We start from the raw sequence: 142,758 nt of genomic DNA on the forward strand, positions 1-142,758 counted from the left end.
GCTGCTTTACCTTTCCCACCTTGCTGGAGAGGTGGCAAACTGTCTTTTCTCGTCTGCACATCCTCACCAGGGACTTGTCTCGAGGTCTTGAGGAGAGCCCTGGGTGGGTGTTTGGGCACACACTCCATCACAAACCTGGAAAGAAGGAGAAGACACCCATATGACCCATGGCACCACCAGCACTTACCACTTGCTGCGGCCACTTGCCCGCAGGCAGAGTTTGGCATTGCCATGAAGGCCATTGACTTCCCAAGTCTACCACATCCCATCCCCAAGGACGGGCCTGGGAAATGGAGTCGCCCAGCAAAGAAGTCCAGGCCACTACGGGAAGAAATGTCACCCAAATTCCTCTGTCTTTCCCCTCAGAGCTGCCTTATGGGAGTGACTGCGGCCTTGGGACATCATCAAGAGTCGCCGCCTGGTGTCCCCAGGACACCCGCAGCGGCACAAGGAAGAGATGCTACCTTGGGCGTTGGCATCAAAGAGCGGCTACAGCCGCCAACGTACTCACTTGGGAAAGAGGATGACACGGCCGTAGAAGCTCAGTGAGGCCACGGGTACCACTGGGGACACAATCATGTCCAGCAGATGGGGGACCTGCAATGGAGGAACACAAAGATTCAGGACATCCTCAACGTAGTTGAAGCACTGCACACTGGAGGATGCCAAAGACAGCAGGACATCCTCAATGTGGTTGAGGGTCTCAGTGTTAGAGGAGGCCAAAGATGGCAGGACATCCCTCAACGTGGTTAAAGCACCCCACATTGGAAGAGGCCAAAAATGGTGGGACATCCCCCACATGGCTGAGGCACTCAAGTGTCGGAGGAGCTTGAGGCAGCAAGTGTTGGCAGGACCGTAACTCTCACCTGGACCGAGTGGCTGAACGTGTCCTGAGGGACCCCACACAAGCAGTGCCAGAACACTGCCGTGGGACCGCACGCACCACAGAGAAACCAAAATGCTTACCTTGAAGACAACCTTCTCCAAGTTCTCCTTCCCAGACAGCCTCTCCAGGAAGCTGCGGTAGAATTTCACGCGCACTTTCGTGCCTTCGATGAGGAGCACCCCCACCTCCCTCAGGATGAGGGCCACATTCTCCCCCTTCCCCAGGCAGTGCGAGAGGAGGGTCGTGGTGCCTTGGATGCAGTCCACCACTTTCTGCCGGGACACGGCGGCTGCCACGGCCACCTTGGAGTACTTGAGGGGCTCCAGCTCCTTGTTGCCTGGAAGAACCACAGGAGAAGGATGGAGACGCTCACCCGGTGGCCCGTGTCCTACAGCTTGTGTGTCACAATCATTGCATTGCCCCAAAAAAACTCAAACCCACTCAATTATTGGACTTTGGAGTTGCTTCAGAGAAGATGACCGTGCAGTCAGCCATCTTACCGGGCAGGTAGTCCTTGTTGTCCATCAGGTTGTGGACAACAGCAAGGTTCCTGGCCAGGTGGAACACCGGCTTCTGGATAGTCACGGTTTCATCTCCGACCTGGACGCGTTCGAGGACAGTACCGAAGGAGCCAAGGGTGGGAATTCGGACGCCCTGCAAGTGGACGAGAAGGGTGGGAGGGTGAGGACTGGCTAGAGGGAAGATCTGGAGGTGACCTCCCCCGTCCAGGGATGGTGCTTGAGGCTGGATCCTGCCCTCTCCCACCGTTTGGAGGCACGAGCTGGGCGGTGGGGAGAACTTTGGGGAGGAGATGTTGAGTCCTTCCCCTCCTCAGGAGAAAAAAACAGCACTGGAGTTTGGGCAGAACCAGGATGAGGCCATCCCGGGGGGGTCTCCAGCGACCTGGATCAGCCCTACCAGACGTGACACCAACATTGCACAGGTCCCGTTTGGCCGTCAGTGGGGACTTTTGGGGTGAGATTCCTGTTTTCTGAGGAGTTGAAGGGTGAGAGCAGGCCACGCCCCAGGGGGATCCCACCACCCCTCATGGTGCATGAGGAGGACGCGGGTGTTGCACCACCTTGTGGAGCAGGAGTTGGTCTTGAATGTAGCCAGCCACTGCATCCCAGACGGCCGTTCGCTCTGAAAAAACAAAGAAGAACCAGGTCAGGCCCCATCTCCACCAGCTCTCAGGTCCACCCCAAACATCTCCCCCTTGAGCCGCGACACGGTGGCAGACGCCAAGTGTCATGGCTGGCTCCAAAATGGTGACAAGCCCTTGAGTCTTGGCTGCCGGAGAGGTGGCTGCGGTTGGCCGTACCTTCAGCGGTGACGCTGGACATAGCGAAGGTGTGCTCCATCCCATCCCAGAAGTCCATCTTGGTCCGCCTCACGCTGGCAGGTCGGTTCTTGGTGGCGACAGCCATGTTAGAGGTCATCTTATGGACGTTCCTCCAAAGTGTGGGACCCACCACCCGGTGGGCCCTTTTATACCCCCTGAGTGGGTGTGCCACGCACCTCTTGTGACATCAGGGTGACATGTTCATTGCTGATTGACTGACCGTGGTGACACGGCAACCGCCAACCTCTGGTGGGGTGGCCATTAGCAGGGAGAGCTTCAAGCAGCTCAGGATGCTCCAAGCCCCGTCCAACCTGACCTCGGACCTTCCAGTCATGAACACACAGACTGGTTTGGCTTGGAGGGGACATTTGAAGGTCCATCTTGTCCAACCTCCCCTGTCTTCGGCAGGGGCATATTCCAGTAGAGCAGGTTACTCAACGCCCCATCCAACCGGACCTTGGATACATCCACTCAGACCCACAGAACGGTTTGCATTGGTTGAGTTGGATTTTTGGGTGGTTTGGGTTCCAACAGACCAGGTTGGTCCCAGCCCTGTCCAATCTGACCTTGAACCCCTCCAATCAGACTCATAGAAGGTTTGGGTTGGTTGAGTTGGATTTTTGGGCTGGAAGGTTTGGGAACCAGTAGAGAAGGTTGGTCCCAGTCTCATCCAGCCTTACGTTGGACACTTCCAGTCATAGACCCACAGAACGGTTTGTGTTGAAGGGGACCTTTGAAGGTCCATCCAGTCCAACCTCCCCATCATCGGCTGGGACACCTTCCAGTAGACCAGGTTGGTCCCAGCCCCATCCAACCTGACCTTGAACATCTCCAACCGGACCCAAAGAACAGTTTGGATTGGATTTCTGGGTGGTTTGGGATCCAGTAGACGGGGTTGGTTGCAGCCCCATCCAACCTGACCTCAGACACTTCCAGTCATGGACCCAAAGACTGGTTTGGGTGGGAGGGGACCTTGGAAGGTCCATCCTGTCAAACCCCCCAATCACTGCAGTGGCCGAGAATAAAAGTAGTGCCACGAGTGGGGCGGGTGCTCCTGCGTTATTGTATCTCATCCTATTGTATTATTTTATCTCTTTGGTTTATTTTGTTTTTTCCTCTTGAGCTGTTGAGCAGAGATGGTTCTCATGCTCTCTTCCCATCTCGGGGGGGTCGTTGGGCTGCGGCGTGGGGCTGCAGAGCCCGGGAGGAGAGGACAACCCCGAAGAAAAGGTCCCCTTGCCGCCCTCCACCAGCAGCGGTGGGATGGGTGCAGGGACCCTCCTGCCATCGGCTTATCCCGTCCCCTGCGGGAGCCTTTTTCTGCAGCAAACCGACCCAAAATGACAACGGCACGTTGGTGCTTCTTGCTAAATGGGGAGGGGGGAGAAAAACAAATCTATCAGTTTGCTCTGTAAGAATGGAAGCGGAGCATCCCCAAACAGGGCTAAAATCAGGCGGCTTTTACAGGATGGGGTTTTGCAAAGCTGCTGGTGCCAGTGCCCCATGGTGACGGTCAGAGGGGGAAGAAACTGGTTGAGCCCTTAAAAAGAGGAAAAGAAAAAGGCTCGGAGGAAGGGAAAGGTGCAGTGCCGGGGTTTCCTTGCTGCTGTTCCTCCGGGATGCCCGTGCGCGTCCCCTCCACGCTGCCCTCCGGGCAGGACCGTGCTCGCTGCTCCGGCTCTGCCTCCCTGGAGGGGAAAGGTCCCGGCGCAGGAGAGTCCCCATCTCTCCCCCCTTCCCAAAAGAAACTTTAATTACCGGAGAGGTACATTATTACGCCCGTGACCCACAGTGGCTGTGGGGCTGGGGGGCTGTGGTACCAGCCCTATTGCTGCCCTACCCTTAAAATGGAATTATACACTTCTAATATAGGACAATTTGGTTTTCTTTTTTCCATTTTGTTTTCCTCCCTGTAAAAGGAGGGAGCGGGGCGGAGCTTCACTCCCTCCTGGCAGGGACCGGGAGAAATGAGAAAATCAGGATCTAATTTCTCATTTTTCAAAAAGTCTCCATCTGACTTTCAGAAGCTTGAGACACTGGCGTTTTTATAATTTCAGTATGTTATACAGCAGAAGGCCAACACTTTTGTTAGATTCATGAAAAAGTTAAGAGCCCCTGGGAGATAGCCTCCCAGCCTGCAGTTCCTAGACACATCCAGGCTTACTACAACTGTAATTGAGAGCTGGAAATCTTTTTGCTGGTTTATCCACTGCACTTTGGCTTGTGCTCAGTAGCACTCCAGTGTCATATGCAAATCTATAGCCTGGGATGAGCCAGTGACTTGGAATCCACCATGACGCAAGCTACAGCAAAGACGCACAGATATGCACAGTGAACATTGTACCCCTGAGTGGCTGCCAAACCTAGTATGCTAAGGGAATTAAGGCAGAATCTTACTATTGACAACTAAGCATTGCTTCAATCTTGCAAATGATGCTTTTTTTTCTCTGTTTTAACCTTCTTGCTTTAACTGACATATCTTGATATCTGTAGAAACCCGATTTCTTTCCCAGAAAGAAAGAAAATAGGACTCTGGACAATTAGAACATCTTCCTACTAATAGTAGAGGATGAACAGGACAACCTGCTTACACTATATCCTTCAAGCCACTTCCCACTGCTTAGGTTCATCTTGTATACTAATTGAGACCAGGCTCGCTCTTAATTTATTTTTTAAAAAGCCATCTCCTTATACAAAACATGTATTAAGCAAGAGTCTGCAATTTACCTTGGGCTGGTCACATCATGGGTATTATGGAACAACTTCTGTATCTTGTTGCTAGAAACAACTCCCACTTTCACCAGGTAGGAATAGGCTTCCACGTGAAAAGCCCAGAAGTGCTTCCCTTTGGCAATCCCAGTGTCGCCAATGATGTAATCCAGGGTTGTGTAGCATCCGACCTGCATGCGCTCAGACCCCAGCAGTAGAGGAAATCCAGCCCTACTTTCCACAGAGGTTCTTCCTGGGTTCAGCAGGAGATGTTCACTGTTGTACCCGCATTTGTCATCAAAAAGAAAACTGAGAACTGAAAAACAGCATCCCAAAAAATTTTCTCTTACTTAAGTATTTCTGTGCTTATAAACTATATTTTAAGTCATGCTGGCACTAGAATTCCTCGCTTTTAAAGGCTACCAGGAACATTACGCAAGCTAACACAGTCTCAGTATGCTGCCTACTTAACCTGTTTGTTAACAGTGCTTTTAAACATGTATACAACCGGTAACAGTGTAGTAGAAGTCTGGGAGCTACTGGAAACCACCTACAGCTCTTAACACCACCAGCAGCTCGTGGACATAAGAAAACCCAATACCTGGGGCTGGAGGCGTACGCAAGATAACTTCTCGGCTCCAAGGGCTGGAGATGGATCCTTTATATCCTCGAACTCTGAAGGCACAGCTGCTGTCGTCATCGAGATCAGATATTACTTTGCTCTTGCTGCAAACTTCGATCTCCTGCCACGTTGTACTCTCCTCTTCTCTATTAAGCTTATGATACTCAAGAACATAGATATCAGCTGAGTCTGTCTTCCCAGGGCATTCCCAACTGATCAGAGCTTTGTTGTACATTTTGCTCTGCTCTTCATTGATTTCTGGTATTTCTAGACCTGGAATGACAGAGATTCAGGAGAAAAAAACCTCAAATGTAGATACATGTTGTTTTAGAATTAAACACAGAAGCCCTTTGTTGAGTGGCTACAGCACTGGGGGGACAGTGGGGGGGGGAATCTGACTCAGTCAAAGAGTGCAGATGAGGATGGGTCTGTTCATGCACTTAAATCCTTTCTGGTTTTACTTTGAAAGTTGTATTATTTATTTTTGCTGGCAACTAAAAAACCATATAAAAACCTATTCTTTTCTGTCATGCAATCACGACAAAAAGCTGCTAGGAAGACCTAGTATTACTTAACTACAATATTTTGGAAGCCAATGTAAACTGGTTCTGAATGCCATGGCATCTTAGCTTCTTTATCAAAGCTGAAGCTAGCATTGCTGCCAGGTAACGCCTTGTGAATCACAGAGGCAGAAGGGACAATGCAAGTCACAAGATTGAGTTCTGCAACTGCAGCCCTGCACAAGTTTTGCCTCTTTCCAGAGAAGCCCTTAAAGCTATAACTCAAGAAAGACGTGATGCTCTCATAATTTACCATTGGAATGGAAGGACAAGTCACCAAGGATCTCTTCTTGCTTGGCTATGTCCATCACAAAGTCCTCGAAAGTAGTTTCAGCTGCTGGCTTGAAGCTCTTGAGAGATTCAGTAGCTTTTTGGATTCTGAAAGCACAGAAGCAGAGGGATGGCAGAAGAGGGAAAAAGGAATTCACATGGGTGCATTCCTTAAAGCAAAACCGCTAGGTTTTGCTTTAAAAAAAGTTCTCTTTTCAGGTACTTACTCATGTGTCCCAGAAACTTGTCTCTCTAGACAGAATTAAAATGCAAAATTTAAAGGCCTTTTGTACATCAGTGTAAAGATAACTAACAGGGAATCTTTTGGTTGGCAGAGCATTTTAACAATTTGGGGCATTACATTCAAAGAACAAAATAGGTGTGAAGCGCTAATGGAGCACAACTATTCAGATCAAAGAGTTTAAAGCCAGAAGAGACCTGTTAGATTAACTTGCAAATACCCGATGCAATCTCTGAGCAAAGGACTGTATCAGTGAGCTGAATGGGTTACCCTTCCACTGCAGTCCTACTGAAGAAGGCTAGGCGTTGGCGCAGGACAGAGCCCCTCCTCTGGGCTGTTTTTTAACGCACACTGTAATATAGGAATTTCTACTGAATGGTACCGGGACCGCCTCTGAGGCTCTGCAACACAAAGTACTTGCATTCAGTACTTTCCTAGCAGGTGTCCAAAGAATATGACTGACCAGACATCCCTGGAACAGTACCTGTACCTCGAACGGAAGATAATTAATAAGATACCTGACATGAAGTTGTTTTGCTGTTTGAACAAAACAAGATGGATCGGTTTCTTTAAGCAGTTCTTGAGCAAGTCCTACAAGGCCATTATTTTCCAGGAGCCCTTGAGATTCTTCTGCTTGTGTTTGCAATTTTTCCTGCCTTAAATTCTTAGAAGCTTCAATTGCCCTAAGAGCTGAGGATTTCTTCTCTTCCAGGACATGAGATAATTTCTCAAAACTCTGAGATGCTTCTTCTTTAGCTCTTTCACTGTTGCACTAGGAGGGAACAAAAGACATTTTAGACGGATCCCACAGCACTGTGGCTGTGTACAGAAACGTACTTAGGGTTGTTCAAGAGATCAGAGCAAACTAGTCATCTGTTTGACTGACAAGACTAACGAGCTTTGTTATGCTCTTCAACACTGAAAATGCAATCAGCACTGCACCCAAGCTAGTAAGCGTCTCCTACGTTAACACAGAGAGGAAAGAGCAGGAAATTATTCCTCCGATTATGTATTGAGTTACGCACAGCGTTTGTCTAAATAGTTCATGGAAAATCACTGTAAAAGCAAGTCAGCGTCTGAAGTCTTCATGCCCAAGACCTAGGTGCTCTTCCACCTTCCCCAGTCACCCTGAACTGGGAGTCCAGCCCAGTTTCTCCCCTATGCCCTGTAGTGCCACCTCTGATGAGTGCCCTGGATTAAAGGAACTATGAAGCACAAAGGCCATCTGCAGCAAGATACAGGCAGGGCCAGGAGCTCCTGCCAATTTTTGCCATTGCGTTTTTCAGCTCCTATGTGAGCTCCCAGCTCTGACTCTTCTGCAGGGAGATTTTGCCCTTAATTCTGACTTCACTGCAACATCCTCAAGGTAAACAGACAGCATAAATTGTGCAGCACCACTCATATGCAAGAGCTGTAAGTCTAACCCACCTCTCTTTGGGTAAGGTATCAAATAAGCTTTATGTCAATTAAATTCACAGCAGCACCCAAAACTTAACTTCCCTCTGTAGGTTGCCCAAATTTCCCACACTGTCAGGATTAGGTCTTACCGTCTGTGACTCAGAACCAACACAAACTGTTCAGAAATGGTTTTGCTGGCTAACAAAAAAAAACCCCAAAGGATCTGGAACACTTCACTGTTCCATTTGGAGTCCCTGCTGTGTCCTTGCAAGGTCCATCCCCAGACAACCCACAAGCCACTCTCACCTCTGTTTCTTTCAGCAGCAGATCCAGCTGCATGATGCGAGCTTTCACCTGGCTCTCCTTACTGATGAGGTACTCGATATCTTTTGAAAGCTTCTCCTGTTAAAATAAAACAGCAAACTGGCAGGCAGAACAAGGGCATCCCACCCAAACTGACAACAAGCACAGGTGGGCCACCCAGCCAGCACTCAGTTTCTGTAGTTACGAGGACAAGAGCCTGCCATCAGTTATGAGCAGCAACCCTGCGGAGAACTGCTCAGTGACCCGCCATGACTGGCCCGGGACATCAGGCCACTGCCATGTGCAGGACTGGTGGCACAGCCTCTGAGGAGAAGAGGTGACAGCCTCAGCTGGCTCATCCTTCCCCAGCCACAGCAGTCACCTTCTCTCTTAGGCTAGGAACACGAGTCTTCAAGACGTTACCAGAACTAATAGAAAAGCCTCATAGGTTATTAACTCATCTGTAGTAAGGTTTGCTAGAAAAATGAGTGGTTGGAAACTTGAACTTAGGAGTGTCTCTGCACTTCCTTAGTTGCAAGAGTTAACAGCTGTACAAGAAAAGCCTTGCAAACAGGCGAGGAGGCCAAAGAGTAGAAGGCAGGCTGGGATGGGCTTTTTTTTTTTTTTTCTCTCCTGTGAGCAAGAGAGGAAGCAAAGGAAGAAGAGGAGGCAGCAGCAATCATTCTTTAATAACAAAGCAGTGTTTGCAAGTCTGCCCTGTTGTATGGTGCTTAGGGAATCAACAGCTCTGCAACTTCAAAAACATACAGCGTCCCAGCAGATAACTGCCGATGCAGATTCTTCAGGAGTGCTTCTGAAGTATAAGCTAACCCAAGCCACAAGGACACTTGCCTTAAAAAAGCCAGATTGTAAACCATTAACTTCTTAAACCTTCTGCATTGGTCAGTACTGATGCACAGTTGGCTAACATAAGGTGGAAGCGCTTTTAAGGGGTTCTGTTTGAAGCCTCATAGAAAATATAGTTTAGTTTCTTAGCCGCACACTATGTCACACTAATATATACATTAACAGATGTTGCACAGCAGCATGCCTCATGACTCGTTCAGTGTCCTCCAAACACACGTCCTGGCATCCTGCCAGGGGAAGTTTGCCCTTAAACCCGAGGCTCAGTGCTCTTCCCCCTTCTTAAGGCCAGGTCCAACAATATTTACTTTTACCTTAAAGGTTTTGTAGGCAGTGCTTATGGTTGTTACTCTGTGGTTTGCATGACATCCACCCAGTTTACATAGACGACAAACAGGCCTTCTGCAGGTTTCACAGTACGTTTACCCTCTCCATTTCATGTTCTGGACACATCAAAATCTGGAAGAAAAAAAAAGAGAGCAGAGAGAATGCAGGTGTCCTTCCAAAAACGGAGGTGCTCAACAAACCACCAAAACACTCAATTATCCCACAGCAGCGTCTGACTTATCAGTGGGTATTTTTTATATTCTGTTTATCTTCCACCTTTTACATTTGTCCATGCCAGTGAAAGCCAGCAGATGAAAACAAACAGTTTCACCAGGTTTACAGTGAGTGAACCTGTAGCAATGTCTGTGTACACATCACATAGCCTCCATACTGCAATCAACCATTTTGCTAATCCCTGAAGCTGTCTGCACACCTCAAGCTCCCCGCACTCCAGTTCGGAGATGTAAATGCAATACAGAACATGTCCACCCTGTCAAATTTAACCCTGTTCACACCGGCATCTCTTGAAACAGCTATGAACTGTTTCTTAAAGCAAGAGTTGACATAATACTGTAATGACTGAGGTCTAAGCTAGACTCTGACCAGCCACATAGCCATTGCTCTTGGAGCAACAAATGAAACGCAGCCACCACCACCAGTCACAGCCATCTTAAAGACAAAAGGCCCCAGTGTTTCAATTTTTCTGTCTGACTCCAATTACAAGTTGCTCATGCTGAGCGCTAATTCCAGCAACAGCTTAAACAGCACTGTAAAAAACCTGGTGTTCACTAAAACTCATCTTTCAAAAACTGAGCGTGTTGAAATAACTGCTCAAAGAGGGAAAAAGTGCCGCTCAACTCCAAGATCGTGCAACAGATAAAGCCATCTAAAAGGCACATAAAGTAGCATAAACACGGACACTCAAAGCTAAGGTTGCAGACCATCTCCAAAACCAACTCTCAAGCTCCAAATGTTATCTTAGGCTATGGTGAAAAGCCCAAAGACAAAGGAAATGTTCAGGAAAATTAGCTGTGCAGGCAGACATCTCCAAAAACTGCAGTCATGCTGTTAGTCTGTGGAAGCAGTTTTTCCACAGCAGTGCACAGTCACACCTAACGGAAACTGCACACTTTTATTCATCTCCTCGTGTAAGTAAGAATTACAGCCTGCAAGCTAGAGACCGAAGAGGTCAGCAGATTACCTTGTCTAGTTCTCTCAGAATTCAAGAACAATCAGCCCAGTATCTGCTTCTCCCATCCCCACCACACACGTTACAAAGTGCTCTCCAGTCTGGTTGTGAATGAAAGCGGGTTTATGAAAGGTGGGTTAACCTTGACCAGCAGCCAGACAACAACCAAGCTGCTCACTCGCTCCCCCTCCTCAAGATGATACGAGGGGAAAGATGATCATGGGTCAAAACAAAGACAGGGAAATCACTTACAAATTATCAGTTCATTGCCAAGTCAAGTAGACTTGGATAGTCAGAAACTATGACTAAATATTTTAGACCATTCCCCCACCTCACTTTTTTTTTTTTTCCCCTAGGCTCAAATTACTCCTTCATTTGCATTTGCATTTCTTCTTCTCACTCCCGCCTGGAGAGGCACACGAGGGATGGGAAACGGAGGATTACAGTCAGTGCATAACACTCCATCTCTGCTACTCCTTCCTCATTATAAGTTTCCTCTCTTCATCACAGGTCCTCTCCACAGGAGACCAAGGTGTTTGTGGCCAAGGGGACCTGTTCTCATTTCTTTCTGTCTTACTTTTGTCCTCTACACTCACAGAATGGGTGAGGTTGGAAGGCACCTCTGGAGACCGTGTAGTCCAAGCCCCAGCTGAGGCAGGGTCAGCTACAGCAGGTTGCTCAGGACCTTCTCTCGGTGGGTTTTGAATAACTCCGTTATTAGAGACTCCACCACCTCTCTGAGACACCTGTTCCAGTGTTTGTTCACCCTCAAAATTCAAAGCTCACTGGGAACTCCTGAGGCTTTGGAAGATCTCCATTGGTGGAGAGTTAACAACCTCTTTGGGCGGTTGCAGTGTTCCAGTGGTTCCAGAGTTTGACAACCTTCCGAGTCTACTCACTGGGAACTCCTGAGGTACAGTTGGCTCCCTTGCCTTCATTCCCTCCCATCAGGCATTGAGACACCTTAATAAGGTCTCCCTGAGCCATTTTTTCTCCAGACTGAACAGCCCCAGATCTCTCAGCCTGAAGAGGACTTCAGGTGTGTAGGGGCCATCGTGTCCACAGGCAGGTCCATGAAACTCTCCACGACAGCGGACACAGGAGATGTGATGGGACACCGTACCACAGACCTATGGCACATCCTCCGCTTGAACGGCAGGTAACCGTGGCTGAAGAAGACACCAGAGGGGAAGGAAACACTGGAAACTCTTGGGGAGAGTGAAAGAGGGAACGGGGAAGGAGGGCTAAGACAACAGTGACAGGAAAGGAGAAGAGACAAATTGTCCCTTCCCAGGGGCGGGCTCACAGGGGGCGGGCTCACAGGACACAGCCAAGGGGGGTGAAGATGTCTATAAGAGCGTCCCACCCTGTGCCTGAGCTCTGCTTCCAGCAACAATGGCCCAAGGAGCTGCTCAGACATGCAAGTTTATGCACGTACCTTCAGACAGCGCTGAGTAAGAAAGCAAGGCCTGGAGTTACTAGGAACCAATTAAGGAAGCTAATTATGGCCTTCAAGCATGAACTGAAGTCCTCCAACTTCTCCAATAACCAAAGCACCCACTGAACCTTGCTCCCAGACAGAACCGCTGTCCTGAGGATAACAGTTATTGCCCACCATGTCAGGGATGAGGTGGACTCTCCTTCCCAGGCCCAAGGGGGTTAAACCCACACCTTAGACTGAAATAACGACTTTTCAGAGCAGCACTGGCACAGTTGGAAGCCCATCATCACCTGAAGGGCTCTGAGCTTTGCACCAGGACAGTGCCCCTGGACGCCACGGCCGCGGCACGAGGAAGCAGTGACTCGGGGCACTTACAGTCACCGTGAGGTTCTCCCAGGTGATGCCAGACACATTGATCTTGTTGCTCTCCCAGAACTGCAGGGTTTCGTTGCTGGGATGGGTCGGTGCCTCACACTTACAGCTGGGAGGAGAGGAGCCAAGACAGAGGTGAGGGGAAGGCGATGGAGGTGCAGCCCTGAGCTCCTGCCAAGGGGCAGTGGCACTTTAGGAGGAAGAAACCCACTAGGAGATGGTGAGGAAGTCCAGCTTGCTGTGCGTGTGCACAGGGTAGGCCTCTCGCAGGTGACTCAGCTTCTCCAGAGCCTCATAGATGAAGATGATGCAGATGAGGGAGGCGAAGGCTTCTTCGGTGAAGCGGGTGATGTAGCACACCAAAGAGCTAGCGTCAGTGGCCACCAGCACCGTGCAGAAGAAGGCGGTCCACAGCCCAATGCACGCCGTAGAGAGAGGTAGAAGAGTGCGTAGTCCCTGGGAAAGCAAAAGAAAATGCAGGGTGGAAAGGGCAGCAAGAGGCTCCGAGCCATGCCTTCCTTTGGGGAAAGTCGGCAGCAATTCAGGAGCGTGTCAAGGCTGCGGATGGTAAATGCAGTTTCCACGTCCTACGACAGACAGCCTCGGGGCTGCGGCGCAGGGTGTGGGCCCGCAGGAGGAGAGGCCAATTATTTATCATTCTTTAACAATTACCTTGTGTTAATGCCTCGGAGGCTAATTGAGGTCAGGTCCCTGTTGTGGAAGGTGGTGTTCTCCCACATCACCCGGATGCCCTAACAGCGAAACCGGCTGGGTTTGCACCCAGTTACCTGCTGCCAGCAAGTTGGGGCTTCATAATAAATTTAATTGCAATAAGAGAGGTTAATCTCCCATCACAGTTGCCACAACAAAAAGACTGTCATGGAAAATATCCATTTTGCCTGAAAAGCTCCTGCTTTTTCAAAAATCATCAAAACATTTGACCAGAGAACTGTTTGGATATGTGGGTAAAATATATTTCCACTTCCAGCAAAAAACATGCAAAAAAGTGCCCGAGTTTGTACTGAGAGGAAAGCAAATCTTCCCTCATTCCCAAACCAGAGTCATTTGTCTCATCTTCCCTGTGCAGCCCATCTCGGGCATCCATATCCTTGTGGTTTCTCCTCCTCCAGCTCTTTCACTTTAACTCTAAAAACCCTGAACCACCCATCCATCCTTCAGAGACCGAGGGCTCCTGCACCGTCACATACTAAAGCAGCAGCGCGTGATGTCTGTGACACAGAAGACAACTTAAATCTACCAACTACCACTAAGAAAAACATCTTTTCTCCATCCCTGCCTTCTTCTGAAGGCGCTCGCAGCACCTGGCCGCAGCAGCCAGCCTTACTTGCAGAATTTGTAGAGGATCTTCTCGAACACGAGGACGGGGCCGGTGCTGCCGAGGATGGCGAGAGGTTGGCCAGCAAAGAGGAAATACACCACGCCGGTCATGGATGCGCCCAGCAGCGACTCCATGGCCCTCTGTCCAGGGAAGAAAGGCAGCAGCGAGTAATTAAATCATTAGAGGGAAAACCACAAGTGCAAATTCACTGCAGCAAGGACTTGTGCATGAGTGTTGTCCTCCCTCGTGCCACCCAACAGAGAGAGGTGCTCACTATGTGGCCGTTGGTCGCCTCCCCCAGCAGTCCCCCAAAGGTGATTGATGACGGGGGACATGCAGGCACAGTAGAGGAAGAGGAAGGACGCCAGACACTGCAGGCTCAGACCATCCCGAAAGTCACTCCAGAACCAGGGGGCTTTTCGCTTCACATCCCAGATCAAACCTCCAAAGAGCCTGGAGGAAGGAAAAAAAATTAAACCATTTTCGTGGAAGACCACGTTAAGTTTTCTTGGCTGAGGAAGGACAATCGCAAGCACAGAGTAACTTCCATTGCTAAAAAGAAGTCTCCTTCTCCCATTTTAGCCCCAGGAGAAACTGAGGCATACAAAAAAAACACAGAATCACAGAATAGTCAGGGTTGGAAGGGACCTCTGGAGATCATCTAGTCCAACCCCCCTGCCAGAGCAGGGTCACCTACAACAGGTTGCACAGGACAGCGTCCAGGCGGGTTTTGAACATCTCCAGAGTGGGAGACTCCACAACCTCTCTGGGCAGCCTGTTCCAGTGCTCCACTACCCTCAAACTGAAGAAGTTCCTCCTCATGTTAAGATGGAACTTCCTATGTTCAAGCTTGTGCCCATTACCCCTCGTCCTATCAATGGGCACCACTGAAAAAAGACTCCTCCCATCCCTCTGGCATCCTCCCTTTAAGTATTTGAAAGCATTAATAAGATCCCCCCTCAGTCTTCTTTTCTCTACACTAAAGAGACCCAAGTTCCTCAGCCTTTCCTCATATGAAAGATGTTCTAATCCCCTAATCATCTTCGTAGCCCTTTGCTGGGCCCTCTCCAGCAGATCCCTGTCTTTCTTGAACTGGGGAGCCCAGAACTGGACGCAGTACTCCAGATGCGGCCTCACCAGGGCAGAGTAGAGGGGGAGGATGACCTCCCTCCACCTGCTGGCCACACTCTTTTTGATGCCCCCCAGGATGCCATTGGCCCTCTTGGCCACCAGGGCACATTGCTGGCTCATGGTCATCCTGTTGTCCACCAGGACTCCCAGGTCCCTTTCCACAGAGCTGCTCTCCAGGAGAGAGTCAGCCCCCAACCTGTACTGATGCGTGGGGTTATTCCTCCCCAGATACAGTACCCTACATTCACCCTTGTTGAATTTCATTAGGTTCCTCCCTGCCCAACTCTCCAGCCTGTCCAGGTCACGCTGTAAAGCAGCACAGCCTTCTGGCCTGTCAGCCACTCCTCCCAGTTTAGTGTCATCAGCAAACTTGCCGATGGTACACTCTATCCCTTCATCCAGATCATCGATGAATATATTGAACAGGACTGGACCCAGTACTGACCCCTGAGGGACACCACTTGTTACTGACCTCCAACTAGACTGCACCACTAACCACAACCCTCTGAGCTCTATCTGTCAGCTTCTCAATCCACCCCACTGTCCATCCTCCAACAAAAAGAAAAAGAGACCAAACCTGAGAGCCCGTCCCCTCTTATTGCAACAGTCCCTCACTTTGAGAAGCAGCACAGCTCTACCTGGAGGTACTTACACATCTGCTTCCACCCCAAAGCAAGAAAACCTGTGTGCAACCACGCTGCGGCTGAGCCCAGCTGCCCAAATCTCCCACCCACCCAGCCCAAGGGACCAAGCTGGTAACCTGGAGCCCCTTCACTGACCCACTTCACCCCAAAACTCTGCTAGAAGGGAGGTGCGCACTCAGATTTTAGGGGCAAACAGAAAAACACCCCACCAAACTATTTCACTTCACACCTTCCTGTCCGCTCCAGTTCAGGACCGCTGTGTTTCTCCGGCTTGCTGTGAGGAGCACTGTCATCGAGAGCTTCTGGCACCTTCCTTTTTTCCTGGTAAAATGGAAATAAGATAAAGATATGTCTTTTAAGCCACTGGCTTGTTTTGCTTTTTGGGCTGGGTATGTGACCTGTAAATTTGGGCCCCTGAGCAGCACCCCCAGCCGTGCTGCCCTCCTGCCCGTCCCCATCGTGCCTCCTTCTGCCGCAGCACCCACCTGCGAAGGGACGTTTTTCGGGGGCTCAATTCGGATGGAGGGATCCCACTCTCCTGGCGGCAAAACCATGACCTGATCCAGAAACTCATCGATGCCAGCCACCAGGTCAGCCCGGTTCTTGGCTTTATAGGCAACATCGTGGAAGACCTGCTGTAGGAGACAACCAGGTGAGAGGATGACCCATCTCGGATGTCCTAACCAGTGCAATAAGCTCTTGGCGAAATGCAAGGTCATTTTCCGCAAATCGCCTGTTGGAAATGGCAGGAAATATTCCCCCCAAAGGAAAAATCTGTGCATCACAGTATTTGTAACCATCTCCACCAGGCTCCCGTTCCCCATGGCACCCCACAGCCTTCTGCTTCAAGAGGAGAAGTTTCACTGGCCCTGGCAATGCCACCACTGGGGGCAGCATGCTGGGGACCCTGGGGAGAAGGATGAGGCGCAGGCTGCAGCCCAGGTGGGATTTTAGCCTCCTGCAGGCAGCTAAGAGGGACAACAAACCCTCTTCCTCACTACTACAGAGACAGGGAGAGGTGAAGAAAGCCCCAAAAATGACCCGGAGATATCTCTGATCTCGTCACGCCTCATCCGTCATGATAGTAGCCATGGACCTGCAGTTCAGCCTTTGCAGCAAAAGGAAGAATTCTCTTTTGCTAAAAGCCATCATCAAAGTGCTTATTCATCACTCCACTCAGATAATTATTTCCCATCCTAGATAATGACATTTTTTGCCCGATCTGGCGTTTCTCCTTCTCCATGGCTCTGTGCAAGCCTGGCCAGACCCGGGGGAGAGGGGCTAGCCCAATATTTAGGGCTGAACTGGTGCCAATTGATGGCCGCTTTGCATGTGAGCGTGACAGGCCGAATGCAGGTGTGGTAACGGGATTTATCTTCTGCCCCCAGACACCCCATCCCAGCGGGTGTAGTTCATCCTCGGCACCGAGGAGGATGAGCAGCACATTCCCCACCACTTGTTCACCGAGCTGGATGAGATCTTCCTGAAGGAGGGTGAAGATGCCGAGTGGAAGGAAACGGCAAGGTAAATCCCTGCTGCCAGCTGCGGTGGCGGCCGCGGGCTCTGCCTTCCGCTCTCTGGGACGCAAAGCTTTTGCAGCTGCAGGTGCCGATGCGCGGAGCCTTCTCCTCTTGCCGCCCCGTAGCTGCACCAAAGGGGTTGCAGAGCTGAGGCTGTTTTCTTGCAACGGGGCTGATCGTGCCCGATGTCCGCAGGTGGCTGAAGTTTGAGGAGGATGTGGAAGACGGCAGCGAGCGCTGGAGCAAGCCCTACGTGGCCATCGATTGGCACCAGTTCAGCCCTAAATATTGGGCTGGCCCCTCTCCCCCGGGTCTGGCCAGGCTTGCACAGAGCCATGGAGAAGGAGAACCATCTGTTCCACCTCTGCATAAGGATGGGCCACTTTCCTTCCCCACGTTTCCATTTTTAAAGGCAGGATCCCTCTAAGGAAGACCAGCCTTAATCCATTATGCCTTCAACTGCCTCCCAAATAATGCCACTTTCCCTCAGAAGAACAGCAAACCACACAAATCAGCCACACGGACCTGCTTGCAGAGGACCCCAGCACCCACGCAGCCCCGAGGAGGCTCATGAATGCTGCGGCGGGACTTACAGTGGTAGCCCTGCTCCATCGGGGCACAGTCCTCCCGTTCCTTCTTCCGATGCTTCTGGCGGTGGGGTCGGTGGTGCCGGTGGCATCCGCATGCCCACGGACAGGGTGTGGTGGCCTGCAAAAAAAGCAGCGTTCTCATCACTCTCGATATTGCGGAGACGGTTGACGCCGCTGCCATGATTAAACCAGCACAGCCATCCCAGGAGGAAACACCAACTTCTCTTCATTTTAGTTTCACTGCATTTCTGAATGACAGAGACCCGTCCCTTTTACCAAGCCTGTTTTACTCTAACTTTGCAACAACAGAGCAACAACAAGCGATGGCTCCGGGTCACCTAAAAGTGCCCTGAAAGTATCAACCCTCGTCTCAAATTCCAGCTTCGGCTGGACAACACTCAGACCTGCTCATTAAGCAGCCACAGAAGGTAATTATTTTTAAAATCTTTGTCGGCACAAGGCGACAAGAGGAGATCCAATTAGTCCCGTGATAATGAAGTCTGGAACAAAAAAAAAGAAAATCACAGCCCTGTGTCTGCAGCCATCAAATTATTCTCCTGACCTCTCCAAGCCAAGAGCAGCCTCTGAGAAAACAAGCTGGGAACTGCCCAGCTCCGTGGCCAACACTCACACCACAGATGCCGCGGGGGCTTTTTCCCCTCTGTCTAAAAGCCACAACATTAAAAAAAATGTGAAAATAACTGTGCTTGTTTATTTAGAAGCACGCCACGTTTCGCTGCAGGTGATGCGTACACTGAGCACAGGACGCGGCAGGGACTTTGCGCAATGGGAAAACACGTGGGGCTGGTGCCACCTCTCCCAACTCACCTTCCAGCTCCTCCTTCTCATACTGAATATTGGCAACGGTGCTCGTTCTTCCCTGGTCCATCACCGCCTCCTCGTCGTGTCTCTGTTTAGCGAGAAGAAGAAGGTACAAGTTGGGGCCAGGTGAGGAGAGCTCCCTTACGTCCTCCCAGTCATCACCCATCCCCGCGGCCACGCGAGCCAATGAGCATCACACCTCTGCATGTCTCCTCCTTCAGGCACAGCCCTAAAAACACGGACTTGGAGGAGGTTTTTTTTCCCCTACCCAAATAAAACCACCTGTAATGTCACCTGCATTGTATACACCGTGAGTCTGGAAGGATTTACTAAAAGGGGAGACAGTTGAGTGTTTCAAACCAAAACCAAGCCTCCTGCTTCATTCTTGTGGTTCCTTTCGAAAAATTAAAATAGGGATTTCCAAACTGGGGGTGGGCTGGGGTGGGGAGACCCAACCCCACACTTTTGAGCACAGCCAGTTTCATTCTCCAAACGTGATACCTGCAGGACTCACTAGATGGCACTTGGCCACAGGACATGGCCACCACCAACCTCCAAAGGCCCTCAGAACCTACAAGGGTGAAGCTTCGTCTTCAGCCCAACCAGGCTCAGGCTTCTCTTGCTGCAAGCCCGCTTTCCACACAAAACTGCATTTTTCTCCTCAAAAAAAAAAAGCCAAGGGCTGACAGCTAATGCCCTCCTTGGCTGAAATACCACTGCCAGCGCTGCACAAAGAGCATCTGTGCCTTAAAAGCTGAAGGAGAACTACAGGAGTTCTCTTCTCCCCTTGCCCCCGGGGCTGGGGAAGCATCACTGGGATCACCGCGCTCAAAGAAATAAAAAACCAACCACGTCTCACACTCGAGTCGCAACTGCAGCTTTGAAAGGGCCTCCAGGAAACCCTTCTCTTTAGGGAAGAGCAAAATACTGGAAATCTGCTTTTTATCCCCCAAATTCCTGCTTCGACCGAATGGCATCACCTGCCGCCGCGCAGCAGCGACGCTCGGGGAAGCTCACACCTCCCACTCGCCAGCCAATTTAACGAGCAAAAGGAACAAACGTTCCCATCTGGGAATGAGCTTTTTCTGACCCCCAAGTACTTTGTCCTTTGCCGCCGCTGCCAGGTGCCTGGAAAACATCAAAGCATCGAAACTGGGCTGGGAAAGGGGATGGCGAGCTCACTTTTGAGTTTCGGAGCAGAGAGTGTTGTTCCATCTCAAGAAAACTTCTCCAAATTATTATTTTGCTGCAGCGTTTTTTTTGTCCCAGCAGGAGAGAGAGGGATTTTTGACTGTCCTGCCTCAGTTTACCTGTCTCAGTGCAACTCCTCCAGTTAGAAAGAAAAATCTTTCCCTGGGGAAGCGTTGGTGTAATTGAGGATGAGGAAAAGTACAAAGCAGAGGTTCACGCCCGGCTTTGAGTCCTCCCGGTGCCGGGGGAGGCCAAAAGCATCGCACGAGCACGCAAACTTCCCACCTCGGCCCCCTCGTCCCGTCACATGCAAGCTGGACTGGCCACCAGCAGCAGGAGGGAGGATTAATGTAATTAATCTTGCGCAAAGTGTAATTAATAACACTGATCCCAGTGTTATAAGGGGATGAGGGGCCAAACTGGGGGAGCTGCTCTGGTGGCGGAGCAGGAGACCCCCCTCCTTGCCCCTCTCCATCTCCATCCTACCCAGACGAAGCCACCGGTCCTGTGGCTCCCTCCTTTGCTATCGTGGGGGTCAGCACCGTCCCCTGCGGGGACCCCTCTGGCTCCTGAGCCAGGATTTGGGCTGTGACGGGGACTGGACCCGGGAGAGGACACATCTCCAGAGCCCCAAAGTGGGGCTGTGAGGGGGGGACACACGCAGGTCACAGCTGAGCATCACCAGGACGTGACCGTCATCCCTTGCTGGCGGAGACGCAAATTCCTCTCAGTCTTTGCCGTGAGCTGTAATTTCAGGGCAGATTAATTAACTCCCCACCTCTCGTTTGCCCCCGAGAGCAGCTCCTGCAGCCGGGTCCCATGGGTACACCGGGGGGGCGGACAGGCCCTCCCCCAGGCTAAGGAAATGTAGAAAGATGGGGGGACCACCCAGCCACCTCCTGCCTGCACCCCAACACCAGGCGCATCCGCACAAGCGCCCGGTGGGACAATAGCTGAGGTGACCGGGTGGCATGGGGCTCTGTGGGGACAGTGGCCTTTGTCCCCCTGCTCTGAAAGGCCACAGCATCACCAGGGGGTCACATCGAGATGTGGAGGAGGGGACAAGGAGGAGGGGTCTGGTGGGGAGACCCCCAACAGGCATCGCCCAGGTGCCTCCCTCCCACACCCACCTTGGGTACCCCTCACCTCCCCCTTTGAGCCCCCACCCCTCTGCCTCGCAGATGCCTTACACCCCCCTTCAGCGGCCTGCTGCCCCCCCTCCTTGCACACCCCCAGCACCCCATTTTAGACACCTACCACCCTCCTTACCCCCTCCAACCTTGCAGATGCCCTTCACTCCCCTTTCCATGGCCCTCACAGCCCCCTCCCTCCCCCCCGTGCAGATGCTTTGCCTCCCCCATTTGCCCCCACCCCCTGCTCCCCCTGTGTTTCCTCCCTGCCATGGGAAATGCCGCAGTGAGCAGCCATGGAGCATCCTCCAGCCACACCGGCGGCACGGCCCGCCCGGGGGTACCGGGCATCCCCCTCCCTGCCCCGGTGCCGCTGCCTCCCACCTGACAGCTGAGGACCCCATCGGCCCATTGCTGCCGGCGGGCATGGCGGGGCTGGGGGGAGATAATTGCTTGATAACGATACTCTTAAGACATCCAAACAAAACACCAACAAAAATCACTACGATCACAAAAATGAATAGGTTTCGCAATAGGCTTTGCAGCCGTCAGCTCAGGGCAAACTCAAAGCCATGCAAGATTTTGTTCAACCATCCGACTTCTATTGCCTCTCGTAGATTTCTGCCATCCAAGTAGAAGGCAAATTAATTTTTCTTATTTTCTCTTTTGACTGATTCCCTGTCCAATCAACACACCAAGGAGTAGATCGCATGTAATGCCATTCTCCGTGTTCTGCCGTCTTCCAAAATGAAGGGAACTGCATTCGAGAAAGTGCTCGAAAGCCCAGCAGCTATCACCTCTGTTTTGGACCCGCGCTTCAAGGAGATGCAGTTTCTCAGCCCCAGCCTGAGAAGCGAGCTGCACCAGCCAGTGAGAACCACGCTGTTGTGGGTTTGCAACCACCAATCCCCATCTGCCACCCAGTCTGGGGTGCCAAACTCGGATTCCAAAGCCACAGGCGCAGATGCCGGCAGCCAGCTGCCTGCTCACAAGGACCCATGCACCAGCGCCCCATCTCAGAGCATCTATGACATCCTTTTGGGGTAGGACCCGAGGAGAGCATACCCGAGATCCACCAGCAACTGGAAAACTACATCCTCTGTAGTAGAGCCCCTCTGCAAGCGCAGCACCAGCTGCTGCGCTGGTGGAAGAAGAACGAGCATCGCTTCCCGGCCATGGGGCGGCTGAGCCGGCAGTACCTCGCCATCCCCACCACCGCCTTCCTGCCAGACCAGGCCTTCGCTGCCGGGGAAAGCACCCTGGAGCATCGGTGCACTGTCCTGGCGCCGGAGAATCTGGTCCAAATTCTGTTCTTGCATCCGCATTCTGATTTTTTAGAATGCACAATTTTTGGGATGGCGACTGAGAAATTAGCTCTTGTGGTTCCCATTGAAACACCCATTAATTCATACAACCAAAACCCAGCCAAATGAAAAGGCGATGTTAAACCTCAGCCCCGAGGGAAAAGAAATGTGCCCGACCAGGTGCTAAAAGGCGCTCTGGCAAACCACCCCCCTCTCCAAACTGCAGTTTGCTCTAGGAAACTGACAAGTTTTCTTCCTCTGCAGCCTTAGCGAGGCTGTAGATTTTTCTACCCTGCAGGGAAAGAAACAATCCTCAAAAGCAGATGTTATTCTGCCTGCAAGGAAAGCTTTAAAATATTTTTCTTTTTTTAAAGGCAGAATGCCTAAATGGAACATCCGAGCTGGTTTCTCCATGAAAATAACACTTTGCACTTGCACAGCAAAGCAACGCTCATTAACCAATCTCAGAAAGCTTCGCAGGCATTAAGAAACACTCCAAGTAACACACCTGCGTGCACCCTGTAAGCACACGTGCAAAGAGGAATCCCTGTTTACGCACCCCGGCTATATCAAACCGCACTATTTCCCTCACAAGCCATGATGGAAACGGGCCACGCTCCCATTCCTCGGCTCCAGAGCTCCGGCGATGCCGGGATCATGCCGACCCTCAGCCGCTGCGGGCATCAGCTCTGCTAACACCCCGCTGATGGGTCAGCGACAGGAATCTGGGAGCAGGAAGGGGATTGTACCACCCAGGCTCCCCAAAATCCCACGCACTTAAGAGGAATGCGAATCTCAGGCTCCCCTAAGCCACCACATTTCTCACCGTGACCACTGCACTAACACCTAGAGCACTTTTTAAGCAGCACGCACCAGGTTTAACCTCCACGCCTGAGAAAGTCCCTGTCCTAAGGGCTGCCGGTCCCCTCGGCCCAATGCAGGAGGCAGCAGCAAACCCCTCCAGACAGGGCAAGAGGTGCTTGTAAGAGTGACATCCAGCTAATAACCAAAAAGCACTTAAACCAACCCCAAACTTTGGAGACATTTAGTCTCGGGCCGGCAGCAGCATGTTGCTCAGTAAAGCACGCTTCCACGACTCCCCTCAATTAACCGTCACCTCCAGAGCCCGATCTCTGAAGGTGAGAAGTTCCTTTAGGTTGACTCTTGACGTCCCTTTCCCTCCCACAGGCAAAGAGACCCCAAGTATTTCCACTTGAGAGTGCAGTTCCCCTTCCACGGGCACCCAGCTCGCTCTGCAGTTTTGGATTATCACTCAGCAGGGAGTGCGGGAGTCACGGCAGCAGTTGCATCGATAAGCAATCTGTGCAACAGTTCCTAAAACAGGGGCTGCCCACAATCAGAAGTTGACTCTTTGGCACAAACTCCCTCCACACCAGTCATCACACGGGGGGAAAAAAAACAACCAAGCTATTGTAGGGCTCAGTATTACCCATTTCTCCGCAGCTGGGCAGAAATACACACTTTTGCGGCTTTTCCCACACTGGAAAATTCAAAGCATTAGTACTAATAAAAAGACTTCTTTTTCTATTGCCTCTGTTGGAGGGCTCCGGAACGTGGTCTGCAACGAGCGAATATCCACACAAAAACAAGCCCCAAAAGTCCCACAAAGCTGCTCTACCTCTTACGGTTTATTGCTGGGGTCCCCACCAACACCTAAACCCACGTCCCACCCCCCACACGGTACATCCTTTGCCATTTTGAACTTTCCGCAAAACATTTTACCATTTTCCACCCCTCTTTCTTGGGAAAAGAAAGAGGGAACGAGACAACTCCAAACCGCTCTCTTTTATTTGATTTGCAGTGATCTGACAACCCCAGCCCTTCCCGCTGCCTTAGGCTTTGGGAAACAATTCAAGGGTCCTCAGCCACCAGTAAGGAACGAGCTGTTATTCATGGGCCAATCAGTAGAAACAGCAGCCCCGATCATTAGGAGAAAGTCTCATTTTTCAGTCATGGATTTTCACGGGTTTTGTTTTCAGGCCACCCAAACAGGGCGCGCTTTTAGAGCCATCAGCAATTAAATTCTCTGTCCCCTCCAGAAAAGCCTTTTCCTAAAGGCGCTCTCCTTCCAAGGGCAGACCCACAAAAAGAAGCCCACACTGCTTAATCCATTTCACAGAGACGTTCAAATGCAAACAACAATTAAACAGGACGTCTTTTCCCCGCTTCAGGGAAAGCCAGTAATATAGACCTTGGCAACAGATTTAGCAAATCTATCATTGTAATGCCTTTGCATTTCCCATTTCCACCTGGAGAGTAGGCTGAAAGGACTCTCATAAAAAAAAACCCAAACCAACCACAAAACATATTCCTGTCTAGGGGGTAATTTTATGAAACGATTTGAACACCTTAACGATTTGAACATCTTTTTACAGGTACAAGGCAACAAGAAACATTCTCCAGGTGAAAAAAAAGAAAACAACACCTATTCACCTCTTTACCCCAAAGATCTTTTCACCACATGGATTCCACCACCAATACACAGCTGCTAAATATCCCCGGCTGCTGCCGATCCGTAAGAAACCCTTCAAAATACAAGAGAACGCCGAGCCCGGCATGCTGACGGTGCTGCCAGGGCTGTGAGTCAGAGCTGGACAGAGTTGCAGCCCCTGAGGTTGAAATCAGACCCACGTTTAGGCACAACCCGGGGTTTTAAGCCTCGCTACAAACCAGACCCCCGCTTTTCAAGAAAAACAGGGAGATTCACCTCAAAATAAACCACGTTCTCAACGCCAAAGGGGTGCTGGTCCATGGCCGCCGCCGCCCTTAGGGCCAGTTCCATGGGGCTTCACTTGACCTGGAGCAGAACTCGAGGGCGTGAGGACAACAAGCCCCCTACACAAAATCTAAAAAAAAGGAAAAGTTCAATAAGATTTGCTCTTACTCACCCAACAAAGCCTAACCACTACAACTGGCCCTTTCACAACCAGGCCTGATCGCAGAAGAAAACTGGAATATCCCAATTCCCGGTTCAAACACAAGGCGTGGAGCTGCCCAGACCCCACGTGTGGGCTGGGCAGACGGGGGGGCTCTTCTTCTCAAAACCCGCAGGAAGAGAAAGGGCAGGAGTGTTTTCCCAGCCCTGGAAGAGGCTGTGGGGAGAAGGTGGGAGGGAGGAAAAGGCTGTCCAGGAGTGGAGTCAGGGGAAGGAGAGGGCTCCATCCATAGGGGAAACGCCATTCCTGGCCACACAGGAGGCTGCGGGACCACCCTGGGGATGGATTTGGGGGCTCTCCCTGAGGGAAACACTGCTCCCAGCCATGCAGGAGGCTGTAGGGCAACGACAGAGATGGATTTGGGGGCTCTCCCTGAGGGAAACACCATTCCCGCCAACGCAGGAGGCTGTGGGGACACCCCGGGAATAGGTTTGGAGACACTCCCTGAAGGAAACCCCATTCCCGGACACACAGGAGGCTGTGGGGCCGCCCGGGGGACAGATTTGGGGGCTCTCCCTGAGGAGCCTGTGGGGAGGAGGGAGGCGGGGGCCGCCCCAGGGACGGGGCCACTCCTGGAAGGGGAGGGGGGGATCTCCAGCCGCCCACGCGGGGCTGCCCGAAGCCTGAGGAGATGAAAAGAAGAGGAGAAAAGCCAAGAGTTCCCTCACCGCCATCGCCTCTCACAGCCCCGGCCCTCCCCGCCGCGCCTCATGGCGGCTGTGTGCGGTGTCACCTGAGCGGGGGGCGGCGGCTGGGGCAGGAAAAGGCGAGAGGGGAAGGGAAGGGCGGCGCCATTTTGAATGGGAGGAGAGGGGAAAGGGGGGGCGAGAGATGGGGGGGGGGGGGAGCGAGGGTGTGAGGGGAGTAGGTGTTGTGTGAGGGGGGAGCGAGGGGGGAATGGGTTTTCGGGAGAGGGAGGTTTGCAGGGCTGTGAGGTGCCTGTGAGAGAGGAGGCCCCGGAGGGAGGTGAGTGGAAAGGGCTGTGTGTGGAAAGAAAAGCTTTAAGGACAGGCCGGGCTGGGGAAAGGTGGTGGGCCCTGAGGGAGGGCTTGGGGACCGGGGCTAGAAGCGTGGGTTTGGGGGCAAAACTCTGGGACAGAAACTGCAGGACAGGGCCAATCTGAGTATACAGTTTAGCGAAGCTTCTAGGAAAAGGTGACCAAACGCGCCTCTTGTCCTTTTGTGGGCTGGTTTTGTCTAAGTTATTCATGCGAGTGGACTTTTGCCACATGGGATGGGAACTTTCGCTTCCCGGGATAGCTGATGCCCCTGGATAACCACTGCCCGCGAAGCACTGCGAAACCCCGTGATCAAAAATGAGAACAAAGGCCGGGTTTTGCCTCTCGGAAGGATCTCTAAGCCCCATCTCCAAGCTATTTTCAGTACCTTTCTGGTTGTTTTCTTCCCCCCCATCCCCGTGATGTTCGTCGGGGGGGCTGGCGGAGCTCTGCAGGCGGATGTCCGGCTCATTTTGGGGAGGGCTGGGATGGTTTCGGCCTCGCATTGCCCGACGCGGAGAGAAGCTGTGGTGCGGGGCTCGTTCTCCTCGGCGCGGCCCCGCCCCCTCGCTCGCGTTTGCCGCGGCGACGCAGGGGGGCGTGGCCCGGGTTTTCGCCTCGGCACATGCGCGGGTGGGCGGACGTGAGGGGGAGCACTTCCGGTGTACGGCGTCGGGCGGGAGCTGCGACGGTCGGTACCGGGGGAGACGGGGGGACCGGAGCCGAGGAGGGCGGGAGCGGGCGGGCGGGGCGGGGGGGCGGCGGCGCGGAGGTGTGCAGGGCCAGTTCGGGGGTTTGTGGGGTGGCGAGACCGGGCTGGGGGGCTCGGGGGGCGGTCTGGGCCTGTTTGGGGGGGGCGGAGCCGAGTGGGGGGTCCCCGGGGGAAACAGGGCCGATTCAGGCCACCCCCCCCGTCCCCCGCTGCCGCCCCCTCACCCCCCGCTCGCTCCCCGCAGGTGGTGGCAGCCCCGGCCGCAGCGCAGGGTGCCCGGGGCCGGCCTGGCCGGGCGCTTGGCTCCGCTCTGGGCTCCGCTCTCAGCCCCCCCCCGCCCCCGGCAGGTCAGCCCGGCCGTGCCCCCTTCGCCCGTCTCCAGCCCACGGCCGAGCCCCCCCAGGTACCCCCGAGATGCGTCGGGGGTTGTCAGCGCTGGGCCCCCTGAAGTGGGGGTGGGTGGTGGGCACGGGCATTGCTGGGAGCCCGTGGGCAGCCCTGGGACCCCCTTAAAGCCCACGGAGAGCCCCGCGGCCCCCTTGTCTCCCCCAGAGCCGACGGGGAGCCGTAGCTGTGGAGTCAGCTTAAGGAGTCTGCCCTAAGGACTGCTGCTTTTTGGAGCGTTGGGGGAGGGGGAGGGTTGTCGGTGTGGGGAGTGGAGGTGTGTGGGAGGAGTCCCGTGTCTTGAGGGAGGTTTGGGGATGTTGAGCAGATTTGGGGGAGTGGGGGAGGTGTCCCCTCACTTGGAACTCCCTGGTTCTTCTAAACTGTGGGAGGCAGCGGGCGTAGGGGGAAGGCAGTAGAGTGGGTTGCTGTGTTTCAGTCCTTGGTTGAGAGTCAGCGACTCTGCTCCCTTGCTGCTCAGCAGACTATTAACTCCGTGGGGCTGTTTCTCCAGGCAGGCTACGACTACAGAAACGGACCGACTTCCTCAGAAGAGTTGTTAGCGGTGACGTCTCCTGTGAATGTACTGCCTGACGTTGGATAGACCTGGCACCACGCAGCAGCTCAGAGCCCCACAGCGTATGCTGCCATGCTCATTTGGCTCCATCAAATCCTCCGACCTGAGAATACCAAAGGTACGGAGTTGAAACGGGCCCTTCCTCACCCGCTGAGTCAGATGAACCTTTTTGTGCCCAAGTTGGCTGGGGACTGCTCCTGCCTCGCCGCCTTCAGGCGGAGCATGGCTGTGAGCAGGGGAGCTCAACACACAGTGCTTGCTGATTGCACCTGCTCCCTCGGGGGAGCACCCGCAGCGGTGGGATGGGAGGAGGGAGGACAGCACGAGGGCTAGAGACAAACATTTTATTTCTTTAACATTTCACATAGGGGGTACCCCAGAGGGGTTCCCGGCCCCACAGCCCACAGCCGCTCAGTATTCGGGGCACTGTTGGTCTCCTGGGCCTGGCGCTGTCACCACTTGCAGGGCTGGCAGAAGCAGACACGGCTAGTGGCATCTCCACCAGCCCTTCAGGTAGCCCCACAGCCAGGCGCAGCCCTGCCGTGGGCATCTTCCTGCCCTGCACAGCCCTGGGTCTGCCTGGCCACACTCCCTGCCCATGGTCTTGCAGGACTCCTCCCTCTTTGCCTTCAAGGCCTGTAAAGCGCAGGTGATCTCCCGCACCACCTTGTCCATGTCCATGGCTGGGGGCCTTCCGGGGGACAGGTGCTCGTCCGTGGGCCTCTGTGTCCTGTCCATCCCCTGCCGGGGAACCCACTCTTTCTCGGTCCCTGCTGGCAGCTCCTGTGGAGGCTCCTGGCTGAGGACCAGCCCCAGTTTCCCCACTGCCCCACCAGCAGCCATGGGAGAGCGGGGTTGTCCTGAGTGTGTGAGCACCACTGGCTCTGTTGCTGCACTGGGTCAGGGCTCCAGGAAGTGGTAGAGGGAGCTCCGGGAAGAGGAGCTGCTCCTCAACAGGCTGCTGCAGTCCTCCGAGTTGGCCAGCGAGCACAGGCTGCAGGGGCTCTTGCGGTGGCCCTCGGGGGGCCCAGGAGCCCGGGGGGTGCCTGGACCAGAAGGAGCTGTCCCCACTGATAGGACCTATAGGCGGGAGAGGAGGGCAGGGGGACCTGTGGGCTTGGGGGGGGGGGGACAGGGGGTAGAGAGAGGCATCTCTGCTCGGATGGTATATGGTTGGCAGGGAGCCCAGTGGGTCCTGTGGGGCCCGGTGCTCCCTCCTCGCTGCCTCCTCGGTTGCCCTGCAGAGGAGGAGAGAGAAGAGAGCCCGCTGCACCCCGTCTCCTCCGCTGGAGCCCGCGGGCAGCACCCCCTCCTCAGCAGGCGGGCAGGGCTGCCCAGTGCAGGCAGGGCAGGGCACAGGCTGAGGGTCTGGGGCAGGATCTGGGGGTCTCCCCCACACTCCCTGCTTCTCCTGCATCGACTTGAGCTCCCATCCTTCATCTGCTAGTCAAGAAGCTGCTGAGGGAGGGGACGGAGTGAGCGGCCGGCAGCCCCTGGCACAGCCCCGGCTCAGGGCTGCCGTGGGGTGTGGGCTGTTTGCATGGTGCTCGGTGCCAGGGCCACTCACCGCTCTGCTCCTCTGGGCGGGCTCTCGTGTCCGTCGTCCCTTGCTTTGGCTTCTTCCAGTCCCTCTGCAGGACCCCGGGAGCTGGGTGAGACGGGAGCAGCTCCCAGCCCCACGCCGCAGCCCCCCACACAACCCCACGCTGCGGCACAGTGCGGTGCAGCAGTCGCCTACCTGGAGCTGCTTGGTCCGTAGCACAGAAGAGACCGCGCTGAGCCCCATCGAAAGCATCACGAGCGGAGCCAGGTGAGCTGTGGGGGGGACATTGGAGTCCCTCCTGGCACCAGCTGCGGTGCAGCCGTGCAACCCTGGGGTGCCCCCCATGGGAAATGTTAAAGAAATAAAATGTTGGTCTCTATCCCTGGTGCTGTGGTTCCTCCTCCCATCCCGCGGCTGGGGCTGTGCCCCCCTCAGTGCCCGACCCAGTGGGACAGGCTGGCACTGCTGGCACCCACCAACCTGGCGGGGTGGGGGTGTCGGGGGAGCTGGGTGGGCTGGAGAAAGGGAGGAAGCACCTCTTGAAACCAGCTTGGCCCTCCCCAGCCACAAAACCCTCCCCAGAGGCACCAGAGGGGACCCCCAGATCCTTGAAGGGCTGCCCCAGACTCCCTCTGGCCTGCAAGAGTGCCGCCCAGGACCACATAAGGGCAGCCCAGGACCCCTAACGGACACCCTAGTGGCGTCCCAAATCTGGGTTCTTTACCTGCTGGGCAAGCCAGTAACACACTGTGTGGGAGCAGCCAGCCAAGCCGGTTTCAGAGCACAAGAGGTGAGAGGCAGGGAGCTGCCGTCCCACTCAGCTCCATCTCCGCCGTGCCTTGGCTGTGCAGAGAGAACTTGGGGGGAGCTGCAAAACAGCTCAGCCCGGGCTTATCTCAAGATGGCACAGAACAACCAAAACCAAATGGCCCTTAACAAACAAAATGCCCCGAGTCCCATCCCACCACTCTTCCCGTGACGTTGAGCACCGGACATCACAAATTGGCAACAGAGACTTCGCTATCGCCCCACCAGAGGGAAATATCCCAGACAGTGTAATCCACTCAGGCATAATCCTGCACCCTCACCGAGTCAGGAAATATAAACCGCAGGGTCTGGGGAGACAAATGGGGAATCCTCCAAGGATACAGCTGGCCCCTAGGAGATCCGCCCCCCCCCCATCCAGGACGCTGCACAGGGTAACTTCCCAGGGATGGAGCGACCTCACCTGAGAGAGAGAGGGTAAGTGACTAAGAAACATCCGTACGGTATATGCCATGCGATTGAGTTTGTGACTGGTGCACTCTTCTACGGTATTAATATCTAGCGCCCTTGTGGTTTGTGTTGCTACTTGTCGGGGGCATTTGTAGCTCGCAATAGTGGATCCTGCTAATTTCTTTTAAATTGCAATAGTGTAATCGCCATCGCACACACAGAACTTGCAATAGTGACGTATTGGACCCGTGAGCGAAGTCCAAAGAAATTGTTAATTTGAACCTCTCAGTGAAGCCCTTTTTCCTGTTTCGTCACACTCCCCGAGCCACTGGGTAAAGCGACACCTGGCAAAAAAACCACCACCACCACCCCAAAAAAAACCCCACAGCACATCCCCCACTCCCCACCCACCCCTTCTCCCCCCATCACAGCCATGGGGCAAACTCCCACCACCACCCCCCCAATCTCAGCTCGGCCCTGACCCCCCCGAGACACTGGAACGAAAGCAGCGGAGAGCGAGCGAACGAAAGCAGCGGAGAGCGAGCTCAGGCTCGTGTGAGCTGGAGAGATTTCTCTTTGTTTTTTGATGTTGTCGTTGGGTGGGTTTTGGTTGGTTTTTTTCACAGAACACTTTGCAGTGTGGTGTCGCAGCCCCCAGGGCCGGCGCTGGCACCGCCACCTCACCCCCGGCTCTCGTCCCTCTTGCCCGATAGCTTTCACCACTTTCCTTGCTTGGTTTGGTTGGTTTTTTTTTTTCCTTTTTACCTTTCTTTTTTTATATTTGGGGTTTTTGTTTCCTTTTCCTTTTTTTTTCTCTTCCCTCCCCTTTTTTCATTTTCCCTTTTTTTCTTTTTCCCCCTTTTTTCTTCCCCCCCTTTTATCTCCTTTTTCTCTTTGTTCTTCTTTCCCCTCTTTTTTTTCTCCCCCCATTTTTTAATTTTTTTTTTTTTCTTTTTCTCTTTTCAAACATTTCTCAAGCTTTCTCCGAAGGAACAGCCCCTGGCTCTCAGCCAGCGGAAGGAGACTATGGAAGAGCTCTGGCACCCGTGGGATTGCTTTCCTTCTCCCGCCTCACACTCAGTAAGAGTGTGTTTTCCAACTCTTTTTTTTTTTTTTTATTAGGAAAATAAACAAAAATAATGCTCCAGCTATCAGTTTTACAAGGCATAGAAAATCTCTAAAAGGGAAACAGAAGCGCAATGTGCTGAGGTATGAAAACCTGAGGTAGTTTTTGTGTGTGGATGTGTGTGTGTCATTTGGGGTTGGGGGTTGTGTGTGTTTTATTTTTGAAATTAAAAAAAAACTAATAATTTTGCTAGTGTTTTGGGTTTTTTTTCCCCCAGCCCTGGGCTGACAACCTCTTGGAAATCTGTTTTCCCCCCCTGCCCTTCTTTTCCCACCTTCTCTCCTTGCAACCGGGATCTTTCCCCAAAGCGTTTACGGCCGAGCACGGCCTTTCTTTAACCTCTAGAAAAGCCGACTTGTGCTAAAAAACAAACATCCCCCTCCCGCCCCCACCCCCTCTGAAATTAAATAAATAAATAAATAAATAAATAAAATCCTTACAAAACTTAAAAATCGCCGTTAGTTTTGTTATCGTTACATTAATTCTAAAAACTGATGAGGTGCTGCGCTGTGTGCCGCGGCCCAACCGCCCCCCCTCAACGCTGGGTGAGCTCCTCTGGCCATGCCTGGGATGAAAAACCGGTGGCTTTTAGGAAATAAAAAATAAAAAATTAAAAAAAAAAAGAATAATAAACCCTCTCTTTCTCTCTCTCTCTGCCTGTGTTAGTCCAACTAAAGGGAGAGCGTCGGGAGGTGAGGGAGGAGGAAGGGGGAGGCTGTGGGATGGAGAGAGCCCTCCCCGTACCCCTCGGCTGTGCATCCTCACAGCGCTGTGGGGAATGGGGGTGGGGGGGTCTTTGGTTTGCACAGGGTGGCCATGGTGGGGGCTCAGCCCCATCCTTACAGTGCTGGGGAGCACGGGGCTACCAGGCGCAGAGTCCCTCCCCCAGTGAGGTGCTTTGGTGCGCTGAGGTGTTAGATGGGGTGGCACAGCCCCTGCCCGCCCCGGGAGGGGGGACACCACCTCTCCGGTGGCACTGGATGGGTGGGAGGGAGAGAGGGAGCAGAGCTCTGGGAGCCATGGAGAAAGGTGTGGGGGTGTCCCTCATCGTGGCAGCCCCCAGCAGCCCTACCCCGCCACCCGGCCACCCCAAGGGACACCCAAGCCCCATCTTGGTCCTCTCCCCGTTGGGTGATGCCCTTCCACCCACCCCGGAGGTGCTCTCCTCTCCTGCAGGGGGGACACCCAGCGCTCGCCTGGCTAGAGAAGCACCGGGGGGGTGCTTAGGGGGCATCTGAGCTTCCCAGTTACAAGGGCGTAATTAGTGCACCATTAATAACCATTAATAACCACTTTGGCTCTGCTAACCAGCTGCGGCGAGGCCCCCACCCCGCTTTAGCACAGGCTTCCTGATGCCAACGCCTCCCCGAGCCACTGGGTAAAGCGACACCTGGCAAAAAAACACCACCACCCCAAAAAAAAAACCCCACACCACATCCTCCACTCCTCACCCACCCCTTCTCCCCCCATCACAGCCATGGGGCAAACTCCCACCACCACCCCCAATCTCAGCTCGGCCGTGACCCCCCCCCGAGACACTGGAACGAGAGCAGCGGAGAGCAGCTCAGGCTCGTGTGAGCTGGAGAGATTTCTCTTTGTTTTTTGATGTTGTCGTTGGGTGGGATTTGGTTGGTTGTTTTTCACAGAACACTTTGCGGTAGAGGACAAAAACGTGGTGTCGCAGCCCCCGGGGCCGGCGCTGGCACCGCCACCTCCCCCCACCTCCCCCCACCTCCCCCCACCTCCCCCCTCCCCCGGCTCCTGTCCCTCCTCCTGCCCGGGGGATGTTCCCACTTTCCTTCCTTGGTTTGTTCGTTTGTTTTTTTCCTTTCTACCTTTCTTTTTTAATATGTGGGTTTTTTTTTTCTTTTGCCCTTTCTCTTCTTTCTCCCTTTTGTTTTTCGCTTCCCCCTCCTTTTTTCTCTTTTTCCCCTTTTTTTTCCGATTTTTTTTTGCCTTTTCCCCCATTTTTCTGTTTCCCCTTTCCCCCCATTTTTATTTTTCTCTTTTTTCACTTCTTCCCCCTTTTTTCTCTTTTTCCCCTTTTTTCTTTTTCCCTTTTTGTTTTTTGCTTTTTCCCCCTTTTTTCTGTTTCCCGTCCCCCCCGTTTTACTTTTTCTCTTTTTTCACTTTTTTCCTCTTTTTCCCCTTTGTTCTTTTTCCCCTTTTTTTTTTGCCTTTTCCCCCTTTCTTCTCTGTTTCCCCCTTTTCCCCCGTTTTCACTTTTCTCTTTTTTTACTTTTCTCCCCTTTTTTCTTTTCCCACTCTTTTTTTTTTCCTACCCCCCCCTCCCTTTTTTTTCCTCTTTTTAAACAAGCTCTCTCCTGAAGGAGCGGCCCCTGGCTCTCCGCTAGCAGAAGGAGCCTACGGAAGAGCTCTGGCACTGACACGGGCGGGAACACCCACTCACACATCGCAGCACAGCAGTTAGTTTGGCAACACCCCCACCCCCTGTCACAAGTGAGACCCGCACAGACAAAAGGCTCCTGAGTGAGGGCACTGGGGCAGCCCCACCTTAGAAGCAGCAGAGGAGCAGAGCCGTCCGGAGCCATCAAGAGCACAGGAAGGGCTATTCAGGGCCTCATTGTCTGCGCCGAGTGACCGTCTGCTGAGAACCGCTCTGGCGGCTCAGAGCTCAGCCCCAGCAGCAGTCTGGAGCCAACGGGGAAAAGTACACTGGGAGGAAGACTGGCAGCCTTCCTCCACAACGCCCCGGAGAGAATGACCAGAGTGCTGCCTATCCCCATCGCTTTTCCAACTCGGTTCTTTTTTTATTAGAAAATTAATTAAAAAAGGATCTCCAACTCTCAGGTTTCCAAGGCACACAAAATCTCTAAAAGGGAGACACAAGCGTGAGGTGCTGAGGTACCCAAACCTGCCCACGTTAGTCCAACTAAAGGGAGAGCGTCGGGAGGCGAGGGAGGAGGAAGGGGGAGGCTGTGGGATGGAGAGAGCCCTCCCCGTACCCCTCGGCTGTGCATCCTCGCAGTGCCGTGGGGAATGGGGGGCTGTGTGTTTGGGGGGGTCTTTGGTTTGCTCCCCTGACCTGCTGGGGGTGGAGGAGGAGGATTTGGGAGGGGGGGATGTCCGGCGGCGGGGTTACATTCATCGGGCGGTGCTGGGCGGCACGGCGGGAGCCTCCCTTGCTGTGCTGCGAGGCCGGGGCTCCCGGAGCGTGTTTCTGCTCCTGATGCTTCACCTGATGGAGCATTTCCCTCATCTTGCGCTGTGCAGTCTTGGGGAGGAGAGGGGAAAAGCAAGAGGTGGGGGTCAGGGCACCGCTTCTCCCCCCACCACCCACCCCCGAGCCCCCACCGAGCATCTCGACACTCCCAACAAGCTGTAATTAATTTCAGGTTTGTTATGGGTTAGTCCCACAAATTGATGCAAGGAGACGGAGCCAATTAAGACTGAAGTATTTATTAGCAAGCGGCAGCAAGCAAAACAGCGCTGGGCGGCCCGGGAGTGTCACTCCGCCGACGGCTCGCACCCGTTTCCCAAAAGTCCCTGGTTTTATACTCTTCTTTTTCCGGTAGAGGGGTACTCTGTGCTGTGGGATCCGTCTAAAATGTCTTTTGTTCCCTCCTAGTGCAACAGTGAAAGAGCTAAAGAAGAAGCATCTCAGAGTTTTGAGAAATTATCTCATGTCCTGGAAGAGAAGAAATCCGCAGCTCTTAGGGCAATTGAAGCTTCTAAGAATTTAAGGCTGGAAAAATTGCAAACACAAGCAGAAGAATCTCAAGGGCTCCTGGAAAATAGTGGCCTTGTAGGACTTGCTCAAGAACTGCTTAAAGAAACCGATCCATCTTGTTTTGTTCAAACAGCAAAACAACTTCATGTCAGGTATCTTATTAATTATCTTCCGTTCGAGGTACAGGTACAGTTCCAGGAATGTCTGGTCAGTCATATTCTTTGGACACCTGCTAGGAAAGTACTGAATGCAAGTACTTTGTGTTGCAGAGCCTCAGAGGCGGTCCCGGTACCATTCAGTAGAAATTCCTATATTACAGTATGCGTTAAAAAACAGCCCAGAGGAGGGGCTCTGTCCTGCGCCAACGCCTAGCCTTCTTCAGTAGGACTGCAGTGGAAGGGTAACCCATTCAGCTCACTGATACAGTCCTTTGCTCAGAGATTGCATCGGGTGTTTGCAAGTTAATCTAACAGGTCTCTTCTGGCTTTAAACTCTTTGATCTGAATAGTTGTGCTCCATTAGCGCTTCACACCTATTTTGTTCTTTGAATGTAATGCCCCAAATTGTTAAAATGCTCTGCCAACCAAAAGATTCCCTGTTAGTTATCTTTACACTGATGTACAAAAGGCCTTTAAATTTTGCATTTTAATTCTGTCTAGAGAGACAAGTTTCTGGGACACGTGAGTAAGTACCTGAAAAGAGAACTTTTTTTAAAGCAAAACCTAGCGGTTTTGCTCTAAGGAATGCACCCATGTGAATTCCTTTTTCCCTCTTCTGCCATCCCTCTGCTTCTGTGCTTTCAGAATCCAAAAAGCTACTGAATCTCTGAAGAGCTTCAAGCCAGCAGCTGAAACTACTTTCGAGGACTTTGTGATGGACATAGCCAAGCAAGAAGAGATCCTTGGTGACTTGTCCTTCCATTCCAATGGCAAATTATGAGAGCATCACGTCTTTCATGAGTTACAGCTTTAAGGGCTTCTCTGGAAAGAGGCAAAACTTGTGCAGGGCTGCAGTTGCAGAACTCAATCTTGTGACTTGCATTGTCCCTTCTGCCTCTGTGATTCACAAGGCGTTACCTGGCAGCAATGCTAGCTTCAGCTTTGATAAAGAAGCTAAGATGCCATGGCATTCAGAACCAGTTTACATTGGCTTCCAAAATATTGTAGTTAAGTAATACTAGGTCTTCCTAGCAGCTTTTTGTCGTGATTGCATGACAGAAAAGAATAGGTTTTTATATGGTTTTTTAGTTGCCAGCAAAAATAAATAATACAACTTTCAAAGTAAAACCAGAAAGGATTTAAGTGCATGAACAGACCCATCCTCATCTGCACTCTTTGACTGAGTCAGATTTCCCCCCCCCACTGTCCCCCCAGTGCTGTAGCCACTCAACAAAGGGCTTCTGTGTTTAATTCTAAAACAACATGTATCTACATTTGAGGTTTTTTTCTCCTGAATCTCTGTCATTCCAGGTCTAGAAATACCAGAAATCAATGAAGAGCAGAGCAAAATGTACAACAAAGCTCTGATCAGTTGGGAATGCCCTGGGAAGACAGACTCAGCTGATATCTATGTTCTTGAGTATCATAAGCTTAATAGAGAAGAGGAGAGTACAACGTGGCAGGAGATCGAAGTTTGCAGCAAGAGCAAAGTAATATCTGATCTCGATGACGACAGCAGCTATGCCTTCAGAGTTCGAGGATATAAAGGATCCATCTCTAGCCCTTGGAGCCGAGAAGTTATCTTGCGTACGCCTCCAGCCCCAGGTATTGGGTTTTCTTATGTCCACGAGCTGCTGGTGGTGTTAAGAGCTGTAGGTGGTTTCCAGTAGCTCCCAGACTTCTACTACACTGTTACCGGTTGTATAAATGTTTAAAAGCACTGTTAACAAACAGGTTAAGTAGGTAGCATACTGAGACTGTGTTAGCTTGCGTAATGTTCCTGGTAGCCTTTAAAAGCGAGGAATTCTAGTGCCAGCATGACTTAAAATATAGTTTATAAGCACAGAAATACTTAACTAAGAGAAAATTTTTTGGGATGCTGTTTTTCAGTTCTCAGTTTTCTTTTTGATGACAAATGCGGGTACAACAGTGAACATCTCCTGCTGAACCCAGGAAGAACCTCTGTGGAAAGTAGGGCTGGATTTCCTCTACTGCTGGGGTCTGAGCGCATGCAGGTCGGATGCTACACAACCCTGGATTACATCATTGGCGACACTGGGATTGCCAAAGGGAAGCACTTCTGGGCTTTTCACGTGGAAGCCTATTCCTACCTGGTGAAAGTGTGAGTTGTTTCTAGCAACAAGATACAGAAGTTGTTCCATAATACCCATGATGTGACCAGCCCAAGGTAAATTGCAGACTCTTGCTTAATACATGTTTTGTATAAGGAGATGGCTTTTTAAAAAATAAATTAAGAGCGAGCCTGGTCTCAATTAGTATACAAGATGAACCTAAGCAGTGGGAAGTGGCTTGAAGGATATAGTGTAAGCAGGTTGTCCTGTTCATCCTCTACAATTAGTAGGAATGTATGTTCTAATTGTCCAGAGTCCTATTTTCTTTCTTTCTGGGAAAGAAATCGGGTTTCTACAGATATCAAGATATGTCAGTTAAAGCAAGAAGGTTAAAAAAGAGAAAAAAAAAGCATCATTTGCAAGATTGAAGCAATGCTTAGTTGTCAATAGTAAGATTCTGCCTTAATTCCCTTAGCATACTAGGTTTGGCAGCCACTCAGAGGTACAGTGTTCACTGTGCATATCTGTGTGTCTTTGCTGTAGCTTGCGTCATGGTGGATTCCAAGTCACTGGCTCATCCCAGGCTATAGATTTGCATATGACACTGGAGTGCTACTGAGCACAAGCCAAAGTGCAGTGGATAAAGCAGCAAAAAGATTTCCAGCTCTCAATTACAGTTGTAGTAAGCCTGGATGTGTCTAGGAACTGCAGGCTGGGAGGCTATCTCCCAGGGGCTCTTAACTTTTTCATGAATCTAACAAAAGTGTTGGCCTTCTGCTGTATAACATACTGAAATTATAAAAACGCCAGTGTCTCAAGCTTCTGAAAGTCAGATGGAGACTTTTTGAAAAATGAGAAATTAGATCCTGATTTTCTCATTTCTCCCGGTCCCTGCCAGGAGGGAGTGAAGCTCCGCCCCGCTCCCTCCTTTTACAGGGAGGAAAACAAAATGGAAAAAAGAAAACCAAATTGTCCTATATTAGAAGTGTATAATTCCATTTTAAGGGTAGGGCAGCAATAGGGCTGGTACCACAGCCCCCCAGCCCCACAGCCACTGTGGGTCACCGGCGTAATAATGTACCTCTCCGGTAATTAAAGTTTCTTTTGGGAAGGGGGGAGAGATGGGGACTCTCCTGCGCCGGGACCTTTCCCCTCCAGGGAGGCAGAGCCGGAGCAGCGGGCACGGTCCTGCCCGGAGGGCAGCGTGGAGGGGACGCGCACGGGCATCCCGGAGGAACAGCAGCAAGGAAACCCCGGCACTGCACCTTTCCCTTCCTCCGAGCCTTTGTCTTTTCCTCTTTTTAAGGGCTCAACCAGTTTCTTCCCCCTCTGACCGTCACCATGGGGCACTGGCACCAGCAGCTTTGCAAAACCCCATCCTGTAAAAGCCGCCTGATTTTGGCCCTGTTTGGGGATGTGCTGCTTCCATCCTTACAGAGCAAACTGATAGATTTGTTTTTCTCCCCCCTCCCCATTTAGCAAGAAGCACCAACGTGCTGTTGTCGTTTTGGGTCGGTTTGCTGCAGAAAAAGGCTCCCGCAGGGGACGGGATAAGCCGATGGCAGGAGGGTCCCTGCACCCATCCCACCGCTGCTGGTGGAGGGCGGCAAGGGGACCTTTTCTTCGGGGTTGTCCTCTCCTCCCGGGCTCTGCAGCCCCACGCCGCAGCCCAACGACCCCCCCGAGATGGGAAGAGAGCACGAGAACCATCTCTGCTCAACAGCTCAAGAGGAAAAAACAAAATAAACGAAAGAGATAAAATAATACAATAGGATGAGATACAATAACGCAGGAGCACCCGCCCCACTCGTGGCACTACTTTTATTCTCGGCCACTGCAGTGATTGGGGGGTTTGACAGGATGGACCTTCCAAGGTCCCCTCCCACCCAAACCAGTCTTTGGGTCCATGACTGGAAGTGTCTGAGGTCAGGTTGGATGGGGCTGCAACCAACCCCGTCTACCGGATCCCAAACCACCCAGAAATCCAATCCAAACTGTTCTTTGGGTCCGGTTGGAGGTGTTCAAGGTCAGGTTGGATGGGGCTGGGACCAACCTGGTCTACTGGAAGGTGTCCCAGCCGATGATGGGGAGGTTGGACTGGATGGACCTTCAAAGGTCCCCTTTAACACAAACCGTTCTGTGGGTCTATGACTGGAAGTGTCCAACGTAAGGCTGGATGAGACTGGGACCAACCTTCTCTACTGGTTCCCAAACCTTCCAGCCCAAAAATCCAACTCAACCAACCCAAACTTTCTATGAGTCTGATTGGAGGGGTTCAAGGTCAGATTGGACAGGGCTGGGACCAACCTGGTCTGTTGGAACCCAAACCACCCAAAAATCCAACTCAACCAATGCAAACCATTCTGTGGGTCTGAGTGGATGTATCCAAGGTCCGGTTGGATGGGGCGTTGAGTAACCTGCTCTACTGGAATATGCCCCTGCCGAAGACAGGGGAGGTTGGACGAGATGGACCTTCAAATGTCTCCTCCAAGCCAAACCAATCTGTGTGTCCGTGACTGGAAGGTCCGAGGTCAGGTTGGACGGGGCTTGGAGCATCCTGAGCTGCTTGAAGCTCTCCCTGCTAATGGCCACCCCACCAGAGGTTGGTGGTTGCCGTGTCACCACGGTCAGTCAATCAGCGATGAACATGTCACCCTGATGTCACAAGAGGTGCGTGGCACACCCACTCAGGGGGTATAAAAGGGCCCACCGGGTGGTGGGTCCCACACTTTGGAGGAACGTCCATAAGATGACCTCTAACATGGCTGTCGCCACCAAGAACCGACCCGCCAGCGTGAGGCGGACCAAGATGGACTTCTGGGATGGGATGGAGCACACCTTCGCTATGTCCAGCGTCACCGCTGAAGGTACGGCCAACCGCAGCCACCTCTCCGGCAGCCAAGACTCAAGGGCTTGTCACCATTTCGGAGCCAGCCCTGACACTTGGCGTCTGCCACCGCGTCGCGGCTCAAGGGGGAGATGTTTGGGGTGGACCTGAGAGCTGGTGGAGATGGGGCCTGACCTGGTTCTTCTTTGTTTTTTCAGAGCGAACGGCCGTCTGGGATGCAGTGGCTGGCTACATTCAAGACCAACTCCTGCTCCACAAGGTGGTGCAACACCCGCGTCCTCCTCATGCACCATGAGGGGTGGTGGGATCCCCCTGGGGCGTGGCCTGCTCTCACCCTTCAACTCCTCAGAAAACAGGAATCTCACCCCAAAAGTCCCCACTGACGGCCAAACGGGGCCTGTGCAATGTTGGTGTCACTTCTGGTAGGGCTGATCCAGGTCGCTGGAGACCCCCCCGGGATGGCCTCATCCTGGTTCTGCCCAAACTCCAGTGCTGGTTTTTTCTCCTGAGGAGGGGAAGGACTCAACATCTCCTCCCCAAAGTTCTCCCCACCGCCCAGCTCGTGCCTCCAAACGGTGGGAGAGGGCAGGATCCAGCCTCAAGCACCATCCCTGGATGGGGGAGGTCACCTCCAGATCTTCCCTCTAGCCAGTCCTCACCCTCCCACCCTTCTCGTCCACTTGCAGGGCGTCCGAATTCCCACCCTTGGCTCCTTCGGTACTGTCCTCGAACGCGTCCAGGTCGGAGATGAAACCCTGACTATCCAGAAGCCGGTGTTCCACCTGGCCAGGAACCTTGCTGTTGTCCACAACCTGATGGACAACAAGGACTACCTGCCCGGTAAGATGGCTGACTGCACGGTCATCTTCTCTGAAGCAACTCCAAAGTCCAATAATTGAGTGGGTTTGAGTTTTTTTGGGGCAATGCAATGATTGTGACGCACAAGCTGTAGGACACGGGCCACCGGGTGAGCGTCTCCATCCTTCTCCTGTGGTTCTTCCAGGCAACAAGGAGCTGGAGCCCCTCAAGTACTCCAAGGTGGCCGTGGCAGCCGCCGTGTCCCGGCAGAAAGTGGTGGACTGCATCCAAGGCACCACGACCCTCCTCTCGCACTGCCTGGGGAAGGGGGAGAATGTGGCCCTCATCCTGAGGGAGGTGGGGGTGCTCCTCATCGAAGGCACGAAAGTGCGCGTGAAATTCTACCGCAGCTTCCTGGAGAGGCTGTCTGGGAAGGAGAACTTGGAGAAGGTTGTCTTCAAGGTAAGCATTTTGGTTTCTCTGGGGTGCGTGCGGTCCCACGGCAGTGTTCTGGCACTGCTTGTGTGGGGTCCCTCAGGACACGTTCAGCCACTCGGTCCAGGTGAGAGTTACGGTCCTGCCAACACTTGCTGCCTCAAGCTCCTCCGACACTTGAGTGCCTCAGCCACGTGGGGGATGTCCCACCGTTTTTGGCCTCTTCCAATGTGGGGTGCTTTAACCACGTTGAGGGATGTCCTGCCATCTTTGGCCTCCTCTAACACTGAGACCCTCAACCACATTGAGGATGTCCTGCTGTCTTTGGCATCCTCCAGTGTGCAGTGCTTCAACCACCTTGAGGATGTCCTGAATCTTTGTGTTCCTCCATTGCAGGTCCCCCATCTGCTGGACATGATTGTGTCCCCAGTGGTACCCGTGGCCTCACTGAGCTTCTCCGGCCGTGTCATCCTCTTTCCCAAGTGAGTACGTTGGCGGCTGTAGCCGCTCTTTGATGCCAACGCCCAAGGTAGCATCTCTTCCTTGTGCCGCTGCGGGTGTCCTGGGGACACCAGGCGGCGACTCTTGATGATGTCCCCAGGCCGCAGTCACTCCCATAAGGCAGCTCTGAGGGGAAAGACAGAGGAATTTGGGTGACATTTCTTCCCGTGGTGGCCTGGACTTCTTTGCTGGGCGACTCCATTTCCCAGGCCCGTCCTTGGGGATGGGATGTGGTAGACTTGGGAAGTCAATGGCCTTCATGGCAATGCCAAACTCTGCCTGCGGGCAAGTGGCCGCAGCAAGTGGCAAGTGCTGGTGGTGCCATGGGTCATATGGGTGTCTTCTCCTTCTTTCCAGGTTTGTGATGGAGTGTGTGCCCAAACACCCACCCAGGGCTCTCCTCAAGACCTCGAGACAAGTCCCTGGTGAGGATGTGCAGACGAGAAAAGACAGTTTGCCACCTCTCCAGCAAGGTGGGAAAGGTAAAGCAGCTCCCAGCTCTTCTCCATGGGACGGGCAGCCAACTTCTGCCATGTTGTGGGGAAATGGCCGACGCTGAGCGCCAAAAGGCTCCGACTTGTCCCAAAGCTTCAGGCCAACTCCTGAGGGCCTTTTGTCCTAACGATTTGTTGGTGTCACCAAAAGAGAGCCCCGGGGTGGGATGTGCCCAAGGGTACAGTGGGAGGATGGTGGGCCAAGGCCTTCTCCTCCCCCTCTTCCCCTCAGAAATGACACCTGTCCCCTCCCTGGCACCACCTGGCTCCTCCTTCCTGACCATCATGATGATGATGAAGTCGGAAAACCACATTGGAAATGGTGCTGGTGTTGGGGAGGACACGATGGGGCTGCTAGAGGAGCAGAATGTCCAACCCTCAGACATTTTGGGAAGAGGCCTGAGCACCCCCTGCGTGTCCCTGGGTGGTCTGGCAGCGTCACAGCGACGCTCTTCTGAGGAGGTGTCTTCTTTCTGGTTCCAGTGGGGTTTCCCGTTTTTCCCTTTCCTGCTGCTCCGAGCCTGACTCAAAGCAAAACACCGCAGTTCGGGGAAATCTCGGAGCTGCAGAAGAAGAAGAGGACAAGGTCTCTGGCCAGGTGAGGCTGAAGGCTCAGGGTGGGCAGCCCCACGGGGCCATTTTACCCAGAGAGGTGGGAGACGCTCCATCCCTGGAGACATTCCAGGCCAGGTTGGATGGGGCTTTGAGCAACCTGATCTGGTTGAAGACCTCCCTGCTCATGGCAGGGGTGTTGGACTAGATGGACCTTCAAAGGTCCCTTCCCACCCAAACCATTCCATCAGCCTGACTGGAGGTGTTCAAGGTCAGGTTGGATGGGGCTGGAACCAACCTGGTCTACTGGAAGGTGGCCCTGCCGATGACAGCGGGGGGCGTTGGACTAGATGAACCTCTAAATGTCCCTTCCAACCCAAACCATTCCATGATTTTCTGACCCAGCAAGAGCCCGTTCCCCAGCCCTGAACGCTCCTTGGTCATCACCACCCAAGCGTGGTGAAGGCAGCACCTGGAGGGGGGGGATGTGGCTGCCAGGAACACCCCCATTTCACAGGGCTGGATCTTCTCCAGCTCTTCAGGAGAGCCCATGCGTGGTCTAGGGACAATGGGACAGCTGTGTGTCAGATGAGGGTCCTGGCACAGGGGGTTTCCTCAGCCGACCTGCTGGTGGCTACGTGAGGAGGCACGTGGCTCATGGGGAGGGGCAGAAAGCAGCCCCAAACCCATTGCGTCCTCAGGTAGACCTCTCCCTTTGTGTCCTTCCAGGCGGCGGTTGGTGGTCCCAAGGGTCTCCTCCGACACAAACCAGCCCATGACCAGCCAACCCAAGGGCAAAGCAATGCCCAAAAGACGACATGGACGCAGAGCCAAGAGATGGCAGCCAACCCTCAGTCCTATAGAGGAGGAAGAGGAGGAGAAGGAGGAAGAGAAGGAGCAAGAGAAGGAGGAGAAAGAGTAAGAGAAGAAGAACGAGGAGGAGAAGGAGGAGAAAGAGGAAGAGAAGGAGGAAGAGAAAGAGAAGGAATAGTGGAGAAAATCCTCACCGAATGCACAGTGCTGAAGGCGGTGAAGGCCGAGTCCTCCCATCCCTGCGAAGCCTCGGCCTTCATAACGTCTGTAATAGCCGTATTATCGGCAACAAGTTCTGAGGTCAGCCTGCTCAAGGAGCCCGCCTACGGGGCCCTCCAACGGCCACCAGCGAGCCGAGGCAGCAAAACCAGCAAAGCTGTCCCTCCATGGACACCCCTGGTTAGGTCCAGCCGGTGGGCGAGGGGACCACCTCCAGGCCATTGTCTGGCGCTGAAGATCATTTTGGTGCTCTCTTGGCCGTAGAGGCCACGGTTGGTCACCATGAAGCTGAATAAAACCACAGAGATGTTGCAAAAGAACATTGACCACCTCCCTCAACAAGCTTCCCCACCTCTTGGAGCACAGGGCAGAGGGTGGCTGCAACAAGGAGCTAGTGGTGGTGGTGATGCTGGCAGTTGGCAAAAACACCTTCCCTGATGACCCCAACAGCTTTGCCAGCTCCACCTCCTTTAACAAAATCCATGACTTCTTGGAGCCTGGGGTGGAGGGTGGCTGCTCCAAGGACCGCCTGGTGTAAGCAATGCTCGGGGATAATGAGCCCTTCTGGGGAGTGCCAGACACCCCCTTGCAGAACCCCAAGGGCAAGCAGGGTGGGGTGGCGGCAGGCCTCCCCACCTGGCTGCCACTGAGTCCCTTGGAGACTTCCAAGGGGAGCTCTGCGGAGAGTTCAGAGAAGACTTTAAAGGACAGTCCTGTGAAGAGTCCCTGGAAGGATCCCCTGAAGGGTCCTCCAGAGAGTTCCCTACTGAGAACCCTCTGTCACCCGCTGCCAAGAACCCTGGCCAGACCCCCGGCTGTCCCCCAGCATCGGCCACCCCGCATGGCCCAACTGTTGGAGGAGCTGCTGAGGAGGCAGTCCCATGAGGTTTTGACCTGCTCGCTGCTGCCACCAGCCGTTGTCTCCTGCCAGGCTGTGCCTAGATCGGGAGAGGCGGGTGGCAAGCAGGCCAAGCGCCCCGCGCCACACGGCACCCCCAGGACGCAAGAGACCTCCCCGTGGGACAACATCCCACCCAAGAAGAGGAAGATGGTGGTGTGCCAGGTGGAAAAACACTCCAAACCCCTGTGGGAGGGAATGCCGGAGCGGGACGGTGCCGCAGTGGGCAGCAGCAGGCAGCACGTGGGCAGCAACAAGTGGAGGGCAGATGGCAACACCATGGCCACCAAGCGACCCAGAACCCTGGGGGATGCTGGGGGGCAAAGTGCCCCACGCTCCCCCAGCCTCTCTTCATGGGCTGATAGAGAAGGCGTGGAGCACGCATCCCCACCGCATGCGACCCGCACCCACCCACTCCAGCCCCAGACCTCTCCCACATCTCTCTCTCTTTCTTAATTCATTAAAGGTTTGATGTTTGGTTCACAGTGCGTCTGCCTGCGGTCATTCCTGCAGTGGGAGGCGCGGGGGTTAACGCAGCCCGTGCCGCATGTGTACATCTGACCCTCCACCTCTTCACCCCTGTATATGAGGAATCCCCCAAGGTTGTGGATGGAGACTGTCCTGGTTTGAGGTAAAACAGAACCAATTTTGTTCAGTAACTTCGCTTCTTAGCGGGGCCTCTTCTAACTACTAAATTAACTGCATATTGCGCAGACAGTGTTCACTCTCTCAGAGAGATCAGACCAATTGTTTATAGCTGATGCCCAGGCACGGGATGCAGAGAGGCTCTTGCTTATACTTATTGCCACAACAGACAAGGCCAACCAACTTTGTTATTTGCCCCGTCGGAGGGTCGGAAGCGGAAAAGCATAGTGGGGTCCCACCTGGAGGGAGGAGTGGACAGGACAGGTGACCCAAAACTGACCAACAGGGTATTCCATCCTGTGGGAAACCTTGGCTGGTCCGAGGGATCAGAATGCGAGTTTAACGTTGACCTTGAGCAGATATCCGTGTACCCTTGAAGAGACTGGGGAGTCCTGAGAAGAGCTAAGTAAAAAGATAAGGGTTGGCAAACATCCTGGCTTTGACCAGAGCATGAACAGCGTGTGATGTGAGAGCGTACAAGACACTTCAAGGGGGTATTTATTTAATCTACATTTAGTAATATAAAAGTTTGGTGTATCACTGCATCTAATCCTGTAGACACTCAAGACAGCCAGCAGAGAGCACGGAGCACCTCTGGGAAAGTGAGTCCTCTCACCGGTCTTTGGCACTGTCTTATGATTCAATAAATAGCCCCAAACAGTGCCTATATCTCTCCATTTCCAACAGAGAGCCTACATGAGAAATTTAAACTATATTCCTAACCTTAGGGTGGCTAAACTTAGACTACACAAATCTTGATCATGAAGAAAAACTCTATGAAAGATGTTGTCCTGGTTTGAGGCTCCTGCTTACACTTATTGCCAAAACAGCCAAGGCCAACCAACTTTGTCATTTGCCACGTTGGAGGGTCGGAAGCGGAAAAGCATAGTGGGGTCCCACCTGGAGTGAGGAGCGGACAGGACAGGTGACCCAAAACTGACCAACAGGGTATTCCATCCCATCTGCCTCATGCTCAGTAGAAAAGCTGAGGGATCAAAGGGTCACGCGTTCTTCCTTCAATGGCTGATGTCTGAGGAGGACTCTGTTCGTCTGCCTGTGATCCCGATCCTGAATCCACATCTGGAATCCAGTTCCCATCCGTCACTGAGTCCAGCCTGGGACTGCCCCAGTGCCAGCCGGTGACGTGATTGTCATCTCGGGAGCTTGATACGGTTTTGTATATATTTTTCATTATTTCTTTTTATTTTATTATTAATATTTCATTAAAGTAGTTTAGTTTCTTCTAAACTCGTAAGTCTCTTTTTCCTCCTCTGCCTCTCTCTTTGTAGAGGGGTAGAGGGGAGCATCTGTCGGTCCCGTCTGGGGTCCCTCGGGTCCCCAGTGGTGGATTTGGCCTAAACCACGACACAATGCTAAGATTACCTTTTTTTGGCTTGTAGACGTTCTTTTGCTATCAATTTTCTGAATCACAATTCTCTTTACTAAGTACAAAATATAGATTTTGAGAAAGAATATCCAGTTCACAAAAATAATTTGCACTTAATTAGAAGAAAATCAGAAAAGATATTCTTTTCCTTAGGAATTTATATCTACCCATAATATTTGCAGCAAAACCATTCCAGTACAGGGATAGCATTTTCTGAGAGCCAGGAAATGCAACGGAGTGAAAATAAAAATGATGCAAAATGGTAAGTCTATTTGTGTTGTTCAAGCTGACCAATTTGCAGCTCTATATACAATCAGGATTCTGTGCATTATATTAAAAATATCAAAGAAATAAGATGAAGCGTGGGCATTTTCTGTTATTCCACTTGCTGTTATTCTTCCGCATCTCTTGCTTGCCTAGGAGCAGCATGTGTATCCTAGCAAACCCATTTTAATAACACTCCTGCAGATCAGATTTGTTGTATTTCATGCCAGAGAATGTAAGATACAACACTTTACCTTGATAGAGCCTTTGTCAGTGTCCAGAATAGGATATTATTAGCCCTGGGTAGTGTAAGCCAAATCAAACTTGAATTCGTTTAACAAGATTTCTAAGTATTAAAACAAATCAATGCACTTTTCATATTTGCAATGTTATTGTGCAGCACACGAACTTTGAATTCATCCATATTGCAGTAAAAAGGAAAAGGCCTGCGTCCATTTTCTCTTTCTGATTGTTGGACGTTGCTCTTCTACAGGATGCCCTTGTCCGCAGTGCCTCTTAGGCACAGTCTCTGACTCACACCAGACCCAATGTCATGCCTATGTGGTGGGCACGGCAGCACCAGCTGCCTGGCGCCGACACGGGGGAAGTGGAAACTGCACTGGAAGCAGTATGGGCACTCACAGAAAGAGCACACGACCCCTTGCCATGGGGTTAGTTAGGCTCAACATGCCCAGATATGACAGGCTACCCTTTCCTGGGGGAATTTCAGGAACTCAAGGTGTTTGCTTCTGACTAGAGGTCTCTCTGGAGTTCTCTGGTGACACCTGTCCACAGCTCTGGAGATAAGGCCCAGGAACAACTCTGGTTTAGTCCACTTCTTCATCCATCTATGACACGCCATGCCGACTCGCTGAAATGAGCAGTGCTGGTACAGGCAGGGCCGCAGCGGAACCCCTTTTTGGCAGCAAACTGGGCCTTTCTGGAGCTTTTCTGGGGCAGGAAAGGCTGGGCCAGTGCAGGGACACTCGCAGGGTGTTATCAGGATGGCTGTGACAAGCCAAGGGACGACACTCCAAGGTATGAGGGATGGGGTGCGAGCGAGGGCCCTCAGCCTCTTGCTCCAAGATGTGCTGGGTATAGTGCAGCACTCTCGTAGTCTTATGAAGAGGAGCCAGGGGCTCCTGAGGCAATAGGAGCCAATGGGGAAACACAGGTAAACACCTCAAAGGAAGGCCACCTGGAGAACAGCACAAAGGAACTGCAGCCACTCCAGCCACTAAGTCACCTTCAACGGGGACCCAGCTTAAGTGCCTCTATGCAAACGCACATGGCGTGGGGAGTAAACAAGAGGAGTTAGAGACGTGTGCACACCTCTAGGTCTATGATCTCATTGGCATCACAGAGACGTGGTGGGATGGCGCCTATGTCTAGAGTGTTGGAATAGAGGGATACAGGCCCTTTAGGAAGGACAGGCAGGGGAAACAAGCAGGGGGTGTTGCCCTCTATGCCAATGACCACCTGGAGTGAGTGCATGGAGCTCCACCTAGGGATAGATGAGGAGCTGACAGAGAATTTATGAGTCAGGATTAAAGGGAACCAATCTTTGTCGGTGACATGGATAGTGGGATTGAGAGCGCCTTCAGCAAGTTTCTCATTGACACCAAGCTGCCTGGAGTGGTTGACACGCTGGAAGGAAGGGATGCCATCCAGAGGGACCTGGACAGGCTGGAGAGGTGGGCCCATGCCAACCTCATGCAGTTCAACAAGGCCAAGTGCAGGGTCCTGCACCTGGGTCGGGGCAATTTCAAGCACAAATGCAGGCTGGGCAGAGAATGGATGGAGAGCAGCCCTGAGGAGAAGGACTTGTGGTTCTGACTGACGAGAAGCTCAACATGAGCCGGCAACGTGTGCTCACAGCCCAGAAGGACAACCATATCCTGGGCTGCATCAAAAGAAGCGTGGCCAGCAGGGCGAGGGAGGGGATTCTGCCCCTCTACTCCATTCTTCTGAGACCCCACCTGGACTATTGTGTCCAGCTCTGGATGCCTCCACATAAGAAGGACATGGACCTGTTGGAGCGGGTCCAGAGGAGGGCCACGAAGATGATCAGAGCACCTTTGCTGGGAAGACAGGCTGAGAGAGTTGGGGGTGTTCAGCCTGGAGAAGAGAAGGCTCGGGGGAGACCTTATAGCAGCTTTCCAGCATCTGAAGGGGGCCTACAAGAAGGCTGGAAAGGGACTTTTTACAAGGGCATGTAGTGATAGGATGAGGGGTAATGGCTTCAAACTGGAAGAGGGGAGATTTAGATTAGACATGAGGAAGTAATTTTTCACTCTGAGGTTGCTGAGCACTGGCCCAGGTTGCCCAGAGAAGTTGTGGATGCCTCATCCCTGGAGGTGTTCAAGGCCAGGGTGCATGGAGCTTTGAGCAACCTGGTCTAGTGGGAGGTGTCCCTGCCCATGGCAGGGGACTTGGAACAGGATTATCTTTAAGGTCCTTTCCAACCTAAACTATTATATTATTCTATGGTTCGATGACTTGCTCTCACTTTGGCTTCCCCCAATTTCTGACATCTGTCTTGGTTCCCTGCCCTGGAGTCTTACCCCGTTCCAGGTTCCGGCTGTCTACTAGGACTCCTGGTAGACAAGAGCTCTTCTTAGAATGGACTGAGGGAAAAATCCCACCTTATAATTTTTTTTTTCCATAAATACTCTGATTTTCAGATATTATACTGCCTTGTACACTAGTACTGTACTTCAATAGCCTGCATCCAGTGTTCAAGCCTGAAAAATTTATTCGAAATGATGAACTAGAAGTACACCTGCACACACAGCATTGTAATCTGATGTTATCTGTCTGAGGGGGGTCTCATCCATCTCACATGTTGTGCTCTGTCAACAGATATTGCTACTCGTGGCCCTACCAACCTCCTCCCACCACCACACACACTACTTTTCATTTCTCTTACATCATCACCTGCCTACTCACCACTTTTACTACTAGAAAGATTTGATCTAGCAAATACCCAAGTAAAGCAACACTTTTACTCTGTGGACCTTGGCAACCTCAATTGCTGTTTGCGAGTTCATCTTTCATGTCACTGACACTTAGGAAGATCCCTAAAATGACAGCTAAAAAAAATCATACGCAACCCTATTCAAATGCCAATACAATTCCTTTCTTTGCCTTCAACTTGCTGGCATAGCAGATTAAAAATTCTTGGTTTTAATTAACAGGGGAGGTGATTCAGTAGTCCAGGTATAACAGTATTATGGTGACAAATAGACACTTGGGTTTGTATCCTGGGTACGAACAACATCCCAGCTGACATCTGTAAGTGCCAAGTTGCCGGTTATTTCTTAACGGGTTTCTGCGTAATTTTTTAGAGGAAAACAAAGTCACATTTGAAAATATTTGAAGGTCAGTTTCACCCAGTTCCAGACATTAACAGCTGGCTCTAGGAGCAGCATCTCAAAACCACGCCGCTTTTGGTCTCTAGTCAGTACGACTGGGCCATCCCCTGAGACATGATGGGGTCTGGAGCCAAAGGCCACCACCCAGGTATTAACACCTAAATCCCCAGTGCTGAAATGGATGCAATGACAGAGAGCCCTACACCCACCCCCGGATTTTCACCAGGTGCAATATAAATGTTTCTTTGAAGAACAAACCTGTTTTGAAGGACTTTGTGTTAAATAACGGATTTTGCAGAAATTCAGGTAGTTGCTATAAGCAGAAATTTCAAACATGGACTATTTATTCAGAATCAATATAATGTTGGTTCAATAAGAAAGTAATGAGTTATCCTCATGTGCGGGTTTTAACTTGTGTGTTCTTTGGGTATGTCGTGGTTTAGGCCAAATCCACCACTGGGGACCCGAGGGACCCCAGACGGGACCGACAGATGCTCCCCTCTACCCCTCTACAAAGAGAGAGGCAGAGGAGGAAAAAGAGACTTACGAGTTTAGAAGAAACTAAACTACTTTAATGAAATATTAATAAGAAAATAAAAAGAAATAATGAAAAATATATACAAAACCATATCAAGCTCCCGAGATGACAATCACGTCACCGGCTGGCACTGGGGCAGTCCCAGGCTGGACTCAGTGACGGACGGGAACTGGATTCCGGATCCGGAGTCAGGATTGGGATCACAGGCAGACAAACAGAGTCCTCCTCAGACGTCAGCCATTGAAGGAAGAGCCCCTGACCCTTTGATCCCTCAGCTTTTCTACTGAGCATGAGGCAGATGGGATGGAATACCCTGTTGGTCAGTTTTGGGTCACCTGTCCTGTCCGCTCCTCACTCCAGGTGGGACCCCACTATGCTTTTCCGCTTCCGACCCTCCAACGTGGCAAATGACAAAGTTGGTTGGCCTTGGCTGTTATGGCAATAAGTGTAAGCAGGAGCCTCTCTGCATGCCATGCCTGGGCATCAGCTATAAACATTGGTCTTATCACTCTGAGAGAGTGAACATTGTCTGCACAATATGCAGTTAATTTCAGTTGTTAGAAGAGGCCCAGCTAAGAAGCGAAGTTACTGAACAAAATTGGTTCTGTTTTACCTCAAACCAGGACATGGACTCTCTCCAGTAGTTCCCCGTCTCTCTTGAAGTGGGGAGCCCAGAACTAGACACATTATTCCAGTTGTGGCCTCACCAGTGCAGAGTAGAGGGGAAGAATGACCTCCCTCCACCTACTGGCCCCAGTCAGATTCAACACTTGGCTCCAAATAGGCTGGAAAACTGTCCTTACCCCAATGCACCTCAGAAATCAATCTGCATCAACAGGGAACTGTCACTCTCTTTGCAAACTCATCACCGGGGGGAGCTGGAAAAATATTTATAAAATCTATAGCTACTTAGAGTCCAGACGATAAAAAGCACAACACAGGTCCCATGAGAGAAACTGCAATGGGAAGAGGTCTTGGTTTGATTAGGTTGCTGGATAACAGCTTCAAGTTAAGGGATTTCTTGAGCTACCGCAACCATTTGCTGATTGTCCTCCTCTTCCTTCCCCTTTGCTCTTCTCCTCACAAATCAATGGCAAAGGACACAAAGGGACAGACTTCCTTCATTGCATCCAAATGCCCCAGTGCTTCACATGAACACATTTTAAGGAAAAGAGCAACAGAAGTGACTGACAACGTGGAAGAAGACTGGGCAATAATCCATTAAAAAAAAACCCAGACAATAAAACGACACCAGAAAATGCAATTGAAATGCCTCCTCTCTTCTTTGGCACTTGGGAAACTTCATCTGGACACTTCTGTCCCCCTCCTGGTTTCCACAGCCCAAGAAAAGACTTGCTGTGGGCCCAGCCCAAAACCTTTGGGATGGTGAGGGGCACACAAGAGGCAGGCAGAGGGAGCTGCCTCTGGTCTGCATCAAGAAGAGGAGGCTCGGGGTGGACCCAGCTGGTGACTACAGCTGAACAAGTGGCACTAGGCCTAGAAGAAATCCCAGCTAGACAAAATGAAAAGATTGTCACCATGAGGCTCCTCAGACACAGCACAAGGGCCCAGAGGGGTTGTGAAGCCTGTCCTTGAGGGTACCCAAACATGACTGAACTAAGTTCCAAGCACGGGATCCAGCTGGGGCTGCTCTGAGCAGAAGCTTGGACTGAAGACCTCCAAGCGTCTCTACCAACCTCTATGCTTCTGTGGTTCTTCGAAGGTGAGCTGTCCTGCCTTCCCCAGATGGGCAGCGACAGCCACAACCTTGTGGAAGGCGGCCTGTCGCACTACCACCCAGGCCCTTACTTCAGATGAAGAGCCACTATCAAGCATGGGGGGCTTTGCCACTTGCAGGGCACTGGGTCGGTGGGAGGGCACTGAGGACCCCCAGCCCTCCTGGAACACTGTTGCCCTCTCGGGCAAGCAACATGACGGGCAGGAGTGAGCCCCAGGAAAGAGGCTTTCGGCCCCCTCGACCCTCCTCCTCTTCCCACATTTGGGCACGTTTCAGGCCACAGCCCCCCCCCGCCCAAACATACCATAGTTGGCCACACGCATCAGCCACAGTCCCAATCAACATCACAATGGCTTCCTGATGTCATCAGCCACCTCACACTGCCTGTTCTTGGGGACCTATAAAAGCAGGGGTCCCTGCAGCTGGCCCACAGTTTGCCGAGCTTCCAGGCCCTTGGATGCCAAGCATGCTTGGAAGGAAGAGGAGCTGGAGCAGCGAGGCCCATGGCTGCCCACCTTTGTGTGGAACGCCACAGAGCCGCTCCCCGCAACCGCAGAGGAGGCAGGCTCATCCCAGGAGGAGGAAGCAGAGGCGGCACACCACTCCTGATGGCACAAGTGCGGATGACCTCGATTCTATAATCAGAGGCATGGAGCGCTTGACCATAAGCTCACCAGGAGATGACACAAGCGCGGCTGACCTCGATTCTATAATCAGAGGCATGGAGCGCCTGACCATAAGCTCACCAGGAGATGACAGAAGCGCGGCTGACCTCGATTCTATAATCAGAGGCATGGAGCGCTTGACCATAAGCTCACCAGGAGATGGCACAAGCATGGATGACCTCGATTCTATAATCAGAGGCATGGAGCGCCTCACCATAAGCTCACCAGGAGATGACAGAAGCACGGCTGACCTCGATATTATAATCAGAGGCATGGAGCGCCTCACCATAAGCTCACCAGGAGACAGTGTGGAGCCCAAGCGCATCTGCCTGCCAGGGAACAGCCACAGCAGTGAGGCAGATGGCCGTCCACTTTGGCCACAGAGCCACTCCCTGCAACCAGGGAGGAGGAAGGCACCTGCCAGGAGGAGAAAGTGCAAGCAGCGGAGGAGGAACATCAGTCCTCATGGCACAGGTGCGAGTGACCTCGCTTCCGTGATCAACGGCACTCAGCGCATGGCTGTAAGCCCACGAGAGAACGGCGTGGAGCACAAGTGCATCTGCCTGCCAGGGAGCAGCCGGCGCAGCGAGGCGGATAGCTGCTCAGCTTGCCGTGGGATGCCACAGAGCCACTTGCGGCAACCATGAAAGGGGAAGGCGCCTCCCAGGAGGAGGAAGCGCAATCGGAGAGGAGGAGGAACAACAACATCATCACCCCCCATGGCATAATTGTGACTGCCCTGGCTTCTGCAATCAAGAGCATGCAATCCACAGCATGCGATCAACTGCAACACATTTTATGTCTTTAACTTATTAAATTTAACTTATTAAATTAACTTATTTACTAAGTTGGTGAATGTAAAAGTTCTGGGACTGATCTTGCTGTTTGTGCCGTAAATAATTTAAGCAATTAAAACTCGTTCCGCTTGGTTGGTGGTGCTGTTATGGCTGGAGAGACCCATAACATTTTATTGTCATTCTATCACCCGATGAGCCCTCCCCACCTGGGAAAGGGAATTGGGTAAAACAAGGAAACCCGGGAGCTGAAGTATAAACATGTTTAGTAGAGTTAGATTAGGTAATTAACATTAACAGCACATTCTCCTTTTGCTCCTCATCACTTGTTCGTAAAAAAAACTGAAAATCAAAGAAGCGGCGGTGTGTTCACACCTCCTCCCTAAGCCCGCTCCTCGCTGCGGGTGCTGCCAAAGCGATGCCAAAAGGTGGGAATTTGGGGAAAATACCTGGCACGGTATTGAAATACAGGTCCAAAAGCCCCGCGGGTGGATTTAAACCACCGCTGCCCCACGGAAGGGCTCCACGTGCGGATTGCTGCTGCAAGTCTTGCTGCTGTTCCGTATGGCTTCAAAAACCTCAAAGTTCTGACGCATAAACAGAATCTGGACCAGATTCTCTGGCACCAGGACAGCGCGCCCATGCTCCAGGGCACCTTCCCTGGCAGCGAAGGCCTGGTCTGGCAGGAGGGCGGTGGATGGGGATGGCGAGGTACTGCCGGCTCAGCCGCCCCGCGGCCGGGAAGCGATGCTCATTGTTCTGCCACCAGTGCAGCGGCTGGTGCTGCGCTTGCAGAGGGGCTCCAGGATGTAGTTTTCCAGTTGCTGGTGGATCTCGGGGTTCTCTCCATGGCGTCCTTCCCCAGAAGGATGTCGTAGCTGCTCTGAGACGGGGCGCTGGCACATGGGTCCTTGCGAGTAGGCAGCTGGCTGCCGACATCTGCGCCTGTGGCTTTGGAATCCGAGTTTGACACCCCAAACAGGGTGGCACATGGGGACTGGTGGTTGCAAACCCACAACAACATGGTTCTCACTGGCTGGTGCAGCTCGCTTCTCAGGCTGGGGCTGAGAAACCGCATCTCCTGGAAGCGCTACCCAAAACAGAGGCCTCTTTGGGTCTGGGGTTCCCCTAATGGTGCTGGGGGTCCTTTTATGGTGTCCTGGTTTGTGCTGGATGGGCCCTTGAGGACACTGCGTGTCCGCTGCGGTGTCCTGGTGCTGTAGTAAAATCCCTAACATGGGTTCAATTACAGCATGTCTGCCTTTACCAAAGACAGCAAACTCTCCTTTGGAGCAGGGAATTTGAACACAGAGAAAGGCATTATGTGCAATCTACTCCTTGGTGTATGGATTGGACAGGGAATCAGTCAAAAGAGAAGATAGGAAAAATTCATTTGCCTCCTGCTTGGATGGCAGAAATCTACAAGAGGCAATAGAAGTCGGATGGTTGAAGAAGATCTTGCTTGGCTTTGAGTTTGCCCGGACCAGATGGCTGCAAAGCCTATTGCAAAACCCAGTCATTTTTGTGATCGTAGTGATTTTTGTTTGTGTTTTGTTTGGATGTCTTAAGAGCATCGTTATCAAGCGATCATCTTAACCTTATGTATTAGTATGTGTATTAGGAAATGAGGCTCACTGAAGTACAGAAAGACTTGGGTAAGTCTCAAGGGGGGGGGGAATTGTTGTAGTAAAATTGGCATAAACTAGGAAAATTAAATGTAAACTGTAATTGAAGCAACAAAGGAAACCTGCTGCTGCTCAAGCCCTCGATACTGCCCCAACTCTATTTATTTACCTAATGTCAAAATAGAGAAATAGTTAGTAGACACGATTTCTCTATGATTCAGTTAAGGAACTACCCAGCAGACAGTGTAGCACTGTCGATAAGCAGGGTATTCCTATGAAGAGAGCGACGAACTGTAGGCCTGGTCAGCAAACCCAGAAACCCACCTGGAACTGCCGAGATCAGAGGAAAAGCAGGTAAAAGGTGGTTCCGGCCGGGGGGAGATGGTGACCACCGGCTCATTGACCACCTCCCCAAATGATACCACCTATTAAAAAGAAGGAAAAAGAAGACAGAGTCTGCACACTCATTTACTCATTTACCCAATCATTAGAGGGAATAACAGTGACTATGTATTAATTGTTTGAATATGTAATAATCAATGTGTAAAAGTGGACTTTTGGAACTAAGGTGTGAGCCCTCCTGTTTTGGGACAAGCACCCATTTCTGCACATTAATGGCATAAAATTAGAAATACCTCTGCTCTGTGTGTTATTGGCTTGCCCAGCAGGTAAAGAACCCAGATTTGGGACGCCACTGGGCTGACTGTAAGGGGTCCTGGGCTGCCCTTATGGGGTCCTGGGGGGGAGTCTTGCAGGCCAGAGGGAGTCTGGGGCAGCCCTTCAAGGATCTGGGGGTCCCCTCTGGTGCCTCTGGGGAGGGTTTTGTGGCTGGAGAGGGCTGAGCTGGTTTCAAGAGGTGCTTCCTCCCTTTCCCCAGCCCACCCAGCTCCCCCAACACCACCACCCCCCCAGGTTGGTGGGTGCCAGCAGTGCCAGCCTGTCCCACTGGGTCGGGCACTGAGGGGGGCACAGCCCCAGCCGCGGGATGGGAGGAGGAACCACAGCACCAGGGATAAAACGTTGGTCTCTATTTCTTTAACATTTCCCATGGGGAGCACCCCAGGGTTCCGCGGCTGCACCACAGATGGTGCCATGAGGGACTCCAACATCCCCCCCTGTGGAAAGATTACTAAAAATGATCAATAATACAGCATTGGTCACACGTTAAGGAATGGTATACAATCAAAAGGCTTCTGTGTGAGCCGACTTGGGCAGGACACAGGAACGACCACAAGACCACGGATGAAAGACAAAGCACAAATGTGATCTCAATATCTTGCGAATCGGGGAGTCTCCACAGCAACGCCCGGACAGAGGGACACACGCAGGGGATGCAGGTGCCACAGGGCGGGAGAAAGTCCTTGTTAGCAGCAGCGTGAGCTCCAACTCGCTCTTCTCGCCTGCTTTTCAAGGGTTCAAGCAGGCGTAGTTTTCCACTGTGCTCTGACCTTCTTCAAGACCAAGGCAGTGATCTCCCATATGCCAGATAAGGTGTCCCTAAGCCCATCCCAGGCTCACGGTATCTAAGTGCGGATATTCCATTTGCGAGCACACGGGGCTGAATTAGTGTGATAGATGTGTTGTCCAGCACCCCAGGTGCGCGTCACTTGAGCGTGTTTACAGTCCTCCTCGCCAATCTTCTGTTACTTTCCCACATTCCACCCCCTCGCTCAAGAGACCGCTTCTGCTGGGGCTGACAAAGTTGGAAATGTTCATTCAAACTTGTGGGGTGTAATACAGAGTAATTTACAGAGGCATGAAATAAACACACATAAAAAAGGAAATAAACAACTCTCTAAAGTAAAGCTTTGAATCAGGTGTCCCATTCCTCCTGTCAAGAAATTAAACCCCTCAGCCAGCCGGGCACCGCCAGTACGTTGTTTCACTGGATGCATTAAGTCCTGGAGGATTTTGAATGTCTTGCTTCATGCTGACTGCTTCCTCAGTTATGTTGGAACAACACGTGTTTTCAAAGTCGAAGCAGCATTTCTGACGTCGAGGGAGGAAACAGTCCACCATCAGTTGGGTTTGTAATATTCATTGGCGTACAGCTGTTACCTACTCAGAAGAGAGAGCAATGAGAGACATTAATACCAAAACCACTTTGCACAGTGTAGTTCTATAGTACAGCTGCTGGGGTTGATGTGCCACGGAAACAAGTTACCAAAAGACCTGCAGCTGCTAATCTTCCCTTGATACAAAAGGCAGATGAGTTAGTGACAGTAGAGGCTGACCAAATCTAAGTATTTGCATGTTGGTTTGTCAGAGCTGTACCCAGGGCATGCGCTTGTAGCACAAGACTACAAAGCACGAGTGGCCAACCTGTGATAGGGGAGAAAAGCAGCAGTGTCGTCTCCTTCCAGTGACACATAGACATCGCTCCAGCTCCTTCAGCCAATATTACTCTAGATTTGATACCCTCATGTGGGCTAATTGCCCATACAGACTGGAGAGCTGTGGCGCGCACTTTTTCAGATGGAACTTCAACGTGATGTTGTGTTTGCAACACCGTTCCGATGCCGTCTCCTCTAGATAAGACGCAGGTATTTGTCGAAGGTACCTGAAATACAAGAACTCGAGAATCTGATACTAATAAGTGATGTCAAATAAGAGGGGAAGTTGGGGTATAATGTATTGTGGAGCCTTGTAATGCCTTGGACCAAAATCCTACAGGTTCTTTCTCATTTCTTGTCCCAATCATCTGCCACAATCCCGAGAGTGTATCATCTGGACTTGTTACTTCTAATTCAAAAGGATAGCCTTGCTTAGGAGTGTATAATTGCAAATGCTCAATCAAAGCATTTTTGCAGGCATCAGAGGCTTCTTGTTGCTTGGTCCCCTGCCAGAAAACTTTCTTCCTCATTAATTTCTGCAGAAGGCACATTAATATCACCAAATGTGGGAAAAAGTTCTCCAATACCCTAAAAGTCCCCAAAAGGTCTGTAACTCTTTTACTGCGATGGGCACAGGAAGCTGCTGGTCTGTTTGCTGTACCCGATTTGGTATTCCTCTCATCTGTCCATGCCAAACTATTCCCCAAAATTGTACAGTAGCACTCGGACCCTGTACTCTCTTGGCATTCATTGCCCAGCCTCAGTCCTGCAAATGGGCTTTCAGCAATTTGGCAGCTGCTTCACTTTCTTGTTATGACTCGGCCAGAATCAGTAGATCATCAATAGAACGGTAACCAGTAACAGTCCCCGAGCATAGTGCTAAATCAGCTGCTGTCATTAGGCGGCAAATGGAGGGACTGTGTGTGTATCCCTGAGGCAATACTCGGAAAGTACAGTGCTTTTGTTTCCAGGTCACACCTTGCAGTGAGGGGGCAGGCAGGGTGGAGGGGGGTGAGGAGTTGGTGGTGGGGCAGGGGGCGGTTGGCTTTTTTGCATAAACGCTAACTTTTGCCATCGTCGAAACCTTTTTGATGCTGTGATCCCATCTATTTCTGGTCGGGGGATACTGGCTTGCACAAGATTATTCCACATTTGTTTCCTTGTAACCTGTGCTGTAACTCCCCTCGGTTTTGCCGGCTTTACTTTATTCACCACCTGCACAGATGGTCCCGAAATTGCAGCCCCAATTTCCCTCAAGGTCTTTCCTAGGGCACCTACATTACCCACAGCATTTGTCACATGGGGTTTAGTGAGGCAGGCGCTCCTCTCACAAACTGCACTTTGATACTTCTCGTCACTGCTAAACTCTCCGGATTGCACCCTGTACCCAACACATGAGCCATCCCCACCTGCTGCACCAAATTAGTACCTTTCTCCATTGCACACCAGTTTCTGAGGGACGACACTGATCCAACGGGTTCTGTATATGCTGCTGAAACTGCTGCGCACAACCACTGATACAACATCGGTGCAATAATGTCTCGCCTGGCAGGACCTCTGACATTTTGCAGCTGAGCATATCCTCATTGTGTCTGATCATCAATGGCTATAAGGCTTACTAAATCTTTTCCACCTGCTGATAAAAGAATAGATGTAGCTCTACTACCCCAAGATTGCAAAATCCATGCCGGCATGCCTTCCTCACTCTTTTACTGATACATCTCTAAAAACTCCCTTAAATCTTTCAGAGTTCCTCATCTACATCCTCCTCATTAACAGGAGGTCCCTAGCAGGTGCCTGCGAGCACGGCACCCACGTTGGTCTGCCTGCTGACCCTGGCCCCTAAGCCGGCTCCTGTCCCACCCCGAGCAGCAGGCAAGTCCACCTCCTCGCCTTCCCACACGGCCCTTCCTGAAGAACCCGCGTCTCTCCACTGCAGCTCTCCCGCTGTGCCATTTACCCACCACACCTCCACGGTCCCAGTGTGGTCACAGCCTGGTAATCACGTGCAGACTTCTGGCCCTGCTGGTGGTACTCCGCGCAGTGTGCAGGAGCGTGCCAGGCATGTCAGGGAGGTACCAGCTGGGCTGGTTTCCCACCCGGGAAGGGTGTGAGAGTTCAGGGGGCTGCACGTCTTTGCGCTGTGGGGTATGTGTGGACTCCATCTCCCTGCCCCTACAAGGAGTTCTGGGATGACACATGGGGTGTGCACAATCCCTTTAGATTGATCCACGCCAGGCACAGGCCAGTCAGTCCAGCTGGGAACAGCCCCAGAGCTCTTGATTTTGTATTTCTAGGTGCCTTTCGGCAGCTGAGAAGCCACCCAGCCCCTTGGCTAACCGCCACCGCTACAGCCGCTGCTCCCAGCATCTGCCCCTCTGCTGCGGTACCAGCCTGTAGTGCCAGGGAGGAAGAAAGAAAAGTGTATGATCATATGGAGAGGGAGAAGGCAGAGATACCCCACAGGCATCGCTCAGGCCACCCGCGGTGGGAGGGATCTGCCTGTGAGGAAGCCTCAAGGTGTCTGTGAAGTGGGAGAGGCCCCTGATGCCCAAGCCCAGGAGAAGGTCCCAGGTACAGCTGGTCAGCCTGGGGCTGAGTCAGGTGGGGCTGAGACCTTGGCTGTCCCATAGTGGTGTGCCCCCTCAGGGCAAGGCATCTCGGGGCAGGACATGCTCTCCAGTTTGGAAAGAGGAAGCTACAGCCATCAGAGGGATCCCTCTGCCTTCAGCCAGGACTTCTACTGCCCCCGTGGAAAGCCAATTCTGGGTGCCCAGGCAGTCCCCTTGCGGGTCAGGGAGGTCCAGCCTAAAGCCGGCCTCCAAAACCTCCTTCTGTCTGACGAGTGGTGTCAGAGATATCCCCTCCTTCCCCCAGGGCTGCCCTCAGTGGAGGGATGGGTCCTGGAGCCAGGGGAAGCACCATCCCTTCTTGGACACAGTTACCAGGGGAGCTGCCTCTGCTGCTCTCCACACAGCCTGTTCTCAGTGACGTGCTGGAGTACGTTCCTCTGTGCCTGATGCAGCTCCAGCCTTCTGAGGACTTGGGCGGCTCGTGGAGAAAGGTGGCTGCAACAAGAGGGCAACATCATCCCTCTGCCGGAGACCCCTTCTTGCCACCTCAAGTCCACACGCCCACCCTGTCCCACATCCACCCATCCTTTAACCCTGCGGGTGGGTTTTGGGCCTTGGCTTGGGAGGGCAATCCACATCATGCCCATGGTAGGAGACATCAGAGAGTGTCCTGTGCAACCCCAGGACGCAGGGACCCCCTGGGCATCTCTGCGGGGTCATGGCTGCTCGACTGCCCCAGGCTGTGGCCCGAGTCAGCGCACACTTACTCAGGCTGGAGTCTCTGCAGCTGGGCTGCTGCTGCCATCTCCTCTGCTGGGAGAGGCTTTCCAGCCTTCCTCCACCTCTGGCTGACCTCCTTTCTCCTGGGCTGGGCTGGAGGGTGGGGAGTCCAAGTGCCTCCAGTGCCGAGTGCCTGCCAAGGAGGAGACGCTCTCAGCAAACCAGACAGCAAACAGAGGTGCCCTTTCCCAGAGGACCTCCTGAAAGGAGCCTGCAGCGGGACCTGGGAGCCAGGAGACTCGGCACCGCGTGCCCGTCCTCACGGATGGCGGCTGCTTTGCCCCTCGCACCCTGCCGCCCACCTCTCCTGCACGGGGCTGAGCAGGCAAAGCCCTGCCCTGCAGCTGGGGGTCAGTCCTGCTCCCACCCCCACAGACCTGCCACCCCGGCTGCCGCGACAGAGAGGGTGGCTGCTGTCTCAGCGCTGTCAATGGCTGCCCGTACCTGGGGCAGCTGTCGGTCCTCCCCTGCAGACCAGGCTTCCCACGCCCCCCATTCGGCCCTCGCTTGTTCCTGCCGCTCCTGTCACGGCATCTTCAACCCGTCCCACTCTGCAGACAGCTCCTGACCTCCTGGAGGGCAGGGAAACGCAGCAGGAGGCAGGATTAGTCTTGGCTCCTGGAGGGGCTTCCTTTGGCTCTGACCCGTGTTGGTGCCCCTGCCTCAGCCGCTCGGTCAGCAGCGCTTTGCCCCTGACAGATCAGGGGCCATGGAGTCATGTCAGGCTCCTCAAGTCCTGGCAAAACACAGCAGAGTGACCAAGACCTCCACTGCCAACCACCTGGAAAGGACTCACACATTTTCCATAGCCCCTGTCCACAGTAAGGTGTTCCCTGACCACTCAGGGGGCAATAAAAGGCAGGAAGGGCGTGCAGCACCTTCCTTGTCGTGAAGCAGATCTGAAGGAGGTGACAATGAATGCAGGCCAAGGGATCCTTTCAGGATGGCTCTCTGCACAAAGAGGCCTTTGCCGAGTCTCAGACAGCACAGCAGTTAAAGCAAGGCAGGGCACGTACCTGCGGTGCTCTCTTGCAGTTTTCAGAGGATGGGAGGGCCACGGTGGGCCTGGCTGGAGGAGCTGGTGCCTGCCTGCCCGCCTCCTTGGTCCTGAGGGAGCTGCCTGGACACGGGGGGAGCGCACTGCAAAGAGACACCAGGAGGAGGCGGCATGAGCACGGGGCAGGTTGGCCTCCCGTGTGCATCTGGGATCAAAGCTTCCCAGGCTGGCAGAAGAAGCGGGGGAGGTGGGGCCGTTTCCCATGGCAAGGGGGGATGAGCCCTGAGCCCCTTCAGGCGGATGGGAGAGGACTGCACCTCAGGTCTGCTGTAAGGGCAAGCAAAGTGATGCGGGCTGCACTCAGCATCTGCCGTCTTCCCCACTCAGAGGCCTGCAATGAGGCAAACAAGCTCATGAAAACCATATGGCACGTGCTGGGGACCTCCAGAGTCCCTACAGCCACAGTGTCCAAAGGGGATGGCTCTCCTGCATGGCTGCAACTTAAACCTGGAAAGCAAATGATGACACAGGCTTGAAGAGGGCTGACCCCACTGCAGCTCCCCAGCACTAGTCCTCCTGGCTGTCGTGTGAGGCGTGGCATCCCTCTCCCTTTGGGGCCATGCACGCCTTTTATTGGCAATCTCCCCCCAACACCAGAAAACTTGCCTCTCCGTGTCCTCTCCATCTGCACTTGGTTCTCTCTGCTGGCAATGACGGCAGGCTGGCTGCGAGAAATGTGATCACGATGCCCAGTCACTCCAGGAGAATACACACGCAGCCCAAACTCAGCATTAGTTAAACAGAAAGCAGTCCCTTCAGGACTGATCCCTGACTCGACGCCTAGTGTTGAGCCCCTACAACGTGTGCTCCTAAGCAGGAGCTGGCAAGCCACCCGCTCGCTCGAGGGCTGCAGAAGAACGGCACTCACTTTGGGAATGCATGGGGAACAAGCAGCTCAGCTCCAAGCTAACGGCCACAGTGCAGCAGCCCTCCCTCGCGCTTGCTGCTTGCCCTCAGCTCAGGGAAAAGGGATGCTCTTTGCAGCTCCCTGCCCAAAACTCCTCTCCGACGTGCTCCTGCTCTGCCTGTCAGCAAGGGTCCCCCAGCACAGCCCCGCTGCCTCCCGACCCCGCTCCTGGCTGTGCAGCAGATCTGAAGGGCTGTGCAGCAGATCTGAAGGGAAGCAGTAGGGAGCCCCTCAGCAGTGCCCAGCAGTGCCCAGGCCTCGCCGGGAAGTCCTGGCAATGCTGCTTTGCTGGGGTGACCTCCCTGTGCCATCAGCCTGCGTCACGTGAAGGTGTGTTATGACACCTGCAGGGAGGGGGCACAGCTGGGTAGAGAGGAAATAGGTTTCCCATCTTGTCCTGGGAATCAGCGATCCCCTTTTTCCCCAGTCCTTTTCCAAAAATCCCGACTGCCCCCTGCACCAGCATGTCTCTGCCACTGGCAGCCCGTCCGGGCAGATGGGGTTTAGGGGTGGGCTGCGGCTGGGCAGTTACGAGAGAGGGCATCGAATGCCTCTGGGATGCATCGGCCCCTCCAGCATGCTCCAACACTCCTCTCCGCTGCGTGTGGCTGCTGCGGCAGGAGTAGGATGGGCTTTACGGCACTGCTTTTGCCTGGGACGGAGTTAGTTTGCTCCACAGCAACCCAAATGGTGCCCTGTTTTGGATCCGTGACCAAAACAGTCCTGATAACACAATGCACTTTTAGCTGTTGATGAACAGGGCTTGCACAGCAGCAAGGCCTTCTCTGCCTCTCATGCTGACCCACCAGCAACTAGCCTGGGGGTGGGCAAGAAGCTGGGAGAGGACACAGACGGGACAGCTGACCCCAACTGACCAAAGGGATATCCCACACCATAGGACGTCGTGCTCAGCAATAAAAGTTGGGGAAAAATAGAGCAAGGTGTTGGGGGAAGGTCTGTTGAAGGTTTTCGCTTTTGTCCTTCCAAGTGACTGTTATGAGTGATGGAGCCCTGAACATAATGAGTAGCAAAAGGTGCAGTTGCTCTAAATTTTGGCATCTGCTGTCATCTCAGTTGGACAAAGGAATTTCCCAACAACCTCCAAGGAGATGCCCCTAGATGTTGCCCCGTCTCTCAGAGTTGCTCCCTTAGAGCTTGCAGTTCCCTGCACGTACCCTGGACCAACTCAGTACCTCCCATGTCACCAGGTGTTTGTGTCTGAGCAGCTCACCACTGCCCTCCACCTCCAGTCATTAGCAGCAGAGCCCAGACAAGGAGCTCCCATGAGGGCAGCTGTGTTGTGCACACCTGAGCTGAGGCAAGAGGAATCCCACCTCCTTTGACAGATTTGTGGTGTGCATGGGAGGGAACCGAGTCCCCTCCTGTCCCCAGGACTGAAAACACCAGAGGAGGTGCCTCAATTGACTCAGCTGAATCCCTTCCTTCCACAGGGGTAAAGGAGATCCCTCCCTGGCACTGTCCAAGTGTCCTGCCTAACAACGGGACAAGGCAAGGCAATTCTCATGCCCAGCTGCTTTCCTGGAAGGAGAAATGACACTGCTGGAAAGAAGCCTTTGGCCCCAGCTGAGGAAGGGAACATCAGTGATTCCTTCCGCAAAAGGAGCAAGGAGACAATTCTGAGAGAATGAGGTAACTTCAGAAGGCGGCCACCCAGCAACCAAGAAAACCAATAATGGTGGTCTCTTGATTTAGAGACCACCGACGAGAATGAAGCGATTGCACTTGGGCATTGGGTGATGGGCGGTACGTTCTGGGGAATCTATCTGTAAGGGTATAATTGGGGTGTGCAATCTGCAGTAGGGGTCCCTCCCTGGAGGCAACAGCTCGAGGTGCTCTGCGTGTCGGGTAAATAAACCACCGAGTTACTCAGCAGACTGGCGACTCATCTTCTGTGAGCGGAAACCTGGGGCTGAGCCCTGTTGGGGTGGCACACACATAATTCCTACCGCAGTCTCGCTGGCGGCTGCGTAATTTCTGAAACAACAAGCCAGAGGCTTCTCCTGCCCTAACACCTACTCAAACACAGATGACATTACAAGCAGCTGCACAAGCCAGGTCCTGCTCCTGCCCTCAGGCAGGCACCTCTTCAGGCACATGGGACAGCACAAGCACATGAAAAAGCCAGGTGTGACCTTCTACACTATCACCTACTCACCCAGCTGTGGCAGCACAAGCAGCTGCACAAGCCAGGGCCTTCTCCTGCCTTAAATCCTGCTCAGCCACCAGTGACCTCACAAGCACCTGCACAGCAGGAGCACCCTTACTGCCAACCCCCAAGATTTTGCCCCTCCATCCCTGTCTCCCACTTCCCCAGGCTCTCCCCTCTCCCAGGCACCTTTCTCACCTGCTCCATGACATCCCAACATCTCCGGCTGTCGCTGTGTTTGTGTGGCAGATGGTACCTCAGAAGCATTGTCCCAGCCACATCACCTGCATCTCCTTCTGCTCTCATCACTACTGCGCCAGCTGTCTGATGAGCTTTTGCACCTCATGCACCCTCTCATCCTGCCTCTCTTCTGCTCTTAAACCTGCAAGAGAAGTGACAGCCAGGCGGTGCCCCCTCTGTGGCATCTTACCAGCAGCTGCCTGAGATGCACAGCTGGTGGGAACTGTCACCATCAGCCCCAGCATGGCGGGAAGTCTTCTCTTGGCACAGCAACAGCTCTGGCCGTGCTTGGTGCGTACCATGCTTCCTGAAGGAGAACCACAGCACTCAGTGCCTCCTGGGAAGAGCTGATTTGAAGGCAGCTTTGCCGCAGGTCCCCAGGCTGCTCCAAGGGTTCTTCCTCTCCCCCAGCTCGGCCACAGGTCCCTCATCTAGCTCCTTCCAGCAGGATTTTGCAGAGCCTGTTCCAGCTGTGAGCACCGGGCCAAGGGCTCGGGGCACAAACAGCCCCCACCCCCCAAGGCCCAGCCCACAATGCGACTCTGTCCCCAAACTACTACACCTGCCAAACAGGCTCTCCCGCTACCGCAATGATCTTCCCTTTTAAGAAGAGCTTACGTAGTCGCACACCATGAGAGGGCGATTTGGGCTTCAGCCCCAGAACAAAAGAATTCCCATTACAGAATCTCAGCCAACACCTCCAGGAGCCTCTTGTCAGCGACCCACAAACACTGTGTTGCAAAGAAAGATGACAGCTAATACAAAGTATTATAATATAATATAATAACAAAGTATTATACTATGTATAATACAAAGTATATGAGAGCTAATACAAAGTATCTTCTACTGTCATTACCACCGGTCTGAAACATCTCCAAACCATCACTCACAGATGTCAACGTGGACATCTCTGCCTGACAAGAGACGACCGGCCCCAAAACTGGATCTTAGGGTGTCCTGGCTCTACTGAAGCCAAACCATTTAGAATAAGGATACAAACAAGTTTCAGAGAAAGCAGCATAGTTAGTGAAAGAGGTGAGAAATGTGATGTGTCTCAGCCACCCCTAATTTCACAGGAAGTTTCAAGAGTTTTTGTTTTTTTTCTTTTTTAATCACTGCCCAGCACAAGTGAAAAAGCACACACCCGCTCTTTCAAGGAGAACAGAAAACTACAAGAGTAGGACTGTCGAGATCTGAGCAGCTCAACCACTGCCACAGCATTTTCTGTCCCTATGAGCAGTCGTGCCCCATTCTGAGTGTCCTGGTTTGAGGTAAAACAGGACCAATTTTGTTTAGTAACTTCGCTTCTTAGCTGGGCCTCTTCTAACTCCTGAAGTTAACTGCATATTGTGCAGACAGTTCACTCTCTCAGAATGATAAGGCCATTTGTTTATAGCTGATGCCTGGGCATGGGATGCAGAGAGGCTCCTGCTTATACTTATTGCTATAACCCCCACGGCCAACCAACTTTGTCATTTGCCCTGTCGGAGGGTCAGAAGCAGAAAATCACAGTCGGGTCCCATCTGTAGGGAGGAGCGGACAGAACAGGTGACCCAAAACTGATCAACAGGGTATTCCATCCCACTACCTCATGCTCAGTATAAAAGGTGAGGGATCAAAGGGTCACGGGCTCTTCCTTCAATGGCCGACGTCTGAGGAGGACTCTGTTCGTCTGCCTGTGATCCCCATCCGTAATCCATTTCCGGAATCCAGTTCCCGTCCGTCACTGAGTCCAGCCTGGGACTGCCCCAGTGCCAGCCGGTGTTGTGATTGTCATCTCGGGAGCTTGATACAGTTTTGTATATATTTTTCATTATTGCTTTTTATTTTATTATTAATATTTCATTAAAGTAGTTTAGTTCCTTCTAAACTCATAAGTCTCTTTCCTCCTCTGCCTCTCTCTTTGAAGAGGGGTAGAGGGGAGCATCTGTCGGTCCCATCTTGGGTTCCCCAGGTCACCAGTAGTGGATTAAGGCCTAAACCACGACATTGAGCCACTCAGAAAGCACCCACAAGGACCATCTCACTCACCGCCTTAATCACATCACTCCGATCTTCAAAAAAGGCAAGAAGGAGAACCCAGGGAACTACAGACCAGTTAGTCTCACCTCTGTCCCTGGGAAAGTAATGGAGCGACTCATTCTGGATGTCATCTCCAAACACGTTGAGGAACAGCAAGTTATTGGAAGTGGTCAACATGGATTTACCAAGGGTAAATCATGCTTGGCCAATCTGATAGCTTTCTATGATGTTATAAGTGGTTGGCTGGATGAGGGGAGAGTCGTAGATGTCATCTACCTTGACTTTAGCAAGGCTTTTGACACTGTCTCCCATGACATCCTCATTAGGAAGCTGAGGAAGTATGGGCTAGATGAGGTGACAGCGAGGTGGATCGAGAGTTGGCTGCGGGACAGAACTCAGAGGGTTGTGATCAGCAGCACAGAGTCTAGTTGGAGGCCTGTAACCAGTGGTGTCCCCCAGGGGTCAATACTGGGTCCAATTTTGTTTAATATATTTATTAATGACCTGGATGAGGGGACAGAGTGTATCCTCAGCAAGTTTGCTGATGATACCAAACTGGGTGGGGAGGCTGACACCCCAGAGGGCCGTGCTGCCATCCAGCGTGACCTGGACAGGCTGGAGAGCTGGGCAGAGAAGAACCTAATGAGGTTCAACAAAAGCAAGTGCAAGGTCCTGCACCTGGGGAGGAAGAATGTAAAGCACCAGTATAGGTTAGGGGCGGACCTGCTGGGAAGTAGCTCTGAGGAGAAGGATCTGGGGGTCCTAGTAGACAGTAAATTATCCATGACCCAGCAATGTGCCCTTGTTGCCAAAAAGGCCAATGGAATCCTGGGCTGCATAGGGAAGAGTGTGGCCAGTAGGTCAAGGAGGTCATTCTCCCCCTCTGCTCTGCACTGGTGAGGCCACAACTGGAATACTGTGTCCAGTTTTGGGCTCCCCAGTTCAAGAGGGACAGGGAACTGCTGGAGCGAGTCCAGCGAAGGGCAACTAAGATGATGAAGGGATTGGAGCATCTCCCATATGAGGAAAGGCTGAGAGAGCTGGGACTCTTTAGCCTGGAGAAGAGAAGGCTGAGGGGAGACCTTATTATGCCATAGAGTATCTAAAGAGTGGGTTGAAGGAGGATGGAGCCAGGCTCTTTTCAATGGTTCCAAGTAACAGGACGAGGGGCAATGGGCACAAGTTAGAACACAGGAAGTTCCGTTCAAATACACGGAAACACTTCTTTACTGTGAGGGTGACAGAGCACTGGCCCAGGCTGCCCAGGGAGGTTGTGGAGTCCCCTTCCCTGGAGATTTTCAAGACCCACCTGGATGCAGTCCTGAGTCATGTGCTCTGGGCAATCTTGCTTTAGCAGGGGAGTTGGACTAGATGATCTCTAGAGGTCCCTTCCAACTCTGAAAACTCCGTGATTCCAATACAGAATTGCACAGGCATGAAAAATACCCCGTGATTCAACTTGTAGACACTGCAGTTAATCTAGTGAAGGGTTTTGTCTGATTTCTCTTCGCTAGACTTGAGAGTAACTTTCTGCAATAAAATGAGACCGCCTTCAGAGTTTAGGAAATCAGTCAAACAAATTATTTAAGTTGAGGTCACTCGGCTATCTTTTGTAAACAAACCTGTGACTTCACCTTCAGTGATGAGTGTCTACTCATCATGAGGGTTTAAGGGAGTGGTCAGAACAACACTGCATGTACGTGTCACTGAGCAGATTACTGTGCAGTGCGATGTTTGGCATCATAAGCACATACCAATATCTGAAGAATAAAAGGTGTGGAGTTGAGATCGTGGCTAGATTACAAAGATGCATATTTGTTCTATTAAGAAAGAATGCTGCATGACATTGGCACCTTTCTTATGGACTGGGGATGTTCACTATCTATCCCTTGAGTGTCTACAGCCCCTGTTCCAAAGTTTGTTTCCCGGGAAAGAAGTACCTCCTGAATTTGTGATTTCATCCCCAAATTCTGAGAATTTTTGAATGGTGGATCACATCATCTGAATAGTGGATCACATTTTAAACTTCATTGAATGAAAAAGAAGTGAATTGTACCACCATTGAAATATACAGCGAGGCAATTCACAGGGGTTAGAAAACATTGCCTCACTCACATCTGGGGACTACCAGTTCCAATATTTTGAGGATTAGCTGGAAGCTATTTCCAAAACTTGTCAACAACTCTTTTCTAACAATGTAATTGTTATTATAATACATCAGTTGTGATGTATACACTGCAAGAGTCCAAAAAACCCATTCTGCTTCCTTGTAAAAGAGAGAAAAATCTCTTTACAGTTCTCTTCCTCTTCGTCATCCTCTTCATCCTCCTCGTCGTTGAGGTTTATAATCAGTGGAGGGTGAACGGGTAGTAAAATATTCTTTTGATTTCTGAGTGATTGTTGATGATGGGCCGGAGGCAGAATCCCTTCTTGTACACCCTGTGGCAATGGGGCATCTGCAGACAAGAACATTATATTTATTTTATTTGGAGGGAACTAGAATATCAAGTCCAGGTTCAGACCAGCAGGTACAGTTTTTAAATCATTATATTGAAAGAATCATTAAATAGATAGATTGTGCCTTTTAGGAAAAATCTTCTGCGGAGGTTGACATCTTCCAACTACAAGAAAGTAGGAAAGACGCTCTCTTCCGAGAGCATCTCCCAACTACAGAGAGTAGGAAGAATCACGGGCACTCACTCCTCTGACTGGACAGATGAGGCAGTGCTGAATAAGGCCTTTTGAAAAGAGGAACACTTTGACCATTCTACGCTATTTTAAAAAGGCTGGCTGTCTCTTCCAGCTGGTGGATAGATTAATTTGAGGCAGAAATCTTCTTTCTTCCAATACCTTTTAAGATACTTACAGCTTAGGGAAACACACGATCAGTAATACCTGGGCTGAAGTGAGTGAGTTCAGGACCCCACCTGTGAAACTCGTTTAAACATGCTGAATAATAGCCAGGCCTGTATCGCTCCTCATGGCATCAGTTTTGGAGGATTTAGCAATGCTAAGATTACCTTTTTTTGGCTTGTAGACGTTCTTTTGCTATCAATTTTCTGAATCACAATTCTCTTTACTAAGTACAAAAATGTAGATTTTGAGAAAGAATATCAAGTTCACAAAAATAATTTGCACTTAATTAGAAGAAAATCAGAAAAGATATTCTTTTCCTTAGGAATTTATATCTACCCATAATATTTGCAGCAAAACCATTCCAGTACAGGGATAGCATTTTCTGAGAGCCAGGAAATGCAACGGACTGAAAATAAAAATGATGAAAAATGGTAAGTCTATTTGTGTTGGATATTATTAGCCCTGGGTAGTGTAAGCCAAATCAAACTTGAATTCGTTTAACAAGATTTCTAAGTATTAAAACAAATCAATGCACTTTTCGTATTTGCAATGTTATTGTGCAGCACACAAACTTTGAATTCATCCATATTGCAGTAAAAAGGAAAAGGCCTGCGTCCATTTTCTCTTTCTGATTGTTGGACGTTGCTCTTCTACAGGATGCCCTTGTCCGCAGTGCCTCTTAGGCACAGTCTCTGACTCACACCAGACCCAATGTCATGCCTATGTGGTGGGCACGGCAGCACCAGCTGCCTGGCGCCGACACGGGGGAAGTGGAAACTGCACTGGAAGCAGTATGGGCACTCACAGAAAGAGCACACGACCCCTTGCCGTGGGGTTAGTTAGGCTCAACATGCCCAGATATGACAGGCTACCCTTTCCTGGGGGAATTTCAGGAACTCAAGGTGTTTGCTTCTGACTAGAGGTCTCTCTGGAGTTCTCTGGTGACACCTGTCCACAGCTCTGGAGATAAGGCCCAGGAACAACTCTGGTTTAGTCCACTTCTTCATCTGTCTATGACACACCATGCCGACTCGCTGAAATGAGCAGTGCTGGTACAGGCAGGGCCGCAGCGGAACCCCTTTTTGGCAGCAAACCGGGCCTTTCTGGAGCTTTTCTGGGGCAGGAAAGGCTGGGCCAGTGCAGGGACACTCGCAGGGTGTTATCAGGATGGCTGCGACAAGCCAAGGGACAACACTCCAAGGTATGAGGGATGGGGCGCGAGCGAGGGCCCTCAGCCTCTTGCTCCAAGATGTGCTGGGTATACTGCAGCACACTCGTAGTCTTATGAAGAGGAGCCAGGGGCTCCTGAGGCAATAGGAGCCAATGGGGAAACACAGGTAAACACCTCAAAGGAAGGCCACCTGGAGAACAGCACAAAGGAACTGCAGCCACTCCAGCCACTAAGTCACCTTCAACGGGGACCCAGCTTAAGTGCCTCTATGCAAACGCACACAGCGTGGGGAGTAAACAAGAGGAGTTAGAGACGTGTGCACACCTCCAGGTCTATGATCTCATTGGCATCACAGAGACGTGGTGGGATGGCTCCTATGACTGGAGTGTTGGAATGGAGGGATACAGGCCCTTTAGGAAGGACAGGCAGGGGAAACAAGCAGGGGGTGTTGCCCTCTATGTCCATGACCACCTGGAGTGAGTGCATGGAGCTCCACCTAGGGATAGATGAGGAGCCGACAGAGAATTTATGAGTCAGGATTAAAGGGAACCGATCTTTGTCGGTGACATGGATAGTGGGATTGAGTGCGCCTTCAGCAAGTTTCTCATTGACACCAAGCTGCCTGGAGTGGTTGACACGCTGGAAGGAAGGGATGCCATCCAGAGGGACCTGGACAGGCTGGAGAGGTGGGCCCATGCCAACCTCATGCAGTTCAAACAAGGCCAAGTGCAGGGTCCTGCACCTGGGTCGGGGCAATCCCAAGCACAAATGCAGGCTGGGCAGAGAATGGATGGAGAGCAGCCCTGAGGAGAAGGACTTGGGGTTGCTGACTGACGAGAAGCTCAACATGAGCCGGCAACGTGTGCTCACAGCCCAGAAGGCCAACCATATCCTGGGCTGCATCAAAAGAAGCGTGGCCAGCAGGGCGAGGGAGGGGATTCTGCCCCTCTATTCCATTCTTCTGAGACCCCACCTGGACTATTGTGTCCAGCTCTGGATGCCTCCACATAAGAAGGACATGGACCTGTTGGAGCGGGTCCAGAGGAGGGCCACAAAGATGATCAGAGCACCTCTGCTGGGAGGACAGGCTGAGAGAGTTGGGGGTGTTCAGCCTGGAGAAGAGAAGGCTCGGGGGAGACCTTATAGCAGCTTTCCAGCATCTGAAGGGGGCCTACAAGAAGGCTGGAGAGGGACTTTTTACAAGGGCATGTAGTGATAGGATGAGGGGTAATGGCTTCAAACTGGAAGAGGGGAGATTTAGATTAGACATGAGGAAGAAATTTTTCACTCTGAGGTTGCTGAGCACTGGCCCAGGTTGCCCAGAGAAGTTGTGGATGCCTCATCCCTGGAGGTGTTCAAGGCCAGGGTGCATGGAGCTTTGAGCAACCTGGTCTAGTGGGAGGTGTCCCTGCCCATGGCAGGGGACTTGGAACAGGATTATCTTTAAGGTCCTTTCCAACCTAAACTATTATATTATTCTATGGTTCGATGACTTGCTCTCACTTTGGCTTCCCCCGATTTCTGACATCTGTCTTGGTTCCCTGCCCTGGAGTCTTACCCCGTTCCAGGTTCCGGCTGTCTACTAGGACTCCTGGTAGACAAGAGCTCTTCTTAGAATGGACTGAGGGAAAAATCCCAAATTATAATTTTTTTTTTCCATAAATACTCTGATTTTCAGATATTATACTGCCTTGTACACTAGTACTGTACTTCAATAGCCTGCATCCAGTGTTCAAGCCTGAAAAATTTATTCGAAACGATGAACTGGAAGTACACCTGCACACACAGCATTGTAATCTGATGTTATCTGTCTGAGGGGGGTCTCATCCATCTCACGTGTTGTGCTCTGTCAACAGATATTGCTACTCGTGGCCCTACCAACCTCCTCCCACCACCACACACACTACTTTTCATTTCTCTTACATCATCACCTGCCTACTCACCACTTTTACTACTAGAAGGATTTGATCTAGCAAATACCCAAGTAAAGCAACACTTTTACTCTGTGGACCTTGGCAACCTAAATTGCTGTTTGCGAGTTCATCTTTCATGTCACTGACACTTAGGAAGATCCCTAAAATGACAGCTAAAAAAATCATACGCAACCCTATTCAAATGCCAATTTCCTTTCTTTGCCTTCAACTTGCTGGGATAGCAGATCATACCTGATTTCTTTGCCATGGTGCACATCTTGACCTTAACATATACTACATAAGCACAGGAAGTAAGCACTAGGAGGACATTCTCCTGCATCTACTTACTCTCACGAACAAATTGTTGAGAATATGTTTCTACTCAGTGTTGCTAGGTGGCAAAAAAAGTCCATTTATATAACGAGGTTTGCTATGATGGAATGCACAAGTGATCCTCAGACAGCCTGAGGGTTGTCTTTCCCAGAAACAGGAGATGTTGCTGTTCTTCTGCTGCAGGAGAAAACAGTTTTCAGGTATTGTATATACAACAATAAAAAATGACTAAACGGATCAATACGGGGTGTGCTGCTGTGAACACAGCCAAGAGTTTTTTTCACAGCGACAGAATCTGCACCTGGAACCCCCATGAGGAAAAGGACTTTGTGGGTAAGTCACGCTAGATTCCCATGCTCTAGTCGTTGCCTGAAATGTGAACGTCCTCTTTTAAAAATTCTTGGTTTTAATTAACGGGGGAGGTGATTCAGTAGTCCAGGTATAACAGTATTATGGTGACAAATAGACACTTGGGTTTGTATCCTGGGTATGAACAACATCCCAGCTGACATCTGTAAGTGCCAAGTTGCCGGTTATTTCTTAACGGGTTTCTGCGTAATTTTTTAGAGGAAAACAAAGTCACATTTGAAAATATTTGAATATTTGAAGGTCAGTTTCACCCAGTTCCAGACATTAACAGCTGGCTCTAGGAGCAGCATCTCAAAACCACGCCGCTTTTGGTCTCTAGTCAGTACGACTGGGCCATCCCCTGAGACATGATGGGGTCTGGAGCCAAAGGCCATCACCCAGGTATTAACACCTAAATCCCCAGTGCTGAAATGGATGCAATGACAGAGAGCCCTACACCCACCCCCGGATTTTCACCAGGTGCAATATAAATGTTTCTTTGAAGAACAAACCTGTTTTGAAGGACTTTGTGTTAAATAACGGATTTTGCAGAAATTCAGGTAGTTGCTATAAGCAGAAATTACAAACATGGACTATTTATTCAGAATCAATATAATGTTGGTTCAATAAGAAAGTGATGAGTTATCCTCATGTGCGGTTTTTAACTTGTGTGTTCTTTGGGTATGTGAGCAGAGTTCCCAGGAGAAATTGCCCATTGTTTAGATGATCATTAGCTCTTCTCACCACTTCCAAAGATCAGATATTTGATCTACAGATGCTGCCATAACCCAGGCAGAGTGACATATCAACTTCTAACTTTACACAATAAACCTCCCTTTCAACATGACATGTCAAGAAAATCAAGGATACAAACCACTCTAAAATCTACAGCATCTACCTGTGCATAGCGGCAATAAAAATGGAAATAGCAGTCATTCCCAGCTGTGGCCATTTTCCCCTTTTGTGCTTCTCCTCCACTCTCTTAATACTGCCAGCACATACATGAAAACATTAAAGCTATCAACAGTCAGGCAAACCGTGTTCTCATCCTGAAAGCAATACTTTTCTTCCAAAAACTAAACTATATTTTCTGCCAAAATTATTTTGCCCCTTCACCGAACACCTTTAAACCTCCAAATGGTTTAGCAGTACTGATGATCAAGGTCCAGGTCACGGGAATACTCACTGGTGCTGTTTAATTCAATCCCACAGATGCTGCCGAAAGCTCACCCTCAGACAGCATCCCACGCTAACATACGCAGGGGCGGTTTCTTCACACTGCCTCAATGATAGAAGAGGGGCTCAGTATCTCCAGAATACAGCCTAGAGAGCATCTGGCGTCAAGACAAGTGTTCACTTGTAATTAATTTTTTCCATTACTGTGACAAACAGGTAGAAGAGGTGTGTGGGGTTTTTTTTGTTTGCTTGTAAACTTCTTACTTTTAAATAAAAAAGGGAACAAAAGACATCAAGTATCTACAAAGACACAGGCCTGTAAAAACTACGTAAAAACTAGTAACAACTACGCCTCCTTGAACCCTTGAAAAGCAGGCGAGAACAGCGAGTTGGAGCTCACGCTGCTGCTAACAGGGACTTTCTCCCGCCCTGTGGCACCTGCATCCCCTGCGTGTGTCCCTCTGCCTGGGCGTTGCTGGGGAGACCCCCCAATTCGCGAGGTATTGAGATCACATTTGTTCTTTGTCTTCCGTGGTCTTGTGGTCGTTCCTGCGTCCTGCCCGAGTCGGCTCACACAGAAGCCTTTTGATTGTATCCCTTTCCTTAACGTGTGACCAATGCTGTATTATTGATCATTTTTAGTAATCTTTCCACAGGGGGGGATGTTGGAGTCCCTCATGGCACCATCTGTGGTGCAGCCGCGGAACCCTGGGGTGCTCCCCATGGGAAATGTTAAAGAAATAGAGACCAACGTTTTATCCCTGGTGCTGTGGTTCCTCCTCCCATCCCGCGGCTGGGGCTGTGCCCCCCTCAGTGCCCGACCCAGTGGGACAGGCTGGCACTGCTGGCACCCACCAACCTGGGGGGGTGGTGGTGTTGGGGGAGCTGGGTGGGCTGGGGAAAGGGAGGAAGCACCTCTTGAAACCAGCTCAGCCCTCTCCAGCCACAAAACCCTCCCCAGAGGCACCAGAGGGGACCCCCAGATCCTTGAAGGGCTGCCCCAGACTCCCTCTGGCCTGCAAGACTCCCCCCCAGGACCCCATAAGGGCAGCCCAGGACCCCTTACAGTCAGCCCAGTGGCGTCCCAAATCTGGGTTCTTTACCTGCTGGGCAAGCCAATAACACACAGAGCAGAGGTATTTCTAATTTTATGCCATTAATGTGCAGAAATGGGTGCTTGTCCCAAAACAGGAGCGCTCACACCTTAGTTCCAAAAGTCCACTTTTACACATTGATTATTACATATTCAAACAATTAATACATAGTCACTGTTATTCCCTCTAATGATTGGGTAAATGAGTAAATGAGTGTGCAGACTCTGTCTTCTTTTTCCTTCTTTTTAATAGGTGGTATCATTTGGGGAGGTGGTCAATGAGCCGGTGGTCACCATCTCCCCCCTGGCCGGAACCACCTTTTACCTGCTTTTCCTCTGATCTTGGCAGTTCCAAGTGGGTTTCTGGGTTTGCTGACCAGGCCTACAGTTCGTCGCTCTCTTCATAGGAATACCCTGCTTATCGACAGTGCTACACTGTCTGCTGGGTAGTTCCTTAACTGAATCATAGAGAAATCGTGTCTACTAAATATTTCCCTATATTGAGAGTAGGTAAATAACTAGTGTTGGGGCAGTATACAGGACTTGAGCAGCAGCAGGTTTCCTTTATTGCTTCAATTACATTTTCCATTTAATTTTCCTAGTATATGTCGATTTTACTACAACAATTCCCCCCCTTGAGACTTAGCCAAGTCTTTCTGTACTTCAGTGAGCCTCATTTCCTATCCCGTATCACTAATACATAAGGTTGAGATAATTGCTTGATAACGATACTCTTAAGACATCCAAACAAAACACAAACAAAAATCACTACGATCACAAAAATGATTGGGTTTTGCAATAGGCTTTGCAGCCATGTGGTCCGGGCAAACTCAAATCCAAGCAAGATCTCGTTCAACCATCCGACTTCTATTGCCTCTCATAGATTTCTGCCATCCAAGCAGGAGGCAAATTAATTTTTCCTATCTTCTCTTTTGACTGATTCCCTGTCCAGTCCATACACCAAGGAGTAGATTGGACGTAATGCCATTCTCCGTGTTCTGCAGTCTTCCACACTGAAGGGAACTGCATTCCCCGAGGGAATCGATCACATGGTCCTGTTTGCTTAACCAATACAGGTTGCTGGGTCTCGTTAATATGCCAACACCAATTTTCAGAATCATTCCCCAGAACCTTCCATTTCCCTAATCCAAATTCCCTTTCCTTTTTCAAATTAAATCTTAATATTCCGGTTCCATTCATGAAGATGGTATCAAAGGTCCAATTCAAAGCGAGGGTTCAAATTCCCTGCTCCAAAGGAGAGTTTGCTGTCTTTGGTAAAGGCAGACATGCTGTAATTGAACCCATGTTGGGGATTTTACTACAGCACCAGGACACCGCAGCGGACACGCAGTGTCCTCAAGGGCCCATCCAGCACAAACCAGGACACCATAAAAGGACCCCCAGCACCATCAGGGGACCCCCAGACCCGAAGATGCCTCTGTTTTGGGTAGCGCTTCCAGGAGATGCGGTTTCTCAGCCCCAGCCTGAGACCTGCACCAGCCAGTGAGAACCATGCTGTTGTGGGTTTGCAACCACCAGTCCCCATGTGCCACCCTGTTTGGGGTGCCAAACTCGGATTCCAAAGCCACAGGCGCAGATGCTGGCAGCCAGCTGCCTACTCGCAAGGACCCATGTGCCAGCGCCCCGTCTCAGAGCAGCTACGACATCCTTCTGGGGAAGGACGCCATGGAGAGAACCCCGAGATCCACCAGCAACTGGAAAACTACATCCTGGAGCCCCTCTGCAAGCGCAGCACCAGCCGCTGCACTGGTGGCAGAACAATGAGCATCGCTTCCCGGCCGCGGGGCGGCTGAGCCGGCAGTACCTCGCCATCCCCATCCACCGCCCTCCTGCCAGACCAGGCCTTCGCTGCCAGGGAAGGTGCCCTGGAGCATGGGCGCGCTGTCCTGGTGCCAGAGAATCTGGTCCAGATTCTGTTTATGCGTCAGAACTTTGAGGTTTTTGAAGCCATACGGAACAGCAGCAAGACTTGCAGCAGCAATCCGCACGTGGAGCCCTTCCGTGGGGCAGCGGTGGTTTAAATCCACCCGCGGGGCTTTTGGACCTGTATTTCAATACCGTGCCAGGTATTTTCCCCAAATTCCCACCTTTTGGCATCGCTTTGGCAGCACCCGCAGCGAGGAGCGGGCTTAGGGAGGAGGTGTGAACACACCGCCGCTTCTTTGATTTTCAGTTTTTTTTACGAACAAGTGATGAGGAGCAAAAGGAGAATGTGCTGTTAATGTTAATTACCTAATCTAACTCTACTAAACATGTTTATACTTCAGCTCCCGGGTTTCCTTGTTTTACCCGATTCCCTTTTCCGGGTGGGGAGGCCTCATCGGGTAATAGAATGATTGCCTAAAGGAAAATAAATTATGGGTCTCTCCAGCCATAACAGCACCACCAACCAAGCGGAACGAGTTTTAATTGCTTAAATTATTTACGGCACAAACAGCAAGATCAGTCCCAGAAATTTTACATTCACCAACCCAATTTAATAAGTTAAAGACATAAAATGTGTTGCAGTTGATTGCATGCTGTGGATTGCATGCTCTTGATTGCAGAAGCCGGGGCAGTCACAATTATGCCATGGGGGGTGATGATGTTGTTGTTCCTCCTCCTCTCCGATTGCGCTTCCTCCTCCTGGGAGGTGCCTTCCTCCTCGATGGTGGCCGGAAGCGGCTCTGTGGCATCCCACGGCAAGCTGAGCAGCTATCCGCCTCGCTGCGCCGGCTGCTCCCTGGCAGGCAGATGCACTTGTGCTCCACGTCGTTCTCCCGTGGGCTTACAGCCATGCGCTGAGTGCCGTTCATCGCGGAAGCGAGGTCACTCGCACCTGTGCCATGAGGAGTGACGTTCCTCCTCCGCTGCTTGCGCTTTCTCCTCCTGGCAGGTGCCTTCCTCCTCCCTGGTTGCAGGGAGTGGCTCTGTGGCGTCCCATGCCAAAGTGGACGGCCATCTGCCTCACTGCTCTGGCTGTTCCCTGGCAGGCAGATGCGCTTGGGCTCCACGCTGTCTCCTGGTGAGCTTATGGTCAAGTGCTGCATGCCTCTGATTATAGAATCGAGGTCATCCGCGCTTGTGCCATCAGGAGTGGTGTGCCGCCTCTGCTTCCTCCTCCTGGGATGAGCCTGCCTCCTCTGCGGTTGCGGGGAGCGGCTCTGCGGCGTTCCACACAAAGGTGGGCAGCCATGTGCCTCGCTGCTCCAGCTCCTCTTCCTTCCAAGCATGCTTGGCATCCGAGGGCCTGGAAGCTCGGCAAACTATGGGTCAGCTGCAGGGACCCCTGCTTTTATAGGTCCCCAAGAACAGGCAGTGTGAGGTGGCTGATGACATCAGGAAGCCATTGTGATGTTGATTGGGACTGTGGCTGATGCGTGTGGCCAAATAGGGTATGTTTGGGCGGGGGGGGGCTGTGGCCTGAAACATGCCCAAATGTGGGAAGAGGAGGAGGGTCGAGGGGGCCGAAAGCCTCTTTCCTGGGGCTCACTCCTGCCCGCCATGTTGCTTGCCCGAGAGGGCAACAGTGTTCCAGGAGGGCTGGGGGTCCTCAGTGCCCTCCCACCGACCCAGTGCCCTGCAAGTGGCAAAGCCCCCCATGCTTGATAGTGGCTCTTCATCTGAAGTAAGGGCCTGGGTGGTAGTGTGACAGGCCGCCTTCCACAAGGTTGTGGCTGTCGCTGCCCATCTGGGGAAGGCAGGACAGCTCACCTTTGAAGAACCACAGAAGCATAGAGGTTGGTAGAGACGCTTGGAGGTCTTCAGTCCAAGCTTCTGCTCAGAGCAGCCCCAGCTGGATCCCGTTGCTTGGGACTTAGTTCAGTGATGTTTGGGTACCCTCAAGGACAGGCTTCACAACCCCTCTGGGTCCTTGTGCTGTGTCTGAGGAGCCTCATGGTGACAATCTTTTCATTTTGTCTAGCTGGGATTTCTTCTGGGCCTAGTGCCACTTGTTCAGCTGTAGTCACCAGCTGGGTCCACCCTGAGCCTCCTCTTCTTGATGCAGACCAGAGGCAGCTCCCTCTGTCTGCCTCTTGTGTGCCCCTCACCATCCCAAAGGTTTTGGGCTGGGCCCACAGCAAGTCTTTTCTTGGGCTGTGGAAACCAGGAGGGGGACAGAAGTGTCCAGATGAAGTTTCCCAAGTGCCAAAGAAGAGAGGAGGCATTTCAATTGCATTTTCTGGTGTCGTTTTATTGTCTGGGTTTTTTTTTAATGGATTATTGCCCAGTCTTCTTCCATGTTGTCAGTCACTTCTGTTGCTCTTTTCCTTAAAATGTGTTCATGTGAAGCACTGGGGCATTTGGATACAATGAAGGAAGTCTGTCCCTTTGTGTCCTTTGCCATTGATTTGTGAGGAGAGGAGCAAAGGGGAAGGAAGAGGAGGACAATCAGCAAATGGTTGCGGTAGCTCAAGAAATCCCTTAACTTGAAGCTGTTATCCAGCAACCTAATCAAACCAAGACCTTTTCCCATTGCAGTTTCTCTCATGGGACCTGTGTTGTGCTTTTTATCGTCTGGACTCTAAGTAGCTATAGATTTTATAAATATTTTTCCAGCTCCCCCCGGTGATGAGTTTGCAAAGAGAGTGACAGTTCCCTGTTCATGCAGATTGATTTCTGAGGTGCATTGGGGTAAGGACAGTTTTCCAGCCTATTTGGAGCCAAGTGTTGAATCTGACTGGGGCCAGTAGGTGGAGGGAGGTCATTCTTCCCCTCTACTCTGCACTGGTGAGGCCACAACTGGAATAATGTGTCCAGTTCTGGGCTCCCCACTTCAAGAGAGACGGGGAACTACTAGAGAGAGTCCATGTCCTGGTTTGAGGTAAAACAGAACCAATTTTGTTCAGTAACTTCGCTTCTTAGCTGGGCCTCTTCTAACTACTGAAATTAACTGCATATTGTGCAGACAATGTTCACTCTCTCAGAGTGATAAGACCAATGTTTATAGCTGATGCCCAGGCATGGCATGCAGAGAGGCTCCTGCTTACACTTATTGCCATAACAGCCAAGGCCAACCAACATTGTCATTTGCCACGTTGGAGGGTCGGAAGCGAAAAAGCATAGTGGGGTCCCACCTGGAGGGAGGAGCGGACAGGACAGGTGACCCAAAACTGACCAACAGGGTATTCCATCCCATCTGCCTCATGCTCAGTAGAAAAGCTGAGGGATCAAAGGGTCACGCGTTCTTCCTTCAATGGCCGACGTCTGAGGAGGACTCTGTTTGTCTGCCTGTGATCCCAATCCTGACTCCAGATCCGGAATCCAGTTCCCGTCCGTCACTGAGTCCAGCCTGGGACTGCCCCAGTGCCAGCCGGTGACGTGATTGTCATCTCGGGAGCTTGATACGGTTTTGTATATATTTTTCATTATTTCTTTTTGTTTTATTATTAATATTTCATTAAAGTAGTTTAGTTTCTTCTAAACTCGTAAGTCTCTTTTTCCTCCTCTGCCTCTCTCTTTGTAGAGGGGTAGAGGGGAGCATCTGTCGGTCCCGTCTGGGGTCCCTCGGTCCCCAGTGGTGGATTTGGCCTAAACCACGACATACCCAAAGAACACACAAGTTAAAAACCGCACATGAGGATAACTCATCACTTTCTTATTGAACCAACATTATATTGATTCTGAATAAATAGTCCATGTTTGTAATTTCTGCTTATAGCAACTACCTGAATTTCTGCAAAATCCGTTATTTAACACAAAGTCCTTCAAAACAGGTTTGTTCTTTAAAGAAACATTTATATTGCACCTGGTGAAAATCCGGATGTGGGTGTAGGGCTCTCTGTCATTGCATCCATTTCAGCACTGGGGATTTAGGTGTTAATACCTGGGTGATGGCCTTTGGCTCCAGACCCCATCATGTCTCAGGGGATGGCCCAGTCGTACTGACTAGAGACCAAAAGCGGCGTGGTTTTGAGATGCTGCTCCTAGAGCCAGCTGTTAATGTCTGGAACTGGGTGAAACTGACCTTCAAATATTCAGATATTTTCAAATGTGACTTTGTTTTCCTCTAAAAAATTACGCAGAAACCCGTTAAGAAATAACCGGCAACTTGGCACTTACAGATGTCAGCTGGGATGTTGTTCATACCCAGGATACAAACCCAAGTGTCTATTTGTCACCATAATACTGTTATACCTGGACTACTGAATCACCTCCCCTGTTAATTAAAACCAAGAATTTTTAATCTGCTATGCCAGCAAGTTGAAGGCAAAGAAAGGAATTGTATTGGCATTTGAATAGGGTTGCGTATGATTTTTTTTAGCTGTCATTTTAGGGATCTTCCTAAGTGTCAGTGACATGAAAGATGAACTCGCAAACAGCAATTGAGGTTGCCAAGGTCCACAGAGTAAAAGTGTTGCTTTACTTGGGTATTTGCTAGATCAAATCTTTCTTGTAGTAAAAGTGGTGAGTAGGCAGGTGATGATGTAAGAGAAACGAAAAGTAGTGTGTGTGGTGGTGGGAGGAGGTTGGTAGGGCCACGAGTAGCAATATCTGTTGACAGAGCACAACATGTGAGATGGATGAGACTCCCCTCAGACAGATAACATCAGATTACAATGCTGTGTGTGCAGGTGTACTTCCAGTTCATCGTTTCGAATAAATTTTTCAGGCTTGAACACTGGATGCAGGCTATTGAAGTACAGTACTAGTGTACAAGGCAGTATAATATCTGAAAATCAGAGTATTTATGGAAAAAAAAAATTATAATTTGGGATTTTTCCCTCAGTCCATTCTAAGAAGAGCTCTTGTCTACCAGGAGTCCTAGTAGACAGCCGGAACCTGGAACGGGGTAAGACTCCAGGGCAGGGAACCAAGACAGATGTCAGAAATCGGGGGAAGCCAAAGTGAGAGCAAGTCATCGAACCATAGAATAATATAATAGTTTAGGTTGGAAAGGACCTTAAAGATAATCCTGTTCCAAGTCCCCTGCCATGGGCAGGGACAACTCCCACTAGACCAGGTTGCTCAAAGCTCCATGCACCCTGGCCTTGAACACCTCCAGGGATGAGGCATCCACAACTTCTCTGGGCAACCTGGGCCAGTGCTCAGCAACCTCAGAGTGAAAAATTTCTTCCTCATGTCTAATCTAAATCTCCCCTCTTCCAGTTTGAAGCCATTACCTCTCATTCTATCACTACATGCCCTTGTAAAAGTCCCTCTCCAGCCTTCTTACAAGAAGGCCCCCTTCAGATGCTGGAAAGCTGCTATAAGGTCTCCCCCGAGCCTTCTCTTCTCCAGGCTGAACACCCCCAACTCTCTCAGCCTGTTCTCCCAGCAGAGGTGCTCTGATCATCTTCATGGCCCTCCTCTGGACCCGCTCCAACAGGTCCATGTCCTTCTTATGTGGAGGCATCCAGAGCTGGACACAATAGTCCAGGTGGGGTCTCAGAAGAATGGAGTAGAGGGGCAGAATCCCCTCCCTCGCCCTGCTGGCCACGCTTCTTTTGATGCAGCCCAGGATATGGTTGGCCTTCTGGGCTGTGAGCACACGTTGCCGGCTCATGTTGAGCTTCTCGTCGGTCAGCAACCCCAAGTCCTTCTCCTCAGGGCTGCTCTCCATCCATTCTCTGCCCAGCCTGCATTTGTGCTTGGGATTGCCCCGACCCAGGTGCAGGACCCTGCACTTGGCCTTGTTGAACTGCATGAGGTTGGCGTGGGCCCACCTCTCCAGCCTGTCCAGGTCCCTCTGGATGGCATCCCTTCCTTCCAGCGTGTCAACCACTCCAGGCAGCTTGGTGTCAATGGGAAACTTGCTGAAGGCGCACTCAATCCCACTATCCATGTCACCGACAAAGATCGGTTCCCTTTAATCCTGACTCATAAATTCTCTGTCGGCTCCTCATCTATCCCTAGGTGGAGCTCCATGCACTCACTCCAGGTGGTCATGGACATAGAGGGCAACACCCCCTGCTTGTTTCCCCTGCCTGTCCTTCCTAAAGGACCTGTATCCCTCTATTCCAACACTGCAGTCATAGGCGCCATCCCACCACGTCTCTGTGATGCCAATGAGATCATAGACCTGGAGGTGTGCACACGTCTCTAACTCCTCTTGTTTACTCCCCACGCTGTGTGCGTTTGCATAGAGGCACTTAAGCTGGGTCCCCGTTGAAGGTGACTTAGTGGCTGGAGTGGCTGCAGTTCCTTTGTGCTGTTCTCCAGGTGGCCTTCCTTTGAGGTGTTTACCTGTGTTTCCCCATTGGCTCCTATTGCCTCAGGAGCCCCTGGCTCCTCTTCATAAGACTACGAGAGTGCTGCAGTATACCCAGCACATCTTGGAGCAAGAGGCTGAGGGCCCTCACTCGCGCCCCATCCCTCATACCTTGGAGTGTCGTCCCTTGGCTTGTCAAAGCCAAGCCTGAAAACACCCTGCGAGTGTCCCTGCACTGGCCCAGCCTTTCCTGCCCCAGAAAAGCTCCAGAAAGGCCCGGTTTGCGGCCAAAAAGGGGTTCCGCTGCGGCCCTGCCTGTACCAGCACTGCTCATTTCAGCGAGTCGGCATGGCGTGTCATAGATGGATGAAGAAGTGGACTAAACCAGAGTTGTTCCTGGGCCTTATCTCCAGAGCTGTGGACAGGTGTCACCAGAGAACTCCAGAGAGACCTCTAGTCAGAAGCAAACACCTTGAGTTCCTGAAATTCCCCCAGGAAAGGGTAGCCTGTCATATCTGGGCATGTTGAGCCTAACTAACCCCATGGCAAGGGGTCGTGTGCTCTTTCTGTGAGTGCCCATACTGCTTTCAGTGCAGTTTCCACTTCCCCCGTGTCGGCGCCAGGCAGCTGGTGCTGCCGTGCCCACCACATAGGCATGACATTGGGTCTGGTGTGAGTCAGAGACTGTGCCTAAGAGGCACTGCGGACAAGGGCATCCTGTAGAAGAGCAACGTCCAACAATCAGAAAGAGAAAATGGACGCAGGCCTTTTCCTTTTTACTGCAATATGGATGAATTCAAAGTTCGTGTGCTGCACAATAACATTGCAAATACGAAAAGTGCATTGATTTGTTTTAATACTTAGAAATCTTGTTAAACGAATTCAAGTTTGGTTTGGCTTACACTACCCAGGGCTAATAATATCCTATTCTGGACACTGACAAAGGCTCTATCAAGGTAAAGTGTTGTATCTTACATTCTCTGGCATGAAATACAACAAATCTGATCTGCAGGAGTGTTATTGAAATGGGTTTGCTAGGATACGCATGCTGCTCCTAGGCAAGCAAGAGATGCGGAAGAATAACAGCAAGTGGAATAACAGAAAATGCCCACGCTTCATCTTATTTCTTTGATATTTTTAATATAATGCACAGAATCCTGATTGTATATAGAGCTGAAAATTGGTCAGCTTGAACAACACAAATAGACTTACCATTTTTCATCATTTTTATTTTCAGTCCGTTGCATCTTTGTAAAAGTGTTTCAGAATGAGGTATTCAACCGCCGCCTGGACACGGCCCTGGGCAGCCCACTGCAGGTGGCCCTGCTGGAGCAGCGGGGCTGGCCCAGACGACCTCCGGTGATTGGGGAAGGCCTTCCTCTTCATTGCGATTCTGTGATTCTGAAATTGGTGCTGGGAGGGACAAGCGGTGCAGTACACTGGAAAGCGTCTTGTTCATGACTGCCTCCCTCTGTCGGGAAGGCTGCGTGTGTCTTCTGTACCGAGACGCTCGGCACCTACGTCTGTCTGTCCAGGTGCTCCAAGCGAGGTGAAAAAGAGCATAGTGTCAAAAGTGACTTTAGGAACTTTTGCGAGCTTTGCCACGTAGGATGGGGATTGCCACTCTGGAATGAAAGCGCAGTCGCGTTAGGGAATAAGCGTAGGGGGCAGCGGGGTCACGTGGCTCCAGTGTCAAATTCTGATCTGTGGTGTTTGCTTTGTTGTTTCTGGTGGTGTTTTTTCTGTTTGTTTGCTTGTTTTTTAAAGGGAAATCAAAGCTATGGTCTGCATCAGGTACAGGACCTTAGCTGTTGGGGTCTGTTGGGACAGAGAGCTGAAATTCTGTCTTCTGCTCACCTCTGCTGTAGATTTGTGCTTGCAGAGCATCTGCACAAACTCGGCAAGACAATCTGTAGGCTGCACTTGAGTGAAATGAGACCGCCTCTGTTACGCTTGTGGCTTTCTAGAGTAAAACTTACAGTTTGGGTTAAATGGAGGGGTTTTGCCTAAAACATCGGGGGGAGGCTTTCTGCCTACGTGGGAAAGACCCAAGCCAGTGGTCCTCACTAATCACCTGCTGACTCACTCACTAAATCCTCTTTCCGCAGGAGTAAAATACGGCAAAATACGAATTCACTGAAGCTGACTACTAAGGCGCAGAAAGTGACCTTTCCATCTACTGCTCCTCCAGTCCTTGTGACTTGCTTGCTGTTGTTCTGGGGAAAATGTCACTGAACCAGTCCTTAATAAGAATACATTAATATTATTAATAATACAATTTATTATAATTATACATCGAATGATATTTTTATATAACAATATAATGTAATTATAAAAAGACATGATTATCTATTATTAGTCTGCTAATATTACAAGTCTAATAATTTTTTAATGCTATGAATAATAATTCAATTAATAATGATTGAATTGTGGCTGACAGACAGAGCTCAGAGGGTTGCGGTTAGTGTTGCAGAGCTTAGTTGGAGGTGAGTAAGAAGTGGTGTCCCTCAGGGTTCAGTACGGGGTGCAGTCCTATTCAATATAGTCATCAATGACCTGGATGAAGGGATAGAGTGTACCATCAGCAAGTTTGCTGATGTCAGAAAACTGGGAGGAGTGGCTGACACGCCGGAAGGCTGTGCCACCATACAGCGTGACCTGGCCAGGCTGGAGAGTGTGGCCAGCAGGTGGAGGGAGGTCATCCTGGTCAAAATGTTCCTCTTTTCAAAAGGCCTTATTCAGCACTGCCTCATCTGTCCAGTCAGAGGAGTGAGTGCCTGTGATTCTTCCTACTCTCTGTAGTTGGAAGATGCTCTCGGAAGAGAGCGTCTTTCCTACTTTCTTGTAGTTGGAAGACGTCAACCTCCGCAGAAGATTTTTCCTAAAAGGCACAATCTGTCTATTTAATGATTCCTTCGATATAATGATTTAAAAACTGTACCTGCTGGTCTGAACCTGGACTTGATATTCTAGTTCCCTCCTAATAAAATAAATATAATGTTCTTGTCTGCAGATGCCCCATTGCCACAGGGTGTACAAGAAGGGATTCTGCCTCCGGCCCATCATCAACAATCACTCAGAAATCAAAAGAATATTTTACTACCCGTTCACCCTCCACTGATTATAAACCTCAACGACGAGGAGGATGAAGAGGATGACGAAGAGGAAGAGAACTGTAAAGAGATTTTTCTCTCTTTTACAAGGAAGCAGAATGGGTTTTTTGGACTCTTGCAGTGTATACATCACAACTGATGTATTATAATAACAATTACATTGTTAGAAAAGAGTTGTTGACAAGTTTTGGAAATAGCTTCCAGCTAATCCTCAAAATATTGGAACTGGTAGTCCCCAGATGTGAGTGAGGTAATGTTTTCTAACCCCTGTGAAATGCCTCGCTGTATATTTCAATGGTGGTACAATTCACTTCTTTTTCATTCAATGAAGTTTAAAATGTGATCCACTATTCAGATGATGTGATCCACCATTCAAAAATTCTCAGAATTTGGGGATGAAATCACAAATTCAGGAGGTACTTCTTTCCCAGGAAACAAACTTTGGAACAGGGGCTCTACACACTCATCACTGAAGGTGAAGTCACAGGTTTGTTTACAAAAGATAGCCGAGTGACCTCAACTTAAATAATTTGTTTGACTGATTTCCTAAACTCTGAAGGCAGTCTCATTTTATTGCAGAAAGTTACTCTCGAGTCTAGCGAAGAGAAACCAGACAAAACTCTTCACTAGATTAACTGCAGTGTCTATATGTATATATTTACATTATTATTTATTCCCTTTTGTGAACTGTAGTTAAACTGTTGACTGTATCTCACTCAGAGATGAGAGATTCAGAGTGATGGAATGAATTGCACATTCCCAGAGCGTGAGAGAACAACCTACTCTCCTGCGTGCACCCTGCAAATGACGGTGCTAGTTCTCAGGCAGCCCCGAGCTGCCTTTGCTTTTCCCGCTGTCCTTCGGGTGAGCGGGCAGGGCTGCCTGTTAGGGCCTCCAAACTCAGTTTCAGTCTGATTTGGCCACGTTAACTTCAACAACAGAAAGAGCAGGGCTTTGCTCGTCTTAGTAGCCTGAACTGAGACAGATAAGGAGCGCTCATTTCACCAGCTCTGCTGGCAGGCGTTACAGGACAGTAACTTTGGGCAGAGGTTTTGTGACAAGCGCTCCCTGGGGACATGTTTAGTCACAAGATTTCCTTTTGGGTGTAAATGAAGGACTGTTTTGCAAATAAGGACTGAAGATTTTTTTTCACTCATTTTAAATCAACAAACATTAACTTCTTAATAGGTGTTGTAACTGCAATTCCATTGCACTTGGCAATACCTAATATTACGGAATCATTTTTCTGCCCAGAAGCAGAGGTTGCAGTCAGAAAAGAAACACCCATGACAGAAATTCATTATGGTATTTGATTCTTAAGAATTATTGGAGGCCTTTGTATAGATAACTAGTAATCTTTTAAAAATCTGTCCTATAGATGTTTCTAATTGGGTGCCTAAGACTGCTGCAGATATTGAAGAGGAAAGAGCAATAAAGGAAATGTGCTATAAATCTGGTAAGTATGGAATTAGTCACTCCTTCCTAAACAGCAGTGCTGCCAATATAGTAAACTTTGCATTTTTTTTCCCTCTTGGGATATATTTAGCTGAGTATTACAAGATTCCAACAACAAAAGAAAATCAACAAAAACCACCAATCAACAAAAACTGTGTCTTCACCTCAGCAAAATGAGCTATTACCCTTGGAAGCGACCGGGCGAGACTTGCAGAAAGGCAAGTACTTTCCATCTTCTCAGACAATGTTTACCAGTTTTTAAATTACTGTTAGAGGAAGAAACTATGACATCATTTGCCCATGCTCCCCGCTTTTTGAACTTAGTGATGATGAAAGATAGCATATTTCAAAGAGGATAGAAACACTTTTAATTTTCCCCCATATATATAGGGGATCAGGCCTAGTACCAGGGGATCAGGCCTAGTTACCAGGGGGTGAGGCCTAGTCAGCATGGGTTTATGGAAGGCAGCTCCTGCCAAACGAACCTCATCTCCTTCTATGACAAGATAACCAGAATATTGGACGAGGGAAAGGCTGTTGATATTGTATACCTGGACTTTCGAAAAGCATTCGATACTGTCCCCCATACAATTCTCGTGGAAAAACTGGCTTTGCACGGCCTGGATGAGCATACGATCTGCTGGATCAAGCACTGGCTGACTGGAAGGTCCCAAAGAGTGGTGCTCAATGGATTTAAATCCAGCTGGCGGCCGGTCACAAGTGGTGTGCCTCAGGGCTCAGTGTTGGGACCATTTCTGTTTAACGTCTTTATTGATGATCTCAATAAGGACATAGGGTGTATCATCAGCAAGTTTGCAGATGACACCACGTTAAGCAGGAGTGTTGATTCCCAGGAGGATAGGGAAGCTCTACAGAGAGACTTAGATTGGATCATTGGGCCAACATCAATGGTATGAGTTTCAACAAGGGCAAGTGCCAGGTCCTGCACTTGGGCCACAATAACCCCGTGCAGCGCTACAGGCTTGGGGAGGTGTGGCTGGAAAGCTGCCTGGCAGAAAGAGACCTGGGGGTTCTAATTGACAAGCGGCTGAATATGAGCCGGCAGTGTGCCCAGGTGGCCAAGAAAGCCACCGGCATCCTGGCTGGTCTTAGAAATAGCGTGGCCAGCAGAAGTAGGGAGGTGATTGTGCCCCTGTACTCAGCACTGGTGAGGCCACACCTCGAGTATTGTGTCCAGTTTTGGGCACCTCAATACAAGAGAGATATCGAGGTGCTGGAGGGAGTGCAGAGGAGGGCAACGAAGCTGGTGAAGGGCCTAGCAAACAAATCATACGAAGAGCGGTTGAAGGAGCTGGGTCTGTTTAGTTTGAGGAGGAGGAGGCTGAGGGGAGACCTCATCACTCTCTACAACTATTTGAAAGGGCACTGTAGAGAGGTTGGTGCTGGTCTCTTCTCACAGGTAATTAATGACAGAACAAGAGGGAATGGCTTCAAGCTCCAACAGGGTAGAGTTAGACTGAACATTAGGAAAGAATTTTTCACAGCAAGAGTGGTCGGGCATTGGAATAGACTGCCCAGGGAGGCAGTTGAGTCACCATCCCTGGATGTGTTTAAGAGACGTTTAGATGTGGTGTTGGGGGATATGGTGTAGGGGAGAACTTTGTAGAGTAGGGTAGATGGTTGGACTCGATGATCCCAAGGGTTTCTTCCAACCTAGACAAGTCTATGATTCTATGATTCAATGATTCTACATATATTGTCACACACGTGGTGACTCCCTGTAACAACTAAGTGTAAATAGAAAAGGTGGAAATGGGCTGTTAACCCTTCGTGTACTTTCCTGAGATATACAACATACGTCTTTCATAGAGTTTTTCTTCATGATCAAGATTTGTGTAGTCTAAGTTTAGCCACCCTAAGGTTAGGAATGTAGTTTAAATTTCTCATGTAGGCTCTCTGTTGGAAATGGAGAGATATAGGCACTCTTTTGGGGCTATTTATTGAATCATAAGACAGTGCCAAAGACAGGTGAGAGGACTCACTTTCCCAGAGGTGCTCCGTGCTCTCTGCTGGCTGTCTTGAGTGTCTACAGGATTAGATGCAGTGATACACCAAACTTTTATCTTACTAAATGTAGATTAAATAAATACCCCCTTGAAGTGTCTTGTAAAAGGTAGTAACAAGAGAGTTCCGTTTTGTTTTGAATGTTGGGCTTTATCCAACATAATTAAGGTCAGAGGAAGACAAGCTAATAAATATTTACCTCCCTTAATATGTTTCTCCTTATTCTTGGCCAAGTGGCATGACTGAAGAAAATATAATTAGTTTATTCAATGAATCAGTAACAATATAATTCCACTATAGGAGGGAGAGTTATGTTCTTAACATGACAAGACACCAGAGTAATCAGTAGATTAGGCATGAAGAATTGCCACTGACCTGCCACGTGTAATAAAAAAGATTATTATTGTTTGTTTTGTGTAAATGTGCGGGATAAAATCTTGATAATACTGTGTCGTTGTTGGGATGAACACGACACTGGACATCAAGTTGCAGCAATCCAATTTCTTTACTTAACAAGCAGTGCTTTTTTATAGTCTTTTACCCAGGTGCTTATCTATGCATATATTCAGCATTCTACTTTTGCCCGATACGCTCTCACATCACACACTGTTCATGCTGTGGTCAAAGCCAGGATGTTTGCCAACCTTTATCTTTTTACTTAGCTCTTCTCAGGACTCCCCAGTCTCTTCAAGGGTACACGGATATCTGCTCAAGGTCAACGTTAAACTCGTATTCTGATCCCTCGGACCAGCCAAGGTTTCCCACAGGATAGAATACCCTGTTGGTCAGTTTTGGGTCACCTGTCCTGTCCGCTCCTCCCTCCAGGTGGGACCCCACTATGCTTTTCCGCTTCCGACCCTCCGACGGGGCAAATAACAAAGTTGGTTGGCCTTGGGGGTTATAGCAATAAGTATAAGCAGGAGCCTCTCTGCATCCCATGCCTGGGCATCAGCTATAAACAATTGGTCTGATCTCTCTGAGTGAGTGAACACTGTCTGCACAATATGCAGTTATTTTAGTAGTTAGAAGAGGCCCCGCTAAGAAGCGAAGTTACTGAACAAAATTGGTTCTGTTTTACTTCAAACCAGGACAGTCTCCATCCACAACCTTGGGGGATTCCTCATATACAGGGGTGAAGAGGTGGAGGGTCAGATGTACACATGCGGCACGGGCTGCGTTAACCCCCGCGCCTCCCACTGCAGGAATGACCGCAGGCAGACGCACTGTGAACCAAACATCAAACCTTTAATGAATTAAGAAAGAAAGAGAGATGTGGGAGAGTGGGGCTGGGGCTGGAGTGGGTGGGTGCGGGTCGCATGCGGTGGGGATGCGTGCTCCACGCCTTCTCTATCAGCCCATGAAGAGAGGCTGGGCGAGCGTGGGGCAATTTGCCCCCCAGCATCCCCCAGGGTTCTGGGTCGCGTGGTGGCCATGGTGTTGCCATCTGCCCTCCATTTGTTGCTGCCCATGTGCTGCCTGCTGCTGCCCACTGCGGCATCGTCCTCCTCTTCCTCCTTCTCTTCCTCTTTCTCCTCCTTCTCCTCCTCGTTCTTCTCTTCCTCTTTCTCCTCCTTCTCCTCCTCGTTCTTCTTCTCTTCCTCTTTCTCCTCCTTCTTTTCCTCCCTCTCTTCCTCCTTCTCCTCCTCTTCCTCCTCTATCGGACTGAGGGTTGGCTGCCATCTCTTGGCTCTGCGTCCATGTTGTCTTTTGGGCATTGCTTTGCCCTTGGGTTGGCTGGTCATGGGTTGGTTTGTGTCGGAGGAGACCCTTGGGACCACCAACCGCCGCCTGGAAGGACACAAAGGAAGAGGTCTACCTGAGGACACAATGGGTTTGGGGCTGCTTTCTGCCCCTCCCCATGAGCCACGTGCCTCCTCATGTAGCCACCAGCAGGTTGGCTGAGGAAACCCCCTGTGCCGGGACCCTCATCTGACACACAGCTGTCCCATTGTCCCTAGACCACGCTGGGGCTCTCCTGAAGAGCTGGAGAAGATCCAGCCCTGTGAAATGGGGGTGTTCCCGGCAGCCACATCCCACCCCTCCAGGTGCTGCCTTCACCACGCTTGGGTGGTGATGACCAAGGAGCGTTCAGGGCTGGGGAACGGGCTCTTGCTGGGTCAGAAAATCATGGAATGGTTTGGGTTGGAAGGGACATTTAGAGGTTAATCTAGTCCAACGCCCCCCGCTGTCATCGGCAGGGCCACCTTCCAGTAGACCAGGTTGGTTCCAGCCCCATCCAACCTGACCTTGAACACCTCCAGTCAGGCTGATGGAATGGTTTGGGTGGGAAGGGACCTTTGAAGGTCCATCTAGTCCAACACCCCTGCCATGAGCAGGGAGGTCTTCAACCAGATCAGGTTGCTCAAAGCCCCATCTAACCTGGCCTGGAATGTCTCCAGGGATGGAGCGTCTCCCACCTCTCCGGGTAAAATGGCCCCGTGCGGCCGCCCACCCTGAGCCTTCAGCCTCACCTGGCCAGAGACCTTGTCCTCTTCTTCTTCTGCAGCTCCGAGATTTCCCCGAACTGCGGTGTTTTGCTTTGAGTCGGGCTCGGAGCAGCAGGAAAGGGAAAACCGGGAAACCCCACTGGAACCAGAAAGAAGACACCTCCTCAGAAGAGCGTCGCTGTGACGCTGCCAGACCACCCAGGGACACACAGGGGGTGCTCAGGCCCCTTCCCAAAATGTCTGAGGGTTGGACATTCTGCTCCTCTAGCAGCCCCATCGTGTCCTCCCCAACACCAGCACCATTTCCAATGTGGTTTTCCGACTTCGTCATCATCATGATGGTCAGGAAGGAGGAGCCGGGTGGTGCCGGGGAGGGGACAGGTGTCATTTCTGAGGGGAAGAGGGGGAGGAGAAGGCCTTGGCCCACCATCCTCCCACTGTACCCTTGGGCACATCCCACCCCGGGGCTCTCTTTTGGTGACACCAACAAATCGTTAGGACAAAAGGCCCTCAGGAGTTGGCCTGAAGCTTTGGGACAAGTCGGAGCCTTTTGGCGCTCAGCGTTGGCCATTTCCCCACAACATGGCAGAAGTTGGCTGCCCGTCCCATGGAGAAGAGCTGGGAGCTGCTTTACCTTTCCCACCTTGCTGGAGAGGTGGCAAACTGTCTTTTCTCGTCTGCACATCCTCACCAGGGACTTGTCTCGAGGTCTTGAGGAGAGCCCTGGGTGGGTGTTTGGGCACACACTCCATCACAAACCTGGAAAGAAGGAGAAGACACCCATATGACCCATGGCACCACCAGCACTTGCCACTTGCTGCGGCCACTTGCCCGCAGGCAGAGTTTGGCATTGCCATGAAGGCCATTGACTTCCCAAGTCTACCACATCCCATCCCCAAGGACGGGCCTGGGAAATGGAGTCGCCCAGCAAAGAAGTCCAGGCCACCACGGGAAGAAATGTCACCCAAATTCCTCTGTCTTTCCCCTCAGAGCTGCCTTATGGGAGTGACTGCGGCCTGGGGACATCATCAAGAGTCGCCGCCTGGTGTCCCCAGGACACCCGCAGCGGCACAAGGAAGAGATGCTACCTTGGGCGTTGGCATCAAAGAGCGGCTACAGCCGCCAACGTACTCACTTGGGAAAGAGGATGACACGGCCGGAGAAGCTCAGTGAGGCCACGGGTACCACTGGGGACACAATCATGTCCAGCAGATGGGGGACCTGCAATGGAGGAACACAAAGATTCAGGACATCCTCAACGTGGTTGAAGCACTGCACACTGGAGGATGCCAAAGACAGCAGGACATCCTCAATGTGGTTGAGGATCTCAGTGTTGGAGGAGGCCAAAGATGGCAGGACATCCCTCAACGTGGTTAAAGCACCCCACATTGGAAGAGGCCAAAAATGGTGGGACATCCCCCACATGGCTGAGGCACTCAAGTGTCGGAGGAGCTTGAGGCAGCAAGTGTTGGCAGGACCGTAACTCTCACCTGGACCAAGTGGCTGAACGTGTCCTGAGGGACCCCACACAAGCAGTGCCAGAACACTGCCGTGGGACCGCACGCACCCCAGAGAAACCAAAATGCTTACCTTGAAGACAACCTTCTCCAAGTTCTCCTTCCCAGACAGCCTCTCCAGGAAGCTGCGGTAGAATTTCACGCGCACTTTCGTGCCTTCGATGAGGAGCACCCCCACCTCCCTCAGGATGAGGGCCACATTCTCCCCCTTCCCCAGGCAGTGCGAGAGGAGGGTCGTGGTGCCTTGGATGCAGTCCACCACTTTCTGCCAGGACACGGCGGCTGCCACGGCCACCTTGGAGTACTTGAGGGGCTCCAGCTCCTTGTTGCCTGGAAGAACCACAGGAGAAGGATGGAGACGCTCACCCGGTGGCCCGTGTCCTACAGCTTGTGTGTCACAATCATTGCATTGCCCCAAAAAAACTCAAACCCACTCAATTATTGGACTTTGGAGTTGCTTCAGAGAAGATGACCGTGCAGTCAGCCATCTTACCGGGCAGGTAGTCCTTGTTGTCCATCAGGTTGTGGACAACAGCAAGGTTCCTGGCCAGGTGGAACACCGGCTTCTGGATAGTCACGGTTTCATCTCCGACCTGGACGCGTTCGAGGACAGTACCGAAGGAGCCAAGGGTGGGAATTCGGACACCCTGCAAGTGGACGAGAAGGGTGGGAGGGTGAGGACTGGCTAGAGGGAAGATCTGGAGGTGACCTCCCCCATCCAGGGATGGTGCTTGAGGCTGGATCCTGCCCTCTCCCACCGTTTGGAGGCACGAGCTGGGCGGTGGGGAGAACTTTGGGGAGGAGATGTTGAGTCCTTCCCCTCCTCAGGAGAAAAAAACAGCACTGGAGTTTGGGCAGAACCAGGATGAGGCCATCCCGGGGGGGTCTCCAGCGACCTGGATCAGCCCTACCAGAAGTGACACCAACATTGCACAGGCCCCGTTTGGCCGTCAGTGGGGACTTTTGGGGTGAGATTCCTGTTTTCTGAGGAGTTGAAGGGTGAGAGCAGGCCACGCCCCAGGGGGATCCCACCACCCCTCATGGTGCATGAGGAGGACGCGGGTGTTGCACCACCTTGTGGAGCAGGAGTTGGTCTTGAATGTAGCCAGCCACTGCATCCCAGACGGCCGTTCGCTCTGAAAAAACAAAGAAGAACCAGGTCAGGCCCCATCTCCACCAGCTCTCAGGTCCACCCCAAACATCTCCCCCTTGAGCCGCGACACGGTGGCAGACGCCAAGTGTCATGGCTGGCTCCGAAATGGTGACAAGCCCTTGAGTCTTGGCTGCCGGAGAGGTGGCTGCGGTTGGCCGTACCTTCAGCGGTGACGCTGGACATAGCGAAGGTGTGCTCCATCCCATCCCAGAAGTCCATCTTGGTCCGCCTCACGCTGGCAGGTCGGTTCTTGGTGGCGACAGCCATGTTAGAGGTCATCTTATGGACGTTCCTCCAAAGTGTGGGACCCACCACCCGGTGGGCCCTTTTATACCCCCTGAGTGGGTGTGCCACGCACCTCTTGTGACATCAGGGTGACATGTTCATCGCTGATTGACTGACCGTGGTGACACGGCAACCGCCAACCTCTGGTGGGGTGGCCATTAGCAGGGAGAGCTTCAAGCAGCTCAGGATGCTCCAAGCCCCGTCCAACCTGACCTCGGACCTTCCAGTCATGGACACACAGATTGGTTTGGCTTGGAGGAGACATTTGAAGGTCCATCTCGTCCAACCTCCCCTGTCTTCGGCAGGGGCATATTCCAGTAGAGCAGGTTACTCAACGCCCCATCCAACCGGACCTTGGATACATCCACTCAGACCCACAGAATGGTTTGCATTGGTTGAGTTGGATTTTTGGGTGGTTTGGGTTCCAACAGACCAGGTTGGTCCCAGCCCTGTCCAATCTGACCTTGAACCCCTCCAATCAGACTCATAGAAGGTTTGGGTTGGTTGAGTTGGATTTTTGGGCTGGAAGGTTTGGGAACCAGTAGAGAAGGTTGGTCCCAGTCTCATCCAGCCTTACGTTGGACACTTCCAGTCATAGACCCACAGAACGGTTTGTGTTGAAGGGGACCTTTGAAGGTCCATCCAGTCCAACCTCCCCATCATCGGCTGGGACACCTTCCAGTAGACCAGGTTGGTCCCAGCCCCATCCAACCTGACCTTGAACACCTCCAACCGGACCCAAAGAACAGTTTGGATTGGATTTCTGGGTGGTTTGGGATCCAGTAGACGGGGTGGGTTGCAGCCCCATCCAACCTGACCTCAGACACTTCCAGTCATGGACCCAAAGACTGGTTTGGGTGGGAGGGGACCTTGGAAGGTCCATCCTGTCAAACCCCCCAATCACTGCAGTGGCCGAGAATAAAAGTAGTGCCACGAGTGGGGCGGGTGCTCCTGCGTTATTGTATCTCATCCTATTGTATTATTTTATCTCTTTCGTTTATTTTGTTTTTTCCTCTTGAGCTGTTGAGCAGAGATGGTTCTCGTGCTCTCTTCCCATCTCGGGGGGGTCGTTGGGCTGCGGCGTGGGGCTGCAGAGCCCGGGAGGAGAGGACAACCCCGAAGAAAAGGTCCCCTTGCCGCCCTCCACCAGCAGCGGTGGGATGGGTGCAGGGACCCTCCTGCCATCGGCTTATCCCGTCCCCTGCGGGAGCCTTTTTCTGCAGCAAACCGACCCAAAACTACAACGGCACGTTGGTGCTTCTTGCTAAATGGGGAGGGGGGAGAAAAACAAATCTATCAGTTTGCTCTGTAAGGATGGAAGCAGCGCATCCCCAAACAGGGCCAAAATCAGGCGGCTTTTACAGGATGGGGTTTTGCAAAGCTGCTGGTGCCAGTGCCCCATGGTGACGGTCAGAGGGGGAAGAAACTGGTTGAGCCCTTAAAAAGAGGAAAAGACAAAGGCTCGGAGGAAGGGAAAGGTGCAGTGCCGGGGTTTCCTTGCTGCTGTTCCTCCGGGATGCCTGTGTGCGTCCCCTCCACGCTGCCCTCCGGGCAGGACCGTGCTCGCTGCTCCGGCTCTGCCTCCCTGGAGGGGAAAGGTCCCGGCGCAGGAGAGTCCCCATCTCTCCCCCCTTCCCAAAAGAAACTTTAATTACCGGAGAGGTACATTATTACGCCGGTGACCCACAGTGGCTGTGGGGCTGGGGGGCTGTGGTACCAGCCCTATTGCTGCCCTACCCTTAAAATGGAATTATACACTTCTAATATAGGACAATTTGGTTTTCTTTTTTCCATTTTGTTTTCCTCCCTGTAAAAGGAGGGAGCGGGGCTGAGCTTCACTCCCTCCTGGCAGGGACCGGGAGAAATGAGAAAATCAGGATCTAATTTCTCATTTTTCAAAAAGTCTCCATCTGACTTTCAGAAGCTTGAGACACTGGCATTTTTATAATTTCAGTATGTTATACAGCAGAAGGCCAACACTTTTGTTAGATTCATGAAAAAGTTAAGAGCCCCTGGGAGATAGCCTCCCAGCCTGCAGTTCCTAGACACATCCAGGCTTACTACAACTGTAATTGAGAGCTGGAAATCTTTTTGCTGGTTTATCCACTGCACTTTGGCTTGTGCTCAGTAGCACTCCAGTGTCATATGCAAATCTATAGCCTGGGATGAGCCAGTGACTTGGAATCCACCATGACGCAAGCTACAGCAAAGACGCACAGATATGCACAGTGAACATTGTACCCCTGAGTGGCTGCCAAACCTAGTATGCTAAGGGAATTAAGGCAGAATCTTACTATTGACAACTAAGCATTGCTTCAATCTTGCAAATGATGCTTTTTTTTCTCTTTTTTTAACCTTCTTGCTTTAACTGACATATCTTGATATCTGTAGAAACCCGATTTCTTTCCCAGAAAGAAAGAAAATAGGACTCTGGACAATTAGAACATCTTCCTACTAACAGTAGAGGATGAACAGGACAACCTGCTTACACTATATCCTTCAAGCCACTTCCCACTGCTTAGGTTCATCTTGTATACTAATTGAGACCAGGCTCGCTCTTAATTTATTTTTTAAAAAGCCATCTCCTTATACAAAACATGTATTAAGCAAGAGTCTGCAATTTACCTTGGGCTGGTCACATCATGGGTATCATGGAACAACTTCTGTATCTTGTTGCTAGAAACAACTCCCACTTTCACCAGGTAGGAATAGGCTTCCACGTGAAAAGCCCAGAAGTGCTTCCCTTTGGCAATCCCAGTGTCGCCAATGATGTAATCCAGGGTTGTGTAGCATCCGACCTGCATGCGCTCAGACCCCAGCAGTAGAGGAAATCCAGCCCTACTTTCCACAGAGGTTCTTCCTGGGTTCAGCAGGAGATGTTCACTGTTGTACCCGCATTTGTCATCAAAAAGAAAACTGAGAACTGAAAAACAGCATCCCAAAAAATTTTCTCTTACTTAAGTATTTCTGTGCTTATAAACTATATTTTAAGTCATGCTGGCACTAGAATTCCTCGCTTTTAAAGGCTACCAGGAACATTACGCAAGCTAACACAGTCTCAGTATGCTACCTACTTAACCTGTTTGTTAACAGTGCTTTTAAACATGTATACAACCGGTAACAGTGTAGTAGAAGTCTGGGAGCTACTGGAAACCACCTACAGCTCTTAACACCACCAGCAGCTCGTGGACATAAGAAAACCCAATACCTGGGGCTGGAGGCGTACGCAAGATAACTTCTCGGCTCCAAGGGCTGGAGATGGATCCTTTATATCCTCGAACTCTGAAGGCATAGCTGCTGTCGTCATCGAGATCAGATATGACTTTGCTCTTGCTGCAAACTTCGATCTCCTGCCACGTTGTACTCTCCTCTTCTCTATTAAGCTTATGATACTCAAGAACATAGATATCAGCTGAGTCTGTCTTCCCAGGGCATTCCCAACTGATCAGAGCTTTGTTGTACATTTTGCTCTGCTCTTCATTGATTTCTGGTATTTCTAGACCTGGAATGACAGAGATTCAGGAGAAAAAAACCTCAAATGTAGATACATGTTGTTTTAGAATTAAACACAGAAGCCCTTTGTTGAGCGGCCACAGCACTGGGGGGACAGTGGGGGGGGGAAATCTGACTCAGTCAAAGAGTGCAGATGAGGATGGGTCTGTTCATGCACTTAAATCCTTTCTGGTTTTACTTTGAAAGTTGTATTATTTATTTTTGCTGGCAACTAAAAAACCATATAAAAACCTATTCTTTTCTGTCATGCAATCACGACAAAAAGCTGCTAGGAAGACCTAGTATTACTTAACTACAATATTTTGGAAGCCAATGTAAACTGGTTCTGAATGCCATGGCATCTTAGCTTCTTTATCAAAGCTGAAGCTAGCATTGCTGCCAGGTAGTGCCTTGTGAATCACAGAGGCAGAAGGGACAATGCAAGTCACAAGATTGAGTTCTGCAACTGCAGCCCTGCACAAGTTTTGCCTCTTTCCAGAGAAGCCCTTAAAGCTATAACTCAAGAAAGACGTGATGCTCTCATAATTTACCATTGGAATGGAAGGACAAGTCACCAAGGATCTCTTCTTGCTTGGCTATGTCCATCACAAAGTCCTCGAAAGTAGTTTCAGCTGCTGGCTTGAAGCTCTTGAGAGATTCAGTAGCTTTTTGGATTCTGAAAGCACAGAAGCAGAGGGATGGCAGAAGAGGGAAAAAGGAATTCACATGGGTGCATTCCTTAAAGCAAAACCGCTAGGTTTTGCTTTAAAAAAAGTTCTCTTTTCAGGTACTTACTCATGTGTCCCAGAAACTTGTCTCTCTAGACAGAATTAAAATGCAAAATTTAAAGGCCTTTTGTACATCAGTGTAAAGATAACTAACAGGGAATCTTTTGGTTGGCAGAGCATTTTAACAATTTGGGGCATTACATTCAAAGAACAAAATAGGTGTGAAGCGCTAATGGAGCACAACTATTCAGATCAGAGTTTAAAGCCAGAAGAGACCTGTTAGATTAACTTGCAAATACCCGATGCAATCTCTGAGCAAAGGACTGTATCAGTGAGCTGAATGGGTTACCCTTCCACTGCAGTCCTACTGAAGAAGGCTAGGCGTTGTCGCAGGACAGAGCCCCTCCTCTGGGCTGTTTTTTAACGCACACTGTAATATAGGAATTTCTACTGAATGGTACCGGGACCGCCTCTGAGGCTCTGCAACACAAAGTACTTGCATTCAGTACTTTCCTAGCAGGTGTCCAAAGAATATGACTGACCAGACATCCCTGGAACAGTACCTGTACCTCGAACGGAAGATAATTAATAAGATACCTGACGTGAAGTTGTTTTGCTGTTTGAACAAAACAAGATGGATTGGTTTCTTTAAGCAGTTCTTGAGCAAGTCCTACAAGGCCATTATTTTCCAGGAGCCCTTGAGATTCTTCTGCTTGTGTTTGCAATTTTTCCAGCCTTAAATTCTTAGAAGCTTCAATTGCCCTAAGAGCTGCGGATTTCTTCTCTTCCAGGACATGAGATAATTTCTCAAAACTCTGAGATGTTTCTTCTTTAGCTCTTTCACTGTTGCACTAGGAGGGAACAAAAGACATTTTAGACGGATCCCACAGCACTGTGGCTGTGTACAGAAACGTACTTAGGGTTGTTCAAGAGATCAGAGCAAACTAGTCATCTGTTTGACTGACAAGACTAACGAGCTTTGTTATGCTCTTCAACACTGAAAATGCAATCAGCACTGCACCCAAGCTAGTAAGCGTCTCCTATGTTAACACAGAGAGGAAAGAGCAGGAAATTATTCCTCCGATTATGTATTGAGTTACGCACAGCGTTTGTCTAAATAGTTCATGGAAAAGCACTGTAAAAGCAAGTCAGCGTCTGAAGTCTTCATGCCCAAGACCTAGGTGCTCTTCCACCTTCCCCAGTCACCCTGAACTGGGAGTCCAGCCCAGTTTCTCCCCTATGCCCTGTAGTGCCACCTCTGATGAGTGCCCTGGATTAAAGGAACTATGAAGCACAAAGGCCATCTGCAGCAAGATACAGGCAGGGCCAGGAGCTCCTGCCAATTTTTGCCATTGCGTTTTTCAGCTCCTATGTGAGCTCCCAGCTCTGACTCTTCTGCAGGGAGATTTTGCCCTTAATTCTGACTTCACTGCAACATCCTCAAGGTAAACAGACAGCATAAATTGTGCAGCACCACTCATATGCAAGAGCTGTAAGTCTAACCCACCTCTCTTTGGGTAAGGTATCAAATAAGCTTTATGTCAATTAAATTCACAGCAGCACCCAAAACTTAACTTCCCTCTGTAGGTTGCCCAAATTTCCCACACTGTCAGGATTAGGTCTTACCGTCTGTGACTCAGAACCAACACAAACTGTTCAGAAATGGTTTTGCTGGCTAACAAAAAAAAACCCCAAAGGATCTGGAACACTTCACTGTTCCATTTGGAGTCCCTGCTGTGTCCTTGCAAGGTCCATCCCCAGACAACCCACAAGCCACTCTCACCTCTGTTTCTTTCAGCAGCAGATCCAGCTGCATGATGCGAGCTTTCACCTGGCTCTCCTTACTGATGAGGTACTCGATATCTTTTGAAAGCTTCTCCTGTTAAAATAAAACAGCAAACTGGCAGGCAGAACAAGGGCATCCCACCCAAACTGACAACAAGCACAGGTGGGCCACCCAGCCAGCACTCAGTTTCTGTAGTTACGAGGACAAGAGCCTGCCATCAGTTATGAGCAGCAACCCTGCGGAGAACTGCTCAGTGACCCGCCATGACTGGCCCGGGACATCAGGCCACTGCCATGTGCAGGACTGGTGGCACAGCCTCTGAGGAGAAGAGGTGACAGCCTCAGCTGGCTCATCCTTCCCCAGCCACAGCAGTCACCTTCTCTCTTAGGCTAGGAACACGAGTCTTCAAGACGTTACCAGAACTAATAGAAAAGCCTCATAGGTTATTAACTCATCTGTAGTAAGGTTTGCTAGAAAAATGAGTGGTTGGAAACTTGAACTTAGGAGTGTCTCTGCACTTCCTTAGTTGCAAGAGTTAACAGCTGTACAAGAAAAGCCTTGCAAACAGGCGAGGAGGCCAAAGAGTAGAAGGCAGGCTGGGATGGGCTTTTTTTTTTTTTTTCTCTCCTGTGAGCAAGAGAGGAAGCAAAGGAAGAAGAGGAGGCAGCAGCAATCATTCTTTAATAACAAAGCAGTGTTTGCAAGTCTGCCCTGTTGTATGGTGCTTAGGGAATCAACAGCTCTGCAACTTCAAAAACATACAGCGTCCCAGCAGATAACTGCCGATGCAGATTCTTCAGGAGTGCTTCTGAAGTATAAGCTAACCCAAGCCACAAGGACACTTGCCTTAAAAAAGCCAGATTGTAAACCATTAACTTCTTAAACCTTCTGCATTGGTCAGTACTGATGCACAGTTGGCTAACATAAGGTGGAAGCGCTTTTAAGGGGTTCTGTTTGAAGCCTCATAGAAAATATAGTTTAGTTTCTTAGCCGCACACTATGTCACACTAATATATACATTAACAGATGTTGCACAGCAGCATGCCTCATGACTCGTTCAGTGTCCTCCAAACACACGTCCTGGCATCCTGCCAGGGGAAGTTTGCCCTTAAACCCGAGGCTCAGTGCTCTTCCCCCTTCTTAAGGCCAGGTCCAACAATATTTACTTTTACCTTAAAGGTTTTGTAGGCAGTGCTTATGGTTGTTACTCTGTGGTTTGCATGACATCCACCCAGTTTACATAGACGACAAACAGGCCTTCTGCAGGTTTCACAGTACGTTTACCCTCTCCATTTCATGTTCTGGACACATCAAAATCTGGAAGAAAAAAAAAGAGAGCAGAGAGAATGCAGGTGTCCTTCCAAAAACGGAGGTGCTCAACAAACCACCAAAACACTCAATTATCCCACAGCAGCGTCTGACTTATCAGTGGGTATTTTTTATATTCTGTTTATCTTCCACCTTTTACATTTGTCCATGCCAGTGAAAGCCAGCAGATGAAAACAAACAGTTTCACCAGGTTTACAGTGAGTGAACCTGTAGCAATGTCTGTGTACACATCACATAGCCTCCATACTGCAATCAACCATTTTGCTAATCCCTGAAGCTGTCTGCACACCTCAAGCTCCCCGCACTCCAGTTCGGAGATGTAAATGCAATACAGAACATGTCCACCCTGTCAAATTTAACCCTGTTCACACCGGCATCTCTTGAAACAGCTATGAACTGTTTCTTAAAGCAAGAGTTGACATAATACTGTAATGACTGAGGTCTAAGCTAGACTCTGACCAGCCACATAGCCATTGCTCTTGGAGCAACAAATGAAACGCAGCCACCACCACCAGTCACAGCCATCTTAAAGACAAAAGGCCCCAGTGTTTCAATTTTTCTGTCTGACTCCAATTACAAGTTGCTCATGCTGAGCGCTAATTCCAGCAACAGCTTAAACAGCACTGTAAAAAACCTGGTGTTCACTAAAACTCATCTTTCAAAAACTGAGCGTGTTGAAATAACTGCTCAAAGAGGGAAAAAGTGCCGCTCAACTCCAAGATCATGCAACAGATAAAGCCATCTAAAAGGCACATAAAGTAGCATAAACACGGACACTCAAAGCTAAGGTTGCAGACCATCTCCAAAACCAACTCTCAAGCTCCAAATGTTATCTTAGGCTATGGTGAAAAGCCCAAAGACAAAGGAAATGTTCAGGAAAATTAGCTGTGCAGGCAGACATCTCCAAAAACTGCAGTCATGCTGTTAGTCTGTGGAAGCAGTTTTTCCACAGCAGTGCACAGTCACACCTAACGGAAACTGCACACTTTTATTCATCTCCTCGTGTAAGTAAGAATTACAGCCTGCAAGCTAGAGACCGAAGAGGTCAGCAGATTACCTTGTCTAGTTCTCTCAGAATTCAAGAACAATCAGCCCAGTATCTGCTTCTCCCATCCCCACCACACACGTTACAAAGTGCTCTCCAGTCTGGTTGTGAATGAAAGCGGGTTTATGAAAGGTGGGTTAACCTTGACCAGCAGCCAGACAACAACCAAGCTGCTCACTCGCTCCCCCTCCTCAAGATGATACGAGGGGAAAGATGATCATGGGTCAAAACAAAGACAGGGAAATCACTTACAAATTATCAGTTCATTGCCAAGTCAAGTAGACTTGGATAGTCAGAAACTATGACTAAATATTTTAGACCATTCCCCCACCTCACTTTTTTTTTTTTTCCCCTAGGCTCAAATTACTCCTTCATTTGCATTTGCATTTCTTCTTCTCACTCCCGCCTGGAGAGGCACACGAGGGATGGGAAACGGAGGATTACAGTCAGTGCATAACACTCCATCTCTGCTACTCCTTCCTCATTATAAGTTTCCTCTCTTCATCACAGGTCCTCTCCACAGGAGACCAAGGTGTTTGTGGCCAAGGGGACCTGTTCTCATTTCTTTCTGTCTTACTTTTGTCCTCTACACTCACAGAATGGGTGAGGTTGGAAGGCACCTCTGGAGACCGTGTAGTCCAAGCCCCAGCTGAGGCAGGGTCAGCTACAGCAGGTTGCTCAGGACCTTCTCTCGGTGGGTTTTGAATAACTCCGTTATTAGAGACTCCACCACCTCTCTGAGACACCTGTTCCAGTGTTTGTTCACCCTCAAAATTCAAAGCTCACTGGGAACTCCTGAGGCTTTGGAAGATCTCCATTGGTGGAGAGTTAACAACCTCTTTGGGCGGTTGCAGTGTTCCAGTGGTTCCAGAGTTTGACAACCTTCCGAGTCTACTCACTGGGAACTCCTGAGGTACAGTTGGCTCCCTTGCCTTCATTCCCTCCCATCAGGCATTGAGACACCTTAATAAGGTCTCCCTGAGCCATTTTTTCTCCAGACTGAACAGCCCCAGATCTCTCAGCCTGAAGAGGACTTCAGGTGTGTAGGGGCCATCGTGTCCACAGGCAGGTCCATGAAACTCTCCACGACAGCGGACACAGGAGATGTGATGGGACACCGTACCACAGACCTATGGCACATCCTCCGCTTGAACGGCAGGTAACCGTGGCTGAAGAAGACACCAGAGGGGAAGGAAACACTGGAAACTCTTGGGGAGAGTGAAAGAGGGAACGGGGAAGGAGGGCTAAGACAACAGTGACAGGAAAGGAGAAGAGACAAATTGTCCCTTCCCAGGGGCGGGCTCACAGGGGGCGGGCTCACAGGACACAGCCAAGGGGGGTGAAGATGTCTATAAGAGCGTCCCACCCTGTGCCTGAGCTCTGCTTCCAGCAACAATGGCCCAAGGAGCTGCTCAGACATGCAAGTTTATGCACGTACCTTCAGACAGCGCTGAGTAAGAAAGCAAGGCCTGGAGTTACTAGGAACCAATTAAGGAAGCTAATTATGGCCTTCAAGCATGAACTGAAGTCCTCCAACTTCTCCAATAACCAAAGCACCCACTGAACCTTGCTCCCAGACAGAACCGCTGTCCTGAGGATAACAGTTATTGCCCACCATGTCAGGGATGAGGTGGACTCTCCTTCCCAGGCCCAAGGGGGTTAAACCCACACCTTAGACTGAAATAACGACTTTTCAGAGCAGCACTGGCACAGTTGGAAGCCCATCATCACCTGAAGGGCTCTGAGCTTTGCACCAGGCCAGTGCCCTGGACGCCACGGCCGCGGCACGAGGAAGCAGTGACTCGGGGCACTTACAGTCACCGTGAGGTTCTCCCAGGTGATGCCAGACACATTGATCTTGTTGCTCTCCCAGAACTGCAGGGTTTCGTTGCTGGGATGGGTCGGTGCCTCACCCTTACAGCTGGGAGGAGAGAAGCCAAGACAGAGGTGAGGGGAAGGCGATGGGGGTGCAGCCCTGAGCTCCTGCCAAGGGGCAGCGGCACTTTAGGAGGAAGAAACCCACTAGGAGATGGTGAGGAAGTCCAGCTTGCTGTGCGTGTGCACAGGGTAGGCCTCTCGCAGGTGACTCAGCTTCTCCAGAGCCTCATAGATGAAGATGATGCAGATGAGGGAGGCGAAGGCTTCTTCGGTGAAGCGGGTGATGTAGCACACCAAAGAGCTAGCGTCAGTGGCCACCAGCACCGTGCAGAAGAAGGCGGTCCACAGCCCAATGCACGCCGTAGAGAGAGGTAGAAGAGTGCGTAGTCCCTGGGAAAGCAAAAGAAAATGCAGGGTGGAAAGGGCAGCAAGAGGCTCCGAGCCGTGCCTTCCTTTGGGGAAAGTCGGCAGCAATTCAGGAGCGTGTCAAGGCTGCGGATGGTAAATGCAGTTTCCACGTCCTACGACAGACAGCCTCGGGGCTGCGGCGCAGGGTGTGGGCCCGCAGGAGGAGAGGCCAATTATTTAATTATCATTCTTTAACAATTACCTTGTGTTAATGCCTCGGAGGCTAATTGAGGTCAGGTCCCTGTTGTGGAAGGTGGTGTTCTCCCACATCACCCCGATGCCCTAACAGCCAAACCGGCTGGGTTTGCACCCAGTTACCTGCTGCCAGCAAGTTGGGGCTTCATAATAAATTTAATTGCAATAAGAGAGGTTAATCTCCCATCACAGTTGCCACAACAAAAAGACTGTCATGGAAAATATCCATTTTGCCTGAAAAGCTCCTGCTTTTTCAAAAATCATCAAAACATTTGACCAGAGAACTGTTTGGATATGTGGGTAAAATATATTTCCACTTCCAGCAAAAAACATGCAAAAAAGTGCCCGAGTTTGTACTGAGAGGAAAGCAAATCTTCCCTCATTCCCAAACCAGAGTCATTTGTCTCATCTTCCCTGGGCAGCCCATCTCGGGCATCCATATCCTTGTGGTTTCTCCTCCTCCTGCTCTTTCACTTTAACTCTAAAAACCCTGAACCACCCATCCATCCTTCAGAGACCGAGGGCTCCTGCACCGTCACATACTAAAGCAGCAGCGCGTGATGTCTGTGACACAGAAGACAACTTAAATCTACCAACTACCACTAAGAAAAACATCTTTTCTCCATCCCTGCCTTCTTCTGAAGGCGCTCGCAGCACCTGGCCGCAGCAGCCAGCCTTACTTGCAGAATTTGTAGAGGATCTTCTCGAACACGAGGACGGGGCCGGTGCTGCCGAGGATGGCGAGAGGTTGGCCAGCAAAGAGGAAATACACCACGCCGGTCACGGATGCGCCCAGCAGCGACTCCATGGCACTCTGTCCGGGGAAGAGAGGCAGCAGCGAGTAATTAAATCATTAGAGGGAAAACCACAAGTGCAAATTCACTGCAGCAAGGACTTTTGCATGAGTGTTGTCCTCCCTCGTGCCACCCAACAGAGAGAGGTGCTCACTATGTGGCTGTTGGTCGCCTCCCCCAGCAGTCCCCCAAAGGTGATTGATGACGGGGGACATGCAGGCACAGTAGAGGAAGAGGAAGGACGCCAGACACTGCAGGCTCAGACCATCCCGAAAGTCACTCCAGAACCAGGGGGCTTTTCGCTTCACATCCCGGATCAAACCTCCAAAGAGCCTGGAGGAAGGAAAAAAAATTAAACCATTTTCGTGGAAGACCACGTTAAGTTTTCTTGGCTGAGGAAGGACAATCGCAAGCACAGAGTAACTTCCATTGCTAAAAAGAAGTCTCCTTCTCCCATTTTAGCCCCAGGAGAAACTGAGGCATACAAAAAAAACACAGAAACACAGAATCACAGAATAGTCAGGGTTGGAAGGGACCTCTGGAGATCATCTAGTCCAACCCCCCTGCCAGAGCAGGGTCACCTACAACAGGTTGCACAGGACAGCGTCCAGGCGGGTTTTGAACATCTCCAGAGTGGGAGACTCCACAACCTCTCTGGGCAGCCTGTTCCAGTGCTCCACTACCCTCAAAGTGAAGAAGTTCCTCCTCATGTTAAGATGGAACTTCCTATGTTCAAGCTTGTGCCCATTACCCCTCGTCCTATCAATGGGCACCACTGAAAAAAGACTCCTCCCATCCCTCTGGCATCCTCCCTTTAAGTATTTGAAAGCATTAATAAGATCCCCCCTCAGTCTTCTTTTCTCTACACTAAAGAGACCCAAGTTCCTCAGCCTTTCCTCATATGAAAGATGTTCTAATCCCCTAATCATCTTCGTAGCCCTTTGCTGGACCCTCTCCAGCAGATCCCTGTCTTTCTTGAACTGGGGAGCCCAGAACTGGACGCAGTACTCCAGATGCGGCCTCACCAGGGCAGAGTAGAGGGGGAGGATGACCTCCCTCCACCTGCTGGCCACACTCTTCTTGATGCACCCCAGGATGCCATTGGCCCTCTTGGCCGCCAGGGCACATTGCTGGCTCATGGTCATCCTGTTGTCCACCAGGACTCCCAGGTCCCTTTCCACAGAGCTGCTCTCCAGGAGAGAGTCAGCCCCCAACCTGTACTGATGCGTGGGGTTATTCCTCCCCAGATACAGTACCCTACATTCACCCTTGTTGAATTTCATTAGGTTCCTCCCTGCCCAACTCTCCAGCCTGTCCAGGTCACGCTGTAAAGCAGCACAGCCTTCTGGCCTGTCAGCCACTCCTCCCAGTTTAGCGTCATCAGCAAACTTGCCGATGGTACACTCTATCCCTTCATCCAGATCGACGAATATATTGAACAGGACTGGACCCAGTACTGACCCCTGAGGGACACCACTTGTTACTGACCTCCAACTAGACTGCACCACTAACCACAACCCTCTGAGCTCTATCTGTCAGCCAGTTCTCAATCCACCCCACTGTCCATCCTCCAACAAAAGAAACCCTCCAACAAAAAGAAAAAGAGACCAAACCTGAGAGCCCGTCCCCTCTTATTGCAACAGTCCCTCACTTTGAGAAGCAGCAGAGCTCTACCTAGAGGTACTTACACATCTGCTTCCACCCCAAAGCAAGAAAACCTGTGTGCAACCACGCTGCGGCTGAGCCCAGCTGCCCAAATCTCCCACCCACCCAGCCCAAGGGACCAAGCTGGTAACCTGGAGCCCCTTCACTGACCCACTTCACCCCAAAACTCTGCTAGAAGGGAGGTGCGCACTCAGATTTTAGGGGCAAACAGAAAAACACCCCACCAAACTATTGCAGTTCACACCTTCCTGTCCGCTCCAGTTCAGGACCGCTGTGTTTCTCCGGCTTGCTGTGAGGAGCACTGTCATCGAGAGCTTCTGGCACCTTCCTTTTTTCCTGGTAAAATGGAAATAAGATAAAGATATGTCTTTTAAGCCACTGGCTTGTTTTGCTTTTTGGGCTGGGTATGTGACCTGTAAATTTGGGCCCCTGAGCAGCACCCCCAGCCGTGCTGCCCTCCTGCCCGTCCCCATCGTGCCTCCTTCTGCCGCAGCACCCACCTGCTAAGGGACGTTTCTCGGGGGCTCAATTCGGATGGAGGGATCCCACTCTCCTGGCAGCAAAACCATGACCTGATCCAGAAACTCATCGATGCCAGCCACCAGGTCAGCCCGGTTCTTGGCTTTATAGGCAACATCGTGGAAGACCTGCCGTAGGAGACAACCAGGTGAGAGGATGACCCATCTCGGATGTCCTAACCAGTGCAATAAGCTCTTGGCTAAATGCAAGGTCATTTTCCGCAAATCGCCTGTTGGAAATGGCAGGAAATATTCCCCCCAAAGGAAAAATCTGTGCATCACAGTATTTGTAACCATCTCCACCAGGCTCCCGTCCCCCATGGCACCCCACAGCCTTCTGCTTCAAGAGGAGAAGTTTCACTGGCCCTGGCAATGCCACCACTGGGGGCAGCATGCTGGGGACCCTGGGGAGAAGGATGAGGCGCAGGCTGCAGCCCAGGTGGGATTTTAGCCTCCTGCAGGCAGCTAAGAGGGACAACAAACCCTCTTCCTCACTACTACAGAGACAGGGAGAGGTGAAGAAAGCCCCAAAAATGACCCGGAGATATCTCTGATCTCGTCACGCCTCATCCGTCATGATAGTAGCCATGGACCTGCAGTTCAGCCTTTGCAGCAAAAGGAAGAATTCTCTTTTGCTAAAAGCCATCATCAAAGTGCTTATTCATCACTCCACTCAGATAATTATTTCCCATCCTAGATAATGACATTTTTTGCCCGATCTGGCGTTTCTCCTTCTCCATGGCTCTGTGCAAGCCTGGCCAGACCCGGGGGAGAGGGGCTAGCCCAATATTTAGGGCTGAACTGGTGCCAATCGATGGCCGCTTTGCATGTGAGCGTGACAGGCCGAATGCAGGTGTGGTAACGGGATTTATCTTCTGCCCCCAGACACCCCATCCCAGCGGGTGTAGTTCATCCTCGGCACCGAGGAGGATGAGCAGCACATTCCCCACCACTTGTTCACCGAGCTGGATGAGATCTTCCTGAAGGAGGGTGAAGATGCCGAGTGGAAGGAAACGGCAAGGTAAATCCCTGCTGCCAGCTGCGGTGGCGGCCGCGGGCTCTGCCTTCCGCTCTCTGGGACGCAAAGCTTTTGCAGCTGCAGGTGCCGATGCGCGGAGCCTTCTCCTCTTGCCGCCCCGTAGCTGCATCAAAGGGGTTGCAGAGCTGAGGCTGTTTTCTTGCAACGGGGCCGATCGTGCCCGATGTCCGCAGGTGGCTGAAGTTTGAGGAGGACGTGGAAGACGGCAGCGAGCGCTGGAGCAAGCCCTACGTGGCCATCGATTGGCACCAGTTCAGCCCTAAATATTGGGCTGGCCCCTCTCCCCCGGGTCTGGCCAGGCTTGCACAGAGCCATGGAGAAGGAGAACCATCTGTTCCACCTCTGCATAAGGATGGGCCACTTTCCTTCCCCACGTTTCCATTTTTAAAGGCAGGATCCCTCTAAGGAAGACCAGCCTCAATCCATTATGCCTTCAACTGCCTCCCAAATAATGCCACTTTCCCTCAGAAGAACAGCAAACCACACCAATCAGCCACACGGACCTGCTTGCAGAGGACCCCGGCACCCACGCAGCCCCGAGGAGGCTCATGAATGCTGCGGCGGGACTTACAGTGGTAGCCCTGCTCCATCGGGCCACAGTCCTCCCGTTCCTTCTTCCGATGCTTCTGGCGGTGGGGTCGGTGGTGCCGGTGGCTTTGCCTCACCAGTGGCATCCGCATGCCCACGGACAGGGTGTGGTGGCCTGCAAAAAAAGCAGCGTTCTCATCACTCTCGATATTGCGGAGACGGTTGACGCCGCTGCCATGATTAAACCAGCACAGCCATCCCAGGAGGAAACACCAACTTCTCTTCATTTTAGTTTCACTGCATTTCTGAATGTCAGAGACCCGTCCCTTTTTACAAGCCTGTTTTACTCTAACTTTGCAACAACAGAGCAACAACAAGCGATGGCTCCGGGTCACCTAAAAGTGCCCTGAAAGTATCAACCCTCGTCTCAAATTCCAGCTTCGGCTGGACAACACTCAGACCTGCTCATTAAGCAGCCACAGAAGGTGATTATTTTTAAAATCTTTGTCGGCACAAGGCGACAAGAGGAGATCCAATTAGTCCCGTGATAATGAAGTCTGGAACAAAAAAAAAAGAAAATCACAGCCCTGTGTCTGCAGCCATCAAATTATTCTCCTGACCTCTCCAAGCCAAGAGCAGCTTCTGAGAAAACAAGCTGGGAACTACCAAGCTCTGTGGCCAACACTCACACCACAGATGCCGCGGGGGCTTTTTCCCCTCTGTCTAAAAGCCACAACATTAAAAAAAATGTGAAAATAACTGTGCTTGTTTATTTAGAAGCACGCCACGTTTCGCTGCAGGTGATGCGTACACTGAGCACAGGACGCAGCAGGGACTTTGCGCAACGGGAAAACGCGTGGGGCTGGTGCCACCTCTCCCGACTCACCTTCCAGCTCCTCCTTCTCATAGTGAATATTGGCAACGGTGCTCGTTCTTCCCTGGTCCATCACCGCCTCCTCGTCGTGTCTCTGTTTAGCGAGAAGAAGAAGGTACAAGTTGGGGCCAGGTGAGGAGAGCTCCCTTACGTCCTCCCAGTCATCACCCATCCCCGCGGCCACGCGAGCCAATGAGCATCACACCTCTGCATGTCTCCTCCTTCAGGCACAGCCCTAAAAACACGGACTTGGAGGAGGTTTTTTTTCCCCTACCCAAATAAAACCACCTGTAATGTCACCTGTATTGTATACACCGTGAGTCTGGAAGGATTTACTAAAAGGGGAGACAGTTGAGTGTTTCAAACCAAAACCAAGCCTCCTGCTTCATTCTTGTGGTTCCTTTCGAAAAATTAAAATAGGGATTTCCAAACTGGGGGTGGGGTGGGGTGGGGTGGGGAGACCCAACCCCACACTTTTGAGCACAGCCAGTTTCATTCTCCAAACGTGATACCTGCAGGACTCACTAGATGGCACTTGGCCACAGGACATGGCCACCACCAACCTCCAAAGGCCCTCAGAACCTACAAGGGTGAAGCTTCGTCTTCAGCCCAACCAGGCTCAGGCTTCTCTTGCTGCAAGCCCGCTTTCCACACAAAACTGCATTTTTCTCCTCAAAAAAAAAAAGCCAAGGGCTGACAGCTAATGCCCTCCTTGGCTGAAATACCACTGCCAGCGCTGCACAAAGAGCATCTGTGCCTTAAAAGCTGAAGGAGAACTACAGGAGTTCTCTTCTCCCCTTGCCCCCGGGGCTGGGGAAGCATCACTGGGATCACCGTGCTCAAAGAAATAAAAAACCAACCACGTCTCACACTCGAGTCGCAAGTGCAGCTTTGAAAGGGCCTCCAGGAAGCCCTTCTCTTTAGAGAAGAGCAAAATACCGGAAATCTGCTTTTTATCCCCCAAATTCCTGCTTCGACCCAATGGCATCACCTGCCGCCGCGCAGCAGCGACGCTCGGGGAAGCTCACACCTCCCACTCGCCAGCCAATTTAACGAGCAAAAGGAACAAACGTTCCCATCTGGGAATGAGCTTTTTCTGGCCCCCAAGTACTTTGTCCTTTGCCGCCGCTGCCAGGTGCCTGGAAAACATCAAAGCATCGAAACTGGGCTGGGAAAGGGGATGGCGAGCTCACTTTTGAGTTTCGGAGCAGAGAGTGTTGTTCCATCTCAAGAAAACTTCTCCAAATTATTATTTTGCTGCAGCGGGTTTTTTTGTCCCAGCAGGAGAGAGAGGGATTTTTGACTGTCCTGCCTCAGTTTACCTGTCTCAGTGCAACTCCTCCAGTTAGAAAGAAAAATCTTTCCCTGGGGAAGCGTTGGTGTAATTGAGGATGAGGAAAAGTACAAAGCAGAGGTTCAGGTCCGGCTTTGAGTCCTCCCGGTGCCGGGGGAGGCCAAAAGCATCGCACGAGCACGCAAACTTCCCACCTCGGCCCCCTCGTCCCGTCACATGCAAGCTGGACTGGCCACCAGCAGCAGGAGGGAGGATTAATGTAATTAATCTTGCGCAAAGTGTAATTAATAACACTGATCCCAGTGTTATAAGGGGATGAGGGGCCAAACTGGGGGAGCTGCTCTGGTGGCGGAGCAGGAGACCCCCCTCCTTGCCCCTCTCCATCTCCATCCTACCCAGACGAAGCCACCGGTCCTGTGGCTCCCTCCTTTGCTATCGTGGGGGTCAGCACCGTCCCCTGCGGGGACCCCTCTGGCTCCTGAGCCAGGATTTGGGCTGTGACGGGGACTGGACCCGGGAGAGGACACATCTCCAGAGCCCCAAAGTGGGGCTGTGAGGGGGGGACACACGCAGGTCACAGCTGAGCATCACCAGGACGTGACCGTCATCCCTTGCTGGCGGAGACGCAAATTCCTCTGTCTTTCCTGTGAGCTGTAATTTCAGGGCAGATTAATTAATTCCCCACCTCTCGTTTGCCCCCGAGAGCAGCTCCTGCAGCCGGGTCCCATGGGTGCAGCGGGGGGGCGGACAGGCCCTCCCCCAGGCTAAGGAAATGCAGAAAGATGGGGGGACCACCCAGCCACCTCCTGCCTGCACCCCAACACCAGGCGCATCCGGTGGGACAATAGCTGAGGTGACCGGGTGGCATGGGGCTCTGTGGGGACAGTGGCCTTTGTCCCCCTGCTCTGAAGGGCCACAGCATCACCAGGGGGTCACATCGAGATGCGGAGGAGGGGACAAGGAGGGGGGGTCTGGTGGGGAGACCCACAACAGGCATCGCCCAGGTGCCTCCCTCCCACACCCACCTTGGGTACCCCTCACCTCCCCCTTTGAGCCCCCACCCCTCCGCCTTGCAGATGCCTTACACCCCCCTTCAGCGGCCTGCTGCCCCCCCTCCTTGCACACCCCCAGCACCCCATTTTAGACACCTACCACCCTCCTTACCCCCTCCAACCTTGCAGATGCCCTTCACTCCCCTTTCCATGGCCCTCACAGCCCCCCCCCTCCCCCCCCCCCGTGCAGATGCTTTGCCTCCCCCATTTGCCCCCACCCCCTGCTCCCCCTGTGTTTCCTCCCTGCCATGGGAAATGCCGCAGTGAGCAGCCATGGAGCATCCTCCAGCCACACCGGCGGCACGGCCCGCCCAGGGGTACCGGGCATCCCCCTCCCTGCCCCGGTGCCGCTGCCTCCCACCTGACAGCTGAGGACCCCATCGGCCCATTGCTGCCGGCGGGCATGGCAGGGCTGGGGGGAGATAATTGCTTGATAACGATACTCTTAAGACATCCAAACAAAACACCAACAAAAATCACTACGATCACAAAAATGAATAGGTTTCGCAATAGGCTTTGCAGCCGTCAGCTCAGGGCAAACTCAAAGCCATGCAAGATTTTGTTCAACCATCTGACTTCTATTGCCTCTCGTAGATTTCTGCCATCCAAGTAGAAGGCAAATTAATTTTTCTTATTTTCTCTTTTGACTGATTCCCTGTCCAATCAACACACCAAGGAGTAGATCGCATGTAATGCCATTCTCCGTGTTCTGCCGTCTTCCAAACGGAAGGGAACTGCATTCGAGAAAGTGCTCAAAAGCCCAGCAGTTATCACCTCTGTTTTGGACCCGCGCTTCAAGGAGATGCGGTTTCTCAGCCCCAGCCTGAGAAGCGAGCTGCACCAGCCAGTGAGAACCACGCTGTTGTGGGTTTGCAACCACCAGTCCCCATCTGCCACCCAGTCTGGGGTGTCAAACTCGGATTCCAAAGCCACAGGCGCAGATGCCGGCAGCCAGCTGCCTGCTCACAAGGACCCATGCACCAGCGCCCCATCTCAGAGCATCGATGACATCCTTTTGGGGTAGGACACGATGGAGAGCATACCCGAGATCCACCAGCAACTGGAAAACTACATCCTGGAGCCCCTCTGCAAGCGCAGCACCAGCTGCTGCGCTGGTGGAAGAAGAACGAGCATCGCTTCCCGGCCGTGGGGCGGCTGAGCCAGCAGTACCGCGCCATCCCCACCACCGCCTTCCTGCCAGACCAGGCCTTCACTGCCGGGGAAAGCACCCTGGAGCATCGGTGCACTGTCCTGGCGCCGGAGAATCTGGTCCAAATTCTGTTCTTGCATCCGCATTCTGATTTTTTAGAATGCACAATTTTTGGGATGGCGACTGAGAAATTAGGTCTTGTGGTTCCCATTGAAACACCCATTAATTCATACAACCAAAACCCAGCCACATGAAAAGGCGATGTTAAACCTCAGCCCCGAGGGAAAAGAAATGTGCCTGACCAGGTGCTAAAAGGCACTCTGGCAAACCACCCCCCCTCTCCAAACTGCAGTTTGCTCTAGGAAACTGACAAGTTTTCTTCCTCTGCAGCCTTAGCGAGGCTGTAGATTTTTCCACCCTGCAGGGAAAGAAACAATCCTCAAAAGCAGATGTTATTCTGCCTGCAAGGAAAGCTTTAAAATATTTTTCTTTTTTTAAAGGCAGAATGCCTAAATGGAACATCCGAGCTGGTTTCTCCATGAAAATAACACTTTGCACTTGCACAGCAAAGCAACGCTCATTAACCAATCTCGGAAAGCTTCGCAGGCAGTAAGAAACACTCCAAGTAACACACCTGCGTGCACCCTGTAAGCACACGTGCAAAGAGGAATCCCCGTTTACACACCCCGGCTATATCAAACCGCACTATTTCCCTCACAAGCCATGATGGAAATGGGCCACGCTCCCATTCCTCGGCTCCAGAGCTCCGGCGATGCCGGGATCATGCCGGCCCTCAGCCGCTGCGGGCATCAGCTCTGCTAACACCCCGCTGATGGGTCAGCAACAGGAATCTGGGAGCAGGAAGGGGATTGTACCACCCAGGCTCCCCAAAATCCCCCGCACTTAAGAGGAATGCGAATCTCAGGCTCCCCTAAGCCACCACATTTCTCACCGTGACCACTGCACTAACACCCAGAGCAGTTTTTAAGCAGCACGCACCAGGTTTAACCTCCACGCCTGAGAAAGTCCCTGTCCTGAGGGCTGCCGGTCCCCTCGGCCCAATGCAGGAGGCAGCAGCAAACCCCTCCAGACAGGGCAAGAGGTGCTTGTAAGAGTGACATCCAGCTAATAACCAAAAAGCACTTAAACCAACCCCAAACTTTGGAGACATTTAGTCTCGGGCCAGCAGCAGCATGTTGCTCAGTAAAGCACGCTTCCACGACTCCCCTCAATTAACCGTCACCTCCAGAGCCCGATCTCTGAAGGTGACAAGTTCCTTTAGGTTGACTCTTGACGTCCCTTTCCCTCCCACAGGCAACGAGACCCCAAGTATTTCCACTTGAGAGTGCAGTTCCCCTTCCACGGGCACCCAGCTCGCTCTGCAGTTTTGGATTATCACTCAGCAGGGAGTGCGGGAGTCGCGGCAGCACTCGCATCGATAAGCAATCTGTGCAACAGTTCCTAAAACAGGGGCTGCCCACAATCAGAAGTTGACTCTTTGGTACAAACTCCCTCCACACCAGTCATCACACAGGGGGAAAAAAAACAACCAAGCTATTGTAGGGCTCAGTATTACCCATTTCTCCGCAGCTGGGCAGAAATACACACTTTTGCGGCTTTTCCCACACTGGAAAATTCAAAGCATTAGTACGAAGAAAAAGACTTCTTTTTCTAATGCCTCTGTTGGAGGGCTCCGGCACGTGGTCTGCAACGAGCGAATATCCACACAAAAACAAGCCCCAAAAGTCCCACAAAGCTGCTCTACCTCTTACGGTTTATTGCTGGGGTACCCACCAACACCTAAACCCACGTCCCACCCCCCACACGGTACATCCTTTGCCATTTTGAACTTTGCTGCAAAACATTTTACCATTTTCCACCCCTCTTTCTTGGGAAAAGAAAGAGGGAACGAGACAACTCCAAACCGCTCGCTTTTATTTGATTTGCAGTGATCTGACAACCCCAGCCCTTCCCGCTGCCTTAGGCTTTGGGAAACAATTCAAGGGTCCTCAGCCACCAGTAAGGAACGAGCTGTTATTCATGGGCCAATCAGTAGAAACAGCAGCCCCGATCATTAGGAGAAAGTCTCATTTTTCAGTCATGGATTTTCACGGGTTTTGTTTTCAGGCCACCCAAACAGGGCGCGCTTTTATAGCCATCAGCAATTAAGTTCTCCGTCCCCTCCAGAAAAGCCTTTTCCTAAAGGCGCTCTCCTTCCAAGGGCAGACCCACAAAAAGAAGCCCACACTGCTTAATCCATTTCACAGAGACGTTCAAATGCAAACAACAATTAAACAGGACGTCTTTTCCCCGCTTCAGGGAAAGCCAGTAATATAGACCTTGGCAACAGAGGCATTGTAATGCCTTTGCATTTCCCATTTCCACCTGGAGAGCAGGCTGAAAGGACTCTCATAAAAAAAAACCCAAACCAACCACAAAACATATTCCTGTCTAGGGGGTAATTTTATGAAACGATTTGAACACCTTAACGATTTGAACATCTTTTTACAGGTACAAGGCAACAAGAAACATTCTCCAGGTGAAAAAAAAGAAAACAACACCTATTCACCTCTTTACCCCAAAGATCTTTTCACCACATGGATTCCACCACCAATACACAGCTGCTAAATATCCCCGGCTGCTGCCGATCCGTAAGAAACCCTTCAAAATACAAGAGAACGCCGAGCCCGGCATGCTGACGGTGCTGCCAGGGCTGTGAGTCAGAGCTGGACAGAGTTGCAGCCCCTGAGGTTGAAATCAGACCCACGTTTAGGCACAACCCGGGGTTTTAAGCCTCGCTACAAACCAGACCCCCGCTTTTCAAGAAAAACAGGGAGATTCACCTCAAAATAAACCACGTTCTCAACGCCAAAGGGGTCCATGGCCGCCGCCGCCCTTAGGGCCAGTTCCATGGGGCTTCGCTTGACCTGGAGCAGAACTCAAGGGCGTGAGGACAACGAGCCCCCTACACAAAATCTAAAAAAAAGGAAAAGTTAAATAAGAGTTGCTGTTACTCACCCACCAAAGCCTAACCACTACAACTGGCCCTTTCACAACCAGGCCTGATCGCAGAAGAAAACTGAAATATCCCAATTCCCGGTTCAAACACAAGGCGTGGAGCTGCCCAGACCCCACGTGTGGGCTGGGCAGACGGGGGGGCTCTTCTTCTCAAATCCCGCAGGAAGAGAAAGGGCAGGAGTGTTTTCCCAGCCCTGGAAGAGGCTGTGGGGAGAAGGTGGGAGGGAGGAAAAGGCTGCCCAGGAGTGGAGTCAGGGAAAGGAGAGGGCTCCATCCATGGGGGAAACACCATTCCTGGCCACACAGGAGGCTGCGGGACCACCCTGGGGATGGATTTGGGGGCTCTCCCTGAGGGAAACACTGCTCCCAGCCTTGCAGGAGGCTGTGGGGCCACCCTGGGGATAGGTTTGGGGATGAGGGGGGATCTATCCCTGAGGGAATCACTGCTCCCAGCCATGCAGGAGGCTGTAGGGCAATGACAGAGACGGATTTGGGGGTTCTCCGTGAGGGAAACCCCATTCCCGGCCACGCAAGAGGCTGTGGGGACACCCCGGGAATAGGTTTGGAGACTCTCCCTGAAGGAAACCCCATTCCCGGACACACAGGAGGCTGTGGGGCCGCCCGGGGGACAGATTTGGGGGCTCTCCCTGAGGGAAACACTGCTCCCAGCCATGCAGGAGGCTGTAGGGCAACGACAGAGATGGATTTGGGGCCTCTCCCTGAAGGAAACCCCATTCCCAGCCACGCAGGAGGCTGTGGGGACACCCCGGGAACAGGTTTGGAGACTCTCCCCGAGGGAACCGCTGCTTCCAGCCTCACAGGAGGCTGTGGGGCCGCCCGGGGGACAGATTTGGGGGCTCCCCCTGAGGAGAGCCTGTGGGAAGGAGGGAGGAGGGAGGCGGGGGCCGCCCCAGGGCCGGGGCCACTCCTGGAAGGGGAGGGGGGGATCTCCAGCCGCCCACGCGGGGCTGCCCGAAGCCTGAGGAGATGAAAAGAAGAGGAGAAAAGCCAAGAGTTCCCTCACCGCCATCGCCTCTCACAGCCCCGGCCCTCCCCGCCGCGCCTCATGGCGGCTGTGTGCGGTGTCACCTGAGGGGGGGGCGGCGGCTGTGGCAGGAAAAGGCGAGAGGGGAAGGGAAGGGAAGGGCGGCGCCATTTTGAATGGGAGGAGAGGGGAAAGGGGGGGCGAGAGATGGGGGAGGGGGTGGGAGCGAGGGTGTGAGGGGAGTAGGTGTTGTGTGAGGGGGGAGTGAGGGGGGAATGGGTTTTCGGGAGAGGGCGGTTTGCAGGGCTGTGAGGTGCCTGTGAGAGAGGAGGTCCCACAGGGAGGTGAGTGGAAAGGGCTGTGTGGGAAAAGAAAAGCTTTAAGGACAGGCCGGGCTGGGGAAAGGTGGTGGGCCCTGAGGGAGGGCTTGGGGACCGGGGCTAGAAGCGTGGGTTTGGGGGCAAAACTCTGGGAAAGAAACTGCAGGACAGGGCCAATCTGAGTATACAGTTTAGCGAAGCTTCTAGGAAAAGGTGACCAAAGGTGCCTCTTGTCCTTTTGTGGGCTGGTTTTGTCTAAGCTATTCATGCGAGTGGACTTTTGCCACACGGGATGGGAACTTTCGCTTCCCGGGATAGCTGATGCCCCTGGATAACCACTGCCCGCGAAGCACTGCGAAACCCCGTGATCAAAAATGAGAACAAAGGCCGGGTTTTGCCTCTCGGAAGGATCTCTAAGCCCCATCTCCAAGCTATTTTCAGTACCTTTCTGGTTGTTTTCTTCCCCCCCATCCCCGTGATGTTCGTCGGGGGGGCTGGCGGAGCTCTGCAGGCGGATGTCCGGCTCATTTTGGGGAGGGCTGGGATGGTTTCGGGGGGTCCCGGCTCTTTTTGGGGAGGGCTGGGATGGTTTCGGCCTCGCATTGCCCGACGCGGAGAGAAGCTGTGGTGCGGGGCTCGTTGTCCTCGGCGCGGCCCCGCCCCCTCGCTCGCGTTTGCCGCGGCGACGCAGGGGGGCGTGGCCCGGGTTTTCGCCTCGGCACATGCGCGGGTGGGCGGACGTGAGGGGGAGCACTTCCGGTGTACGGCGTCGGGCGGGAGCTGCGACGGTCGGTACCGGGGGAGACGGGGGGACCGGAGCCGAGGAGGGCGGGAGCGGGCGGGCGGGGTGGCGGCGGCGGCGCGGAGGGGTGCAGGGCCAGTTCGGGGGGTTTGTGGGGTGGCGGGACCGGGCTGGGGGGCTCGGGGGGCGGTCTGGGCCTGTTTGGGGGGGGCGGAGCGGTCCCCGGGGGAAACAGAGCCGATTCAGGCCACCCCCCCCGTCCCCCGCTGCCGCCCCCTCCCCCCCCGCTCGCTCCCCGCAGGTGGCGGCAGCCCCGGCCGCAGCGCAGGGTGCCCGGGGCCGGCCTGGCCGGGAGCTTGGCTCCGCTCTAGGCTCCGCTCTCAGCCCCCCCGCTTCCTCCGGCAGGTCAGCCCGGCCGTGCCCCCTTCGCCCGCCTCCAGCCCACGGCCGAGTCCCCCCAGGTACCCCCGAGATGGGTCGGGGTTTGTCAGCGCTGGGACCCCTGAAGCGGGGGTGGGTAGTGGGCACGGGCATTGCTGGGAGCCCGTGGGCAGCCCTGGGACCCCCTTAAAGCCCACGGAGAGCCCCGGGGCCCCCTTGTCTCCCCCAGAGCCGACGGGGAGCCGTAGCTGTGGAGTCAGCTTAAGGAGTCTGCCCTAAGGACTGCTGCTTTTTGGAGCGTTGGGGGAGGGGGAGGGTTGTCGGTGTGGGGAGTGGAGGTGTGTGGGAGGAGTCCCGTGTCTTGAGGGAGGTTTGGGGATGTTGAGCAGATTTGGGGGAGTGGGGGAGGGGTCCCCTCACTTGGAACCCCCTGGTTCTTCTAAACTGTGGGAGGCAGCGGGCGTAGGGGGAAGGCAGTAGAGTGGGTTGCTGTGTTTCAGTCCTTGGTTGATAGTCAGCGACTCTGCTCCCTTGCTGCTCAGCAGACTATTAACTCCGTGGGGCTGTTTCTCCAGGCAGGCTACGACTACAGAAACGGACCGACTTCCTCAGAAGAGTTGTTAGCGGTGACGTCTCCTGTGAATGTACTGCCTGACGTTGGATAGACCTGGCACCACACAGCAGCTCAGAGCCCCACAGCGTATGCTGCCGCTCTCAGTTGGCTCCATCAAATCCTCCGACCTGAGAATACCAAAGGTACGGAGTTGAAACGGGCCCTTCCTCACCCGCTGAGTCAGATGAACCTTTTTGTGCCCAAGTTGGCTGGGGACTGCTCCTGCCTCGCCGCCTTCAGGCGGAGCATGGCTGTGAGCAGGGGAGCTCAACACACAGTGCTTGCTGATTGCACCTGCTCCCTCGGGGGAGCACCCGCAGCGGTGGGATGGGAGGAGGGAGGACAGCACGAGGGCTAGAGACAAACATTTTATTTCTTTAACGTTTCACATAGGGGGTACCCCAGAGGGGTTCCCGGCCCCACACCCCACAGCCGCTCAGTATTTGGGGCACTGTTGGTCTTCTGGGCCTGGCGCTGTCACCACTTGCAGGGCTGGCAGAAGCAGACACGGCTAGTGGCATCTCCACCAGCCCTTCAGGTAGCCCCACAGCCAGGCGCAGCCCTGCCGCGGGCACCTTCCTGCCCTGCACAGCCCTGGGTCTGCCTGGCCACACTCCCTGCCTGTGGTCTTGCAGGACTCCTCCCTCTTTGCCTTCAAGGCCTGGAAAGCGCAGGTGATCTCCCGCACCCGCTCCACCTTGTCCATGTCCATGGCTGGGGGCTTTCCGGGGGACAGGTGCTCATCCATGGGCCTCTGTGTCCTGTCCATCCCCTGCCGGGGAACCCACTCTTTCTCGGTCCCTGCTGGCAGCTCCTGTGGAGACTCCTGGCTGAGGACCAGCCCCAGTTTCCCCACTGCCCCACCAGCAGCCATGGCAGAGCGGGGTTGTCCTGAGTGTGTGAGCACCACTGGCTCTGTTGCTGCACTGGGCCAGGGCTCCAGGAAGTGGTAGAGGGAGCTCTGGGAAGAGGAGCTGCTCCTCAACAGGCTGCTGCAGTCCTCTGAGTTGGCCAGCGAGCACAGGCTGCAGGGGCTCTTGCGGTGGCCCTCGGGGGGCCCAGGAGCCCGGGGGGTGCCTGGACCAGAAGGAGCTGTCCCCACTGATAGGACCTATAGGCGGCAGAGGAGGGCAGGGGGACCTGGGGGCTTGGGGGGGACAGGGGGTAGAGAGAGGCATCTCTGCTCAGATGTTATATGGTTGGCAGGGAGCCCTGTGGGTCCCGTGGGGCCCGGTGCTGCCTCCTCGGTTGCCCTGCAGAGGAGGAGAGAGAAGAGAGCCCGCTGCACCCCGTCTCCTCTGCTGGAGCCCGCGGGCAGCACCCCCTCCTCAGCAGGCGGGCAGGGCTGCCCAGCGCAGGCAGGGCACGGGCTGAGGGTCTGGGGCAGCATCTGGGGGTCTCCCCCACACTCCCTGCTTCTCCTGCATCGGCTTGAGCTCCTATCCTTCATCTGCTAGTCAAGAAGCTGCTGAGGGAGGGGACGGAGTGAGCGGCCGGCAGCCCCCGGCACAGCCCCAGCTCAGGGCTGCCGTGGGGTGTGGGCTGTTTGCATGGTGCTCGGTGCCAGGGACACTCACCGCTCTGCTCCTCTGGGTGGGCTCTCGCGTCCGTCGTCCCTTGCTTTGGCTTCTTCCAGTCCCTCTGCAGGACCCCGGGAGCTGGGTGAGATGGGAGCAGCTCCCAGCCCCCGGCCGCAGCCCCCCACACCACCCCACGCTGTGGCACAGTGCGGTGCAGCAGTCGCCTACCTGGAGCCGCTTGGTCCGTAGCACAGAAGAGACCGCGCTGAGCCCCATCAAAAGCATCACGCGTGGAGCCAGGTGAGCTGTGGGGGGGATGTTGGAGTCCCTCATGGCACCAGCTGCGGTGCAGCCGCACAACCCTGGGGTGCCCCCCATGGGAAATGTTAAAGAAATAAAATGTTGGTCTCTATCCCTGGTGCTGTGGTTCCTCCTCCCATCCCGCGGCTGGGGCTGTGCCCCCCTCAGTGCCCGACCCAGTGGGACAGGCTGGCACTGCTGGCACCCACCAACCTGGGGGGTGGGGGTGTCGGGGTAGCTGGGTGGGCTGGAGAAAGGGAGGAAGCACCTCTTGAAACCAGCTCGGCCCTCTCCAGCCACAAAACCCTCCCCAGAGGCACCAGAGGGGACCCCCAGATCCTTGAAGGGCTGCCCCAGACTCCCTCTGGCCTGCAAGAGTCCCCCCCCAGGACCCCATAAGGGCCGCCCAGGACCCCTAACGGACACCCCAGTGGCGTCCCAAATCTGGGTTCTTTACCTGCTGGGCAAGTCAGTAACACACTGTATGGGAGCAGCCAGCCAAGCCGGTTTCAGAGCACAAGAGGTGAGAGGCAGGGAGCTGCCGTCCCACTCAGCTCCATCTCCGCCGTGCCTTGGCTGTGCAGAGAGAACTTGGGGGCAGCTGCAAAACAGCTCAGCCCGGGCTTATCTCAAGATGGCACAGAACAACCAAAACCAAATGGCCCTTAACAAACAAAATGCCCCGAGTCCCATCCCACCACTCCTCCTGTGACGTTGAGTGCCGGACATCACAAATTGGCAACAGAGACTTCGCTATGGCACCACCAGAGGGAAATATCCCAGACAGTGTAATCCACTCGGGCATAATCCTGCACCCTCACCGAGTCAGGAAATATAAACCGCAGGGTCTGGGGAGACAAATGGGGAATCCTCCAAGGATACAGCTGGCCCCTAGGAGATCCGCCCCCCCCATCCAGGACGCTCTACAGGGTAACTTCCCAGGGATGGAGCGACCTCACCTGAGAGAGAGAGGGTAAGTGACTAAGAAACATCCGTACGGTATAGGGCATGCGATTGAGTTTGTGACTGGTGCACTCTTCTAAGGCATTAATATCTAGCGCCCTTGTGGTTTGTGTTGCTACTTGTCGGGGGCATTTGTAGCTCGCAATAGCGGATCCCGCTAATTTCTTTTAAATTGCAATAGTGTAATCGCCATCGCACACACAGAACTTGCAATAGTGACGTATTGGACCCGTGAGCAAAGTCCAAAGAAATTGTTAATTTGAACCTCTCAGTGAAGCCCTTTTTCCCGTTTAGTCACACTCACTGAGCCACTGGGTAAAGCGACACCTGGCAAAAAAACCACCACCACCACCCCAAAAAAAACCCCACAGCACATCCCGCACTCCCCACCCACCCCTTCTCCCCCCATCACAGCCATGGGGCAAACTCCCACCACCACCCCCCCAATCTCAGCCCGGCCGTGACCCGCCCGAGACACTGGAACGAAAGCAGCAGAGAGCGAGCTCAGGCTCGTGTGAGCTGGAGAGATTTCTCTTTGGTTTTTGATGTTGTCGTTGGGTGGGATTTGGTTGGTGTTTTTCACAGAACAGTTTGCAGTGTGGTGTCGCAGCCCCCAGGGCCAGCGCTGGCACCGCCACCTCACCCCCGGCTCTCGTCCCCCTTGCCCGATAGCTTTCACCACTTTCCTTGCTTGGTTTGGTTGTTTTTTTTTTTTTCCTTTTTACCTTTCTTTTTTTATATTTGGGGTTTTTGTTTCCTTTTCCTTTTTTTTTCTCTTCCCTCCCCTTTTTTCATTTTCCCTTTTTTCTTTTTTCCCCCTTTTTTCTTCTTTTTCTCTTTGTTCTTCTTTCCCCTCTTTTTTTTTTCTCCCCCCATTTTTTTCTTTTGTTTTTTTTCTTTTTCTCTTTTCAAACATTTCTCAAGCTTTCTCCGAAGGAACAGCCCCTGGCTCTCAGCCAGCGGAAGGAGACTATGGAAGAGCTCTGGCACCCGTGGGATTGCTTTCCTTCTCCCGCCTCGCACTCAGTAGAGACTGTGTTTTCCAACTCGTCTCTTTTTTTTTAATTAAAAAAATAAAACTGATAGCTGGAGCATTATTTTTGTTTACAAGGCATACAAAATCTCTAAAAGGGAAACACAAGCGCAATGTGCTGAGGTATGAAAGCCTGAGGTAGTTTTTGTGTGTGGATGTGTGTGTGTCATTTGGGGTTGGGGGTTGTGCGTGTTTTATTTTTGAAATTTAAAAAAAAAAAAAAATTGCTAATTTTTTTTTTTTTTTTTCTCCAGCCCTGGGCTGACAACCTCTTGGAAATCTGTTTTCCCCCCCTGCCCCTCTTTTCCCACCTTCTCTCCTTGCAACCGGGATCTTTCTGCAAAGCATTTACGGCCGAGCACGGCCTTTCTTTAACCTCTAGAAAAGCCGGCTTGTGCTAAAAAACAAACATCCCCCTCCCGCCCCCACCCCCTCTGAAATGAAATAAATAAAAATTTAAAATCCTTACAAAACTTAAAAATTGCTGTTAGTTTCGTTATCGTTACGTTAATTCTAAAAACTGATGAGCCGCTGCGCTGTGTGCTGCAGCCCAACCTCCCCCCTCAACGCTGGGTGAGCTCCTCTGGCCATGCCTGGGATGAAAAACCCGTTGCTTTTAGGAAATAAAAAATTAAAAAAAAAAAGAATAATAAAACCTCTCTTTCTCTCTCTCTCTGCCTGTGTTAGTCCAACTAAAGGGATAGCGTCGGGAGGCGAGGGAGGAGGAAGGGGGAGGCTGTGGGATGGAGAGAGCCCTCCCCGTACCCCTCGGCTGTGCATCCTCGCAGCGCTGTGGGGAATGGGGGTGGGGGGGTCTTTGGTTTGCACAGGGTGGCCGTGGTGGGGGCTCAGCCCCATCCTTACAGTGCTGGGGAGCACGGGGCTACCAGGCGCAGAGTCCCTCCCCCAGTGAGGTGCTTTGGTGCGTTGAGGTGTTAGATGGGGTGGCACAGCCCCTGCCCGCCCCGGGAGGGGGGACACCACCTCTCCGGTGGCACTGGATGGGTGGGAGGGAGGGAGGGAGCAGAGCTCTGGGAGCCATGGAGAAAGGTGTGGGGGTGTCCCTCATCGTGGCAGCCCCCAGCAGCCCTACCCCACCACCTGGCCACCCCAAGGGACACCCAAGCCCCATCTTGGTCCTCTCCCCGTTGGGTGATGCCCTTCCACCCACCCCGGAGGTGCTCTCCTCTCCTGCAGGGGGGACGCCCAGCGCTCGCCTGGCTAGAGAAGCACCGGGGGGGTGCTTAGGGGGCATCTGAGCTTCCCCGCTACAAGGGCGTAATTAGTGCACCATTAATAACCATTAATAACGACTTTGGCTTTGCTAACCAACTGCGGCGAGGCCCCCACCCCGCTTTAGCACAGGCTTCCTGATGCCAACGCCTCCCCGAGCCACTGGGTAAAGCGACACCTGGCAAAAAACCACCAAAAAAACCCCCACACCACATCCTCCACTCCTCACCCACCCCTTCTCCCCCCATCACAGCCATGGGGCAAACTCCCACCACCACCACCCCCAATCTCAGCTCGGCCGTGACCCCCCCGAGACACTGGAAAGAGAGCAGCGGAGAGCGAGCTCAGGCTCGTGTGAGCTGGAGAGATTTCTCTTTGTTTGTTGATGTTGTCGTTGGGTGGGATTTGGTTGGTTGTTTTTCACAGAACACTTTGCAGTAGAGGACAAAAACGTGGTGTCGCAGCCCCCGGGGCCGGCGCTGGCACCGCCACCTCCCCCCACCTCCCCCCTCCCCCGGCTCCTGTCCCTCCTCCTGCCCGGGGGATGTTCCCACTTTCCTTCCTTGGTTTGTTTGTTTGTTTTTTTTCCTTTCTACCTTTCTTTTTTAATATGTGGGTTTTTTTTTTCTTTTGCCCTTTTTCTTCTTTCTCCCTTTTCTTTTTCGCTCCCCCCTCCTTTTTTCTCTTTTTCCCCTTTTTTTTCCGATTTTTTTTTTCCTTTTCCCCCATTTTTCTCTGTTTCCCCTTTCCCCCCATTTTTATTTTTCTCTTTTTTCACTTCTTCCCCCTTTTTTCTCTTTTTCCCCTTTTTTCTTTTTCCCTTTTTGTTTTTTGCTTTTTCCCCCTTTTTTCTGTTTCCCGTCCCCCCCGTTTTACTTTTTCTCTTTTTTTACTTTTTTCCTGTTTTTCCCCTTTGTTCTTTTTCCCTTTATTTTCTTTCCCCCCCCTTTTTCTCTGTTTCTCCCTTTTCCCCCGTTTTAATTTTTCTCTTTTTTTACTTTTTTCCCCTTTTTTTATCTTTTTCCTCTTTTTTCTTTTCCCCCTTCCCCCCCCCCCCCCCCCCCTTTTTTTTTTTTTTCTCTTTTTAAACAAGCTCTCTCCCGAAGGAGCGGCCCCTGGCTCTCCGCTAGCAGAAGGAGCCTACGGAAGAGCTCTGGCACTGACACGGGCGGGAACACCCACTCACACATCGCAGCACAGCAGTTAGTTTGGCAACACCCCCACCCCCTGTCACAAGTGAGACCTGCACAGACAAAAGGCTCCTGAGTGAGGGCACTGGGGCAGCCCCACCTTAGAAGCAGCAGAGGAGCAGAGCCGTCCGGAGCCATCAAGAGCACAGGAAGGGCTATTCAGGGCCTCATTGTCTGCGCCGAGTGACCGTCTGCTGAGAACCGCTCTGGCGGCTCAGAGCTCAGCCCCAGCAGCAGTCTGGAGCCAACGGGGAAAAGTACACTGGGAGGAAGACTGGCAGCCTTCCTCCACAACGCCCCGGAGAGAATGACCAGAGTGCTGCCTATCCCCATCGCTTTTCCAACTCGGTTCTTTTTTTATTAGAAAATTAATTAAAAAAGGAACTCCAACTCTCAGGTTTACAAGGCACACAAAATTTCTAAAAGGGAGACACAAGCGCGAGGTGCTGAGGTACCCAAACCTGCCCACGTTAGTCCAACTAAAGGGAGAGCGTCGGGAGGCGAGGGAGGAGGAAGGGGGAGGCTGTGGGATGGAGAGAGCCCTCCCCGTACCCCTCGGCTGTGCATCCTCGCAGCGCCGTGGGGAATGGGGGGCTGTGTGTTTGGGGGGGTCTTTGGTTTGCTCCCCTGACCTGCTGGGGGTGGGGGAGGAGGATTTGGGAGGGGGGGATGTCCGGCGGCGGGGTTACATTCATCGGGCGGTGCTGGGCGGCACGGCGGGAGCCTCCCTTGCTGTGCTGCGGGGCCGGGGCTCCCGGAGCGTGTTTCTGCTCCTGCTGCTTCACCTGCTGGAGCATTTCCCTCATCTTGCGCTGTGCAGTCTTGGGGAGGAGAGGGGAAAAGCAAGAGGTGGGGGTCAGGGCACCGCTTCTCCCCCCACCACCCACCCCCGAGCCCCCACCGAGCATCTCGACACTCCCAACAAGCTGTAATTAATTTCAGGTTTGTTATGGGTTAGTCCCACAAATTGATGCAAGGAGACGGAGCCAATTAAGACTGAAGTATTTATTAGCAAGCGGCAGCAAGCAAAACAGCGCTGGGCGGCCCGGGAGTCTCACTCCGCCGACGGCTCGCACCCGTTTCCCAAAAGTCCCTGGTTTTATACTCTTCTTTTTCCGGTAGAGGGGTACTCTGCATCTGCACGACACGACTTGTTGCTAGGGGGTCGTTTTCTGCTTTCCTTTTCCTCCTGGTTGTTGCAGGGATGACAGATTCATGTCTTCCTCACATCATGTACTCTTCGTCTTCATGAGCCCCCCTCCCCTCCTCCAAGTCTTTTTCACATCCTACTTTGTTTGCATAACCTGACCTTTGCAGTTTTAGCCTTGCCCGCTCACAGGATGCTGGCTATCTTGCAACAGCAGGTTCAGCAATTGCCTTTTTGTAAAACAATGTGACAATGTAAGTTTCTAGGTTTGGTGAACAAACAGCGCTGAGCTTATCACACTGCAGATGGCCTTTGTGCTTCATAGTTCCTTTTATCCAGGGCACTCATCAGAGGTGGCACTACAGGGCATAGGGGAGAAACTGGGCTGGACTCCCAGTTCAGGGTGACTGGGGAAGGTGGAAGAGCACCTAGGTCTTGGGCATGAAGACTTCAGACGCTGACTTGCTTTTACAGTGATTTTCCATGAACTATTTAGACAAACACTGTGCGTAACTCAATACATAATCGGAGGAATAATTTCCTGCTCTTTCCTCTCTGTGTTAACGTAGGAGACGCTTACTAGCTTGGGTGCAGTGCTGATTGCATTTTCAGTGTTGAAGAGCATAACAAAGCTCGTTAGTCTTGTCAGTCAAACAGATGACTAGTTTGCTCTGATCTCTTGAACAACCCTAAGTACGTTTCTGTACACAGCCACAGTGCTGTGGGATCCGTCTAAAATGTCTTTTGTTCCCTCCTAGTGCAACAGTGAAAGAGCTAAAGAAGAAGCATCTCAGAGTTTTGAGAAATTATCTCATGTCCTGGAAGAGAAGAAATCCTCAGCTCTTAGGGCAATTGAAGCTTCTAAGAATTTAAGGCAGGAAAAATTGCAAACACAAGCAGAAGAATCTCAAGGGCTCCTGGAAAATAATGGCCTTGTAGGACTTGCTCAAGAACTGCTTAAAGAAACCGATCCATCTTGTTTTGTTCAAACAGCAAAACAACTTCATGTCAGGTATCTTATTAATTATCTTCCGTTCGAGGTACAGGTACTGTTCCAGGGATGTCTGGTCAGTCATATTCTTTGGACACCTGCTAGGAAAGTACTGAATGCAAGTACTTTGTGTTGCAGAGCCTCAGAGGCGGTCCCGGTACCATTCAGTAGAAATTCCTATATTACAGTGTGCGTTAAAAAACAGCCCAGAGGAGGGGCTCTGTCCTGCGCCAACGCCTAGCCTTCTTCAGTAGGACTGCAGTGGAAGGGTAACCCATTCAGCTCACTGATACAGTCCTTTGCTCAGAGATTGCATCGGGTATTTGCAAGTTAATCTAACAGGTCTCTTCTGGCTTTAAACTCTTTGATCTGAATAGTTGTGCTCCATTAGCGCTTCACACCTATTTTGTTCTTTGAATGTAATGCCCCAAATTGTTAAAATGCTCTGCCAACCAAAAGATTCCCTGTTAGTTATCTTTACACTGATGTACAAAAGGCCTTTAAATTTTGCATTTTAATTCTGTCTAGAGAGACAAGTTTCTGGGACACATGAGTAAGTACCTGAAAAGAGAACTTTTTTTAAAGCAAAACCTAGCGGTTTTGCTTTAAGGAATGCACCCATGTGAATTCCTTTTTCCCTCTTCTGCCATCCCTCTGCTTCTGTGCTTTCAGAATCCAAAAAGCTACTGAATCTCTCAAGAGCTTCAAGCCAGCAGCTGAAACTACTTTCGAGGACTTTGTGATGGACATAGCCAAGCAAGAAGAGATCCTTGGTGACTTGTCCTTCCATTCCAATGGTAAATTATGAGAGCATCACGTCTTTCTTGAGTTATAGCTTTAAGGGCTTCTCTGGAAAGAGGCAAAACTTGTGCAGGGCTGCAGTTGCAGAACTCAATCTTGTGACTTGCATTGTCCCTTCTGCCTCTGTGATTCACAAGGCGTTACCTGGCAGCAATGCTAGCTTCAGCTTTGATAAAGAAGCTAAGATGCCATGGCATTCAGAACCAGTTTACATTGGCTTCCAAAATATTGTAGTTAAGTAATACTAGGTCTTCCTAGCAGCTTTTTGTCGTGATTGCATGACAGAAAAGAATAGGTTTTTATATGGTTTTTTAGTTGCCAGCAAAAATAAATAATACAACTTTCAAAGTAAAACCAGAAAGGATTTAAGTGCATGAACAGACCCATCCTCATCTGCACTCTTTGACTGAGTCAGATTTCCCCCCCCCACTGTCCCCCCAGTGCTGTGGCCGCTCAACAAAGGGCTTCTGTGTTTAATTCTAAAACAACATGTATCTACATTTGAGGTTTTTTTCTCCTGAATCTCTGTCATTCCAGGTCTAGAAATACCAGAAATCAATGAAGAGCAGAGCAAAATGTACAACAAAGCTCTGATCAGTTGGGAATGCCCTGGGAAGACAGACTCAGCTGATATCTATGTTCTTGAGTATCATAAGCTTAATAGAGAAGAGGAGAGTACAACGTGGCAGGAGATCGAAGTTTGCAGCAAGAGCAAAGTCATATCTGATCTCGATGACGACAGCAGCTATGCCTTCAGAGTTCGAGGATATAAAGGATCCATCTCCAGCCCTTGGAGCCGAGAAGTTATCTTGCGTACGCCTCCAGCCCCAGGTATTGGGTTTTCTTATGTCCACGAGCTGCTGGTGGTGTTAAGAGCTGTAGGTGGTTTCCAGTAGCTCCCAGACTTCTACTACACTGTTACCGGTTGTATACATGTTTAAAAGCACTGTTAACAAACAGGTTAAGTAGGTAGCATACTGAGACTGTGTTAGCTTGCGTAATGTTCCTGGTAGCCTTTAAAAGCGAGGAATTCTAGTGCCAGCATGACTTAAAATATAGTTTATAAGCACAGAAATACTTAAGTAAGAGAAAATTTTTTGGGATGCTGTTTTTCAGTTCTCAGTTTTCTTTTTGATGACAAATGCGGGTACAACAGTGAACATCTCCTGCTGAACCCAGGAAGAACCTCTGTGGAAAGTAGGGCTGGATTTCCTCTACTGCTGGGGTCTGAGCGCATGCAGGTCGGATGCTACACAACCCTGGATTACATCATTGGCGACACTGGGATTGCCAAAGGGAAGCACTTCTGGGCTTTTCACGTGGAAGCCTATTCCTACCTGGTGAAAGTGGGAGTTGTTTCTAGCAACAAGATACAGAAGTTGTTCCATAATACCCATGATGTGACCAGCCCAAGGTAAATTGCAGACTCTTGCTTAATACATGTTTTGTATAAGGAGATGGCTTTTTAAAAAATAAATTAAGAGCGAGCCTGGTCTCAATTAGTATACAAGATGAACCTAAGCAGTGGGAAGTGGCTTGAAGGATATAGTGTAAGCAGGTTGTCCTGTTCATCCTCTACTATTAGTAGGAAGATGTTCTAATTGTCCAGAGTCCTATTTTCTTTCTTTCTGGGAAAGAAATCGGGTTTCTACAGATATCAAGATATGTCAGTTAAAGCAAGAAGGTTAAAACAGAGAAAAAAAAGCATCATTTGCAAGATTGAAGCAATGCTTAGTTGTCAATAGTAAGATTCTGCCTTAATTCCCTTAGCATACTAGGTTTGGCAGCCACTCAGAGGTACAATGTTCACTGTGCATATCTGTGTGTCTTTGCTGTAGCTTGCGTCATGGTGGATTCCAAGTCACTGGCTCATCCCAGGCTATAGATTTGCATATGACACTGGAGTGCTACTGAGCACAAGCCAAAGTGCAGTGGATAAAGCAGCAAAAAGATTTCCAGCTCTCAATTACAGTTGTAGTAAGCCTGGATGTGTCTAGGAACTGCAGGCTGGGAGGCTATCTCCCAGGGGCTCTTAACTTTTTCATGAATCTAACAAAAGTGTTGGCCTTCTGCTGTATAACATACTGAAATTATAAAAACGCCAGTGTCTCAAGCTTCTGAAAGTCAGATGGAGACTTTTTGAAAAATGAGAAATTAGATCCTGATTTTCTCATTTCTCCCGGTCCCTGCCAGGAGGGAGTGAAGCTCCGCCCCGCTCCCTCCTTTTACAGGGAGGAAAACAAAATGGAAAAAAGAAAACCAAATTGTCCTATATTAGAAGTGTATAATTCCATTTTAAGGGTAGGGCAGCAATAGGGCTGGTACCACAGCCCCCCAGCCCCACAGCCACTGTGGGTCACGGGCGTAATAATGTACCTCTCCGGTAATTAAAGTTTCTTTTGGGAAGGGGGGAGAGATGGGGACTCTCCTGCGCCGGGACCTTTCCCCTCCAGGGAGGCAGAGCCGGAGCAGCGAGCACGGTCCTGCCCGGAGGGCAGCGTGGAGGGGACGCGCACGGGCATCCCGGAGGAACAGCAGCAAGGAAACCCCGGCACTGCACCTTTCCCTTCCTCCGAGCCTTTTTCTTTTCCTCTTTTTAAGGGCTCAACCAGTTTCTTCCCCCTCTGACCGTCACCATGGGGCACTGGCACCAGCAGCTTTGCAAAACCCCATCCTGTAAAAGCCGCCTGATTTTAGCCCTGTTTGGGGATGCTCCGCTTCCATTCTTACAGAGCAAACTGATAGATTTGTTTTTCTCCCCCCTCCCCATTTAGCAAGAAGCACCAACGTGCCGTTGTCATTTTGGGTCGGTTTGCTGCAGAAAAAGGCTCCCGCAGGGGACGGGATAAGCCGATGGCAGGAGGGTCCCTGCACCCATCCCACCGCTGCTGGTGGAGGGCGGCAAGGGGACCTTTTCTTCGGGGTTGTCCTCTCCTCCCGGGCTCTGCAGCCCCACGCCGCAGCCCAACGACCCCCCCGAGATGGGAAGAGAGCATGAGAACCATCTCTGCTCAACAGCTCAAGAGGAAAAAACAAAATAAACCAAAGAGATAAAATAATACAATAGGATGAGATACAATAACGCAGGAGCACCCGCCCCACTCGTGGCACTACTTTTATTCTCGGCCACTGCAGTGATTGGGGGGTTTGACAGGATGGACCTTCCAAGGTCCCCTCCCACCCAAACCAGTCTTTGGGTCCATGACTGGAAGTGTCTGAGGTCAGGTTGGATGGGGCTGCAACCAACCCCGTCTACTGGATCCCAAACCACCCAGAAATCCAATCCAAACTGTTCTTTGGGTCCGGTTGGAGATGTTCAAGGTCAGGTTGGATGGGGCTGGGACCAACCTGGTCTACTGGTCCCAGCCGATGATGGGGAGGTTGGACTGGATGGACCTTCAAAGGTCCCCTTCAACACAAACCGTTCTGTGGGTCTATGACTGGAAGTGTCCAACGTAAGGCTGGATGAGACTGGGACCAACCTTCTCTACTGGTTCCCAAACCTTCCAGCCCAAAAATCCAACTCAACCAACCCAAACCTTCTATGAGTCTGATTGGAGGGGTTCAAGGTCAGATTGGACAGGGCTGGGACCAACCTGGTCTGTTGGAACCCAAACCACCCAAAAATCCAACTCAACCAATGCAAACCATTCTGTGGGTCTGAGTGGATGTATCCAAGGTCCAGTTGGATGGGGCGTTGAGTAACCTGCTCTACTGGAATATGCCCCTGCCGAAGACAGGGGAGGTTGGACGAGATGGACCTTCAAATGTCCCCTCCAAGCCAAACCAGTCTGTGTGTCCATGACTGGAAGGTCCGAGGTCAGGTTGGACGGGGCTTGGAGCATCCTGAGCTGCTTGAAGCTCTCCCTGCTAATGGCCACCCCACCAGAGGTTGGCGGTTGCCGTGTCACCACGGTCAGTCAATCAGCAATGAACATGTCACCCTGATGTCACAAGAGGTGCGTGGCACACCCACTCAGGGGGTATAAAAGGGCCCACCGGGTGGTGGGTCCCACACTTTGGAGGAACGTCCATAAGATGACCTCTAACATGGCTGTCGCCACCAAGAACCGACCCGCCAGCGTGAGGCGGACCAAGATGGACTTCTGGGATGGGATGGAGCACACCTTCGCTATGTCCAGCGTCACCGCTGAAGGTACGGCCAACCGCAGCCACCTCTCCGGCAGCCAAGACTCAAGGGCTTGTCACCATTTCGGAGCCAGCCATGACACTTGGCGTCTGCCACCGCGTCGCGGCTCAAGGGGGAGATGTTTGGGGTGGACCTGAGAGCTGGTGGAGATGGGGCCTGACCTGGTTCTTCTTTGTTTTTTCAGAGCGAACAGCCGTCTGGGATGCAGTGGCTGGCTACATTCAAGACCAACTCCTGCTCCACAAGGTGGTGCAACACCCGCGTCCTCCTCATGCACCATGAGGGGTGGTGGGATCCCCCTGGGGCGTGGCCTGCTCTCACCCATCAACTCCTCAGAAAACAGGAATCTCACCCCAAAAGTCCCCACTGACGGCCAAACGGGGCCTGTGCAATGTTGGTGTCACTTCTGGTAGGGCTGATCCAGGTCGCTGGAGACCCCCCCGGGATGGCCTCATCCTGGTTCTGCCCAAACTCCAGTGCTGGTTTTTTCTCCTGAGGAGGGGAAGGACTCAACATCTCCTCCCCAAAGTTCTCCCCACCGCCCAGCTCGTGCCTCCAAACGGTGGGAGAGGGCAGGATCCAGCCTCAAGCACCATCCCTGGATGGGGGAGGTCACCTCCAGATCTTCCCTCTAGCCAGTCCTCACCCTCCCACCCTTCTCGTCCACTTGCAGGGTGTCCGAATTCCCACCCTTGGCTCCTTCGGTACTGTCCTCGAACGCGTCCAGGTCGGAGATGAAACCGTGACTATCCAGAAGCCGGTGTTCCACCTGGCCAGGAACCTTGCTGTTGTCCACAACCTGATGGACAACAAGGACTACCTGCCTGGTAAGATGGCTGACTGCACGGTCATCTTCTCTGAAGCAACTCCAAAGTCCAATAATTGAGTGGGTTTGAGTTTTTTTGGGGCAATGCAATGATTGTGACACACAAGCTGTAGGACACGGGCCACCGGGTGAGCGTCTCCATCCTTCTCCTGTGGTTCTTCCAGGCAACAAGGAGCTGGAGCCCCTCAAGTACTCCAAGGTGGCCGTGGCAGCCGCCGTGTCCCGGCAGAAAGTGGTGGACTGCATCCAAGGCACCAGGACCCTCCTCTCGCACTGCCTGGGGAAGGGGGAGAATGTGGCCCTCATCCTGAGGGAGGTGGGGGTGCTCCTCATCGAAGGCACGAAAGTGCGCGTGAAATTCTACCGCAGCTTCCTGGAGAGGCTGTCTGGGAAGGAGAACTTGGAGAAGGTTGTCTTCAAGGTAAGCATTTTGGTTTCTCTGTGGTGCGTGCGGTCCCACGGCAGTGTTCTGGCACTGCTTGTGTGGGGTCCCTCAGGACACGTTCAGCCACTCGGTCCAGGTGAGAGTTACGGTCCTGCCAACACTTGCTGCCTCAAGCTCCTCCGACACTTGAGTGCCTCAGCCATGTGGGGGATGTCCCACCATTTTTGGCCTCTTCCAATGTGGGGTGCTTTAACCACGTTGAGGGATGTCCTGCCATCTTTGGCCTCCTCTAACACTGAGACCCTCAACCACATTGAGGATGTCCTGCTGTCTTTGGCATCCTCCAGTGTGCAGTGCTTCAACCACGTTGAGGATGTCCTGAATCTTTGTGTTCCTCCATTGCAGGTCCCCCATCTGCTGGACATGATTGTGTCCCCAGTGGTACCCGTGGCCTCACTGAGCTTCTCCGGCCGTGTCATCCTCTTTCCCAAGTGAGTACGTTGGCGGCTGTAGCCGCTCTTTGATGCCAACGCCCAAGGTAGCATCTCTTCCTTGTGCCGCTGCGGGTGTCCTGGGGACACCAGGCGGCGACTCTTGATGATGTCCCCAGGCCGCAGTCACTCCCATAAGGCAGCTCTGAGGGGAAAGACAGAGGAATTTGGGTGACATTTCTTCCCGTGGTGGCCTGGACTTCTTTGCTGGGCGACTCCATTTCCCAGGCCCGTCCTTGGGGATGGGATGTGGTAGACTTGGGAAGTCAATGGCCTTCATGGCAATGCCAAACTCTGCCTGCGGGCAAGTGGCCGCAGCAAGTGGCAAGTGCTGGTGGTGCCATGGGTCATATGGGTGTCTTCTCCTTCTTTCCAGGTTTGTGATGGAGTGTGTGCCCAAACACCCACCCAGGGCTCTCCTCAAGACCTCGAGACAAGTCCCTGGTGAGGATGTGCAGACGAGAAAAGACAGTTTGCCACCTCTCCAGCAAGGTGGGAAAGGTAAAGCAGCTCCCAGCTCTTCTCCATGGGACGGGCAGCCAACTTCTGCCATGTTGTGGGGAAATGGCCGACGCTGAGCGCCAAAAGGCTCCGACTTGTCCCAAAGCTTCAGACCAACTCCTGAGGGCCTTTTGTCCTAACGATTTGTTGGTGTCACCAAAAGAGAGCCCCGGGGTGGGATGTGCCCAAGGGTACAGTGGGAGGATGGTGGGCCAAAGCCTTCTCCTCCCCCTCTTCCCCTCAGAAATGACACCTGTCCCCTCCCCGGCACCACCCGGCTCCTCCTTCCTGACCATCATGATGATGATGAAGTCGGAAAACCACATTGGAAATGGTGCTGGTGTTGGGGAGGACACGATGGGGCTGCTAGAGGAGCAGAATGTCCAACCCTCAGACATTTTGGGAAGGGGCCTGAGCACCCCCTGCGTGTCCCTGGGTGGTCTGGCAGCGTCACAGCGACGCTCTTCTGAGGAGGTGTCTTCTTTCTGGTTCCAGTGGGGTTTCCCGGTTTTCCCTTTCCTGCTGCTCCGAGCCCGACTCAAAGCAAAACACCACAGTTTGGGGAAATCTTGGAGCTGCAGAAGAAGAGGAGGACAAGGTCTCTGGCCAGGTGAGGCTGAAGGCTCAGGGTGGGCGGCCGCACGGGGCCATTTTACCCGGAGAGGTGGGAGACGCTCCATCCCTGGAGACATTCCAGGCCAGGTTGGATGGGGCTTTGAGCAACCTGATCTGGTTGAAGACCTCCCTGCTCATGGCAGGGGTGTTGGACTAGATGGACCTTCAAAGGTCCCTTCCCACCCAAACCATTCCATCAGCCTGACTGGAGGTGTTCAAGGTCAGGTTGGATGGGGCTGGAACCAACCTGGTCTACTGGAAGGTGGCCCTGCCGATGACAGCGGGGGGCGTTGGACTAGATGAACCTCTAAATGTCCCTTCCAACCCAAACCATTCCATGATTTTCTGACCCAGCAAGAGCCCGTTCCCCAGCCCTGAACGCTCCTTGGTCATCACCACCCAAGCGTGGTGAAGGCAGCACCTGGAGGGGGGGGATGTGGCTGCCAGGAACACCCCCATTTCACAGGGCTGGATCTTCTCCAGCTCTTCAGGAGAGCCCATGCGTGGTCTAGGGACAATGGGACAGCTGTGTGTCAGATGAGGGTCCTGGCACAGGGGGTTTCCTCAGCCGACCTGCTGGTGGCTACGTGAGGAGGCACGTGGCTCATGGGGAGGGGCAGAAAGCAGCCCCAAACCCATTGCGTCCTCAGGTAGACCTCTCCCTTTGTGTCCTTCCAGGCGGCGGTTGGTGGTCCCAAGGGTCTCCTCCGACACAAACCAGCCCATGACCAGCCAACCCAAGGGCAAAGCAATGCCCAAAAGACGACATGGACGCAGAGCCAAGAGATGGCAGCCAACCCTCAGTCCTATAGAGGAGGAAGAGGAGGAGAAGGAGGAAGAGAAGGAGCAAGAGAAGGAGGAGAAAGAGTAAGAGAAGAAGAACGAGGAGGAGAAGGAGGAGAAAGAGGAAGAGAAGGAGGAAGAGAAAGAGAAGGAATAGTGGAGAAAATCCTCACCGAATGCACAGTGCTGAAGGCGGTGAAGGCCGAGTCCTCCCATCCCTGCGAAGCCTCGGCCTTCATAACGTCTGTAATAGCCGTATTATCGGCAACAAGTTCTGAGGTCAGCCTGCTCAAGGAGCCCGCCTACGGGGCCCTCCAACGGCCACCAGCGAGCCGAGGCAGCAAAACCAGCAAAGCTGTCCCTCCATGGACACCCCTGGTTAGGTCCAGCCGGTGGGCGAGGGGACCACCTCCAGGCCATTGTCTGGCGCTGAAGATCATTTTGGTGCTCTCTTGGCCGTAGAGGCCACGGTTGGTCACCATGAAGCTGAATAAAACCACAGAGATGTTGCAAAAGAACATTGACCACCTCCCTCAACAAGCTTCCCCACCTCTTGGAGCACAGGGCAGAGGGTGGCTGCAACAAGGAGCTAGTGGTGGTGGTGATGCTGGCAGTTGGCAAAAACACCTTCCCTGATGACCCCAACAGCTTTGCCAGCTCCACCTCCTTTAACAAAATCCATGACTTCTTGGAGCCTGGGGTGGAGGGTGGCTGCTCCAAGGACCGCCTGGTGTAAGCAATGCTCGGGGATAATGAGCCCTTCTGGGGAGTGCCAGACACCCCCTTGCAGAACCCCAAGGGCAAGCAGGGTGGGGTGGCGGCAGGCCTCCCCACCTGGCTGCCACTGAGTCCCTTGGAGACTTCCAAGGGGAGCTCTGCGGAGAGTTCAGAGAAGACTTTAAAGGACAGTCCTGTGAAGAGTCCCTGGAATGATCCCCTGAAGGGTCCTCCAGAGAGTTCCCTACTGAGAACCCTCTGTCACCCGCTGCCAAGAACCCTGGCCAGACCCCCGGCTGTCCCCCAGCATCGGCCACCCCGCATGGCCCAACTGTTGGAGGAGCTGCTGAGGAGGCAGTCCCATGAGGTTTTGACCTGCTCGCTGCTGCCACCAGCCGTTGTCTCCTGCCAGGCTGTGCCTAGATCGGGAGAGGCGGGTGGCAAGCAGGCCAAGCGCCCCGCGCCACACGGCACCCCCAGGACGCAAGAGACCTCCCCGTGGGACAACATCCCACCCAAGAAGAGGAAGATGGTGGTGTGCCAGGTGGAAAAACACTCCAAACCCCTGTGGGAGGGAATGCCGGAGCGGGACGGTGCCGCAGTGGGCAGCAGCAGGCAGCACGTGGGCAGCAACAAGTGGAGGGCAGATGGCAACACCATGGCCACCAAGCGACCCAGAACCCTGGGGGATGCTGGGGGGCAAAGTGCCCCACGCTCCCCCAGCCTCTCTTCATGGGCTGATAGAGAAGGCGTGGAGCACGCATCCCCACCGCATGCGACCCGCACCCACCCACTCCAGCCCCAGACCTCTCCCACATCTCTCTCTCTTTCTTAATTCATTAAAGGTTTGATGTTTGGTTCACAGTGCGTCTGCCTGCGGTCATTCCTGCAGTGGGAGGCGCGGGGGTTAACGCAGCCCGTGCCGCATGTGTACATCTGACCCTCCACCTCTTCACCCCTGTATATGAGGAATCCCCCAAGGTTGTGGATGGAGACTGTCCTGGTTTGAGGTAAAACAGAACCAATTTTGTTCAGTAACTTCGCTTCTTAGCGGGGCCTCTTCTAACTACTAAATTAACTGCATATTGCGCAGACAGTGTTCACTCTCTCAGAGAGATCAGACCAATTGTTTATAGCTGATGCCCAGGCACGGGATGCAGAGAGGCTCTTGCTTATACTTATTGCCACAACAGACAAGGCCAACCAACTTTGTTATTTGCCCCGTCGGAGGGTCGGAAGCGGAAAAGCATAGTGGGGTCCCACCTGGAGGGAGGAGTGGACAGGACAGGTGACCCAAAACTGACCAACAGGGTATTCCATCCTGTGGGAAACCTTGGCTGGTCCGAGGGATCAGAATGCGAGTTTAACGTTGACCTTGAGCAGATATCCGTGTACCCTTGAAGAGACTGGGGAGTCCTGAGAAGAGCTAAGTAAAAAGATAAGGGTTGGCAAACATCCTGGCTTTGACCAGAGCATGAACAGCGTGTGATGTGAGAGCGTACAAGACACTTCAAGGGGGTATTTATTTAATCTACATTTAGTAATATAAAAGTTTGGTGTATCACTGCATCTAATCCTGTAGACACTCAAGACAGCCAGCAGAGAGCACGGAGCACCTCTGGGAAAGTGAGTCCTCTCACCGGTCTTTGGCACTGTCTTATGATTCAATAAATAGCCCCAAACAGTGCCTATATCTCTCCATTTCCAACAGAGAGCCTACATGAGAAATTTAAACTATATTCCTAACCTTAGGGTGGCTAAACTTAGACTACACAAATCTTGATCATGAAGAAAAACTCTATGAAAGATGTTGTCCTGGTTTGAGGCTCCTGCTTACACTTATTGCCAAAACAGCCAAGGCCAACCAACTTTGTCATTTGCCACGTTGGAGGGTCGGAAGCGGAAAAGCATAGTGGGGTCCCACCTGGAGTGAGGAGCGGACAGGA

At 51.8% G+C, this 142,758-nt stretch overlaps 2 protein-coding genes across 2 annotated transcripts in view; both read right to left on the reverse strand.

Annotated features, from left to right (window-relative positions):
• Positions 1-4,951: 4,951 nt before the first annotated feature.
• On the reverse strand, positions 4,952-86,796 carry LOC309684910 (E3 ubiquitin-protein ligase TRIM36-like; the record flags this gene model as incomplete). The annotated part of the gene is given in 8 exon segments (XM_082500748.1): positions 4,952-5,253; positions 5,539-5,832; positions 6,373-6,497; positions 7,149-7,402; positions 8,335-8,430; positions 9,510-9,615; positions 9,617-9,654; positions 86,776-86,796. Coding segments are annotated over 8 exon segments (1,236 nt in total).
• A 13,157-nt stretch (positions 86,797-99,953) lies between these two features.
• The window catches only part of LOC309684911 (E3 ubiquitin-protein ligase TRIM36-like), a gene marked incomplete at both ends in the record, with an annotated part of 82,849 nt that continues 40,044 nt past the window's right edge, over positions 99,954-142,758 (reverse strand). The window contains 7 exon segments of the mRNA XM_082500749.1: positions 99,954-100,255; positions 100,541-100,834; positions 101,376-101,500; positions 102,150-102,403; positions 103,336-103,431; positions 104,511-104,616; positions 104,618-104,655. Coding sequence (XP_082356875.1) covers positions 99,954-100,255; positions 100,541-100,834; positions 101,376-101,500; positions 102,150-102,403; positions 103,336-103,431; positions 104,511-104,616; positions 104,618-104,655 — 1,215 coding nt within the window.

Source organism: Vanellus vanellus, assembly GCF_965231255.1.
Source record: "Vanellus vanellus genome assembly, contig: HAP1_SCAFFOLD_40, whole genome shotgun sequence".
Classification (NCBI taxonomy): Eukaryota; Metazoa; Chordata; class Aves; order Charadriiformes; family Charadriidae; genus Vanellus; species Vanellus vanellus.